This window comes from Chiloscyllium plagiosum, unplaced genomic scaffold (genome assembly GCF_037043375.1).
Source record: "Chiloscyllium plagiosum isolate Xiang-an unplaced genomic scaffold, Cpla_swu_hap1 HiC_scaffold_13, whole genome shotgun sequence".
Lineage (NCBI taxonomy): Eukaryota > Metazoa > Chordata > Chondrichthyes > Orectolobiformes > Hemiscylliidae > Chiloscyllium > Chiloscyllium plagiosum.
The window spans coordinates 99437724-99581902 of NW_028270151.1; positions in this window are offsets into that span (position 1 = coordinate 99437724).

Genomic DNA, 144179 nt, shown 5'->3' on the forward strand with positions numbered 1-144179 from the left:
AGAAATGCACACAATCCTCCAGCACGTCTCACGAAAGTCCTGTGCAACCAGAATACAACACCCCAACTCCTGTACTCAAAGGACTGTCCACTGCTACTCGTCATTTATATAAATGGTTTGGATGTGAATATGGGAAATATAGCTAGTAAATTTGCAGATGACACCAAAATTGGAGGTGTAATGAACAGTTAAGAACGTTACCACTGAGTAAAATGGAATCTTAATCAGGTGGGCCAATGGACTGAGGAGTGGCAGATGGAGGCATATTTAGAAAAATGCGAGGTGCTTCATTTTGGAATAGCAAATCAGAGCAGGACTTACACACTTAATGATACCGTCCTGGAAAATTTTTGCTGAACAAAGATACCTTGGAGTACAGGTTCATATTTCCTTGAAAGTAGAGTTGCAGGCAGATAGTATAGTGAAGGAGGTGTTTAATATGCTTTCCTTTATTGTTCAAACCACTGAGTACAAGAGTTGTGAGGTCATGTTGCGGCTGTGCAGGACATTGTCTCATTCCTCTCGGAAAGATGTTGAGAACTTGGAAGAGTTCAGAAAAGATTTACAAGTATGTTGCCAGGGCTGGAGGATTTGAGCCCGGAGGGAGAGCCGGAATAGGCTTGCGCTGTTTTCTCTGAATCATTAGAGGCTGAAAGGTGAACTACAGAGTTTTCTAAAATCATGAGAGGCATGAATGGGGTAAATAGATAATGTCTTTTCTCTGGGGTAGGAGAGTTCACAACGTGAGAGCATAGGTTTAGGATGAGAGGGGAAAATTTAAAAGGGACCTCAGGGGCAATTTTTATGCATAGAGGGTTGTATGTGTATGGAATGAGTTGCCAGAAGCTGGTCAAATTAAAGTATTTAAAAGACATCTGGATGAATGTATTAATAGCAAGTGTTTAGAGGGATATGGGCAAGAGTTGGTAAAATTGACAAGATTAGCTTAGGGTATCTAGTCGACATGGACAAGTTGTACCAGAGGGCCTGTTTCCGTGCAGTACATCTCTATGACTCTATGTCTCTATAATGAAGGCCAACAGGTGAAGCACCTTCATAACCACCCTGTCTACATATGAAGCAAACTTCAAAGAATTATGTCTGAAACAATTATGTTGCTCTGTTCTACAACACTACCAATGGCTCAACATTTAATTGTATAATTGTTTTATTAGTTTGTTTTACCAAAGTACAATACCTTGCATTTATCAACATTAAACTCCATCTACAATTCTTTAGCCCAGTGAATGATAATAATGGGGAAGAAAGGCTGGAAAGTAATCAGTTGCCTTGTATCATTTAATGGTTTCAGGAAGAGGGCACTCGCACGTTCGAGGTGGAAAACGGTGATCGGTGTTTCAGGCCAGAAAGTCTGCTCTGGCATTGTCTCTGATATTCAGTACTGATATCTATTTGAGTTCCTTCACAGTGCAGAGTGTGTCTTCAGGATTTCATTCCTCATCTTGCAGACTACAGATAATAGAAGAAAGTGAGGACTGCAGATGCTGGAGATCAGAGGTGAAAATGTGTTGCTGGGAAAGAGCAGCAGGTCAGGCAGCATCCAAGGAGCTGGAAGAGAGGGCTGAAGAAGGGCTCATGCCCGAAACGTCGATTCTCCTGCTCTTTGGATGCTGCCTGACCTGCTGTGCTTTTCCAGCAGCACATTTTCAGCGACTACAGATAATAGCCATTTAAACTGGAAACAATAGCCAAGTATTTAAAGATGTTCATAGTTTATCTCGAAGGCAGAGCACATAAAATCGATATCCTACATTTGAGGCAAATACCTTGCATTTTTAACAACATTATTATTCTAACTGGGTAATTCAGTAATGTGAACTAGATTTCAATGAATCCATACCGATCTGAAAGCTGGCATTTAAAATTAAACGTTTGGGCATGGTTTAGACCTTGTGTAGTCGGTAGTATCCCTGCCTCTGAGGCAGAGCTCTGGATTCTATTCCAATTCCTGAACTTGTCTACTCGTGTCCCTAGCTTGAGACCATATTGTCTAGGTTCTGGTGCAGCGTGTCAGAACAGGCTGATGAACAAACACATAGGAGAATAATGTTGTAACTTTCGGGTCTATTGTGGGGTGATGGTAGTGTCCCTGCCTCTGGCCCCAAAGGTCTCGGTTCTAATCCTACTAGAGGTGTTTTATAATATGTCTGAACATGTTGACTAAAATGATTTTAAAATTGTCGTTGATCACGTTGATCAGGTATCAGTATTGAATTTCAGAATTTAAGCCCCGGAAGCACAGACTTTGGGGGGGGGGGGAGACGCATTTGCACCTTCTAGACGTTTATAAATTCATGAAGTGCATGGATAGAGGGTGAGTAGTCAAGATCGTTTCCCCATGTTTGGAAGTCCAAAATTAGTAGGCATAGATTTAATGTGAGAGGGGAAAGATTTTAAAGTGATCTCGAGGCAACTTTTTCACTCAGAAAGTTGAAATGAACTGTCGGACGTAGTCGCACGCAGATGGTTATATTAATAGGAAGGATTTAGAGTGATATGGACCAATTGCTGGCAAATAGATTAGATTAGCTACAGTGTAGCACAAGTCCACACCAAACCTCTGAAGAGTTACCCACCCAGAACCATCTCACCACATTTACCCCTAACTAATGCACCTGACATTGTGTGCAACTTTGCATGGCCTATTCACATAACCTGCACAACTTTGGACTGTGGGAGGAAACCCACGCAGACACAGCGTGAATGTACAAAATCCACACAGTCAGTCACCTGAGTCAGCAATCAAACACAGGTCCCTGGTACTGTGAGGCAGTAGCACTGAGCCACTGCACCACCCCAAGTAGGGCATGATTAATTTCAGAAATCAGGTTGTCATGGACGAGTTGGTCAAAAGTGCTTGCTTCCATGCTGTACAACTCTAAGATTCATCAAGCCATTTGATCTAGGTCCCTGTTTAATCTTTATTGCCCACTATATAGCCAAACTTGGTTTCATCCACAATCTTTCTAACCGTGCCTTCCATAATTCTCATCTGAATCATTTGTCGAAATGTCAAACAAAAATGGATTGAGCACAAGTCCCTGTGGAACACCACTGTGCACAGTGTCACAAAGCTGGTGCCTTTTCTCTGAAAGCTTCCTTTTCTCAAAGATACTGTGTCCTTGATTTTTTCTTTTCAGAAGGGTCGTAAATAGTTCCCGGCTCCAAGGTGATTGGCTTGGTATCGAGATTAAACGGTTTTGTGATTAAAGGTATAATGAAAAGGGAGTGGTCAGCTCTCTATGTGAGCAGTTCAGTCCAGAACCAGTTTGTAGTTCAGCTGTGTGGATAGGTTCTCTCTCTCTCTCTCTCTCTCTCTCTCTCTCTCTCTCTCTCTCTCTCGCTCTCTCTCTCTCTCCTTCTGCCCTTCCAGATTCAACCTATAAGCATTTGTTCCATTTGCACTGTTCTTAAGGGGGGTTTGCTTATTGGAATGTTTGTGTGCTTCCAGAACAACTAATTAAGTCTAGTTTGAATAGATTGAGTGCTGTAGGTGTTCTTTATTCTGTTCTTTGTGTTTCATTGTGTAGTTTTGTGATTTTTTTTTGTCTGTTTTAAAACCTGATAATTTTCACTGTGCACTTACTGAAACCAATTACAAAGTTAACGGTCTGCGCAGCCTGTTTAAGAAAATTTTGAGTGGTCTGGCCTAGTCCATAACAACAGGCCTCCAGTCTGAAAAACACCCCTCCCCGATAATGCTGTCTCCTGCTATTAAGCAAACATACACCGACACGTACACAGACACACTCACACAGAGACACATGCACGCACACAGATGCACATACACAAATACACACACACAATGACACGCACACAGAGACACACAGACACATGCACACCCACAGACAACACATGCACGCAGACACGCATAGACCCACAAAGAGACATAGACAGACCGACATACACAGACACGTTCAGACACATACACAGAGCGACACACAGTTTGGTGGTCAGATAACATTATAGTATATTTCTGCTCAGAGATGGAGAAAATGCAACATGCTGGAGAAGCCACTGCTTATTGCTCCCTCTCTTTCCTGTTCCTTCTTGCAGCAATGTATAAGAGGTGAAAACCGTTCAGTCATCTTTATCATTCATGTACGATTACTGTTAAGGAATCATTGGCATCTCCCTACTGCCTAAAATCAAAGGTAATTCAGCCAAATCCGACTGTTCTAGGAATAAATCCTGCTTGTGTGAGCAGAACAGCCTCAGACGCAGAATAACATTTAATTAATTTTACTTTTGCCTTGAGTTTAACTTGCTTGGACAAAGCTCTTTCAAGCTGATATTTTGCAGCTTTTTTTTTCCTGCTTGTATTTAGGCATGTGTATGTGTGTGTCTGTATGCACTTGCGTGTGTGAGATACTGTGTATGTCTTAGAGTGTGTGTCTGTGTGTATGCACGGACTGCATCTCAGCATGCATTCAAAGATAAATATTAATGTACATATTTGTCCAAATTGTTTGCACTTTATTTTTCCATCTTAGCTTTGAGTAACTTTGCTTTGGTGAATTAATTTTGCAAATGTAAGATATCGAGCTGACTTGTCCCCAGCAAAGAACCTGACCTAGTCTGTAACCTATATCATTGGTCATATCATCAACCTGGTTACATTTAAAATTTATCATGATCAATGGAGGAACAGGACTAGAAAATGAAACAGTGGTCCGTCCAACCCCAGTCTGAAAACGGATGAGGAGAATTTCACAAAGGGTTGTTTGAGTGGGAATGTTCCTCCCCAGAAGTTTGTGGTGCCTGTGTGTTTGCATTTAGTCAAAGCATTTAGATATTGGACAGTAAATGACAATGAACTACAGATATGGAAGTGGGGCTGAGAACACATCCAGATCAGCCACGACCTTACTGCCTAGTTGAGAAGGCTTAAAGTGTTTAATGACACACTCCTACTCCTCAGTCCAACGTCCCTATGTTCCATTCAGTTCCTCAAAACTGCAAGACAGGAGCATTTGGAGTTCATTTACTCCGATAATCTGGTGCACAGAAACAGAGGAGACTATTCAGTGACTGAAGACTCGAGAGTGTAGCGCTGTAAAAGCACAGCAGATCAGGCAGCATCCGAGGAGCAGGAGAATCGCCGTTTCTGAGCATAAGTTTCTGCCCAAAACGTGGTTTCAACAGAATACACGGACGCCATTCAATCCATTGAAACTATTGGATAAGAATAGGGATAGCCCATTCAGAACCTTCTGCCCATTAAATAAGGAGGGAAGGAGTGTAGTCAGCACATCGAAATGTTAAACAGGAACGGAGTCGCCAAGTCAGTTCCTTGAGCTGCTTCCAGATGACCAGGAGGTGGCCATTCAGTCTATCGAACCACTTGTGCATAAATAGGAAGATGTCTTTGCTGCCCCAACATGACAAAGAGTGAAGCAGAGTCTACACAGATAGACTGCTCTATGTTGTTCCTCTTGGTTCCTTTGCTCGTGGTACACATGTGTCACTTTAACTTGGTTTACTGAACGTGAGAGGGAAAAGTGAATGGTTTGTGTCAATTTTCAAGGAAATGCCTTCTATCTCCGAGAAGACATTTTTGCACTCCTATCGAGGTCAGAAGCTGGCGAACTATTTCAGGAGTAAGGATTACAGCTGCTGATATATTTATGAACAGTGCAGAGACCCACATCTACTGCACATTGAGACGGTGAGAATTCATTCAGAGCCTGGAGCTCCCTCTCAACCAACATGGGGCCTTCACATTGGTACGTGAACTACTGGGAATTACTTATCATGGGGAAAATGCAATTTCTCACAAAATCACCGTCTTTTTTTTCTGGACACAATAAATGTTAGTCCACAATCCTCAAGTTTGAATGTAATTGCTTGTTATTCTCTCGCTGTGCTACGTATTTCGCTGGATTATGCACTTATATCTTTTATCAGTTAATTGTCGTTTACACAATGTAATTCAATAATGTGTTTGCAAAGGTGCAAACATCTTATTGCACAGTAAAGGCCTTTACTTTTTTAGATTTGTTGTAGCCTTAGCCAAAAAGTAAATGTTTTGTTTACTGAACAGTTTTGGGCAACTGTCTGTGTGGCGTTTGTATATTGTCCTCGTGTCCGCGTGGGTTTCCTCTGGGTGCTACGGTTTCCTCCCACAGTCCAAAGATATGCAGGTTAGGTGAATTGACCATACTAAACTGTTCATAGTGTCAGGAATGAATAGAGGGTAGGGGAATGGGTCTGGGTTGGTTACTCTTCGGAGGTTCGATGTCGACTTGTTGGGACGAAGGGCCTGTTTCCATACTGTAAATAATCCAAAAAAAAGTGACCTGTTTATCGGGATTCAAGGATTAGACACAGTATGTATTTTTAATGGGCTAAGAAACAGAAAGGCATAGAACACAGTGACTGTAGAGACTGACGAGGAGTAAAGTGACATCCCCCCTGTCCCCAATGTCTTCTTGCCAGGCAGAATAACATCAAATGTAGAGAAAGAAACAGAATATATTCGGAAGAAGGAATTGCAAGTGACAATGTAAATAAAACAGTAAAATTTGACATGGAATGTCCGAACAACGATTGATCTGTGTGTGTGTGTGTGTGTGTGTGTGTCAGTGTATGTGTGTGAGAGAGAGAGAGAGCCTCTGCGTGTGTGTGTGTGTGAGAGAGAGTGTGTGAATCTGTGTGTGTCTGTGTGTGTGTGAGTGTCTGTTTGTGTGTGTCTGTGTGAGTGCGTGTATGTCTGTGTGTGAGAGTGAGTGTGTATCTGTGTGCGTGTGAGTGCGTGTGCGTGTGTCTCTCTGTGTGTGAGTGTGTGTGGGTGTCTGTATGTGTGTCTGTGCGCGTGTATGTGTGTGTCTGTGTGAGTGCGTGAATGTCTGTGTGTGAGAGTGAGTGTGTGTCTGTGTGCGTGTATGTGTGTCCCTGTGTGTGTGAGTGTCTGTGTGTGTATCTGTGTATGTGTCTGTGTGTGAGAGTGAGTGTGTCTGTGTGTGTGGGTGTCTGTGTGTGTGTGTGTGTGTGTGCGCGTGCGTGCGCGCGCATGCGTGCAGATACATAAGACTGTTCAAACGTGTTCACCATATTCAGAATGAACAAGGGAGACATAGTTAACAAAAATGATGCATGTGATGTACAAAATTTATAAAACGTTAACATGTTATTTAATCTTCAGCTGAGATGTTATGTTCCCCTTCTTTCAACGTACCCTCTGCCTCCTGCCTCTTCCTTGCGTTCCTAGACCTAATCTCTAATTTTTATCAGGATGTATGTTATAAATTCCTGCTTCGTGTTCCAATTTATTTCAGTTAATCAATTTTCTACCGGGAAACATATACATTGGCTTGCTGGGCTCTGTCAAAAACTGTTGGCTGTCATATTGTTGGAAAGAAACGTTCTGGCATCAGACCGACATTTCAACATATTATTCTGTTGCACATACACTGTACAAAGGACCACAACAGACAGGAATTGTCAAACAAAACACAGAAGTACATCTATATCTATCAGTCATGTAGACTTCTCTATTTTTATATCTCCATGTCGAAATTCTGTCTCTCTCTGTGTCTCGATTTCTCTCTTAATCTAATTGATACATCGTCCAATCGTTCTTTCTGTCTGATGCCTCAGACTTTCCTCCTTCTGTTTACAGCTATTGGTCACTTTTGGATGTGATCTCTTATAATTGAGTAATGTAACTACAAGACATGAGGGAGCAGTTGTCCAGAGTTAGTTGGAAGGGAAGCTAAGCACGGGAAGATGGTGAAGCAGCAATTACAGGAATTTCTGGAGATAATTCAGCAGTACATCAGAAACTCATCACAAGTAAGAAGAACAATATTCTGCAGAAGACAAGACAGCCGTGAGTGATAACGCACTCAGGGAAAGCATAAAAACCAAACAAAATACACACAATGTGGTGAAGATTATTGGGGATCCAAAGGATTACGAAGTCTACAAATTCGAGCATGGATAACTAATAACAGTTATTGGAGGAGAGGGTGAAATATAATATTACGCTTCTTAATCGTGTAAAAGAATGATGAAAGCGATTTTTAGATATATAACAAGGAAGACAGGGAGTAAAAAACAAACAAAGGACTGTTGGAAAATGAGGCTTGAGTAGTTATGGAATGGCAGAGGAATTGAACAGATACTTTACGTCAGTCTTCACGGTGGAAGACACCAGCAAAATGCCAGAACTTCAAGACAGTCAGGGTATAGAGGTGAGTATACTGACCTCAGTAGTGAGGAGGTGCTGGGGAAGGTGAAGTTGAATCAATCAACGAGACCACTTGGACAACAGCTTGTAGTTCTAAAGAGATATCGAAGGCGATTGTGGAGGCATTGCTGGTGATCTTTCAGTAAACGTTGGAGTGAGGGAGGACTGGTAAATGTAACCTCCCCGTTTAAGGAGAGAGGGACACAGAAGACAGGAAATTATAGAAGGACTTATTGGATCTTTGGGTTTATGAAAAGATGTGTGGAGTATAAGAACTAGAGGTTGTGAAGTATATTGGAAATGGTGTGATTAAGCTACAGCATAACAAGAGTTACGTTTACAATGTCAGTGTGAACAGCAGAGTTAAAAGTACGGTTAAAATAACGGAAATCAGTTCGAAGCAGGCAGGAGCATTAGTGACAAAAAGAATGTTGCCTAGATACTGCAGTGAGAATGTTGAGATAAGCTTGTCAGTAAACAGACAACGAATGTATAAAAAGCACAACACAATTTGTTGCTGATAAGGTCTCAACGTGCAACTATGTAGCCAATACATATGAAGCTGAAAAAGCAAAGCAAGTGAGGCAGCATCCTAGGAACAGGAAAGTCAACGTTTCATGCTGAAAGACTTCATCAGGATTGGGGTGGGGGAAGGGGAGCCGGGAAGTAAATGGAGGGAGGGGCGTGCGGCTGGTGCAAGGGTAGGTGGAATGGCGATAGGGGGATGCAGGCAGGTAATTATTGTGATTGGTCAGTGGGAAGGGTGCAACAGACATGCGAATGGGAAGATGGACAGCTTTGGTCAGGTCAGGGAAGGGGACATGGGGCAAAGCTGTGGGTAGAGAGACTTTGAAGCCAGTGAAGTAAATATTGAGACCATTAAGCTGTAAGGTATCCAGCTGAACTATCAAGTTGTGGTCTCCAGTTTCTGTTTGGCTTCACTCTGACAGTGGAGGAGGCCAAAGATGGACCTGTTGCCGGATGAGCAAGGGGAGGGGAGTGATTGAAATGGATGGCAACGGGAATGCTGAGTTTGTTAAAGCGTGCAGAGAGCAGATGCTCCATGAATATGTCCCTGTGTCTCCCTTTGGACTCCACAATAAAGAGCAGACCACGTTGGGAGTTGGAGACGAGCTCGGTGGGCCAGGATCAGGCTCTGTGTGGAGCATTAGTGCTCTGCACGAAACAACCAACTCGACTTTCCAGTTACCATTCATTTTAATTTCCACCCCCACTCGCCCGGCGACATGACCATCCTTAGCCTGGCCATCGTCAGACTAACACCACCTGAGAGTTTATCTTTGAAACTGACAGCCCATGGCCTCAATATTGACTGAAGCCGCTTCAAAAGCCCTCCACCCACAGCCTTATCCCTTGTCCCTTTTCCCTGACCAAACCCACCTGTATCTGCTCCATCCTTCCCACTGACCAATCACAGCAACACCATACCTGCATGTACCTACCACCATCATACCTACCCGCCGTATTCCCATATCCCATCACTCCATTTCTGGGCTCCCCTCCCCCTCACCAGTCCTGATGAAAGGTCCAAGATCAAAATATTGCCTTTGCTCCTCCTCTGAATCTGTCTGGTCTGCTGTGTTTATCTATTTCCAAGTTTATTAACTCTGGCCTGCAGCACCTATAGTACTTCGCTCTCTCCAAGCTGTGGAACTAGGTGGTCTACATATAAGAAGAAATAAATTTGAACATTTGAAAAGAACGCAGACACATTTGTTATTTCTTAACAACCCTCTACACACCTTCCAGATGAAGCAGCGTTTCATTTGTAATCTTTCAATCCAGTCTCCTGGCATTGCTGCTCACAATGCAGTCTCCTTTACATTGGGGAGACCAAACAGAAACTGTTTTGAAGAACACTCCCACTCTGTCTGTGGGAATAATCCTGACCTTCTCATTGCTTCCCATTTCAATAACGTACTTTGCTCTCATGCTAACATTTCAGTCCTGGGCTGCTGTAATGCTCTAATGAAACACAACACAATCTCGAGTGACACCTCACTTTAGACCTTGGTCCGTTCTATCCTGAAGGAGTTTTTATTCAATTCCATACTTCCACAGCCTGACCACATTATTGCTGTTCTCCATTCTTCACACATTCTCTCTCCTGGTCTCCAAATGAACTTGCCCTGTTTGTGAATCGTTTGTCTTGCACTTAATTAAGGAACCCATTTCCCACCTTCACAATCTAATTAATACTCATTTTACATTTGATTTTCTTTTACCAGAAATAAAAGTCAATTTGTCAGTGGCATTGATCCTCCACACCATCTTGTTTCCCGTCACCCCTCCTCTACCTCGGTCAAGGGATTTAAAAGCCCATTTTCCAATCCTTTTCTGTTCTGAAAAGGAGTCACACTGGACTTGAAAGGCTAACTGTGTTTCTTTCTCTCCGCAGATGCTGCTAGAGCTGCTTAATTTCTATAGCAATTTCTGCTTTTCAACACGTTTCAAAGACATGTGTCAACGTGGCTCGAACGCCTTGCTCACCCTTGAGCGCCATATGCCGGGAAGTGAAAGATAACACAAGATGCACAATTTCCGTGTCTCTGAAATGACGTAAAGCTGGCATCACTGAAACTACAGAGTTGTCACTGTTAGTCAGGGAGAGGAACAGAGGGATACGCATTCACTCTCAACACAGACGGTAGCACATACTGGAAAGGAAAAGATTCAGATGATTATGTTAAAGGGTGTTGGGCAATGAGACAAATTGTAAGTGTGACACCACGGAGAGACTGTGTTGGAAATATTGCAGCTCAAACTGCGTGTTCCATGTGATGTTGTAGACCACAACAGCAACAAAAGTAAAATTATATTCAAACATAATCTGTAACTTTTTGCCTGGCATTATCCCTCAATCTACCATTATCAATAAGCTTCAGCGAAGAGTGTGGTGAACATGCCAGGGCAGAATTATGTATACCTAAAACTGATGGCAAACCCGAGAGCTACCACACTTGACTGTTTACATTCCAAACAGCAGGACTACCATCTGATAGGGAGGGCGGAATGATTGCAAGACCAACAGATCAGTTCGAAGCTCTACTATCCTGCCAGATCCAGCCATTAATGGATTAAACAACTCACTGCAGGAGAGGACCCAACACATGTCCCCCTCCTTAATAATGGAACAACCCTGCACATCAGTGCAAAAGACATGTATTTATTTATCTGCGACATACTCAGCCAGAAGTATTGCGTCAATGATCTACCTCACCTCGTCAGGATGCCAACAGAATTCCAGATGGCAGTTTTCAAACGATCTGATTCGCTCTATGTGACATGAAGAAACATCTGAACACAGTAGATATGACAAAGGCAATATACAACAAGCTGTGTCCCTGGGGAAGCTGTTTCATTCCAGTTCCAACTCTGACATCTATATGGCAATGTGGAAAATAACTCAAATATGACAAGTCCCTTAAGAGGAGAATAATTACAGTATGACCAACATCACACCCTCAATTCCATAATTGAATTATGGAAATTGTTGGCAGTTGTTTTTGACAGAGTTGTTCAGCAGAACAGAAATAAACTGCTCAGTGTGGTTTGTGCTGGTTACTATATGGAGATGGAAATGTCACTGGATTTCAAATCCAATCCAGGCTAATGCTCTGGCAGCTGATGGAAGTTAATAACAATTAATAAAATATCGAGATCTAAAATCTTGAGTCAGTAATAATGACCTTGAAGCCAATGTCAATTATAAACACCAATTTGCTTCCCCAATGTACTTTCAGGAAGTGAATCTCCTGTATTTTCCTGGTCTAGCCTAAAAGTGACTCCAGACACACAGATATGTGATATACTCTTCAATGGTCTCTGAAATGGCCAAGCAAAACACTCAATTGTGTCAAACTGCTCCGAAGTCTTAAAGGATAAAGCTAGTCAGAACACCCAGCATCAGCTTCTGCATCAGAAAAGGGAAACACAGGCCTGTTAAACCTGCAGAGACCTCCTTCCTAACATCTGAGAGCTTGTGACAACATTGATAGTGCTTATCTACAGACTACGTAGAAACACGTTGGGAAAGGCGAAGGTCATTCAACGCAGTGAGCCTCCCGCGTTCTTATCATGGCCCGAGAATCTCGTCAATGCGTTTCTCCCAGAGCACAGTGAGATATGTTGCAATTGATTCCATCAACCAAATGTTTGAGGTGTTTGCGAATAGCTGAGATTGAAGGACATAATCCTGAGATACTCCACGAAACTTCATTTCCAATAAAAGGATCCTTTTATTCCTGTTTTTTTTCCGGTCCAGGGGCTCCTTTGCTGACCAGCTTTCTATTTCTTATTTTCTCCTCCTCCTTTCTTTTTGTAATTTACTGACCTCAAGCTGGACCCAGGGTTTGGAACTCAAGCTAAGCACAATGTGGAGGAGGTGAGTCCTTACTTACTTTTCTGGAGCAAGCACATGACCAATGGCAGCTGAAACATCAGCAGAGTCAACGTCAGTGAGATAGGGCCCAGCAGCAAAAGGTGATGCCTGAAGATTGGAGACTTGTTGTTGTTTGGGTTCTGCACTGGTTGAGGTGAAGCAGATAGTGGAAGTCCATGATGGTCACATCGATGAGGTGGGCCCAGCAGTAAGAGACATGGCTCTGACATTGGAATGGCCTGGCAGAGGAGACAATGAGCTGGTGATGGAGGAGTATCTGCCCAGTGGCAAAGATGGTCCCTGAGGATCAGCAACTTCAATGTTGCTGGGGTCTGGTGTAGAAGCTGTCATGAAAGGTTGGGTTGCAGGGGTGGTCGATGACGAGGAGCTGTCTCACAACCCATAAATTCTCTTCAGGCTGTATCCTCTGTTTATTCCATTGTCTTTAATTATCCAAAATTGCACCACTTTGTGGCAACAGGTGAAAACATTTCACTGTATTTTATTGTATTTATCCTGGAAAATACACCTAGTCATAAAATCAAAATCAAAAAGCACTCTTTCCTGCCAGCTGTCCCATTCTGTAACCATGTCCAAATATTTGCCACAATCCCATAAGATATGATTTTGAACACTGGGTTTGGGACTTCAGCAAAAATCTTTCTGGAAATCCCCCTCGTAATCTTATCCTTGTGAATCACCTCTCCCTCAGCCTTCTCTGCTCCAAAGTAAACAACCCGAGCTTATCCACCCTCTCTCCATAGCTGATATGCTCCATCCCAGGAAGCATCCCGGTGAATCTCCTCTGCACCCCTCCACTACAATCACATCTTTCCTGCAATATGGCTCCCATAACTACGTACAGTGTTCCAACATGGCCTAACCATAGACTTGTATAGCTCTGACAATCTATACGTCGGTGAATGAAGGTTCTGCCTATGGTTCCCTCTGCCTTGTTAACTAACGTATTAACCTCTGTTAAAAAGTATATTGCTGGAAAAGCACAGCAGATCATCCAGCTTCTGAGAAGCAGGAAAATCGACTTTTTGTGAGTATGCTTTTCATCAGTAATGTGGCCACCAATCCTGATAAAAAGCTTATGCTCGAAACGTCGACTCTCCTGCTCCTTGCATGCTGCCTGACCGACTGTGCTTTAGCAGAACTCCACTTTTTGATTCTGATCTCAAACATCTGCAGTCCTCATTTTTTCCCTAAACTATTACCCTTTGCCGTCACATTCAGGGATCTGTGGAGGAAGACCCTCTCAGCTTCTTCGTGTGCTGCAATTCATTATATACCCCCATTCTTTCACCACATGTTTATCAGGCCTACATTCCATCTGAACATCTGACTATTCCATCTGTATCTTCCTGTAACATAACGCCTTCCTCCTCACTGCCACCCAGCCAAACTTTGTGTCAAATGCAAACTTAATTAGCATACACCCTCACCAACCCCCACCCCCGCAAACACATTCAATATTTAGATCATTTATGAATTCCACAAATAATAAGATACACTGCACTGATCCCTGTGAACACATCAGAGGGGACACTGGTTTCCAGTCACACAAACAGCCATCCTCCACCACCCTCAGTCTCCTGCGAGTAAGACAATGTTTGATGTTACTCACTAAGTTACCCTTAATATCATGACTTTTTAAATCAGTTTCACATATGGGGCTCTGTCAAAGGTCTTGCTGAAAAACCATAAGAACAACATGCTCGAAAACAAACAATAACATTCACTTGGTATGACTTCCCGCCTATGATGTCATGCTGACTCCCCCTGATCAAACATTGCCTCTGCAAATAGAGATAAATGTTCTTCTTTCCTCTTTTCTCCAGTACTTGCCCTACCACGGATCTAATACTGACTGGTTAACAGTCAGGCTATTTCCACCATCCTTCCTGTAAAGTGGAACCATATTCGTTGTTCCCCAGTCATCTGGCAACTCCAACTTCCCTGTAGCCAGATTTGACTTAAAAAATTGAGTCAACGCCTTTTCTCCTTTGTCTCTAACAGCAGCCTGTAATGCAACTTATCCAGACATGGCAATCAGTCCAATTTTACACAAGCCAAAGCCTCCAATCCCTGCTCCCATCTTACATCAGTCTGTTCAAGAACTTCCCAACCCATGTTTTTGAATTCTGTCCCTGCATCCTCCTTCTCCAAGTAAAAGAGATATGGGGCTCTAATGTAACAATCGATCAATGTTCTCCTGCTTCTCACACAGAGTGCTCCCTTGGTCACTAAGGGGCCCCAGTTGTATCCTGGTTATTCTGTTCTGATTAATGTACGTGGACAACATCTTGGGATTCTCCCTAACCTTGCCTGGCAGCACTTCTCCATGCCGCTGTTTCAGTCCGTCTTTCTGTGTAAACTTTCTAAGCTTCACTGCGATCTTCTTTCATTTTGGCAATCACCGGAGAACTCAAACTGATTTTCTCCATCAGTTAATCTTGCCTCTAATAAGATTGGCATGAATGCAACTTTTTAGTTTCTCTGTAATTTCCAAGTTCTCTGCAAGAAATTATCGTGTGTGGGTATTCCTCATTCCACACGTGTCCTTGCCTTCACTTTCCCTTCAAGTATCGAGAGAAACGTTTGGTTATACTAACTTCTCTTGTTAGTTTGCATTTTAATAATTATTTCATTATCAGTTCGTTGGTCCTCAAATGTCTATGAATCCATGGCTTTCAACAATATCTGGCAATTTTCTGAGCTGCTTCCTTTGATCTAATACAATCTTTAACTTATTTTGTTAACTATTGTTAAGTCACCGTACCCCTTTGCTGTTTAGACTGTGGTGGACATGTGTATATTGTACATTTTAAGGTGTTTACTTAAACAAAAACCATTGCCTGTCTTCCAGTAAATCTTTTTCATGTACTTCTCCAATTCACTGAATCTAATTTTAGCCTCATATTTTCGTGAATTGCATGACTCAGGTTTATAACCACAGTTTCAAAAACAATTGGTTTGTATTCAGATGTCGTATAAAAATCAATATTATTATTCCCTGAACCTCCTTTTCAGCAGGGTTTTCAATTAGCACTTCTGATCACATAACACCAATTTCAAAACAGCCTCACCTCTACCTCAGTGCTCAACATACTGTGAAAGGAAACCATCTCAAATACGCTCATGAAATCCATTTTCCTAGCATTATTATTCACTTGGGTTACAACAGTTTTGATGCAGTTTGAAAGTGTTCATTATTACTGCGGTACCCACAAACCTGGGTACCTAATTTCCTGTTTTATGATAGACCCAAAATTTGTATTGCAACTTTCACTTTGACATATAACTTCCGTCAATCTTTGCTTCTCCTTGCTGTTTTTAAGATTCACCTTACTAGATTCTGTGGAATATGAGCGATGTGGCCTTTGGAAAGATTAATGGTAGATTCAGGTGAAATATTTGGTGAAGCCTTCTTGGACGTTAAGATTATCTCGTCACGTTATTCATTCTTCTCAAGTGTTATTATGACATTTTCACCAGCTCTCCCGTTATGCTGGTGGAGTAGAGAAGGACAATGATCTTTCAATAATGCTATGCCTTCCCCCAGACAGCTGAGACTGCTCTAACCTGGGAGGAAACCTTACAGCAGTTTGGTAAGAACACCGGAAATAGTCCGCAACAGAAGACAATTACACAGCTAATTCCACTTCTCCAGCTTGTTACACAGGAACAGCAGAAGGATATTCAGGCCTTTGACCCTGTTACACCAGAACAGGACGAGGTTATTCAGCCCCTGGAGCCTGATATACAGTTACCTGAGAATGCTAATCAGCTCCTCGAGTCTATAACATGGCACGCTGAGTAGAACATGAGGCACCAGTATCCTGTTATGCAGCAGCAGAATCAGGCCATTCAGCCTCCTCAAGTCTTTAACACAAGAACTGGAACAGATTGGTACAGTAGAATAACAGGAGGCCATTCAGCACAAGAAGTAAAGAAGGAGATACAATCATTTGAGACTTGTTATGCAAAGGTGGAGGTAATTCACCCATGTGTCAGTTGTATCTGAACAGGAAGAGACAAATCACTCCTTCAATCCCATTTCAGGGATGTAGGAGGTGATTATACAGTATCTCGAGCCTGTTGTGAAGCAAGATGAAGAGACCGTTCAGCCCCTCAAAATGTTGTACAGCAACAGGAAGATTCCACAATCCCTCAGGCTTCTGACGTATTATCAGGAGGAGGAGAAGCAGATTTTGAATCTGTAAATCAGGACATTCCGGCCACTAAGACTATAATGTAGGAACACCATGGGGACATTCAGCCTATTGAGGGTATAAACCAGAAACTGAGTGAATCCATTCAGACACTCATGCCTATTTCACAGCGATTGGAGCAGATCTTTTAAAGCTTTGTGCCTGTGACACAGGAACACGGGAAAGGGAACGCAGAGATTGCAAAAAGTTAGGAATTAGGATAATTATCTTCACTTGTCACTAAAAGGTTGTGAGCAAACTGTTGGGAATTATGGGAAATTGTGAGACTCCGTTATTATTTAATTAACAACAGGGGTTTTGCAAAGTAAAATCTGAATACATCAGAATCAGCATGATTTTTTTAAGAATTTGCTTGCTCGAATTCTTTAAAGATGTGACAAGCAAAGTAAACAATAGGGATCCATAAAATGTAAAGCACCTGGTCTTTGAAAATGCCTTGATTAAATGCTGCACAAAATATTAAGCTGTAAAATAAGAGGACGTGGGTTTGGGAGGAGGTCATTCGCCTGGATAGAGGGCTGGTGAGCCAACAACATGCAGAGACATGGAATAGTTGTTTCATTAGCAACTGTTGGGGTTCCATACAGTTCAGACCACGTCACCCACAATTTACCATCTATTGTATTACTTGGATGAGAGGAGAGAAAACACTGCAGCTACATTTTCAGCTGAAACTAAAGCAAGTGGAAAAGTAGGTTGATGTAAATGAGATGTAGAAAAATTACGAATGGACATGAAAAGTTCAGATGAATGTGCCAACATGTGGCAGCTAAAGTTTAACGTGGATAATATGGGATTAACCATTTTGATCAGAGGAATCCAACATGTTACGGAAATGGAGAGCAACTTCAGAGTGCTTTCGTGCAGAGGCATCTGGGTGTCCACGTGCATACCATAGAAAACTCTCATGCAGGTACAGCAGGGAATGAGAAAGGCAAGGGCAATTTCAGCATTTACTTGTAAAAGAATAGAGTATAAATGGAGGGAAGAATTGCTGCAACTCTGCAAGTTATTAGTGAGACGGTAACTGGCGTACTGTGTTCAGGTTTGTGGTCCTGACTGCAGGAGTGATATTGTTACAACGAAGGCAGTTCAGAACAAATACAGTAGATTGATTCCAGAGACGAATTTGTCTTTTAAAGTGAGGTTGAGCAGTTCAGGCCGATACACTCTAGGTTGAGAAGAATGAGAGGAGACCTCATTGAGGTCTGGAAGATGTTAAAGGTGATTGATAATGTTGGTGTGAGTGGATATTTCCTCATGTGGGGCAAACTAGAACAAGAGATCATAGTTTTAGGATTAGGCAAAGCAGATTTAATTCAGGGGTGAAGAGAACTTACTTCTCTCAATGGGCTGTGAATCTGTGTAATTCACTTCCCCAATGTGCAGGGGTGCTGGGACGTTGAGTAAATGAAGGGACATGGAGAGCAGACAGGGAAATGGAACGGAGCTGGCGATGACATCAGCCATGATTGTATTCAATGGCGGAACAGGCTTGAGGGGCTGGATTGTTCCTCGTTCTTATTCAGGAACGGGGGAGGAACGGTTACCAAACAGGAAGCAGGCCCTCCGGATAAATCAGTCTTAATCAGTTTGACAGAACGTAACCAGTGGAGTCACACAATGACCAGTGCTGGGTCCTCAACTGTTTGCAATTGATATCAATGATCAGGACGATATAACAGATGTACTGCTACTAAGTTTGGTGATGAAACTAAGGTAAGAAAGTCATGAAGTTATTAACAGAATTTGGAGAGTGAATGTGGAGATATGGACAGGTAAAGTAAATGACTAATACTTTGCCAAGTGGAATATAATGGAATGTATACCCTGTCAGCTTTTTCAGCAAGAATGAAAGGCGGCATGTTACTGAAATGTAGAGGGATTAAATGACATAGTGATAGTGTGTTCTGGAGGATTCACTCTGACCCATTCCGACATGGGAAGTGTTGCTCTATCTCCATGATGGTCTGCTCCCTGACAAGCCCAGTGGTCCTATTGCTCTCAGTATACACAGGATATTTTAATGAGGTTGGTTGGCAGTGGGGAATGGTGGGTGTTTTGAGCCGTGTATCCAGGGGATAGCCTTTAGCCAAGAGGCTATCCTTTCTTGCCAATGTAGACCTAAAGAAGATGGGAATGGCTGACTGCTTCTGAATGAAGAGGAGGTGGCTGCTGCCAGGATAGTGGGTTCTTTACCAACATGATGACCTGTCCATGGGCACATTGTAACATTATTGGAGTGAGATTCCTTCAGTTCCTGTAGCTCTCCTCATTAACATGGGGGGCCCACAGAGCCATGTACATCATCAGGAATCCTGTTATACGGAGAAAACACGGTTACACCCGGCAGCTCTCTGCTGAGAGAGAAAACATGCATCTCATCCAGCATATATATCCTACTTTTCCGAATGCTGACAGTGATGTCTACATACTGGGAGATGATGTATATATCACCCAATCCTGCCTGGAAGTTCCGGTTCATAGAAACTGAATAAAACAGTGACCCTAACAGCCACTGGCAGCACCATCCTCCCCCTGGTGTGAAGCTGCAGGTTGTGTTGAAGGAGGTGACACCGCTCTGTGACCAGCTCCGTATTCAATCAGTGTCCCCTCACAATCTGCTCCTGGGTTAAGTGTAGCTTTGGAATCTGTTCCTGGAAAACCCAGAATGGATGCAGCAGATCCCTTTCCCCACACACACTGACTCTGTGGTTTCAGAGCTTCCCCTCTCTGCAGCCTCTGCTCCATTTATTGTTCATGTTACAGACCCAGATGCTGTAACTAAAATCCCCATCCAGAGTTGGGTCACCAGATCCTTAGGTCTCCCTGAATGTCTGAGGCAGCTCACTTCACAACCTCCAGCAAACCATCCCCAACCCCTCCACTAACATTCAATAGCAGTGGGCAGTCAATAGCCCGTCAGCTACAAATGTTATGGACCTGACCAGACCAGACCCCGTCAAAATATTTTTTTAGCAGGCAGCTTCGACCTTAACTTTTTCCTTATTTTAAATGTAAATGTGAACTGTGTGTTCCAGATGTGTTGCAACTGGTCACCCCACTCAACGTTAAGCAAAATGTAATCCATTCAAACGCTGTAGTTAAAACACAATCAAAGAGAAGAACAGTTTGTGATGCCTTCTCTAAAGGAAGACCTACGCAAACAACAGATACAGTGCCTTCTACTAATTAACTGCGAATACAGGAACATCCCATAAACACACCTCCTGGCAAAAAGTTAATTCAGACACAAAATCTTATGTGCAGTTCTCCAATCCAGGAGGAAGCACCTTTAAGAGAGTTTTCAGAGAGAATAGCAGCTAGGGATCATGTATTGAAACTTCCAACCTTTCTGTGACCCCGAGCAGTTTCTGAATGCTGCAGCTAAAATCAAAACGAGAAGACCTGCTCTGTGAGAGCTCGGCGCTGTCCTTCCATTGTTCCCACAGTTTTAATAAAATCTAACCGCCTCCTCAGTTATATAGTTAAGCTGTTTTCAGGCGGCAGTTCGGCATTTCTGCCTTTAGGACCTCCTTTCACACAAAGAAAATAGAGAAAATAACTTTTAAAAGTGGCAGCATCGTCACAACTCCCTGTTTGAAAAAAAATCAATATACAAAGATGGCCTCATTTTAAACCCTCTGTTCTTACAGTTTCAGTATGTCACAATATGTATTTTTTACACTGAAAGCATTCACAGCTCCATTCTATTTCAGTCAGTTTACTCCTGCCATAGAACGCCTCTGTTTTTCTTCATCCAAGTCTCGACAACTTGTCAGCAAGTACGGTTTCTCGTCCTGTCACTTGTAGAACTTCCAAATTGGATGGCAGCAATAATAGCTCTATTTGAACAGACTGGAAGTTTTCACCCTACATTTCTCTAAAAACGTTCAGGCGTTATGATCAGTCTATATATTTGTCTAAGACACGTTATTGGCAATTTAAATGCTGAAATGCTGTAACGCCAACACCAAGCTCAAGGCGTCCTTCCCAAGTGTTAAATATTTCTATTGACGGTTATACCGGACACTCCAATCACACGTTACATAATAGAGCACTTTTCATCTCTCCAATAGTCCTTCTGAATGACATATCTCCTCATGCCTCAGCTTCAGCGTTTTACATATTTCTGTACCTCTTAATGCTGTAACCCCTTTACCTGCTACTTCTGGTCGATGCCACTAAATCTTACTCTCACGGTTATATATTTTATGATCTAGCACATTCTTCTCAATCCATCTCAGAAGCCAAACTTTGATTTATGGACCAATTGAAAATCATTAGCTATTTCAGATTCTAATCATGTCATTTCAACACTCTATCCTTCCACACGAGTTCTCACGACTACAGGAAGTGAGTTTTTAAACAAATTCAAAGTAAGAATCTCTCTAACACTTTAATAATACCCTGACTCACCTTTCAAAATTACTTTGTTTAATTCCTTCAACTCAATGTACGTTTAACCATGGAGGAAATTATAAATTCTAAAACACTATCTGTAAGCACCTGGCACAAGATAACATGCACTTCAAATGGCTTTCGTCACCTCCTCTTACTGGCCAGATACCTCCTCCAATAGGGATGCAAATATCTCACACCTTACACCTATCAGCTTTGTTTGAATCAACAAAATTCACATGGTCACTGGCCACCGCATTCGTGTAGCCATTTTCTCAAATGAAATTGAAAAAACTTCTACATCCTTCTCATCAAATGTAGACAATGCCTGATGTATTTAAACAGATCCCCATCAGGCCTTTGGCTAACATAGAGTTGCTCATCCTCACTATCTTCCTTATCCAGCCTACCGTCTCCCTTCATCGCCACCATGCTTAGTCGACTTTCCTCTCAAACTGCTAACTTTTGAAGTTGGAAATCTCTCGTTTTTGCTTTTCTTTTTCCTTTTTCTGTCTTTCATTTTCCTCTCCTTTTCTTTTAACCATATTTCCAACTGTCTCAATTCCTTTTTGTGTTCAAGTTCTGTTATCTGCAAATGAATTCCAGCCATTTCCCAAGATTCTGATGGTGTTTCCAACAAAATTTAAATGCAAAGCTACAGCTGTAATTATCTCTCCTTTTCTCACAGGCTAACACGCCCCCAACTCCAGCTTGTCTGCTAATTCTAAAAGCTTTGCCTTGCTCACCTTCTGTAAAATCTCCAACTTCATTTCTTCCACACCCAGAGAATTCTGAGAGACAGAAATAGCCATTGCTGCACAAAGCACTGTACAAACCAACCGAATTCAACACCCAGACCAAAAGACACAAAACAAACAAAAGACGCGGTCTTTGAGCCCAAACATCTCCCTGTGCACATTCTCCCCGTCCCCACGTTGGTTTTCTCCAGGTGTGCCATTTTCTTTCCACAGCCTAAAGAAATGGTGAAATGGCCATGTTAAATTGCCCGTACTGTTCAACGATGTGGAGGTTAGTTGCAGTAGTCAGGGGTAAATATAGAGTAATGGGGAGGGAAATGCATCTGGGTAATTTACTTTTCGGAGGGTTGGTCTTGAGTTGATGGGCCAAATGACCTGCTTCCAAATTGCAGGGATTCTAATCCTGAAGCCAATTTGGGATTATCGATTTCGAACCGGACAAGTGTCCCCAGTTTGCTGTGGAGCAGAGCAGACTGAGCTAAAATACTTTAAGATGGACGCCAACCTTGTCGAAGGTTAGATTCTCAACAGTATGGAAGCGTACGGCCTAACAAGTCCGTACTGACCCACGGAAGACCAAACCACCCAACCCCACTCCCCTACATCATATTTGCCCCTGACTAATGCACCTAACACTATGGGCAATTTCTCATGGCCAATTCACCTGACCTGCACATCTTTGGATTGTGGGAGGAAGCCATAGCACCCAGAGGAAACCCATGTAGACACAGTTAGAATGTGAAAACGCCACACAGTCATACGTGAGAATTGAGTCCACGTCCCTGGTGCTGTGAGTCCGCAGTGCTAACCACTGAGACACTGTGCCGTCCCACTACCTTACAGTAAATGCAGTTGTCAAACGGGTGTTCCAGCTGTGATGCGGCTGGTCAAATCACGTAACTTTAAGCAAACACAATTTATTTAAACTCTCTAATAAAAATATATACAAAAAAAGAGGAGTTTATAATAACTTTTCTGGGAATCTTAACAGAATAATAGATACAATACCGTCTACTAAAGAACTGTTCCAATGTACTAACATCCCTTAAACTCATCCCTTGGCAAAAAGGCACATCCAAGGTCAATCAGTCTTGCACGCAGTTCTCCAATCCAGGAGGACACAACATATACAAATTTCAGAGAGAATAGCAGTGAGGGATCATTTACTGAAGCATCCGACCTATCTCCGACTGTAAGGACCTGGTAACTGTTATAGCTCAGAAAAACTGGAAAGCCTGGTATGTGAGAGCTGGCCATTTTTATCATTATTAATGGAAAAAAAAACCCTACAAGCCTCCTAAGTTATTTACTTCAGCTTTTTGCAGTAGACAGTACAGCATTTAAGATCTCTCTTCAAAGAAAATGAGACAATAACCTTTTTAAAAAAGTGACAGCATTGTCAGAGATGTTCGATACCTGGCCCTTTACAATAATGCTCAAGGGGATTCTTCATGTTTCTAGCCACACGATCAACTCAGAGGGACAAACACAGACGTCAGATGTTCAGTGGACAGGCACAGACCACTTTTCAAAGACGTGAGTCAAAGCAGTCACACCAACCCCGGAACATGGAATACATGGAATACCATATGGAACACACCGAGAAGTGAACAGCAGCCAGGCACACCCCCCCCCACCCCCGCCATGGAACACACCGGGAAATGTTCAACAGCCCGACAGACACCCCGACCCCTGAACATGGAACACCACATGGGACATATCCGAAAGTGAACTACAGCCCGACACACATCCCCTGTCCATGGAACACCACATGGGACACACCGGGTAGTGAAGAACAAGCCGACGCACAAATCTCTGTCCATGGACCATCACATAGAATACACCGGGAAGTGAACAACAGCCGGACCTGTACATGGAACGCCACATGGGACACACCGAGAAGTGAAGAACAAGCCGACGCACAAATCTCTGTCCATGGACCATCACATAGAATACACCGGGAAGTGAACAACAGCCAGACCTGTACATGGAACACCACATGGGACACACCAAGAAGTGAACAAAAGCACAAGACACACGATTTCACTGTTTTGGAACTTCACAACGTCAGCACTCTTTTCACAAGGGAGCCAAAAACCAAGGCCCGGGAAAGATACAGTGGGACAGAACGATTCACATTAAAGACAGAAACAGTCAGTTAATTAACTGAAAGCATGTTGTGGAAATAAGGAGAAAAAGACTGGGTAATGTGACTAACTGGAGGATTGACTCTTAGAGAGCAAAATTACAAGAATGAGAATATTGAAAAAAGGTATTTTTAGAACAGCTGAAATGGTTTGTTTAATCAAATTCTAAATTGGCTTTACAGAACACTTTAAGCAACATAAACTGGGAGAAGATGACCGACTAATACGGAGAGCTGTGCAGACCATGCTAGTGCCCAGTAAACTGGATTATTTGCCCTGCATGGGGGGTATTGGAAACTTTTACTATCATATGAGAATGATACACATATCAAATACAGAGAGCTGGGAAATATTTCTATCTCCATTAGACCAGTTTAAAATGTGAGTGTGTGCGTGTGTATGCGTGTGGTGGGGGGCGTGCATTTGGGGTGGTTGAATGTGAAAATCATTGCATGAGAGAAAATACACTGAAAGGAAATCTGGTTAAATATGAACAACTGTCAGGGATTTGGATAATCGACAGAAAGAAACTGAGGGATGTTTCATGGACAGATGAGTTTAAGTGTTTGAGAATATTAAAAGAAAGGTATTTCCAGACACTATATCGATATAGATCAGCGTGTTCAGGAACGTCAGTTGGATGGGATTTTTGTCTGAGCCCGAATCAGATTTGTTTCTGCAGGTTTCAACCCAAGAGTGTCAGCAGCATATTGTTGTCATCATTAAGTCTGTATTTCATGGCTCAAGGTTCAAACAGCAGATGGGTTAAGTCAGTGAAGTACATTCTGGAGCGGTGAGTAATTAAAATTAATAATGGTCAGGGCATGGTGTCAGGAATCAGCTCATGGCAAAAGGGATCACCAAAGTTGTGATTCGTCTGTGTCAAACTCCACCTGCAAGTACCCCTCCAAGCCACTCACCACCCTGACTTGGAAATATACCGTTGTTCCTTCACAGTCGTTGGGTCAGAATCCTGGAATTCCCTCCCTAACGGCATTATGGGTTAACCCACAGCAATTGGATTGCAGCAATTCAAGAAGGCAGCTCACCACCACCTGCTCAAGGGCAAGTAGGAATGGGATGTCAATGTTGGCCAGCCAGGGATTCCCAAGTCCAAGAATTGAATTAAAAAAAAGATATTGACCAGGTATGGGATGGAGTCCCTGGAGGGAAATGGAGTTTGTAAACATAATAGTGGGCAATGACCTCCACACTCCCAATATTTAAATAACAAGGACAGTGAGACAATGGTTCACATCTGAAACTGAGTAGGTCAACACAGAGACCCATGAGTAACACTGCCAGAAGCAAGGAGGGAGAAAGTAATTGAACAAGTTCCCTGATGCAGTCAGTAGTGGTCTGTGGGGTCAATATCTGGATTCAGAGTCTCAACATGAACAATAATAGTCACAAGAAGTGAAGACTATATGAAAGAACAGTAACGTAGTCATAACTGGTTTCTAGAAAAAAAAACTTAGCTGGACGGTGCGACTTACCAGGGACACCAACGATAGACAGGAAAGGATAATAAAAATATTGAATAATGCGAAGTGCAACATAGATCCACCATGATAATGACAGCCAATCATAATATAGCGAAAGGGATGAAATATCATGGGATAAATCCCTGTTCGTTGTTGGAACATTCCAGACTAATGTTCTCAATACATGATCGCTCCTCCCCTCTCCATCTGGAATTCCTAATCCCTGTTAGTGCTGTCGATGATGCTCCCGTTCATACTATGGCATAACACATTGAACGATTCCCATTTATCATTAAAAGATGGAAACTCTCCACTGGGATAATTAGAGTCGATGAACATTAATCGCAGTCACCGAACAAACAGGATCAGTTCACCCCTTCCTTACATAACATTTCATGTCGTAATAAAAGAGAATATTTACTCGGTCTTGATGGAATGGATGAAGGTTACGGACGGACGGACTATAGGTTTTTTTTCCTTGTACGTGGTAGTATTGCCAGAGCACTGCGGGGCTGAAAATGTCCCACTCTGTTTAAAAAGGAGAAAGGGATAAAATAACAGAGCCGCTGCATAAGACGTCTGCTGGGGAAATTTCTGGATACATTAACGCAAGAGAGAAAGTGGGGATGCAGATGCTAGAGGTCAGAGTCGAGAAAGTGGTGCTGGAAAAGCACATCAGGTCAGGCAGCATCAGAGGAACATTGACATTTCTTGTGTAAGCCCTTCATCAGGAATGAGGCTTGTGGCCCAAGCGAACTGAGAGATAAATGAGAAGGGGATGGAGTTGGGGAAGATAACTAATAATTTGATAGGTAGATGAAGGAAGGGTTGGAGATGATATGTGGGAGAGGAGGGTGGGGCAGATAGATGGGAAGAAAGTTGGACAGGTAGGATGGGGCGGTGCTGAGTTGGAAGGTTGAAAACTGGGATAAGTTGGAGAGAGGGTAAATGAGAAAACTGGTGAAATCCACATTGATCCTATGTGGTTGCAGGATCCCAAGGCAAAAGTTAAGTCTTCCTTCCTCCAGGCGTCGGGTGTTTAAGGTTTGGTGATGGAGGAGGCCCAGGACCTGCATGTCCATGGCGGAGTGGAAGGGGGTGTTCAGCCACGGGGTGGTGGGGCTGGTTGGTGCGGGTGTCCCAGAGATGTTCTCTGAAGTGTTCCACACATTGGCGTCCGGTCTCCCCAATGTCGAGGAGACATCAGGAGTAATGGGTAGTGTAGGCAACGTGTGTGGAAGTGCAGGTAAAACTCCGAAGGATGTGGAAGGATTCTATGGGGTCTCGAACGGAGGCGAGAGGGAGGTGAGGGTGCAGCTTTTCTAATTCTTGTGGTGGCAGGGGAAGGTGCCAAGCGTGGCGGATGGGTTGTTGGGTGGCGTGGACCTGACAAATGAGTTACGCCGGGAATGTCCTTTATGGAACGCAGATCGGGGTGGGGAGGGAAATATATCCCTGGTGGTGGGGGCCTGTTTGTAGGTGGCGCAGATGAGGGAGGATAATGCATTGTTTCTGGAAATTTGGCGGGATGGAAGGTGAGGAACAGGATGTTTTTTACCTGTTGATTGTTGAAGGCAGAGGTATGGGAAGTGGATGAGATGCTCTGGATGGCACCATCGACCATGTGGAAACGGAAATTACTGTCTTTGAAGAAGGAGGCCATCTGGGATTTACACTGGGTAAGAGTGTGGTCCTGGAAAAACAGAACGTGTCAGGCAGCATCGGAGGGGCAGGAAAATTCGACGTTTTGGGCAAAAGTCCTCAATCAGGAATAGCGCTTTTGCCCGAAACATTGATTCTCATACTCCTCGGATGCTGTTTGACTTGATGTGCTTTACAAGCACCGCACTCTCGACTGTAATCTCCCGTATCTGCAATATTCACTTTTGCTTCCACGCTATGTTCTGCCAGTTCTGTAGTACTGCCTTTAATTTTGTTCTCACTGCTTTAGGAAATATGTTGTTAAACTAGAAAGCATGCCAAAAAAAAAATCCAAGTATATTGTCAGTGTTGGGTGGGGTGGTGGTGGCGGCGAGTGATGTCGAGCTACACGGAGAGTAGTAAATGAGAAAATGGGCTGAGGCTATATTCCCTGGAGCGTTGTTTCTGAGGAGTGACCTTATTGAGGTTTATCGTGGTTAATCCTGATGCTCCAGAGTGAGCTATGCCAAAGGCGAGGGAAATAGTCAGCACAATTATTCACATTAAAACTGGACAATTATTCATCAACAACATGTTGCCAAATGATAGAGGTAGACTGAAGAATGGGACTGGCCGGAGGAGTCAGAATTTGGATGGTCCAGTCACATGAATGAGAATAAAAATAAAGGCATTGCCATATCAAGTGAAAGGATTAGTTATCTCACATTCTCAATCCACCTCACGAACCAGACCAGACACCATATACCCAGAGGAGATATCTGTTCAGCACGGTGCACTATGCAGACCAGGCTAGTGTACTGCTGAACACTACCCTGCAATCAGTCCAGAGCGGAACATTGGGCATACTGTCGCAGTGCATTGATCTTTAAACTCAAATGAGATATGTGTTCAGCAGGAACCACTGTGCAGACCGGGTTGGTGTCATGTGCAATGCAACCACAATTTACCCAGAGTATGCAGACCACAGCAGTGCATTGATTTATAAACCAAGATGAGATATGCGACCAGAGTGTGGAACTGTGTCCATCATCTCAGTGCGTTGCTCAGTAACACTGTGTTAGATCACTGCCCACTGTGGGGAAACTTGCAGCCCATGCTGGAAGTAAAATGATGCACAGCTCCAATCCATTTACAGCTCCATATCTCCATTGTATCTTGACACAGGGATGCTGTGGGAGTGAACATCACAGCCAGGGAGAGATGACGGGGGAATCAGTTTAAGAATCAACAAAATGGGAGGGGTTTGGGTAATAGACAGAGAGAGCGAGATTGAGAGACAATGTCATGGAAGGATGTGTTCCCAGGAAGGATGTGTTACCATTTCAACGGTATCCTGCAACTTGAGCCAGTGTTTCCAGGAATGATGTGTGAATCAGATACTGGTGTGAGTTCAGATGACGGAGAGTATTGAGGATGAGCATTTGTTTGGCAGCTTTGTAACTGTGAGTAGGGTCAGCAGAATCTTCGACACATTCGGCTGCCTCTAACAATAATTTATCACAGTGACATTTTCACTGAGTATGAAAGAAGGATTGTCTGTATGAGACTGAGCTAGTTTCCTGTTGATATCTCAACGAACTCACCTCATTAACTACCTATCCCACCCCATGGCATCCCTCTCATTCAATGCCAGCTCGATTTTCCTTCATGGTTGGAGGTACTCACGAACGTCCGCATGACCCTAGATATTCCGTGATCCCTGACACTGGTGCCATCTTCAAAAGGCCAAAGGGCACACGGTTCAGCTTTCTCCGGTTGGAGCTGCCCTACACAGTTTACCCTATGCATGGCAGATAACGGGCAATTAAACAACGGTTTGTCAACAGAGTCACGGAAGTCCTGGTGGATGGGCTAGTACAGAGGATGACCATTCTCTTCCTAGAGTGGGCCACACTATCAGACCCATCGAGCTTGGCCTGAACTCACCACCCAATTCAGTAGAGTTTCTGCGGCCTGAAGAAATGTCCAGCAATACAGGACAGGCACCAATAACCTTCCCCGTTCTGTCAGGACAAGGGTCACCGTATTATCTCTGCTTCCTCATACTCACTGCATATCTGTCATATCTGTCATAGCACCGACCCCTGAACAAGGCTCATGCTCCAACACTCTCACTACTACCAGCAGTCTCCCTTTCTCCCTCTCTCCCTCAACTTTACCTCCCACACCAATAACACTGCATAGATAAAACTGTGTGGATTGACTCCCTCCGGACACCTCACCATGTTCCCCACCGACACCAGCACTAACAGCAGCGCCACCCACTCCTACCCTTCTCCTTCCCTGTCTTCCATTCCAGGAGAAACAGCCTGAAATAGGACAGAACGGACAAAGTCGGGAGTGGCTTATGTGTCGTGCATGAGATAAATTCCATCACCCCCACCTGACATGTGGGGAGGACCCTGATAGGAGCCAGAGAGAACCAGGACGCCTCGTGTGGAAATTCTGAAACATCCACGTCCCACAAACCGAGTAACGAGCAATGCTCAGTGAAGAGTAATTCTCACTTTAAACCCACTGGCAGTTCTGTTCACCCCGACATAACATAAAATCCGTGGCCCTGATGCCATCTCCCTTTTGTGTCGAGCTGGTACAAATGAATCCCCAAGGTCTCGGTGGGCAGAAGGGTGGGCTCACAACACATCATCACCACCACCTCCCAGGAAGGGAGCGTGGAGGCTCCCTCCTTCACCTCCTTCTGTAAACAGCTCAGATACTGAAACCAATCTGTAATATTTTCTGCTCTCCCCACTTGTCCTGACATCTTCAATAATCTGTGCTCATATACACGCAGTGCCCTCTGCTCCAACACCCCTTTATACTGGTACAGCAAGTATTATATTGATTTCAGAGTTATTCCTACCAAGGTGCATCACCTCACACTGCATCTCACATTGATTCTGATCTCCCACAAACCTGAACCCTACACCATTGTGTCACTGTCCTGCTGGAGTTCCACGCTGATCTCCACGAAATTTTTAATTCGTCCAGGTTTGGTATCTGCAAACATTGAAATTGTCCTACAGTCACACTCCACACAGAAATACTGACTCACTCACTATTGTGAACAAGTGCAATACTAACACACGCCCTGAGGACAGACCTAAATACTGGCAAACACCAGATAGAATAATTGAAATATTGACACGGCTACCATGGAGCAAGAGAACTACTGACAGGCACTCCATGTCCCTGTGTGTTTCTGTGTATTAGTGAGTGTCTCTTTGACTCGGCATCAGTGTGTATCTATCTGTGTGCATCAGTGTGAGGTGAGTCTGCAGTCTCTATGGTGCTTACAGTGATGTAGTATCCCCCAGATACGAGATCCGATGAAGGGTCCATTCACATTTGTCCACAGATGCTGTGAGACTGGCTGAGCTTTCTGTTGCTGTCAGTCTCTGCTGGCCTCCCTATACAACTGTACACGTGGGAGTGGAGAGTGATAATCATCAGGGATTCAGTTTGGGAGGGACAGAGGGAGGGGAGCAGCTCACAGCAACATCCAAACACAGACAGACAGGCACACACAAACGCACATACACAGATACACAGACACACACCGACACATAGGCACACACACACACGCTCACAAACAGACACGCATACACAGGCACACACACACACACACAAACAAACACACTCACAGAAACAGGCACACACAGACACACAGATTGAGTCAAAAACAGATACATGCATCTATGGACACACACTCACAGAAACAAACACACACGCAGGCACACATACAGCTGCACACAGACACACACACATCCTCAGAGAAACCCCACACCCACACAGACACAACCACACAAACACACAGACACACAGATGCAGAGTGACACAGATGCACAAACAGATACACAGAGACGTACATACGCTGACTGACATACACGCACACGCTCGTGTCCCTCAGCCCTGTGTTCTGATGTTCCATTCAGCCTTTTGGACCTGCTACACAGGGGCAGATCGAGGCCACTCCGATGGTTCAGTGTAGATTCGGAAATGTACTTGGAAAATCCAGGCTAGGTCAGGAAGTGAACCGCCACCCCCAATCCATCTTTCCAGGCTTCCCCTCTCTATAACTTCTGCTCGAGATAAAGGTCAAAACCAGGTTCGCTGGGAATACAGCTCCCATACCCCACCCAAGGTTAACTCAAAAAATCTTTTGCTCTCCTTGAATGCAACATTGTACAACACAACTTCTAGGAAAATAATCAGTTACTTTCCAAAAGAATAACATGAGAACATAAGAAATGGGAGCAGGAAAGGATATCCGGCCCCTCAAGCCTGCACTGTCTTTCAATAAGTGCATGGCTGATCTACTCCAGCGCTCCAACTCCACTTTCTGCTAAACCCTTGCTTCCCTCAACTTGCTGATATGTTAAAAGCCACTCCACCCCGTCAGTGCCCCTTGGATGCTGCCTGAACGGTTGGTCTTTTTCAGCATTACACTCTTTCAACACAGACACACATACACACACACTTACGCACAGCCACTCCACACCCAGATACACACACATGCCCAGATGCAGAGAGATATGTATGAGCACAAACAGACACACAGAGACGTACACATGCAGACCGACACACGCATACAGGCACACACAAAACACACACAACCACAGATGTCACCAGTTTTGTCATTTCGCCTCCCCCTACCTTATTCCAGATCCAACCCTACAACTGGGCCCCTCCTTCTTGGACTGTACAACTTGGTTTTCTTCCTTCCCACCTACTCACTCCACCTTCCACTCTAAACTATCACTTTCAGCCCACCTTCATTTAACAATCGCCTTCCCAGCTACTTTCGCCCCCCCCCCCCCAGCACCACCGCCTTCCCAGCTACTTTCCCCAGCACCACCCCCTTCCATTTATCCTTCAGACCCCTTGACCCACAAGCCTCATTCCTAATAAAGGGATTATGCTCGATATTTCGACTCTCCTGCTCCTTGGATGCTGCTTGAAAAGTTGCGCTTCTTCAGCACCACACTCTTTCAAGACAGACACACGCACGCACACACACAGACACAGAAACAAATACACAGACAGACTCAGACACAGACAGACAGACACACGTAACGACACACACAAACACACTGACAGCCACACTTCCCACCCACGAAGACAATGCTGATAGGGGAGGGCAGGGAAATATATCCTTGGTGGTGAGGTCCGTTTGGAGGTGGCGGAAATGACGGCGGATGATGCGCTGTACATGGAGGTTCGTGGGGTGGTAGGTGAGGACCAGTGGGGTTCTGTCCTGGTGGCGGTTGGAGGGGCGGGGTTCAAGGGCGGAGGATCGGGAAGTGGAAGAGATGCGGTGGAGGGCATCGTCGACCACGTCGGGGGGGAAATTGCGGTCCTTGAAGAAGGAGGCCATCTGGGATGTGCGTTTTTGGAACTGGTCCTCCTGGGAGCAGATGCGGCGGAGTCGAAGGAATTGGGAGAATGGGATGGCGTTTTTACAGGGGGCAGGATGGGAGGAGGTGTAGTCCAGGTAGCTGTGGGAGTCGGTAGGTTTGTAGTAGATGTAGATGCTCCCTCCGTGACTCCCTCGTCTTCCGTAAAGACCACTCCCTCCGTGACTCCCTCGTCAGATCCACACCCCCTACCAACCCAACCTCCACTCCCAGCACCTTCCCCTGCAACTGCAGGAGGTGCAAGACTTGCGTCCACACCTCCCCCCTCACCTCCCTCCAAGGCCCCAAAGGAAACTTCCATATCCGCCACAGATTCACCTGTGCCTCCACACATATCATCTATTGCATCCTTTGCACCCGATGTGGCCTCCTCTATATTGGGGAGACAGGCCGCCTACTTGCGGAGCGTTTCAGAGAACACCTCTGGGACACCCGGACCAACCAACCCAACCACCCTGTAGCTCAAAATTTCAATTCCCCCTCCCACTCCACCAAGAATATGCAGGTCTTTGGACTCCTCCATCGTCAGACCACAGCGAAACGACAGTTGGAGGAAGAACGCCTCATCTTCCGGCTAGGAACCCTCCAACCACAAGGGATGAACTCGGATTTCACCAGTTTCCTCATTTCCCCTCCCCCCAGCCTGTCTCAGTCAAATCCATCAAATTCAGAACCGCCTTCCTAACCTGCAATCTTCTTCCCGACCTCTCCGCCCCCACCCCAGTCTGACCCATCACCCTCACCTTGACCTCTTTCCACATATCACATTTCCGACGCCCCTCCCCCAAGTCCCTCCTCCCTATCTTTTATCTTAGCCTGCTGGACCAACTTTCCTCATTCCTGAAGAAGGGCTAATGCCCGAAAGGTCGATTCTCCTGTTCCCTAGATGCTGCCTGACCTGCTGCGCTTTTCCAGCAACACATTTCCATCCCTGATCTCCAGCATCTGCAGACCTCACTTTCTCCTCAAAGATAGAAGACAGAGCGTCGTGATGGAGGGTTTTTTTCAGACTGGAGGCCCGTGTCCAGTGGTGTGCCACAAAGTTTGGTGATGGTTCCACTGCTGTTCATCATTTACGTAATTGATTTGAATGTGAACACTGGAGGTATGGTTAGTAAGTTCATATTTGACACCAAAATTGAAGTTGCAGAGTACAGAGAAAATGATTACCTTAGATTATAACGGGATCTTGATCAGATGGGCCAATGTGCTGAGGAGTTGCAGATGAATTTAATTTCGATAAATGTGAAGTGCTACATTTTGGAAGGTAAAATCAAGGCTTAGCTTATACATTTAATGTTAAGTGCCTGGGGAGTGTTGCTAAACAAAGTGACCTTGGAGAGCAGGTTCATAGTAGTTTGAAAGTGGTGTTGCAGGTATATAGGATATTGAAGAAGGTGTTTGATATGCTTGTCGTTGTTGGTCAGTGCATTTAATGTAGGAGTTGGAAGGTTATATTGTGGCTGTGCAGGACATTGGTTAGCTCACTATTGAATACTTCATACAATTACGGTTTCGCTCTTCGAGGAAGCATGTGTGAAACCTGAAAAGATTTAGAAAAGATTTACAAATATCCAGGGTTGGATGTTTTGAGATTTATGGAGAAGCTGAATATGCCAGGGTTATTTTTTCTGGAGCATCTGCGGTTGAGAAGTAATCATTGAGGTTTATATACTCTCAAGTCGAATGGATAGTGTCAATAGCCAATGTCTTTTCCCCGGGGTAGCACGCTCCACATTTAGAGGACATAGGTTGAAGGTCAGAGGGGAAAGACTTAAAAGGGATCTAAGGGGCAACGTTTTCAATGAGAGGGTGCTGTATATGTAACGAGCTGCCAGAAGAAGTTGTGCAGGCTGGGACAATTACAACATTTAAAAGGCAGCTGGACGGGCACATGAATTAAGTGTTTAGGGGGATATGGGCAAAATGCTGGCAAATGGAACTACATTAATGGAGGACATCTGTTTGGCAGGGACAAGTTGGGTAGAGCTGGGTAGCTTTATGACACTATGTCTTCTGTAAACCTTTCTCCTGTCATCTTAAAATTACCCCCTAGTCTTGAAATGTACCACCTCAAGGAAAGGGGACAGAACCAATGTATTCCTCTCAGTAGGCATGTGGCTCCTATCAGCTTGTGATATATCGGAGGACTGCACTCCGGACATGTCGCTCACTCCTGCCTGGAAAGTTGCAGACTCAATCCAATACACTTCATGGTGTTGGATATGTCATCCACTCTGCCTGGAAAGTTCCAGAATCAATCAAGTTCACTTCGTGGTGAGTGTCAACACAGTCCTGTCCCTGGTGTGAGTTTGATGGAGGAGACACAGCTCACCTCATTTTTGAAAGACGCTGGTTTCACATTTTACACTTGGAATTGGTCCAGCTTAGACAAATGTTCCTAGAAATTCCTGGTAGGAACATGCAGTGTCCTGGCCCTCCCTGTGTACACAGTTTCTCTTCTGTGCAGCCACGATTCTATGTGTTTACCATGGACCCAGAACACTCTGTAAATGCAGTGCTCATATCTCGTCCAGAGTTGGGTCACCATACCCTTGGATATCCCTGAATAGACGCAGCAGCTGATAACACAAACCCGTGAAAAGCATCCACAGAACGTCTCTTTACTCTGCAATTACTGGCGCAAGTCAAATCCTCACACACGAGGATCAACAATCCCAACCATTGTTGAAAATGTTTCTGTTGTTAGCAGAATAAAACAGTCACATCTCTGCACTGCCCTCCAGTTAAAGTTCCTTTCTCCAAAAAACATCGGTTGACAATGTGGCATTCCGTTTCTTTGTCTCTCAGCAACTATAAGGGCGGCACCAGTATTGCCCATTGAGTTGATCATTACACTCAGAGAAGAAAGACAGAGGGAATATAACTCAATGTAAACAGGGACACATCTAAATTCACATGATATTCAGAAATATGGGAAAAGGGGAAATTTTAGAGTAAGCTCTCATGTTATTTTCCTTCTGGTTCATCAGCAGCAGTTCCTATGTTTGCTTTTCATTTCTCTCTCTCTCTCTCTCTTTCTCTCTTTCTCTCTCTCTCTCTTTCTCGCTTGGCATTCCTACATCCATTCAACTAACCTTCCCCTCACACATCCGACCATCTCTGATATAAATAACATTAATTCCCAGTTGCTTTCAGTTGTGATATAGGGTCACTAGATTTGAAACTTTATCTGTTTTTCTCCTGACAGAGGCTGCCATACTTGCTGAGATTCTCCAATATTTTCAGACGCTGGGGAATTTTATTTCAAATCTCCATCATCCACAGTTCCTTCGTTTATTTCACCTTGAATTCTGTTGTTTCATGAGATGTCAGCATCACTGGCAAGGGCAGCATTTGTCTTCCATCACTAATTGCCGTTGACTGCGAGACCATTTGTCAAGACAATATGGAGCCAACCCTTTGTTGTCCCACTTGGTTTCTATACCAAAGGCTATTCGTGAAATAATAAAAGAAATCCTGATGTTTCATGGTTGGTGTTTGTAAAATGAGGTTTCTTGCCAATTGTTGCCACTTGAATTTAAGTTCTATCATTGGTTCTGGTAGAATTTGAAACAATGCCTTGAGAGTCATAACACGGCTAGTGAAATTATTATTCTGATATGAGGTTCCTATTATGAAATAACTGGAGAGACAAGCACAACTTGTAGTCAAAATATTTGTACCTGGAAGAGTGGTCAGAAAAGAACTGGAGCCGTAAAATCTGAAGTTAACAAGGGGGCAGATGATGGCTTATTTTGGAACAGCACTGAGGCAGAGCTGGAGACTGGCGATATTATAATGGTGGGTGGAGGCAGGGTTGGAAACAGAGAGAATATAGAGACATAGAACAGTTCAGGGTAAAAGGAAAACTCGTGTCTGAACAGTCTTGTTCCTTCTGAGATGTTTATGAGTGAAGATTCGGAAATTGATAGAAATGAAGTGAAATTTGTGACTGAAACTGAAGATAACAGGTTTTGTATTTGTTAAATGTAAGTAACAGAAATAGCAATAACCTTAACCATCGCTCATAGAATTGACAGAAATAGGCTTTCCAGGGACAATAATAATAGCGAGTATAGGATAGTAACCTGTCTGAATAATCATTAGGATGGGTCGTATCCGCAACTCGAACCATGCCCAATCCCGAGAATGCAAGTATAGACCCAAGGATAAACTACTGTCCATTGTTGGAACATTCGACTCTCATGCTCTCAGATTCTGATCCATTGATGGAACACTCCCGTCTATTATTCTAAGATTCCCTTCCTCTCCCTCTCAATGCATCTGCTGACCCCAATCATCTTGAGGATGACGCTGCCGCTGATAATATGGAATAACAGGTTGAAGGAAACCCCTTACTAATGGAAGAGGGAAACTCTTCAATGACACAGTTAGTATCCATGGAGACTGACATCAATCACAGTCAATGTACAAACAGTTCCAGTTAACCCTTTCACTACAATCCTTATAAGTCACAATAATACTTGGTCTGGTTGGAATGTTGACATCGCTGAATATTGGGCTAATAACAGCATCTCCAATTGTAAAGTTAGGTGTGAGACAGAGAGATGATGCTTTCTATTCACTAGCTCGATGATCCTACGATGTTTTGGCAGGGTCGGAATTGCTGGGCTCCCAAGGCCGGCTGTGTCTGATAACCAGGCCTGCTGCATCCTTTCGTTTTATTTATTTATGTCTAACTTTGATATGTATCTTACCATCATTTAACGGCCTAGGTGGGGGTAGGCATTTCTGAGCGGCTCCTACAGTTCCAGAAACAGTGTAATTACAGTCCATTCCTCGTGGTCCTTACTGCTGCGGCTGGTCCTGTGGAGTGACGGTCAAGCTGTCACAGAACCAAGATTCTTCGTTTTACCTTTACCTAGTTATTGCTAGGGTGTCAGCAGGATTGGAAGGCGAGAAATCTCTCCCAGCTGCTATACTCTCTCTGATATTTCTCTCAGAATTGTCTTTTTGATGTTCTTTCCTCCTGCATTGGAGAACTGCAGGTGAGACTATCTGTTTCCTCAATTTTTTGTTTGACAAGTGTGTGTGTATAAGATGTGACCATATTGGAACAGCTGTTGTTTAGTAGGTAAACAATCAATTATTCTGCTTTTTTGTGTTTTGTTGACAGTGGTTGAATGAATTGTGTTTTGCTTAATGTCTAATATTTTCACAAAGCGAATTGTACCTGAAACAAAGCATCTCACATTTATCTTTAAAATAAGAAAAAGTCCCATTCAAGACTACCTTCATCATACATTTTGAGATGTGTATGCTCAGTTCCATAACAAAAAGGACAGATATTCACGTTTTAATTAGCTAATAACTTAATGAACAACATGTTGCAGAAACACAAGGTATAACAGCGGAATGCGCCCTGCTGGAGGAGTGATAGCTCTATCAGGAATTATATCGCAGAGTTAATCCACCTCACAGATCCAGCCCAGACCGTATAAGCCCAGATGAGATATCTGCTCAACATGGAGCACTGTGCAGACCAGGATCAGTACAACCCAGCAATCAGTCCAGGATGGAATATAGCACAGGTCTCTCCAGTCCACGAGCTATCTGTCCAACACGTGGAGCAGTACAGTACACACCGATGTATTGATTCAGAAACACTGACGAAACGTTCTGTCCAGCATGGGGTGATATGCAGCCCACACCAGTGTCTTGCTCTATAGACGTGGACAAGGCCTCTTATCAGTATGGGGAGCTGTGCAGTGAATGGATCTGTAAACCTGGAGCAGTTACTGTCAAAGCAGCTGTTTTCACCACTCCAGTACATTGCTCAGAAACAATGTGTTAGATCTCTGCCCACAGTGAAAAAAAATTGCAGCCCATGCTGGAAGTGACAGGATATGTAGCTCCCATCCATTTACAGCCCCATATGTCCATTGTGTCATGACAAGGGGGTGCTGTGGGTGTGAACATCACTGCCAGAGAGAGATGGCGGGGGTATCAGTTTAAATATCAACAAACAAAATAATTTTGGGGAAAAAATGGAAAGGGAGATTGAGAGGCAATTTCATGGAAGATCACAGGTTTCAGAATGCTGAAATGAAGCTATTTTGACAGCAGCCGGCAACGTGAGTCAGTATTCCCAGGAATAATGGGCGAATGGGATATTGGCGTGAGTTCGGATGATGGACATTTTTTGGTGAGCATTTGTTCTTCCGCTTTGTAACTGGGAGTGGAGTCAGCAGATTCTTCAACTCATTGGGCAGAAACTAACAATAATTTATCTCAGGCCCATTTTCATTGAGTGTGACTGAGGGATTATCTGTACGAGGCTGAGTTAGATTCCTGGTGCTATCTTATCGAACTCACCTCATTAACTACCCACCCCACCCTACGGTGTACCTATCATTCAATGCCAGCCTATTTCTCCCACCCTTCATGGCTGAAGGTAAACACCATCGCTTGGACCAATCACATGGATATTCTGTGATCCCTGGCACTGGTACCATCTTTAAAAGGCCAATTGGCAAACGGTTGAGCTTTCTCAGTTTGCAGCTGCCCTGCGCAGTGGTGGCAGCTCACCGCCCAGATCAGTGCAGGATTTGCGGTCTGACGTAATGTCCAACAATACAGGACAGGCATCAATAACCTTCCCCATTCTGCCAGGATAAGGGCCACCATCTTCTCTCTGCTCCCGCAACTCATTGAAATATGTTACAGCACCTACCCCCGAACAAGGCTCATGCACCACCACTCTCACTGCTGCATGCAGCACCTTCTCTTTCTCTCTCTCTCTCTCTCTCGCCACTTTACCCCCACACTATAAACACTGTATATCTGTTGTAGCACCTATCTGAACTAGGCACATTCTGCATCACTCTCACTGCTGCACACAGCGCCATTCCTCTTTCTCTCTTTCTCGCTTGTCTTTCCAATACCTTCACACGGTGATAGAATATTCTGAAGAATGCCGATTATTGGATGTTCCAGAAAATGTTCCAAGTAATTTCCGTTTTCAGGAAAATGTCAATGCACCAGTATGTATCATATAAAGGGAAGGAGCAGAGATGTGTGTTATTCAAACCACATACAATTAAAATACATCAAGAGGCCAATCAACCCTTCAACTGTGCTCTAGCATATAATAAGATTGCGGCTTATTTGATGGTTTACTCAGCTCCATGTGCAGGAACTTTCAGTTTTTCAACCCCCTGGGTTCCTGTCACTGACCAGACGACACACAGGTTTTCTTCAAGCGCCTGTTCGAGGGCATTTCCCACGGGGATGGACACTCCAAACAATATATTCCATCAGTTGTATATTTTTATGTAATGGTAAGCTCATTTTACACAGACTGACCAAAATCTACACTTATTTTATGGTTATCGGTAAGCAATAATAATTAGTATTCTGGTTATTTCACTTGTCTCACCTTATTTTATTCAACCAAAAACAGCTTCCAAGCACTTGTCTCGTTATAAAATACAATTTCTAGCCGAGAACATTTTTATCCTCAGCCGTTATCTTGACTGTTATCTGAATTGTACCTTTTTCCATTGCTTTGAAAGTTTCTATTGTCCTTTGCCTGTGGCTGTTTCTGTCGGTAACAGTTACACAGTCTCCCACTCATTTGGTTGGATGGCTGGTTTGTGATGCAGAGGGAGGACACCAGCGTAGGTTCAATTTTCCACACCGACAGAGATTACCATGAAGTGGAAGCTCTCTCAACCTCACCCCAACACCTTAGGTGTGCTGACTGTCAGGTTAAACCACCTCGAGTGGTCTCTCACTCATGACAGAGCAACCCCATTGTCCTTTGAAACTCTATTCTATCACTTTTGCATTTATTTTATTTTTCTACCTTACCATTTGTTTTGCATTATCTTCCTGGGTGTTTTGGATCAGTGCCATTTTGTAATACTGCCAGATTTTCCCCCACACTGCACATTCCTGCCCAATAATCCGTGACTCCATTGTTATCCACGAACCTTCTAACTGTGCCTCAAAAATATTCAATATCTCTGCCTCCAATGCTCTGCTGGAAGAGATTTCCAAAATCTCACAACAGTGAGAAACATCATCTGGGGTATGAGGTTGTTATTTTGTCTCCTTACCTGAGAAAAGATATAATTACACTGGAAGCAGTTCAGAGATGTTTCATTTCACGTATTCCAGAAATGAAGGGCTTATATTATGGAGGCTTTAATAGATTATTCTTGGAATAAGCGATGGTCTTATTGAAATATGCAAGACCTTGAGGAGCATGGATCAGGTAGATACCCACTGGGTGTTTGTCTAATCCAAACATGTCATTGTCATAGAACGTCTACAGTGTGGAAGCAGGACATTCTGTCCATTGAGTGGCATCCCACCCAGACCTATCCCCCTACCATAACCATGTAATCCTGCATTTTCCATGACTAAATCAGCTAACCTACATATCCCTGAGCACGATGGACAATTGAGCATATCCAATTAACTCAAACCTGCACATCTTTTGATTGTGGGAGGAAAGTGGATCACCGGGAGGAAACACACACAGATACGGTGAGAATTGATGGTTGCAATTGAACCCAGCTCCTTTGTGATATGAGGAGCAGTGCTAACCACAGATCCACCATGCTGCTCCGTTATTTCTATTAGTTATATGTGGCTGACTAAAGAACTCTGCCTGACTTGTTCCTATCACTGAACCTGACCCAGTCTGAGACCTTTGTCATCGGCCATATCTCCAACCTGGTGACATTTAAATTTGTTGCAAACTGTGGAGGAGAGGTACTAAAACAGGTAACAGTTGCACCCCGCAACCACAGTCAGAACCGGAGTGAGGAGAATTAACAAAGTGGGCATTTGTTCAAGTGGGAATTCTCTTTCCCAGAAGTTTGTGATGGCTGAATCTTTATATTATATCGAGGCTGGCTTCATCTGATTTTCCATAGACATTGCATCAAGGATAATGGTGCACGGAGAGAAAGGTGCAGCTGAGAGCACAGTGAGATGAACCATGACCTACTTTACTGGTTGAGTAGTGCCAAAGGGCCGAATGGCCCACTCGTGTACCTCAGCCCTGTGTTCTGATGTTCCATTCAGCCCTTCGGACCTGCTACACAGGAGCAGATCGAGGTCACTCCGATGGTTAGGCCTTGTTTCGAAAATGTACTTGTAGAATCCAGGCTGGCTCAACTCCATTTTCCTGCTACCCGCTCGTATCTCTCAACTCGCTTATATGTTCGAAACCAATTCACCCCCTTTGTAAATACACTCAGTGGCCCACCTTCCACAACTCTCTGGGTTCAGGAATACCAGACATTCACTATTTTGTGAAAGATGACATTTCTTTACATCTCAGTTTGAAATCGATATATCTTATTCTGTATAAATGTCCCGGAGTGAGACACTCTGCCCAGGTGTGGAACCACATTCTCAACAAATACGTTGTCAAGCCCCCCTCTGTACCGTGTCCATTTCAGTAATGTCATGCTCACTCATTTCAAGCACAATGAATAATTGCCTCACCATTTTAGATGTACGCAACAATTCAACTCTCTCATCCCAGAAACCCGCTTAATGTACCAATCTAGTTACTTTCTGCATCAGCATGATGACTTTATGTTTCATGTGCAGGAACACTCCAATCCCTTTGTACTGCTCTTTTCTTGGGTCTTCTTTTCATTAAATAACAGCCTGCCTTTTGGTTGGCAGTGTCATCCTCAAACTCGAATGTGTATTGCACTCAGCTCCCTCCTTCAGGCTCTCAGTATAGATGTAAATAACTGAAGCCATTGGACTGATATTGGTGCTACTCCAGTAGATATGCCTTTATCATAAAGATCAATGAACCCTGACTCTCCAATTTCTATGTGATAACCATCCGTCATCCCAAGTTATCCATCATACTATGATTTTCTGTTTGGTGGAAGAACCTTTACTTTGTGATACCTTGTGGAAAATCTCTGGAAAGCCTCGTGTTTACCAGCTCCCCTTTATCAAGTCCGCTTGTTATATTCTCAGGGATCACCATAAAAACTTTGCATGATTTTACAAGGCAAAATATAGTTTCCCTCTCACAAAACCATGCGGACTCTGCCTGAAGCTTTTCTAAATGCCTTGCAATTCCTTCCTTAAAAACAGACTGTCGCAGATTCCCAGCAATAATGGTTGGGGTAAATGGTTTCTGTTTTGTGTCTCGCTCCATCCTTGAAAACAGGCGCCATATTGGAGCTTCACGAGTTTCGCTGGAACACGCCTGTAATCCAGAGAGTGATGGAATATTTCACACAGTGGCACCAGTCACTCCGTAACCACTTCTTTAAAAACCAATTATGAATTACTACTGACCTGCCTATCCTTCGTGTTATTTGTTATTAAAATCCTTGTACCTTTTGTTAGAGACAGTTCGAGAACCCTCCTATTACCATTTTCTTGATGATTTTGAATTACTTACAGTGCCTTCCCTGTGACGATTGATGTCAAATACTGGTGTAAATTATCTGCCTGTTCCCTGTAGCCACTTCCCCAGTCACACCCTCCGAATGTCCTCAATGTACTTTCCTGACTTTCTTCCTACCAAAGGTCACACACTCAACTTCAAATTTTTATATACACACAGACAAACTTGTGATGCTTGTGATGCTTTATATATCTTGCCAATTTATTTACATCATATTTTTTTCATCATTTTTTTTGTCTATTTCTTGCTTTTTACCTCGCTTTCTAGATTCATGCAATCATATTTCACACAAACATTTCATCCAACCTGTCCATGCTGACCATGTTTTCCAAACTAAACTCGTCTCATCTGATTGCATTTTGTCCACATGACTCTAAACGATTCCCATTCATATGTTTGTCCAAAATGTCTTTTAAATGTTGTCACTGTAATTGCATCTAACAGCTCATGTGGCAGGTCATTCCATACACACACCTCCTCTGTGTGAAAAGGTTGCCGTTTTGTCCCTGTTAAATCTTCCCCTTTTCACCTTAAAGCTGTATGCTATATGGTTGTCTCCCCTATCGTGTGGAAAAGACCTTGGCAATTCACCCTATCCATGTCTACCATGATTTTATTAACGAGCAGAATGTCACCTCTCAACGTCATCCATTCCATTTGATACTAACTTCAAGAACAAGCATTCACTAATAAGCATTGCAAATTTGAAACAATGTTAAAAAAACACTCAGCCCAAACTTTATACTGTGATTTGTTTTTATTCATGTTACAATACTAAGGCAGCGTGAAACTCTTATTAGTGCCAATAAGACGTCAAGAAAATAAATTCCTTTGGCTAAAGGGGGTGATGATCTCTACAGTGAAAACGTTTCTCTGGCCAGAGCTATGTAAGAAAGGGAATTTTTATACCACACGGTCAGCGTGAAGTTGTCTTTAGCACAGTGAGATGAAGGCTGAGAATACGTTTTGAAATTTGGAGTAATCAGTGCAAAGGGGAAGAGGTGTTTTCAATAAAGTTTACTCCAAGAAAGAAACTTTCCAGAGTGAGGTGTGAGTGGGAGGTGTAAAATAGCATGAATGGAGAGGCCGAACCACACTGAGACCAGAGGCAAAGTGGCAGGGCAAACGGAGCTTGATGCTACTGCATGGAAGGTAGACTTGATCAAAGAACTTCAGTTGTAGTAGGTAGGGCCCATAATGTGAGAGAATGTGCACTGTAATTGGAGAGGGAGAACCTGGAATCAGAAAGGGGAGACAAGCAGGGAAGAGGATGGAGCAGCAATGGCAGGGATTTCAATGTGCAATTTCGGAAGCACAATTGAAATTCATGCCTCGCATCTGCGTCTGGTCCCTGAAATAAATATCTTAAATCTGGGCACACTCTAATGCTCGTTAATTTGTCATTAAACAGTATCCTTGACAGACTTTGTGAACCACGCGTGGTTCATCTTCTTTCGAGTCCTTCTTTTCGAACAGAAACAATAATTTCTGAGCAGTATGGGATATCTGCTTGAATGTCTGTCCATGTATACCCACTGACCTACCTCTGGGTGTAATTCCACATCACGACTCAGGCCAGATGTGAGACAGGAATCCTCAATTTAGATGTCTGGTTCTATTCAATCATTCGGGGGAAGTTCTGCATGTGGCTGAACATACGATCAGCGGAGACTGACTAAATCACACCTCCCAGGTGAAGCAACATTTCACTTGTACTCTTTTAATCAAGTCTCCTGTCATTGCTCCTCACAATGCAGTCTCCTTTGCACAGGTGAGACCAAACCGAGACATTCCCATTCTGTCAGGAGGATTAACCTTGACCTTCTTACTGCTTCCCATTTCAAAACCCGTCTTTACTCTCATGCTGACATTTCAGTCCTGAGCTGCTGCAATGTTCCAATGAAGCACAACCCAAGCTCGAGTAACACCTCACTTTACGTATTGTACGTTACAGCCCGTAGGAGTTAACATTCATTTCCATAACTTCACAGTCTGAATCCATTATGCTGTTCTCCATTTTACATACATTCTGCTTCCTGGTTTCACTATGACCTTGTCTATGTCTTGTTTATATTGCACTCAGTAGAGAGAAACCGTTTCTCCTATTTACACTTTAATTTACACCCACTTTACATCTGTTTCTCTTTCACCACAATCAAAAGTCCCTCCTCTGTGACACTGCACCTCCACATGCTCTGTTTCCCATCATCCCTCGTCCACTTTTATCAAGGGATTAAAACGTCCTTTTCAGTTCTGAACAAGAGTCAAGCTGGACTTGAAATACTACCTCTGTTTCTCTGTGTCCATCGATGCTGCCAGACCCGCTGAGTTTCTCCAGCAACTTTGAACAGCTTGAAAGTCGTGTATCAAAGCTGCTCAAACGCCCTGTCCAATATGGAGCACCATACATTGGGAAGTGAATAATAATGCAAGATGTACAAATTCTTTGGTTCTGAAATTACATAACATTGGCATCATTGACACCACAAAGTTCTTAATCGAGGCCATGGAGAGAAACAGAGAAAAAACAGTCACAATGTTAAAACCGAAAGTGGCGCGACTGGACGGAAAAGATTCAGATGAATATTAGAATTGGAATCGTTACAGTGTGGAAACAGGCCCTTCGGCCCAACAAATCCACACCGATCCTCTGAAGACTAAACCAACCAGACCCATTTCCCTATCCTATATTTATCCCTGACTAATGGACCAAACCTGCACATTCCTGAACACTATAGGCAGTTCAACAAGGCCAATAACCTGCACATTTTTGGATTATGGGTGGGAATCGGAGCATGCGTAAAACATCTCACACAGACATAGGGAAAATGTGCAAGACAGTTGCCTGAGGATGGAATCGGACCTGGGTCCCCAGCGCTGTGCGGGAGCATCGCTAACCATTGAGCCACGGTGCTGCCCCACGGAAAATATTCAGGGGTTTTCAGATACATGACAAGTAAGAGGTGTGACACCATGGACAGACATTCAGAGGAATGATAATATTAAAATGGAAGTGTTACCACATCAGTAAAGAGGGTAGATCACGGGGTGATGGGTGAATGTGACTCGGTGTGGACTGGGGGACAGACAGCTGAATTGCATTGCAGAAATTGCAGCTCAAACCTGGAAATTCATGTGGTACTGTAGATCACAGTTGGACAGAAGGAGAATTGTATTCAGTTACAACATGTAACGTTTTGCCCATTCTAATCTTTCAGTCTATTATTCCCATTATCAGATCGATGTTTCATTGACGATTATGGGTGAATATACCAGGGTCAGAACCATGTGTTTAAACTGATGACAATCCATTTAAAGCTGTCACACTGACGACTGTATTTACATTCCAAACAGCAGGACTAATATCTGATAGAAAAGGCATCATGATTACAAAGCAAACATATCAGATCGAAGCTCTGCATTCCTGCCACATCCAGTCAGAAATCGAGTTGAACCATGGAACAACTGACAAGAGAAAAGGGCTCCACAAATATTATTTGAAAACAATGTTCATTGGGATTAGGGCGTCGCTGACTAGGTCAGCATTTATTGCCCGGAGGACTGTTAAGAGTCAATGACATTGCTGTGTGTCTGGCGTTACATGTGGGCCAGAGCAGGTATGGATGGCAGTTTCCTTCCCTAAAGGACATCAGTGAACCAGTCTCCCACAATCAGCAATTGATTCATGATCATCATTCAACTCTTAATCCCAAACATTTATTGGATTTGAATTCCATCATGTATTGTAATAGGATTCGAACTCAGGTCACCAGAACATTATTGGGGTTAGCAAGCCCAATAACCTGCACATGTTTGGACTGTGGGAGGGAACACATCAGCAGCAACACCACTTGGCTATTGCTTTACCATTCCGCGAAAAAAAAGGAACCTTCCAGCACATCAGTGTTGAAGACAAGGATGCAGTGTATACACCATCCTCAGCCAGAAGTGTTCCTTGGATGATCCGCACAGAATAATAGATGCCAGACTTCAAACTATTCGATTCGCTGTTCGTAACATGAAGAAACGGCTGAACACAGTAGATACGAAAAAGGGAATGGGCCCTGACACCATTCCTGCAACAGAACTAAAGACTTGTGCTGCACAAACCGTGTCTCTGTGGAAGCTGTTTCATTCCAGCTCCAACTCTGACATCTCCCTGTCAACGCAGAAAAATTACACAACAGTGTCCCGACCCTAAGAGGAGAATAATTATAATCTGACTAATTACCACCCCCTCAGTCCCATCACGATAATCAAATTGGTGAGAATTCCTTTGACAGAGCTGTCTACCAGCACAGAAATAACGTGCTCAGTGCTGCTTCCGATAGGCCCCCATGTGGAGACGGTGTTGCTGTGGAAATGTGGATTACTAATCCAGACCAAAATAATGCTCTGGCAGCTGGTGGAAGTTAGATATAATTAATAGAATATGGAGATCGAAAATCTGGTGCCAGTAATATTGATCTTGAAGCGCATGTCCATTGTCAACGTAAATTTCCTTCCCCAATGTACATTCAGGAAGTGAATCTCCCGTGCTTTCCTGGTTGAGCCAAAAAGTGACTCCAGACACACAGACAATTGGTAAACTCTTCAATGAAGCGGCCATGCGAGGCCGTTATATCAAACTTCTCCGAGGTCTTAATCGGATAAAAATGAGATAACACCCGGCACCAGCCTCTGTATCGGGGTGGGGGGGGGGGGGGGAATAGGAAGCACAGTCCTGTCGACACTGCAGAGACCTCCTTCCTTACATCTGAGAGCTTATGGCAATATTAACAGAGCTTTCCCACAGACTGCAAAGAAACATCGCGAAATGAGTCGACCTTTAAACACATTGAGCCTCCCCCATTCTAGGTTCTGGCCAAACAACTCTTCAATTAACATTTCCCTAATACTATATACTGTATATACTTTGAAGTGATCATATATCAGAAAGATATGAAGTAGGAACTTTGGTACATCAATTTTGCTCTCCCATTCAATACATTCATGGCTGATCCTGAATCTCCACACCAACCTCCTGCTGCAACTTCACCCCTTTATCCTTATTTATATCCAGATATCCTTATTTATATTCAGTACCTTAATTACCACAGTCTTATGTGGGACATAATTCTCCAGGTTTACCAGTCTGCCAGTGCAGACATTTATTCTCATCTCAATGCAGAGTGGCTTGACTGTGACCCTTGTTTTAGACGTCCCAGCCAGTGGAATTATCATCCCTGCTGACAATCTGTTTCACCCTGTCAGAGTTTTATATATTTCACTGAGATCTCCACCCATTTTCCTAAACTCCATGGAATACAGGCCCAGTCGCCTCAAACTCTGCACCTACAACAAGCCTGTCATCCCAGAGATCAGTCTGATCGTCCTTCACTGCACTCCCTCAATGTCAGGTTTGTGCTTTATTAGGTAAGGAGACCAATACTGCACAAAATATTGCACAATGTTTGAGATGAGGGCTCAACAAGGGCCTGTGTAGCTGCAGGAAGACACACCTGGGCTCAAATCCCCCGGAAATGAAGGTCAACACATCATTTATCTTCCTACCTGCTTTCTGTTCCAGCAGTATTGCTTTCTGTTTCTGGCGTACAAGGAGATCGAGATCCTTTTCAATGATACAGCTCCCCACTTGGTGGGTCTATGTGTACTGATCAGTGTGCCAATATCAAACCCAGCATTAACTTCTGGTTTCAGAACTCACTGCCCTGCATGGACCTTGGAGTTTGGTGAAGAAGTCAACAAAATTATGCACATTAGTATCTTCATGCAGCAACTTTTTTACTTTAATTCCTTTAGAAATGCTAGCCTGTTCATCTATTTTCCCAACCAAAATGATCAATTTTGCATCTATCCACATCGTTCTTCATCTGCCACATATTTTGCAACTTCGTCCACTTGTCTCAATTACCTTGAAACTTTTTTATATCCTCCTCTTCCACTCACAATCTCAGTTTGGTACCATCAGCAGATTTGGAAAGGTTACATTTAATACCCATGAACAAATGTTTGATCTGCTTTCTGAATAGATGGGGCCCAAACATCAATTCCTGGATTATCCGGCTAGTCATTGCTTTCTACTCCAAAATATATCGAACGGTTTATGCTGATTCTCTTTTTCCTGCCAGCTCTCCTATTCTCAACCCATGCCAGTATATTAGATCTAGCTGTTACACACTGTTATAGGCAAGGACAGACCTCCTCAAATCATTTCAAAGAAGTAGCACAGACCCAACCTTTGCTCGTTGACTTAAGCAAGTGTAAGGCGGATATTCCAGGAGTGATACAGCTGGTCAAACCACTTAGTTTTAAACAAACCAGAATGTCTTACCAAGACTACTGAGGGAGACACAAACACAAGAGGATACAATATAGAATAACTTAATCTATCGGAAAACCCAACAGATTATCCCAACCTAATGATGGTGTTCCAAGTACTTGATATAATCCCCATAAACATCACATGGCAAAACCGAAAGGAAAGAAAAAACAAGATCAAACCCAGTTTCCAACAGGAGAGTTGTCCGAGCGAGGGATGAAAACATGGACCTGCTTCTTTGGGTCCGGTAGCTTCACAACTGGCTGCCTGCTTTAATTAAACAGCCAGACTGTGGAAAATCGGACCAAACAAACCAAAGCAGAGCAGCTAAACTGGGATAACTGGCGACTCCCCTTTCATAAGAACAGAGGAACAGAAGAACTAGGAGCAGGAGTAGGCCGTCTGGTCCTCTGCCCTTCAATAAGATCATGACTGATCTACTCGTGGACTCTGATCTACTTTCCCGCGCTCTCACCGTATCCCGTATTTACTTTATTGTTCAAACAGTATCTACCTTTGTTTTCAAAACGTTTACTGAAGTAGTATCAACTAATTAACTGGGCAGGAAATTCCAGAGATTACAAACCTCTGGGTGAAGAGGTTCATTCTCAATTCAATCCTAAATCTACTCCCTCTAATGTTGAGGCCATTCCCTCTTGTCCTAGCTTCACCTGCCAGTGGAAACATCCTCTCTACTTCTCTCTGATATACTCCCTGCATAATTTTATATGTTTCTATGAGATCATCCCCTCATTCTTCTAAATTCCAATGAATATACTTCCAGTCTGCTAAGTCACACCTCTTAAACCAACCCCCTCACCTCTGGAATCAACCGAACAAACCACCTCTGCATCCCGTCCAGTGCCAGTATACCTTTCCTGAAGTAAGGAGACCAAAACAGCATGCAGCACTCCAGGTGTGGCCTCACCAGCACCCTGGACAGCTGCAACATAACCTCCCTGCCTTGAACCTCAATCCCTTTAACAATGAAGGGCAACATTCCATTTGCTTTCCTCAGTAATTGCTGTACCTGCAGACCAACCATCTGTGATTCATGCACATGGACAAGCAGGTCCCTCTGTATAACAGCATGCTGCAACGTTTTACCATTCAAGTAATAATCCTTTTTGCTGGCACTCCCAACAAACAGGATGATATCACATTTATCATTTTGTATTCCATCTGCCAGACCTTTACCCACTTACACAAAGTATCTATGTTAATGCACGAAGTCTCACAGTCCTCTGCATGCTTTGCTATGAAACGCATCTTCGTGTCTTCTGCAAATCTTGACACACTACACGTTTTCCTCAACTCCAAATCATCTATATAAATTGTGAATAATTGTGGCCCCAACACGGATCCCTGAGGCACACCACTAGGTATTGATTGCCAGCCAGAATATCACTCACCTACACTCACAATTTGCTTCCTGTTAGTCAAGCAATCCTCTGTCTATGCCGATAATTGACCGGTAACGTCTTGCACATTTTCCTTAAGCAGCAGCTTCTTGTGCGGCAACTTGTTGAAGAATTTTGGAAATTTAGGTACACCATAGCCACTGGGGCCTTATTGTTCACCTTGCTCATATTGTCTCCATAGATTTCCAAAAGACTTGTTAAACATGACCTGTTCTTCATGGACCCATGCTGCGTCTGCGCAATGGGATGTTTTCTATCGAAATGCTTTGCTATTTCTTCCTTGATAATACACTCAAGCAGTTTCATCACTACACAGGAAAAGCTAACTGGTCTGTAATTCCCCATATTTTGTTTACCTCACTTTATAAACAGTGGCGTCACATTTGCTGTTTTCGAATCTGGTGGGACTGCCCTGGAGTTCAGCATATTCTATCAAATCACCACAATTGCATTTACAAGTTTTACCGCTACCTCTTCTAGAACCCTGGGATGCATTCCATCAGGGCGAGGAGACTTGCTTACCCTCAGGTCCGTTATCTTGCGCAACACTATCTCTTCCATAATAATGAATGTTTCCAAGGTCCTCACCTACCTTCGTCTCTTTGGCAATTACTAGCATGCTATTAGTGTCCTCCACTATGATGACAGATACAAAACACCTGTTCAATGCCTCGGCCATTTCGTCATATCTTATAGCTAAATGACCCTTCACATCCTCTGAAGGACCAATATTTACTCGAGTCATGCTTTTACATTTTATGTATTTATAGTATATACCATCATCTATCTATCTTTATATTCTGTACTTGTTTTTTTTTTCTCTCGTGTTCTATCATACTTTTCTTTATAGTTCATTTTGTGGCTTTCTGTTCACCTTTAATGTTTTTCACAATCGTTTAGGTCTCTGCTGTTCTTGGCCTCTTCGCATTTCTTCTCTTTCAATTTGATAGCGTCCCTTATTTCCTTCGACACAATTGACAGATTACCCATTTTCTTAGAGTCTTTCCTTTTCACTGGAATGTACTTTTGGCACGGAAATTAAAAATCTCCTCTGAAAGTTGTCCACTGCTTGTCAACTCTCCCATCATGAAGTATTTATTTCGAGCTGACTTTCGCCATCTGCTCCCTCATTCTATTGTCGTCTCCCTTGCTGAAGCACAGCTACTTGTTATTGGATTTTATCTTCTCTCTAACTGTATTCTAAATTCTACCATACTGTGATCACTCCTTCACTATGATGTGAATACTTATTCTTGTCTCATTGTACATGACCTTTCTGGGGACGGTGGGACTTCTATAAACAGGATGGTCTGCACCTGAACCTGAGGGGCACCAGTATCCTTGGTGGGAGGTTTGCTAGTGCTCTTGGGGGGGTGGGGTTTAAACTAACTCTGCAGGGGCATGGGAACCCAGACTGTAGCTTTAGGGTGCAGGACCTGGAGTGCAGAGAGGTTAGGAACATGGCATCAATTTCAAAGGAGGGTGCCTGTAAACAGAAAAGTGGCTTGAAGTGTGTATACTACAATGCAAGAAGTGTACGAAATAAGGAAGGTGAACTTGCAGCGTGGGTTGGTACCTGGGACTTCGATGTTGTGGCTATTATGGAGACATAGGTAGAACAGTGACAGGATTGGCTGTTGCAGGTTCCAGGGTTTAAATGTTTTAGTAGGGTCAGAGGTGGGGGTAAAAGAGGGGGAGGTGTGGCATTGCTTGTCAAAGATAGTATTACAGCTGTGGAAAAGACGATGGATGAAGACTCGCCATCTGAGGCAGTTTGGGCCGAGGTTCGGAATAAGAAAAGTGAGCTCAGCCTGTTAGGAGGTTTTTACAGGCCTCCTAATAGTCCTAGAATCATTGAAGAAAGGATTGCGAGGATGATTCAAGAGAAGAGTGAAAGTGATAGGGTGGTTGTTATGGGGGACTTTAACTTTCCTGAGATTGATTGGGAAAGCTATAGCTCAAATTCGTTAGATGGGTCAGTGTTTGTCCAATGTGTGCAGGAGGGTTTCCTGACACAATATGTAGATAGGCCAACAAGAGGTGAGGCCATACTGGATTTGGTTCTGGGTAATGAACCTGGCCAGGTGTTAGAATTAGAGGTAGGTGAGCACTTTAGGGACAGTGACCACAATTCGGTGACTTTTACTCTAGTGATGGAGAGGGATAAGTGTGCACGACAGGGCAAGAGTTATAGATGGGGGCAGAGAAATTATGATGCGGTGAGGCATGACTTAGGATGTGTGGCTTGGAAAAGTAAGCTTCAAGGCAAGGGCGTAATTGATATGTGGAGCTTGTTCAAGGAGCAACTATTGAGTGTCCTTGATAAGTATGTACCCGTCAGGCAGGGAGGAAAGGGTTGTGTGAGGGAGCCGTGGTTTAATAAGGAATTGGAATCCCTTGTTAAATGGAAGAGGGCGGCCTATGTAAAGATGAGGCGTGAAGGTTCAATTGGGGCGATTGAGAGTTATAAGGTAGCCAGGAAGGACCTGAAGAGAAAGCTAAGAGCAGCAAGGAGGGGACATGAAATGTCCTTAGTTGGTAGGATTAGGGAAAACCCTAAGGCTTTCTATAGGTATGTCAGGAATAAAAGAATGACTAGGGTAGGAATAGGTCCAGTCAAGGATAGTAGTGAGAAGTTGCGTGTGGAGGCTGAAGAGATTGGGGAGACACTGAATGAATACCTTTCGTCAGTATTCAATCAGGAACAGGACATTGTTGTCAATGTGAGTACTGAGTCACAATTAAGTAGAATGGATAGCTTTGAGGTATGTAGAGAAGAGGTGTTGGAAATTCTGGAAAGGGTGAAAATAGATAAGTCCCCTGGGCCTGATGGCATTTATCCTAGGATTCTCTGGGAAGCAAGGGAGGAGATTGCAGAGCCATTGACCTTGATTTTTATGTCCTCGTTGTCTACAGGAGTAGTGCCAGAAGATTGGAGGCTAGCAAATGTGGTTCCCTTGTTCAAGAAGGGGAGTAGGGATAACCCTAGTAACTATAGGCCAGTGAGTCTCACTTCTGTTGTGGGCAAAATCTTAGAGAGAATTGTAAGGTTAGGATTTATGAACATCTGGATAGGAATAATGTGATCAAGGATAGTCAGCACGGTTTTGTGAAGGGCAGGTCGTGCCTCACAAACCTTATTGAATTCTTTGAGAAGGTGACTAAGGAGGTGGACGAGGGGAAAGCGGTAGATGTGGTGTATATGGATTTTAGTAAGGCGTTTGATAAGGTTCCCCATGGTAGACTACTGCAAAAAATACGGAGGTATGGCATTGAGGGTGAGTTGGAGGTTTGGATTAGGAGTTGGCCTGCTGGAAGAAGACAGAGGGTAGTAGTCGATGGCAAAGGTTCTTCTTGGAGTGCCGTCACTAGCGGTGTTCCGCAAGGATCTGTTTTGGGACCATTGCTGTTTGCCATTTTTATAAATGCCCTGGAGGAGGGGTTAGAAGGTTGGGTGAGCAAGTTTGCGGATGATACGAAAGTCGGAGGAGTTGTAGACAGTGAGGAAGGATGTGGCAGGTTACAGCAGGATATAGATACGCTGCAGGCCTGGGCAGAAAGGTGGCAAATGGAGTTCAATGTAGCTAAGTGTGAGGCGATTCACTTTGGTAAGAGTAATAAAAAGAGGGGGTACTGGGCTAATGGTCGGATACTTGATAGTGTGGATGAGCAGAGGGATCTTGGTGTCCATGTACACAGATCTTTGAAAGTTGCCACCCAGGTAAATAGTGCGGTGAAGAAGGCATATGGCGTACTGGCTTTTATTAGTAGAGGAATTGAGTTCCGGAGTACTGAGGTCATGTTGCAGTTGCATAAGACTCTGGTGCAGCCGCATCTGGAGTATTGTGTGCAGTTTAGGTCGCCATACTATAGGAAGGATGTGGAGGCACTCGAACGGGTGCAGAGGAGGTTTACCAGGATGTTGCCTGGTATGGTAGAAAGATCGTATGAGGAAAGACTGAGGCACTTGGGGTTGTTTTCATTGGAGAAAAGAAGGTTTAGGGGTGACTTGATAGAGGTGTACAGGATGATTAGGGGTTTAGATAGGGTCGACAGTGAGAATCGTTTTCCACGTATGGAGTCAGCTATTACAAGGGTCATAGCTTTAAATTAAGGGGGGGGGGGTATGTATAGGACAGATGTTAGGGGTAGATTCTTTACTCAGCGAGTCGTGAGTTCATGGAATGCCCTACCAGTAGCAGTGGTGGACTCTCCCTCATTATGGGCATTTAAGCGGGCATTGGATAGGCATATGGAGGATAGTGGGCTAGTGTAGGTTAGGTGGGCTTGGATCGGCGCAACATCGAGAGCCAAAGGGCCTGTACTGCGCTAGATTCTTCTATGTTCTATGTTCTAGATCTATGATACCTTGGTCCTCATTATGCGTGTTTTTATTTTAGACTTGAAAGCATTCCAATGTAGTCAAACCCAGACTTTTTGGATTCGCTGCTTTTTAGACATCCACGAAAAATAAAACAAGGACAGAATAAAATTGTTAAAGGAGTAGCATTGTCACAACACTAGACTTGGGACTTCATCAAAAATGTTTCTGATAATCCAAATTCACTGCAGATATTGCTGCGCCAAAATTTATTTCCCAATCAGTTTCTCAAATATGATTGGCCTTTAATAAATCGGCAATGACTTTATCTATGTTCATTTCTTCATCATTAATGTAATTTTCAAAGTTCCCTGAAAATGCATCCTTTCTACTAGACTCTTGTATTGTCCTGATTATTTTTGGTGCTAAGCAGACTGTGATTCCCTGCCTCCTTTAGAAATACTGGGGTTACATTTGCTGCTGTCAAATCTGTGAATTCAGATCCTGAATCATCAAGCATTTGGAAGAGGATAAACAGATTGTTACCTTGGCCACCTCCCTTAGTAATCAACGAGAAGATTAACAGGTCATGGGGATTTATCATATTTCAGTCAATATAATTTCTCCAAAACTGATTATGTACAGATTTGATTCTATTTACTTTTTCTCAGTAGACTGAGAAGTGCTGGAGTTTACTTTTTGAAATATTTTCTTTTGTGAAGGCAGAACAAAAGTGGTTGCTTCATCGTCCTGCCATTTTCTTGTTCTCTGGTTTCAGCCTGTAAGGAAGATACAATGATCTTCTCTAACATTTCACCTTGGTATACTGTATGTTGAGAAACTTTTGCATTTCACTCTTGTTAATGTACGCTTCATAAACCCATCATTTCCTGTCTAAGGCTGCTCAGTGATTGACCTTCCACAGCCATACAATCACAGAAGCAATCTCCGTACAGTCAGAAATACAGTACAATCTACATTAGTCCCACTTTCATACATCAGGCCCATAGACGTGAGTGTTTTGACACTTCAAGTGCTTGTCCATGTTCCGTTTAATGGCTGTGCGATGACCCACAACAACTTCCCTCTCAAAAAGTGCATTCCAGAAACCAACAGCCTCTGCGTGAAAAAACATCCTGAATCCTCTCTAAACGCAAACCCTTCACTTTAAAAGCGTAATCCTTTGCTCTTGACCCTCTGACTTAAAGGAACCGCTGCTGTCTATCCACCCTGTCCATGCCCTTCGTAATCATACCCTTATGAATCACGTTGCCCTCAGTCTTCTCTGCTCCAAAGTAACCAACCCGAGCGTATCCAGCCTCTCTCCATAGCTGATATGCTCCATTCCAGGGAACATCCTGGTGAATCTCCTCTGCGCCACTCTCAGTGAAATCACATCTTTCCTAATGTGGATCCCTGAACTGCGCACAGTATTCCATCTTGACCTAGCCAAAGTGCTATATAACTCTTGTAATCTATGCCTCGATTAGTAAAGGCTATGATGCTGTCTCCAATTACTTCTTAACTAATCTATTACCCAGTCCCGTCACATTCAGGAATGTGTGGAGAAGCACCCTCTGAACTTGCGAATCTGCTGCCATTTATTGAGTCCTCCCATGTCTGGTTCCTTCTACCAAAGTGCATCACCTCATATTTATCAGTCTTACATTCCATCTGCCATTGATCTGCCCATCTGACCATTCTATCTGCATCTTCCTGTCAGTAAGACGTTCCTCCTCACTGCTAACCACCCGAGTAATCTATGTGTCAGACACAAACCTAATTATTACACTCACCCCATGCCCCTTCACATTCAAAACTATATCATTTATGAATACCACAAATAATAAGGGACACAGCACTGACACACAAACAGTCTTCGACAACCACCTATTTTCTGCAGTAGTTTCTCGAACACTGATCTGCTACTCACTGGTCTGTAGTTCCTTGGTCAATCTCTACAGCCCTTCCCATAAAGGGTGTTCTCCAGTCCTCGGCACCTTACCTGTGACCAGATTGCATTTAAACACTTTCATAAGCGCCTTTCATCCCTTGTCTCCAGCAGCAGCTTGAGATGTAACTGAGCTGGACCTGGGGACGTGAATATTTTATACCAGCCAAAACTATCAATCCCTGTATACATCTTACATAAATCTGCTCAAGAGCTTCTCAGTCCATCTTCTCGAATTCTGTCCCTGCATCCTCCTTCTCCCAAGTAAAAGAGACATGAAGCTCTCATATTTCAATCTATCAACGTTCACGAGCTTCACAAACAGATTCCCGCCTTGATCTCATGCCACGTTTCACTAGCAGAATACCTTGATTATCTGAGGGATTAATCTGAGAATGTCCATTCAGTATATGGGATCAGTATGTTTTATTTAGATCAAGACATCAAAATTGTATACAATGCTCCACGTACAGTCTCACCGGTACTCTGTGTAACTAGTGCAGAATGTTTTTCTTGCTCGTCTGAACAAATTACTGCAGAAGCTGGAATCTGTACTGAAACTAACACATGCGAGACATCACAGTGAGTCAGACAGCATCCGTAAAGGGAGAGCAAGTTAAAGCTTTGAGTCTAGTTGACCCTTCATCGTCTGTATTTAAATGAAGGCAAACTTAACTTTTACCTTCCCTGTTTGTATATGTTTCTCCCAATACCCTTTGCTTTAATGTTTCTGTTACCATACTGTATGTGCTGATTAAAACTCCTCCTGAACATCTGACTGTATCAGATCCATTGCTTCTCTATGATTAGGTCTACAAGATATATCTTCAAACAAAACTTTTGTAAATTATAACTTCCCTTTCATAAATGCAGAATTCTTGAAGTTTGCTATTACTTTCTCAGTGTCCAATATCACATTCGTTATGATAGATTGAAAAAGATTACTTCCTGCGGATGACAAGTAAACTGGTCTGTAATTTTCCATTCTCCCTCTTTTTCCCTATCTAAATCGTTGGAATGCATTTATATCCTTTCAAATTGAATACAGATAAATGCAGTCATCCACAATCCAATCCATCTGTGTATTGCTGCTTTCTCTGAAATTGCAGTATGAATTACATCTGGTCTGTTAGACTTATCAATCCTCAATCCAGGTATGTTGTCATATACTACCACGTCACTAGTATGAAGGATTTTAGTGTTCCATTACAAAAGTTCTATGGTATTTCTGGGATATGTTCTGGATCTTCGTCCGTGAAGACAGACATAATGTAAAGTTTCGTCTCCCTGTCAATTTTCTGTTCTCTACAATAAGTCATCCTGTCCACACATTCACGCTGCCACATTTGGCCTTTTTTTAATTTTCCTTTCAAATATGGACAGACACTTTGCGCCAGTATTTACCAAGAACAAAAAAAAAATCCAACACAGGAATAGGCCTTTCGGGCCTTCCAAGCCTGCTCCGATCCAGATCCTCTATCTAAACCTGTCACCTATTTTCGAAGGATCTGTATCCCCCTGGTCCCAATCCATTAATGCATCTGCCTAGATACATCGTAAATGTCGCTATCGTGACCACGTCTAACACCTCCGCTGGCAATGCGTTTCAGGCATCTGCCAGACTCTGTGTTATGAACTTTCTGAACATATGGCCCAAAAACCTTTTCCCTCTCATCTTGAATTCCTGACCACTAGAAATTGAGTACCTCACTCTGGGAATAAGCGTCTTGCTATTCACACTGTCTATACCTCTTATGATTTTGTAGAACTCAATTAGGTCCCCCGAACTTCCGTCAGTCTAATGAAAATACTTCTAATCTACCAAACCTTTCTTCATAGCCAGTTGCCTCCAATACCAGGAAATATCCTGGTGAAACTCCTCTGCACCCTCTCCAAAGCATCCACATCCTTTTAGTAAGGTGGCGATCAGAACTATACGAACTATTTGAAATGTTGTCGAACCAAAGCCGTACACAACTGTAACATGACCTGTCATCTCTTGTACACAATAGATTCCAACAGATTCCCTCCTGTGGATGACAAGTTATCTGGTCTGTATTTCGCCACTTTCTCTTTTCTGCCCTTCTTAAAATGGTGGAATGCAGGAAGCAAAGTATGTTGTATGCCTTCTTGACCACTCTATCGACCTGCCCCTCTAAGGAACAATGGATCTGAACACCCAGATCTCGCTGTACATCAATTTTGCCCAGGGCTTTTTCCATTAACCCTATAGTTCACTCTTGAATTGGATCTTCCAAAATGCATCATATCACATTTGTCCAGATTGAATTCTATTTGCCATTTCTCTGCACAACTGTCCAATCTATCTATTTTCTGCTGCATTCTCTGACAGTCCCCTTCACTTTCTGTTACTCTACCAATTGTAGTGCCATCTGCAAACTTATTGGTCAGACCACCTTTACCTTCCTTTCGTTCATTTATGTGTATCATAGACAATAGCGGTCCCAGCACGAAACCCTGTGAAACACCACCCAGAACAACTCTTCATTTTGAGAAACTCTCTTCCACTAATACTCACTGTCTGCTGCTGCCCAGCCTGTTCTACATCCATTTAGCTAGTAGACCCTGGACCCCTTGCAACTTCACCTTCTCCGTCAGCTTACCTCAACAAATACCTTACCGAAGTCCGTTGTATAACATCTACAACCTTTTCCTCAATATCAATTTTCACTTCCACAAAGAAATCTATTATGTTTGCGAAGATGTGACCTCCCCGGAACAAAACCAGGGATGGTCTTGTTTGAAGTCTGTCTGTGTTGTACTCTGGAATCAGACGGGTTTTATTTCCAATGCAGAACTTTATAAAATGCCACATTGACTAACTGCCTACAAAGTGCATGTTTTTTTAAAAAACAAAATTGAATGTGTTTGCACATACAAGGCTACAAATTCAAATTCACCCCACTGATTTATGTGTGTGTGCATCTGAGAAATGCGGAGTGTGTGTGCACGGGAGTGGGGGAAGTGTAGGAGAGAGCGCGTGTATGAGAGAAATAGCGTGTGTATGTGTGTGTGTGTGTGTGTGTGTGTGTGTGTGTGTGTGTGTGTGTGTGTGTGTGTGTGTGTGTGTGTGTGTGTGTGTGTGTGTGTGTGTGTATACATGTGCGTGCAAAGGTTTCAGGTATGTGTGTCATCGTTAAGTCACAGACAGATTTGGGAGATCCCTTTCCCCACACAGACTAACGCCCTGGATTCAGAGCTTCCCCTCTCTGCAGCCTCTGCTCCATTTGTTGATCATGTTACAGAATCAGATACTATAGCTACAGTCCCCATGTTCCATCAAGAGTTGGGTCACAAAATCCTCAGGTCTCTCTGAATGTCTGGGGCAGCTCACAAGACAACTTCCAGCAATCCATCCCCAACACGTCCACTCAATTTTGAATAACAGGAGTCAGTCAGAAGATTTTCATAGTCACAGAGATGTACAGCATGGAAACAGGCCTTTTGGTCCAAGCTGTCCTTGCGGACCAGAGATCCCAACCCAATCTAGTCCCACCTGCCAGCACCCAGCCGATTATCACTCCAAACCCTTCCTATTCATATACCCATCCAAATGCCTCTTACATGTTGCAATTTTACCAGCCTCCACCACTCTCCCCGGTTGCTCGTTCCATACACGTACTACACTATGTGAAAAAGTTGCCCCTTAGGTCTTTTTCCCCTCTCACCCTAAACCGATGCCCTCTATTTCTGGACTCCCCGAACCTAGGGAAAATACTTTGTCTATTTACTCTACCAATGCACTCATAATTTTGCAAACCTCTATAAGGTCACCCCTCAGCCTCCGACGCAAGTTGGATGCCTGCCCTTTTACAATAATACCCGAGGGCTTCCTTGTGTTACTGGCCACACGATCAGCTGAGAGGGACAAACACAGGTGTTCAGTGGACAGCTGCAGACTAAGTTTCAAAGACGTGAGTCAAAACTGCTGAATCCATTCTGTCCAATATGTTCATAAAAATGTCAACCTTTTTGTTTTCTTCCATGTGTGTGGAAGTCGTGCAAGAGCACTGCCGGATTGCATTTATAACATGGAACATTGCCACACGGGGAAGTGAACAACAGCCTCCACACACCATTTCATTATTTCTGAGTTTCACAATGTCAGCACTCGATACATTAGGGAGCCAAAACTCAAAGCCAGGGAAAGATAGTGAGGGACAGAAAAATGCACATTAAAGATAATTAAGATCTAAATAGACCATATTGGTGAAATATGGGGAAAACGACAGGGCAGTGGGACTAAATGGGGAGCTGTGCAGACTATGCCAATGTATTGCTTCGGAAAATGACCTATCTGCTCAGCATGGAGAGCTGTGCAGACTGTACCAGTGCATTGCTCAGTAAGCTGAATTATCTACCCAGCATAGGGAGCTGTGCAGACCGTGCCAGTGTATTGGTCAGTAAGCTGGGCTATCTGCTCAGCATGGGGAGCTGTGTAGGCTATGCCAGCGTATTGGTCAGTCAGCTGGACTGTCTGCCCAGCATGGGGAGCTAAGTAGACTATACCAGTGTATTTCAGCCCCAGTATTGGCAGGGGATGGGATGTAGTCAGAGGAACGAAATTCAATCTGTAACCAGAACAGAGCACAGTGACCTCAATGCTTTCAATATTTAAACAGCAAGGGCAGTGATAAAATAAACCATGTTTCACAGTTGAAACTGCACAGGTCAACAGCGAGATCCATGAGTAACAGTGCCAGAAGCAATGAGGGAGAGAGTGAATTAACAAGTTCATTGCTGCAATTAGTAGTGGCTTGTAAAGTGAACATCTCGATTTAGAGTCTCAGCAGGAACAATAACAGAGACAATGACAATAGAGTCAATGAAAGGATAGTATTACATCAATCATGATTTATAAAATTAATGACTGAACATTGAGACTTACCAGGGACACCAACGAAAGCCAGGATTGGATAATAAAAATATTGAATAATGTAAAGTACATATTCGATCCGCCGCGATAATGACCATTGATCATAATATGTAGAAAGAAGCCAAATTTCCCAATCTAAACCCCTGTCCATTCTTGAGACATTCCAGACTAATGTTCTCAGATTGTGAAACATTGTTGGAACATTCCAGACACTTGTGCTCAAATTCTGATCTCTCCTCACTGCATCTCTTGAGCTACCGATCCCTGTTAATGCTGTCGGTGGTGCTCCCACTTATATTGTGGAATAGCACATTCAACGGAACCCATTTATCATTAAAAGATGGAACCCCTCCACTGGGATGATTACAATCCATGGAGACTGGCATTAATCACAGTCACTAAACAAACAGGCTCAGTTAACCCCTTCCTTACGTAACTTTTCCTATCCCAATAAAAGGGAACATTTGCTCAGTCTGGGCGGAATAGATGGGCGTTGCTTAGGGATGGACCATAAATCTTTAAGTCTTCTTATTCTTCCTTCCGTGGATGTGGGAGTAGTGCAAGAACACTGCAGGACTGTTTATATTACATACTATTTATAAAGGGAGTTATAGATAAATAAACAGACCAGCTGCATAAGGCGACCAGTGGGAACACTTCCATAGACAATAAAACAGTGCACACTATTTATTGCCCATTGGCGTTGTGCAGTGCTGCTCCTTGTGACATCATTTAGAGCATTGAGACCGCTGCTCAGGAATAGGAGAAGGTAATTCTGTCCCCATATGTCTGTTACAGAAGGACAGGAGGAGACCATTCAGCCTCTTGACCCTGTTACAGATGGACAGTGAGAGGCCATAAAGCCTCTCGGGTCTGTTGCAAATGGACAGGAGGAAGCCATTCAGCCTATTGAGCCTGTTACAGAGGGACAGGAGGAAGCCATTCAGCCCATTGAGCGTGTTACAGAGGGACAGAAGGAGGCAATTCAGCCTCTCGGGTCTGTTGCAAATGGACAGGAGGAAGCCATTCAGCCTATTGAGCCTGTTACAGAGGGACAGGAGGAAGCCATTCAGTCCATTGAGCGTGTTACAGAGGGACAGAAGGAGGCAATTCAGCCTCTCGGGTCTGTTGCAGAGAGTCAGGAGGAGGCCATTCAGCCTATTGAGTCTGTTCCAGGGGAACAGCAGGAGGCCATTCTGCTTCTTGAGCCTGTTATTCAGTAACTACCAGTTTTAAAAATACTTATGGAGAAGAACAGTCCTGACATAAATGGTAAAGTTCTAAATTGAATCAGGCCAACTTTGAGCGTTTTATATTGGCAATTTCAAAAGCTGCTTGGGAGAAGCTCGTGGCAGGAAAGTGGGAGGCCTTCACAAACGAGATTACAGAGTCTAGATAGAGTATGTTCCGGTTCATGAACAATGCAACGCTGGTCTGGAATGCTGGATGGCGAGAGGAATTGCGGTTTTGTTCAAGAAAAAGACGGAAGTATATGATAGGTACAGACAGTAGGGATCGAGTGAATCCATCGAGGAGTACCAGGGCTGAAGGCTAATACTCAAGAGGGAAATCAGGAGGTAAACTAGGGGCACACGACATCTTTCGAAAATAAGGTAAGGGACAATCCAAAGAGAATCTACCAATACATTGAGGTCAAAAGAGTCACTAGGGAGAGGACAGGGCCCTTTAAAGATCAGCAAAGTGACCTATGTGTGGAATTGCAGGAGATTGGTGAGATACTACATAAATATTTTGCATCAGTATTTACTGTGGAGTAGGATATGGAAGGGAGAGAACTTGGGGAAATGAATAGTGATATCTTGAAAGGTGTCCATATTACAGATGATGAGGAGCTGGCAGTCTTAAAATGCATTAAGGTGCATAACTCCCTCTGACCTTTTATGTGACTCTTGGATAGGCACTTGGAAGTTAGCACAATGAAGGGCACATAGGTTAATCTGATCTTAGAGTTGGAGAAACTGCTGGCACAACATCAACTGTTCAAGGGCCTGTACTGTGCTGCACTGATCTGTGTTCTATGACCTGATCAGGTGTACCCGAGAATCTGATGGGAAGCTAGGGAAGCCATTGTTTTATATCTGGCTGAGATATTTTTATCATGGACAGCCACAGGTAAGGTTGTGCCATTGTTTAAGAACAGTTGGTAAGGTAAAGTGAGGAAACTATAGACCGGTGGGCCTGATGTATTGGTGGGTAAGTTGTTGGAGGGGATTCTGAGAGACAGGTGTGTTTGGAAAGATAAATTCCGATTAGCGACAGTCCACATGACTTTGCGTGTGGGAAATCTTGTCTCACTAATTTGATTTAGTTTATTGAAGAAATGACGAATAAGACTGATAAAGGCACAAAAGTAGAACTGTGGAATAGAATATGGACTTTATTAAGGCATTCAAAAAGGTTCCGCGTGGTAAACTGGTAAGCATGGTTAGATCACATGGAATACAGGGAGAGCTGTAGATACTTCGCTCGAAGGTAAGAGATGAAGGTAATGCTGGTGCGGCATATTTTATTTGGACTGGAGGTCTGTGACCAGCAGTGTACCACAAGGATCTAATGGATTTTGTCATTTATGTAAATGATTTGGATGTGAATATTAGTAGAGAATGGTTAGTGAGTTTACAGGTAACACCAAAATTGGTGAGGTAGTGGACAGTAGAGATGGTTAACTCAGAGTAAAATGGGACCCTGATAAGATGTGCCAAAGGGCCGAGGAGTGGCTGATGGAGTTCATGTTAGACAAACGGATGGTGTAACATTTTTGTGAGTCAAATTGGGTCAGCACTTGTAGGCAGGATCCTGGGAAGTGTTTCCAAACACAGACAGCTAAATAGAAACTATGGAAACCCTGCAGTGTGGAAACAGGACATTTGGCCCATCGTGTCCACACTGACCCTCCAGATAACATGCTGACCAACACACCCATACGTTACCCCAGTAACTCTACATTTCCCTTAAACAATTCACCTAACTTGCATATCCATGGATACTGTTGGACAGTTTAGTGAGGCCACTAAATCTATCATGTGCATTTTTAGACTGTGGGAGGAAAACCAAGCTCCCGAAGGAAACCCACACAAAGACAGGGAGAAATGGCAAACACCGCACAAACAGTCAACAAAGGGTGGAATCGAACCCTGGTAATTGGTGTTGCAAGGCAGCATTGCTAGCCACTTTGCTACCTAATGACCATCAGAGAGAGTAGCTGATTTCTCCCACTTTCTCTGGATCTGTCACATCTGTTCAGATGATGTCGAAATCCAGCGTGGTGCCTCTGACAAGCCCTCCTTTACCTTCACCCCAGGGTTCACATTCTAATGGACAGGGCCTTAAGCTGTGACTGACACATTGCCTGCACATCTGCCCTCATCCCTTACCGTCCTTTCCAGATCAAGTGTTCCATTAATACTACAGCATGCAAGAGAATTGGTGATCTAAAATAAAACAAAGAGCTGTATACACTGGAGATCGGTAAACAGTACTGTTCTGATGAAGACTCCCCAGATTTGAAAAAAATGACTCTTCTCTCTTCCGACAAAGGATTGAGAAAAAGTGACAACTGCAAATGCAGTGAATTCTGAAGTGAATTCCTGATGAAGGGTTTATGACTGAAACATAGCCTTCCCTGCTCCTCGGATTCTGCCTGATCTTCTGTGCTCTTCGGGGGCCACACTTTTCGACTTTCTTCCTGCAAATGCAACCAGACCGTTGAGTTTTTCCTGCAAATTCTTGGGTACCTAAAATTTCCTGTTTATAACATAAACAAAGTTTTCCCTGCAGTATTTACTTCCATGTACATCTCCCACCAGCGTTTCCTCCTCCTTCTTGGTTCTAAGTTGCAGTCAAACCATTTCTGTGTAAACTGAGCACCCTGGTGAGATGAATGGTAGATTCAGCGAATTTTTTTCTTGAGGCCTTTCTTGATGTTACAAAATCTCGCTGCATTTTGTTCGAAAAACGCATGGATAAGAAAGGCTGAGAAGGATATGGGTCAAGTGCAGGAACATGGAGTGAATGTGGACTGACATTTTGGTCAAAATGGACCAGTTCTGGCTGAAGGGCCTGTCTTCGTGCAGTAGGATTGTATGCCTGTAAATGAAAGCAGTTTGGGATATAAACAGAGGGGGGGATTTAAGAAACAATGTCAAGGAAAGATATGTTTACATGTTTCAGAATTCTGAATGTAGACATGTCGATAGCATCTGGCAACATAAGCTAATATTACCAGGAATGATGGGTGAATGGGATAGTGGTGTGAGTTAAGATGATGGAGAGTTTTGTTCTGCAGCTTTGTACCTTGGAGTGGGGTCTGCAGAGTCTTCGATTCTGGGCTGAACCTAACACAAATGTATCTCAGTATCATTTTCATTGAGTGACAGAGGGATTGTCTGTCTGAGACTGAGCTAGTTTCCTGGTGCTATCTTATCGAACTCACCTCATTAACTACCCACTCCACCGCATGGTGTCCTTATCATTCAATGCCAGCCAGATTCTCCCTCCCATCATGGTTGCAGGTACTCACCATCGCCGGAAATCACTGGATATTCCGTGATCCCTGCCACTGACGCCAAAAAATAAAGGCTAGTGGGCAAATAATTTAGCTTTCTCAGTTCGGAGCTGCCCTGCCCAGTTTAGCCCGAGCATGGCAGATAAGACAATTGATAATAGACAGTAGACAATAGGTGCAGGAGTAGGCCATTCGGCCCTTCGAGCCAGAAATAACATTCATTATGTACATGGCTGATCATCCACAATCAGTATCTTGTTCCTGCCTAATCCCCATAACCCATGATTCCACCATCTTTAAGAGCTCTATCCATCCAGGTTTTGTCGACAGGGTCATTGAGCTCCTGGTGGATGGGGTAGTAGAGAGGGGGACCATTCTCTTCTCATAGGGATCCACACCACCAGACCCACAAAGCATGGTCTGAGCTCAACAACCCTGCTCAGTGCAGTATCTGTGGTCTGAAGAAATGTCCAGCAAAACAGGACAAGCATCAATAACCTTCCCCGCTCTGTCAGGATAAGGGTCCCCTTATTCTCTCTGCTCCCTCACACTCACTGTATATCTGTTATAGCACCTACCCCCAAACAAGGCTCATGCTCTAACATTCTCATTGCTACAGGCAACACCTCCCCCTCCTCTCTCTCTCTCTCTCTCTAGCCTTTGTGATACCCCCGCACATTTATAGAATGCTCTGGAGAATGCTGGTTATGGAATGTTCCAGATAACGTTCCAAGTGTCCCAGTTTCAGGAGAATGACAGTGCCACAGTGTGGAAAACATGAGTGGAAGGAACAGTGTGTTTTTTTTAAATTAAAATTACATGCACACGAAATTGAAATCCATCATGAGGGCATTCAGTCCTTGAAATGTGCTCTACCGTTTAATAAGATCGGGGGTGATCTAACTGTCTCCTGAGCTCCATGTTACAGGAAATTTCAGTTATTCAGCCACCTGGCTTCCTGTCACTGACCAGACGACGCTCAGCCATTTTTATCCTGGGTTTCTTCAAGCATGTGTTCCTGAGGCATTTCCCATTGGGGACGGACTCTGCTACGACTATGTCCCATCAGCTTTCTATTTTCATGCAATAGTAAGCATGCTTCACACAGATCAATCAAAAATATACTGTTATTTAATAGTTGCCGATATCTAAACACAATTACTATTCTGGTTATTTTGCTTGTGTCACCTTATTGCATTCAGCTCAAGATAGCATCTAAACACTTGTTTCCAGCAGAGAACATTTTTATCCTCAGCTAGTACCTTGACCGTTACCTGAATTGTACCTTTTTCCTTGTTATGAAAGTTTCTCTTGCCCTTCGTCTGTGAGTGTTTCTGTCTGAAACAGTTACATAGGCTCCCACTCAGTTGGCTGGACGGCTGGTTTGTGATGCAGAGGGAGGCCAATCGCGCAGGTTCAATTCCCCACACTGACAAAGGTCACCATGAAGGTGACGTTCTCTCAACCTCAAGGGCTCAACTATACTTTCCTGCTAACCCCTCATATCCCTCAACTCGCTGATATGACAAAAAAACAATCCAACCCATCTGTAAAAGCATTCAGTGACCCAGCCTCCACAACTCTCTGGGTTAGTGAAATTCAGACTCACTGACCTTCTGAAAGAAGACATTTCTTTGTATCTCAGTTTGAAATCGATATCCCGTATTCTGTCCCTGAGTTCGAGAGTCTGCCCAGGTTTGGAAACGCGTTCTCAGCATCTACCTTGTCAATCAACTTCTGTATCCTTTACGTTTCAGTGATATCACGCTCATTCATTTCAAGCACAATGAATAATTGCCTCACCATTTTAGATGTATTCAATAATTCAACCCTTTCATCCCAGGAACCTGCGTACTGTATCAATCTAGTTACTTGCTGCATCACTACGCTGACTTTATGTTTCATACACAGGAACACTCCAATCCCTTTTTACTGCTCCTTTGTTGGGAGTCTTCTTCATAAAATAACAGCATGACTTTTGGTTTCGCAGTATGTTCCTCAAACTCGGATATATATTGCATTCAGCTCCCGCCGTCAGACTGTCTGAATAGACTATAAATAACTGATGCCATCGGCCTGGTATTTGTGATACCCCAGTAGATATGTCTTTATCATAACGATCCATTTATCCTGACTCTCCGATTTCTATGTGCTAACCACCCGTCATACCATGCTAATACATTGTCCGTAACACTACGAGCTTCTGTCTTTTGTAAGGACCTTTATTTTGTGATATCTTGTGGAAGATCTCTGGTAATCCGCATGCGTACCAGTTCCCCTTTAGCAAGTCCGCTTGTTACATTTTCAGACATCTCAGAATAACTTTGCAGGCAAAATATAGTTTCCCATTCACAAAACCATGCTGACTCTGCGGGAAGCTTTTCTGAATGTTCTTCAATTCTTGCCTTAATAATAGACTCTCGAAGATTCCGAGTAATAATGGTTAGGCTAAATGTTTCCTGCTTTCTGTCTCGCTCCTTTCTTGAAGGCAGACGCCACATTGGAGGTTCTCCAGTTTCGCTGGAATACTCCTGAAATCCAGAGAGTTATGGAATCTTTCACACAGTACCATCAACCATTCATTAAACACTTTTTTTAAAAAAAAAACAACTATGAATTACTGCTAACCGGTCTACCTTACTATTATCTGTTTGTCAAAAAACCTTGTTCGTTTTGTTAGAGACATTTCAAAAACTTGCCTCCTGTTAACATTTTGTTTATATCATTGACATGCTTACAGTGCCTTTGAGGAACAATGCAAAGTACTGCACAACTTGGGACACACCGGGAAGTGAGCAACAGCCCGAAACACAACACACTGTCCATGGAGTACCACATGGGACACACCTGCAAATGAACAACTGCCCAGTACACACACCGCTGTCCAACATGGAGCACGACGTGGGACACACCGAGAAGTGAACAGCTGCCCTGCACACATACACACCACTTCATGAAGCACCTCAAGGGACACACCAGGAAGTGAACAACAGACCAGTACACACTCCCCTGTCCATGGAGTAACTCATGGGACAAAACGGGAAGTGAACAATAGCCTGACACACACTATTACATTATTTCTGAACTTCACAATGCCAGTATTCGATGCAATACACAACGAAAAACCAAGGTGAGGGAAAGATACAGATGGACAGAGACATTCACGTAAAAGATAGAAACGGACAATTTATACAGAAACAGAGCATGTTGTTGAAATATGAGGAATAAAAACAAGGGAGTGGGTCTATCTGGAGCAGTGAGACCTTGGCGGGTCAGGTCACAAGAATGCGAACATTGAAAAAAGGCATTGACAGATCAGCTGATCAAATCTGTTGCACTAAATACTAAATTTGCCTCACAGAAAAAACGCAGAAACTAAAAACTGGGACAAGTAGACAAAACAGCGTGAGAGAAGCACAGATTATGCCAGTGTATTGCTTAGTAAAACGGACTAACTGCCCATCACGGAGAGCTGTGAAGATTATCACAGTGTATTGCTCAGTTCGATGGACTATCGGACCAGCATGGAGAGCTGTGCAGACTATGTCAGTGTATGGCTCAGTAAACCGGACTATCGGCCCAGCCTGGAGAGTTGTGCAGACTATGTCAGTGTATGGCTCAGTAAACCGGACTATCGGGCCAACATGGGGAGCTGTGCAGATAATGTCAGTGTATGGCTCAGTAAATCGGACTATCGGCCCAGCATGGAGAGCTGTGCAGACTATGTCAGTGTATGGCTCAGTAAACCACACTATCGGGCCAGCATGGGGAGCTGTGCAGACTATGTCAATATGTGGGTCAGTAAACCGGACTCTCGGACCCAGCATGGAGAGCTTGCAGACTATGTCAGTGTATGGCTCAGTAAACTGGACTATCGGGCCAGCATGTAGAGCTGTGCAGACGATGTCAGTGTATGGCTCAGTAACCCGGACGATCGGCCCAGCATGGAGATTTGTGCAGACTACGTCTGTGTATGGCTCAGTAAACCGCACCATCGGGTCAGCAAGGAGAGCTGTTCAAAGTATGTCAGTGTATTGCTCAGTAAACCGGACAATCGGGTCAGCATGGAGAGCTGTGCAGACAATGTCAGTGTTTGGCTCAGTAAACCAGACTATCGGGCCAGCATGGAGAGCGGTGCAGACTATGTCAGTGTATGGCTCAGTAAACGGGACTATCGGGCCAGAATGGAGAGCTGTGCAGATTATGTCAGTGTATGTCTCAGTAAACCAGACTATCGGGCCAGAATTGGGAGGTTTGCAGACTATGTCCTTGTATGGCTCAGTAAACCTGACTATCGGGCCAGCATGGAGAGCTGTGCGGACTATCTCAGGGTGCTGCTCAGTAACCCGGACTATCAGACCAGCATGGAGAGCGATGCAGACTATGTCATTGAATGGCTCCGAAAATCGGACTATCGGGCCAGAATGGAGAGCTGTGCAGACTATGTCAGTGTGTGGCTCAGTAAACTGGACTATCGGGCCAGCATGTGGAGCTGTGCAGACTATGTCAGTGTCAGGCTCAGTAAACCGGACTTTCGGGCCAACATTGAGAGCTGTGCAGACTATGTCAGTGTATGGCTCAGTAAACCCGACTATCGGGCCTGCATGGAGAGCTGTGCAGACAAGGTCAGTGTATGGCTCAGTAAACCGGACTATCGGGTCAGCATGGAGAGCTGTGCAGAGTAAGTCTGTGTATGGCTCAGTAAACTGGACTATCAGACCAGCATGGAGAGCGATGCAGACTATGTCATTGAATGGCTCCGAAAATCGGACTATCGGGCCAGAATGGAGAGCTGTGCAGACTATGTCAGTGTATGGCTCAGTAAACTGGACTATCGGGCCAGCATGGGGAGCTGTGCAGACTATGTCAGTGTCAGGCTCAGTAAACCGGACTTTCGGGCCAACATTGAGAGCTGTGCAGACTATGTCAGTGTATGGCTCAGTAAACCCGACTATCGGGCCTGCATGGAGAGCTGTGCAGACAAGGTCAGTGTATGGCTCAGTAAACCGGACTATCGGGTCAGCATGGAGAGCTGTGCAGAGTAAGTCTGTGTATGGCTCAGTAAACTGGACTATCGGGACAGCATGGAGAGCTGTGCAGACTATGTCAGTGTATTGGTCAGTAAACCGGACAAACAAGCCAGCATAGAGAGTTGTGCAGAATATGTCACTGTATGGCTCAGTAAACTGGAATATCTGCCCAGCATGGAGAGCAATGCAGAAAATGTCAGTGTTTGGCTCGGTAAACCAGACTATCGGCCCAGCATGGAGAGGTGTGCAGACTATGTCAGTATATGGCTCAGTAAACCGGACTATCTGCCCAGCATGGGGAGCGGTGCAGAATATGTCAGTGTATTGCTGAGTAAACCGGACTATCGGCGCAGCCTGGAGAGCTGTGCAAACTATGTCAGTGTATTGGTCAGTAAACCGGACAAACAGGCCAGCATGGAGAGTTGTGCAGATAATGTCACTGTATGGCTCAGTAAATTGGAATATCTGTCCAGCATGGAGAGCTGTGCAGAAAATGTCAGTGTTTGGCTCATTAAACCGGACTATCGGCCCAGCATGGAGAGTTGTGCAGACGATGTCAGTGCATTGCTCAGTATACTGGACTATCGGGTCAGCATGGGGAGCTGTGCAGACTATGTCAGTGTATAGCTCAGTAAACCCTTCTATCTGCCCAGCATGGGGCGCTTTGCAGACGATGTCAGTGTATGCCTCAGTAAACCGGATTATCGGCCCCGCGTGGAGAGCTCTGCAGACTATGTCAGTGTATGGCTCAGTAAACCGGACAATCGGGCCAGCATGGAGTGCTGTGCGGACTATCTCAGTGTATTGCTCAGTGACCCAGACTATCGGGCCAGCATGGAGAGCTGTGCAGACTATGTCAGTGTATGGCTGAGTAAACCGGACAATCTGCCCAGCCTGGGGAGGGGTGCAGACTATGTCAGTGTATGGCTCAGTAAATCGGTCGATCGCGCCAGGATGGAGAGCTGTGCAGACTATGTCAGTGTATAGTTCAGTAAACCGGACTATCGGGCCAGCATGAGGAGCGATGCAGACTATGTCATTGAATGGCTCCGAAAATCGGACTATCGGGCCAGAATGGAGAGCTGTGCAGACTATGTCAGTGTATGGCTCAGTAAACTGGACTATCGGGCCAGCATGGGGAGCTGTGCAGACTATGTCAGTGTCAGGCTCAGTAAACCGGACGTTCGGGCCAACATTGAGAGCTGTGCAGACAAGGTCAGTGTATGGCTCAGTAAACCGGACTATCGGGTCAGCATGGAGAGCTGTGCAGAGCAAGTCTGTGTATGGCTCAGTAAACTGGACTATCGGGACAGCATGCAGAGCTGTGCAGACTATGTCAGTGTATTGATCAGTAAACCAGACAAACAAGCCAGCATAGAGAGTTGTGCAGATTATGTCACTGTATGGCTCAGTACACTGGACAATCGGGCCAGCATAGGAGCTGTGCAGACTGTATCAGTGTATGGCTCAGTTAACCAGACTATTGGGCCAGCATGGAGTGCTGTGCGGACTATCTCAGTGTATTGCTCAGTGACCCGGACTATCGGGCCAGCATGGAGAGCTGTGCAGACTATGTCAGTGTATGGCTCAGTAAACCGGACAATCTGCCCAGCCAGGGGAGGGGTGCAGACTATGTCAGTGTATGGCTCAGGCAATCGGTCTATCGCGCCAGCATGGAGAGCTGTGCTGACTATGTCAGTGTATGGCTCAGTAAACCGGAATATCTGCCCAGCATGCAGAGCTGTGCAGACTGTGTCAGTGTATGTCTCAGTAAACCGGATTATCAGGCCAGCAGGGAGAGCTGTGCAGACTATGTCAGTGTATGGCTCAGTAAACCGGACTATCGGGCCAGCATTAGAAGCTGTGCAGACTATGTCAGTGTATGGCTCAGTAAACTGGACTCTCGGGTCAGCATGGGGAGCTGTGCAGACTATGTCAGTGTCAGGCTCAGTAAACCGGACTATCTGCCCAGCATGGGGAGCTGTGCAGACTATGTCCGTGTATGGCTCAGTAAACCGGACTTTCGGTCCAGCATTGAGAGCTGTGCAGACTATGTCAGTGTATGGCTCAGTAAACCAGACAATCGGGCCAGCATGGAGAACTGTGCAGAATATGTCAGTGTATGGCTCAGTAAACCGGACTATCGTCCCACCATGGGGAGCTGAGCAGACTATGTCACTGTATGGCTCAGTACACTGGACAATCGGGCCAGCATAGGAGCTGTGCAGACTGTATCAGTGTATGGCTCAGTTAACCAGACTATCGGGCCAGCATGGAGTGCTGTGCGGACTATCTCAGTGTATTGCTCAGTGACCCGGACTATCGGGCCAGCATGGAGAGCTGTGCAGACTATGTCAGTGTATGGCTCAGTAAACCGGACAATCTGCCCAGCCTGGGGAGGGGTGCAGACTATGTCAGTGTATGGCTCAGGCAATCGGTCTATCGCGCCAGCATGGAGAGCTGTGCTGACTATGTCAGTGTATGGCTCAGTAAACCGGAATATCTGCCCAGCATGCAGAGCTGTGCAGACTGTGTCAGTGTATGTCTCAGTAAACCGGATTATCAGGCCAGCAGGGAGAGCTGTGCAGACTATGTCAGTGTATGGCTCAGTAAACCGGACTATCGGGCCAGCATTAGAAGCTGTGCAGACTATGTCAGTGTATGGCTCAGTAAACTGGACTCTCGGGTCAGCATGGGGAGCTGTGCAGACTATGTCAGTGTCAGGCTCAGTAAACCGGACTATCTGCCCAGCATGGGGAGCTGTGCAGACTATGTCCGTGTATGGCTCAGTAAACCGGACTAACGGGCCAGCATGGAGAGCTGTGCAGACTATGTCAGTGTATGGCTCAGTAAACCGGACTATCGTCCCACCATGGGGAGCTGAGCAGACTATGTCAGTGTATGGCTCAGTAAACATATATTTCCCTCCCCTCCCCTATCAGCATTCCGTAAAGACCACTCCCTCCGTGACTCCCTCGTCAGATCCACACCCCCACCAACCCAACCTCCACTCCCGGCACCTTCCCCTGCAACCGCAGGAGGTGCAAGACTTGCGCCCACACCTCCCCCCTCACCTCCCTCCAAAACCCCAAAGGAAACTTCCATATCCGCCACAGATTCACCTGCACCTCCACACATATCATCTATTGCATCCTCTGCACCCGATGTGGCCTCCTCTATATTGGGGAGACAGGCCGGCTACTTGCGGAGCGTTTCAGAGAATACCTCTGGGACACTCGGTCCAACCAACCCAACCACCCTGCAGCTCAACATTTCAATTCCCCCTCCCACTCCACCAAGGATATGCAGGTCTTTGGACTCCTCCATCGTCAGACCACAACAAAATGACGGTTGGAGGAAGAACGCCTCATCTTCCGGCTAGGAACCCTCCAACCACAGGGGATGAACTCGGATTTCACCAGTTTCCTCATTTCCCCTCCCCCCAGCCTGTCTCAGTCAAATCCATCAAATTCAGCACCGCCTTCCTAACCTGAGATCTTCTTCCCGACGTCTCGGCCCCACCCCAGTCTGACCTATCACCCTCACCTTGACCTCTTTCCACCTATCACATTTCCGACGCCCCTCCCCCAAGTCCCTCCTCCCTACTTTTTTATCTTAGCCTGCTGGACAATCTTTCCCCATTCCTGAAGAAGGGCTTATGGCTGAAACGTCGATTCTCCTGTTCCCTGGATGCAGCCTGACCTTCTGCGCTTTTCCAGCAACACATTTCCAGCTCAAACCAGATTATCAGGCCAGCATGGAGATCTGTGCAGGCTATGTCAATGTATGGCTCAGAAAATCGGATTATCGGCCCAGCAAGGAGAGCTGTGCAGACTATGTCACTGTATGGTTTCGTAAACTGGACAATCTGCCCAGCATGCAGAGCTGTGCATACTATGACAGTGTATGGCTCAGTAAACTGGACTATCGGGCCAGCATGCAGAGCTGTGCAGTCTATGTCATTGTATGGCTCAGTAAACCGATCTATCTGGCCTGCATGGGGAGCTGTGCAGACTATGTCAGTGTATGGCTCAGTAAACCGGACTAACGGGCCAGCATGGAGAGCTGTGCAGACTATGTCAGTGTATGGCTCAGTAAACCGGACTATCGGACCAGCATGGAGAGCTGTGCAGACTATGTCAGTATATGGCTCAGTAAACCGGACTATCGACTCAGCATGGAGTGCTGTGCAGACTATGTTTGTGTATGACTCAGTAAACCGGACTATCGGGTCAGCAAGGAGAGCTGTTCAAAGTATGTCAGTATATTGCTCAGTAAACCGGACAATCTGGCCAGCATGGATATTTGTGCAGACTATGTCAGTGTATGCCTCAGCAAACCGGACAATTGTGTCAGCCTGGAGTGCTGTACAAACTATGTCAGTGTATTGGTCAGCAAACCGGACTATCAGGCCAGCATGGAAGTTGCGCATATTATGTCAGTGTATGGGTCAGTAAACCGGACTATCATTCCAGCATGGACAGCTGTGCACACTATGTCTGTGTATGGCTCAGTAAACCGGACTATCGGGCCAGCATGGATAGTGGTGCAGACTATGTCAGTGTATGGTTCAGTAAACCGGACTATCTGCACCGCATGGGGAGCTGTGCAGATGATGTCAGTGTATGGCTCAGTAAACCGGAATATCGGCCGAGCATGGAGAGCTCAGCAGACGAGGTCAGTGTATGGCTCAGTAAACTGGACTATCGGGCCAGAATGGAGAGCTGTGCAGATTATGTCAGTGTATGTCTCAGTAATCTGGAGTATCGAACCAGCATGGAGAGTTGTGCAGATTATGTCAGTGCATGGCTCAGTAAACCGGTCTATCGGACAAGCATGGAGAACGGTGCAGACTATGTCAGTGTATGGCTCAGTAAACCAGACTATCGGGCCAGAATGGAGAGCTGTACAGACTATGTCAGTGTATGTCTCAGTAAACTGGACTATCGGGCCAGCATGGGGAGCTGTGCAGACTATGTCAGTGTCAGGCTCAGTAAACCGGACTTTCGGGCCAACATTGAGAGCTGTGCAGACTATGTCAGTGTATGGCTCAGTAAACCCGACTATCGGGCCTGCATGGAGAGCTGTGCAGACAAGGTCAGTGTATGGCTCAGTAAACCGGACTATCGGGTCAGCATGGAGAGCTGTGCAGATTGTGTCAGTGTATGGCTCAGTAATCAGGACTATCGGGCCAGCATGGGGAGATGCGCAGACTATGTCAGTGTCAGGCTCAGTAAACCGGACTTTCGGGCCAACATTGAGAGCTGTGCAGACTATGTCAGTGTATGGCTCAGTAAACCCGACTATCGGGCCTGCATGGAGAGCTGTGCAGACAAGGTCAGTGTATGGCTCAGTAAACCGGACTATCGGGTCAGCATGGAGAGCTGTGCAGACAGTGTCAGTTTATGGCTCAGTAATCAGGACTATCGGGCCAGCATGGGGAGATGCGCAGACTATGTCATTGTATGGCTCAGTAAACCGGATTATCAGGCCAGCATGGAGATCTGTGCAGGCTATGTCATTGTATGGCTCAGTAAATCGAACTATCGGCCCAGCATGGAGAGCTGTGCAGACTATGTCAGTGTATGGTTTCGTAAACTGGACTATCTGCCCAGCATGGAGAGCTGTGCAGACTATGTCAGTGTATGGCTTAGTGAACCGGACAATCGGGCGAGCATGTAGAGCTGTACAGACTATGTCAGTGTATGTCTCAGTAAACTGGACTATCGGGCCAGCATGGGGAGCTGTGCAGACTATGTCAGTGTCAGGCTCAGTAAACCGGACTTTCGGGCCAACATTGAGAGCTGTGCAGACTATGTCAGTGTATGGCTCAGTAAACCCGACTATCGGGCCTGCATGGAGAGCTGTGCAGACAAGGTCAGTGTATGGCTCAGTAAACCGGACTATCGGGTCAGCATGGAGAGCTGTGCAGACTGTGTCAGTGTATGGCTCAGTAATCAGGACTATCGGGCCAGCATGGGGAGACGCGCAGACTATGTCATTGTATGGCTCAGTAAACTGGATTATCAGGCCAGCATGGAGATCTGTGCAGACTATGTCAATGTATGGCTCAGTAAATCGGACTATCGGCCCAGCATGGAGAGCTGTGCAGACTATGTCAGTGTATGGTTTCGTAAACTGGACTATCTGCCCAGCATGGAGAGCTGTGCAGACTATGTCAGTGTATGGCTTAGTGAACCGGACAATCGGGCGAGCATGTCGAGCTGTGCAGACTATGTCAGTGTATGGCTTAGTGAACCGGACTATCGACTCGGCATGGAGTGCTGTGCAGACTATGTTTGTGTATGGCTCAGTAAACCGGACTATCGGGTCAGCAAGGAGAGCTGTTCAAACTATGTCAGTGTATTGCTCAGTAAAACGGACAACCTGGCCAGCATGGATATTTGTGCAGACTATGTCAGTGTATGGCTCAGCAAACCGGACAATTGTGTCAGTCTGGAGAGCTGTACAAACTATGTCAGTGTATTGGTCAGTAAACCGGACTATCAGGCCAGCATGAAAGTTGTGCATATTATGTCAGTGTATGGGTTAGTAACCCGGACTATCAGGCCAGCATGGAAGTTGTGCAGATTATGTCAGTGTTTGGCTCAGTAAACCGGACTATCGGGCCAGCATGGAGAGCGGTGCAGATTATGTCAGTGTATGGCTCAGTAAACCGGACTATCTGCACCGCATGGGGAGCTGTGCAGATGATGCCAGTGTATGGCTCAGTAAACCGGAATATCGGCCCAGCATGGAGAGCTCTGCAGACTATGTCAGTGTATGGCTCGGTAAACCGGAATATCGGCCCAGCATGGAGAGCTCTGAAGACTATGTCAGTGTATGGCTCACTAAACCGGACTATCGGGTCAGCAAGGAGAGCTGTTCAAAGTATGTCAGTATATTGCTCAGTAAACCGGACAATCTGGCCAGCATGGATATTTGTGCAGACTATGTCAGTGTATGCCTCAGCAAACCGGACAATTGTGTCAGCCTGGAGAGCTGTACAAACTATGTCAGTGTATTGGTCAGCAAACCGGACTATCAGGCCAGCATGGAAGTTGCGCATATTACGTCTGTGTATGGCTCAGTAAACCGGACTATCGGGCCAGCATGGATAGTGGTGCAGACTATGTCAGTGTATGGTTCAGTAAACCGGACTATCCGCACCGCATGGGGAGCTGTGCAGATGATGTCAGTGTATGGCTCAGTAAACCGGAATATCGGCCGAGCATGGAGAGCTCAGCAGACGAGGTCAGTGTATGGCTCAGTAAACTGGACTATCGGGCCAGAATGGAGAGCTGTGCAGATTATGTCAGTGTATGTCTCAGTAATCCGGAGTATCGAACCAGCATGGAGAGTTGTGCAGATTATGTCAGTGCATGGCTCAGTAAACCGGTCTATCGGACAAGCATGGAGAACGGTGCAGACTATGTCAGTGTATGGCTCAGTAAACCGGACTATCGGGCCAGAATGGAGAGCTGTACAGACTATGTCAGTGTATGTCTCAGTAAACTGGACTATCGGGCCAGCATGGGGAGCTGTGCAGACTATGTCAGTGTCAGGCTCAGTAAACCGGACTTTCGGGCCAACATTGAGAGCTGTGCAGACTATGTCAGTGTATGGCTCAGTAAACCCGACTATCGGGCCTGCATGGAGAGCTGTGCAGACAAGGTCAGTGTATGGCTCAGTAAACCGGACTATCGGGTCAGCATGGAGAGCTGTGCAGACTGTGTCAGTGTATGGCTCAGTAATCAGGACTATCGGGCCAGCATGGGGAGATGCGCAGACTATGTCATTGTATGGCTCAGTAAACCGGATTATCAGGCCAGCATGGAGATCTGTGCAGGCTATGTCAATGTATGGCTCAGTAAATCGGACTATCGGCCCAGCATGGAGAGCTGTGCAGACTATGTCAGTGTATGGTTTCGTAAACTGGACTATCTGCCCAGCATGGAGAGCTGTGCAGACTATGTCAGTGTATGGCTTAGTGAACCGGACAATCGGGCGAGCATGTAGAGCTGTGCAGACTATGTCAGTGTATGGCTCAGTAAACCGGACTATCGGGCCAGCATGGAGAGCTGTGCAGGCTATATCAGTGTAAGGCTCAGTGAACCGGACTATCGACTCGGCATGGAGTGCTGTGCAGACTATGTTTGTGTATGGCTCAGTAAACCGGACTATCGGGTCAGCAAGGAGAGCTGTTCAAACTATGTCAGTGTATTGCTCAGTAAACCGGACAACCTGGCCAGCATGGATATTTGTGCAGACTATGTCAGTGTATGGCTCAGCAAACCGGACAATTGTGTCAGTCTGGAGAGCTGTACAAACTATGTCAGTGTATTGGTCAGTAAACCGGACTATCAGGCCAGCATGAAAGTTGTGCATATTATGTCAGTGTATGGGTTAGTAACCCGGACTATCAGGCCATCATGGAAGTTGTGCAGATTATGTCAAGGTTTGGCTCAGTAAACCGGACTATCGGGCCAGCATGGAGAGCGGTGCAGATTATGTCAGTGTATGGCTCAATAAACCAGACTATCTGCACCGCATGGGGAGCTGTGCAGATGATGCCAGTGTATGGCTCAGTAAACCGGAATATCGGCCCAGCATGGAGAGCTCTGCAGACTATGTCAGTGTATGGCTCGGTAAACTGGAATATCGGCCCAGCATGGAGAGCTCTGAAGACTATGTCAGTGTATGGCTCACTAAGCTGGACTGTCGGGTCAGAATGCAGAGCTGTGCAGATTATGTCAGTGTATGTCTCAGTAATACTGACTATCGGGCGAGCATGTAGAGCTGTGCAGACTATGTCAGTGTTTGTCTCAGTAAACCGGATGATCTGCCCAGCCTGGGGATGGGTGCAGACTATGTCAGTGTATGGCTCAATTTTCTGGACTATCGGACCAGCATGGAGATCTGTGCAGACTATGGCAGTGTATGGCTCAGGAACACGGACTATCGGGCCAGCATGGAGAGCTGTGCAGACTATGTCAGTGTTTGGCTCAGTAAACCGGAATAACTGCCCAGCATGCAGAGCTGTGCAGACTATGTCAGTGTTTGGCTCAGTAAACCGGACTATCGGGCCAGCATGGAGAACTGTGCAGACTATGTCAGTGTATGGCTCAGTAAACCGAACTATCGGACCAGCATGGAGAGCTGTGCAGACTATGTCAGTGTATGGCTCAGTAATTTGGACTATCGGGCTAGCATGGAGAGCTGTGCAGACTATGTCAGTGTATGGCTCAGTAAACTGGACTATCGGGCCAGCATGGGGAGCTGTGCAGACTATGTCAGTGTATGGCTCAGTAAATCGGACTTTCGGGCCAGCATTGACAGCTGTGCAGACTAGGTCAGTGTATGGCTCAGTAAACCGGACTATCGGGTCAGCATGGAGAGCTGTGCACACTATGTCTGTGTATGGCTCAGTAAATCGGACTATCGGCACAGCATGGAGAGCTGTGCAGATTATGTCAGTGTATAGCTCAGTAAACCGGAGTATCGGCACAGCATGGAGAGTTGTGCAGATTATGTCAGTGTATGGCTCAGTAAACCGGTCAATCGGCCAAGCATGGAGAGCGGTGCAGGCTATGTCAGTTGTATGGCTCAGTAAACCGGACTATCTGCCCAGCATGGGGAGCTGTGCAGATGATGTCAGTGCATGGCTCAGTAAAACGGACGATCGGACCAGCATGGAGAGCTCTGCAGACTATGTCAGTGTATGGCTCAGTAAACTTGTCTATTGGGCCAGAATGGAGAGCTGTGCAGACTATGTCAGTGTATGTCTCAGTAAAACGGACTATCGGGCCAGCATGGGTAGCTGCGCAGATTATGTCCGTGTATGGCACAGTAAACCTGACTATCGTGCCAGCATGGGAGCTGTGCAACTGTGTCAGTGTATGGCTCAGTAAACTGGACTATCCGCCCCGCATGGAGAGCGGTGCAGACTATGTCAGTGTTTGGCTCAGTAAACCGGAATAACTGCCCAGCATGCAGAGCTGTGCAGACTATGTCAGTGTTTGGCTCAGTAAACCGGACTATCGGGCCAGCATGGAGAACTGTGCAGACTATGTCAGTGTATGGCTCAGTAAACCGAACTATCGCACCAGCATGGAGAGCTGTGCAGACTATGTCAGTGTATGGCTCAGTAATTTGGACTATCGGGCCAGCATTGACAGCTGTGCAGACTATGTCAGTGTATGGCTCAGTAAACTGGACTATCGGGCCAGCATGGGGAGCTGTGCAGACTATGTCAGTGTATGGCTCAGTAAATCGGACTTTCGGGCCAGCATGGAGAGCTGTGCACACTATGTCTGTGTAAGGCCCAGTAAACCGGACTATGGGGACAGCATGGAGAGCTGTGCAGACTATGTCAGTGTATGGCTCAGTAAATCGGTCCATCGGCCAAGCATGGAGAGCGGTGCAGGCTATGTCAGTTGTATGGCTCAGTAAACCGGACGATCTGCCCAGCATGGGGAGCTGTGCAGATGATGTCAGTGCATGGCTCAGTAAAACGGACGATCGGACCAGCATGGAGAGCTCTGCAGACTATGTCAGTGTATGGCTCAGTAAACTTGTCTATTGGGCCAGAATGGAGAGCTGTGCAGACTATGTCAGTGTATGTCTCAGTAAAACGGACTATCGGGCCAGCATGGGTAGCTGCGCAGATTATGTCCGTGTATGGCACAGTAAACCTGACTGTCGTGCCAGCATGGGAGCTGTGCAACTGTGTCAGTGTATGGCTCAGTAAACTGGACTATCAGCCCCGCATGGAGAGCGGTGCAGAATATGTCAGTATATGGCTCAGTAAACTGGATTATCTGCACAGCATGGAGAGCTGTGCAGACTGTGTCAGTGTACGGCTCAGTAAACTGGACTATCGGGCCAGCATGGAGAGCTGTGCAGACTGTGTCAGTGTGTGGCTCAGTAAACTGGACTATCGGGCCAGCATGGAGAGATGTTCAGACTATTTCAGTGTCAGGCTCAGTAAAACGGTCTATCTGCTCAGCATGGAGAACTGTGCAGACTATGTCAGTGTATGGCTCAGTAAACCGGACTATCTGCCCAGCATGGAGAGTTGTGCAGACTATGTCAGTGCATTGCTCAGTATACTGGACTATCGGGCCAGCATGTGGAGCTGTGCAGACTATGTCAGTGTCAGGCTCAGTAAACCGGACTATCTGCCCTGCATGGGGAGCGGTGCAGACTATGTCAGTGTATTGCTGAGTAAACCGGACTGTCGGCGCAGCCCGGAGAGCTGTGCAAACTATGTCAGTGTATTGGTCAGTAAACCGGACAAACTGGCCAGCATGGAGAGTTGTGCAGATAACGTCACTGTATGGCTCAGTAAACTGGAATATCTGCCCAGCATGGAGAGGTGTGCAGAAAATGCCAGTGTTTGGCTCGTTAAACCGGACTATCGGCCAAGCATGGAGAGTTGTGCAGACTATGTCAGTGCATTGCTCAGTATACTGGGCTATCGGGCCAGCATGGAGAGCTGTGCAGACTATGTCAGTGTATGGCTCAGTAAACCCTTCTTTCTGCCCAGCATGGGGAGTTGTGCAGACGATGTCAGTGTATGCCTCAGTAAACCGGACTATCGGCCCTGCGTGGATAGCTCTGCAGACTGTGTCAGTGTATGGCTCAGTAAACCAGACTATTGGGCCAGCATGGAGTGCTGTGCGGACTATCTCAGTGTATTTCTCAGTGACTTGGACTATCGGGTCAGAATGGAGAGCTGTGCAGACTATGTCAGTGTATGTCTCAGTAAACCGGACTATCGGGCCAGCATGGAGAGCTGTGCAGACTATGTCAGTGTAAGGCTCCATAAACCGGACTATCAGGCCAGCATGGAGAGCTGTGCAGACTATGTCAGTGTATGGCTCAGTAAACCGGACTATCGGGCCAGCATTAGAAGCTGTGCAGACTATGTCAGTGTATGGCTCAGTAAACTGCACTCTCGGGCCAGCATGGGGAGCTGTGCAGACTATGTCAGTGTCAGGCTCAGTAAACCGGACTATCTGCCCAGCATGGGGAGCTGTGCAGACTACGTCCGTGTATGGCTCAGTAAACCGGACTTTCGGTCCAGCATTGAGAGCTGTGCAGTCTATGTCAGTGTATGGCTCAGTAAACCGGACAATCGGGCCAGCATGGAGAGCTGTGCAGATTATGTCAGTGTATGGCTCAGTAAACTGGACTCGCTGGCCAGCATGGAGAGCTGTGTAGACTATGTCTGTGTGTGGCTCAGTAAACCGGACTAACGGGCCAGCATGGACAGCTGTGCAGACTATGTCAGAGAATGGCTCAGTAAACCGGAATATCTGCCCAGCATGCAGAGCTGTGCAGACGATGTCAGTGTATTCCTCAGTAAACCGGAAAATCTGCTCAGCCAGGGGAGGGGTGCAGACTATGTCAGTGTATGGCTCAGTAAATCGGTCTATCGCGCAAGCATGGAGAGCTGTGCAGACTATGTCAGTGTATGGCTCAGTAAACCGGAATATCTGCCCAGCATGCAGAGCTGTGCAGACTATGTCAGTGTATGTCTCAGTAAACCGGACTATCGGGCCAGCATGGAGAGCTGTGCAGACTATGTCAGTGTCAGGCTCAGTAAACCGGACTATCTGCCCTGCATGGGGAGCGGTGCAGACTATGTCAGTGTATTGCTGAGTAAACCGGACTGTCGGCGCAGCCCGGAGAGCTGTGCAAACTATGTCAGTGTATTGGTCAGTAAACCGGACAAACTGGCCAGCATGGAGAGTTGTGCAGATAACGTCACTGTATGGCTCAGTAAACTGGAATATCTGCCCAGCATGGAGAGGTGTGCAGACTGTGTCAGTGTACGGCTCAGTAAACCGGACTCTCGGGCCAGCATGGAGAGCTGTGCAGACTATGTCAGTGTATGACTCAGTAAACAGGACAATCTGCCCAGCCTGGGGAGAGGTGCAGAGTATGTCAGTGTATGGCTCAGTAATTTGGACTATCGGCCCAGCATGGAGAGCGATGCAGACTATGTCAGTGTATTGCTCAGTAAACCGGACTATCGGGCCTGCATGGGGAGCTGTGCAGACTATGTCAGTGTGTGGCTCAGTAAACTGGACTATCGGGCCAGCATGGAGAGCTGTGCAGACTGTGTCAGTGTGTGGCTCAGTAAACTGGACTATCGGGCCAGCATGGAGAGCTGTTCAGACTATTTCAGTGTCAGGCTCAGTAAAACGGTCTATCTGCTCAGCATGGAGAACTGTGCAGACTATGTCAGTGTATGGCTCAGTAAACCGGACTATCTGCCCAGCATGGAGAGTTGTGCAGACTATGTCAGTGCATTGCTCAGTATACTGGACTATCGGGCCTGCATGTGGAGCTGTGCAGACTATGTCAGTGTCAGGCTCAGTAAACCGGACTATCTGCCCTGCATGGGGAGCGGTGCAGACTATGTCAGTGTATTGCTGAGTAAACCGGACTGTCGGCGCAGCCCGGAGAGCTGTGCAAACTATGTCAGTGTATTGGTCAGTAAACCGGACAAACTGGCCAGCATGGAGAGTTGTGCAGATAACGTCACTGTATGGCTCAGTAAACTGGAATATCTGCCCAGCATGGAGAGGTGTGCAGAAAATGCCAGTGTTTGGCTCGTTAAACCGGACTATCGGCCAAGCATGGAGAGTTGTGCAGACTATGTCAGTGCATTGCTCAGTATACTGGGCTATCGGGCCAGCATGGAGAGCTGTGCAGACTATGTCAGTGTATGGCTCAGTAAACCCTTCTTTCTGCCCAGCATGGGGAGTTGTGCAGACGATGTCAGTGTATGCCTCAGTAAACCGGACTATCGGCCCTGCGTGGATAGCTCTGCAGACAATGTCAGTGTATGGCTCAGTAAACCGGACTATCGGGCCAGCATGGGAGCTGTACAGACTGTGTCAGTGTATGGCTCAGTAAACCAGACTATTGGGCCAGCATGGAGTGCTGTGCGGACTATCTCAGTGTATTTCTCAGTGACTTGGACTATCGGGTCAGAATGGAGAGCTGTGCAGACTATGTCAGTGTATGTCTCAGTAAACCGGACTATCGGGCCAGCATGGAGAGCTGTGCAGACTATGTCAGTGTAAGGCTCCATAAACCGGACTATCAGGCCAGCATGGAGAGCTGTGCAGACTATGTCAGTGTATGGCTCAGTAAACCGGACTATCGGGCCAGCATTAGAAGCTGTGCAGACTATGTCAGTGTATGGCTCAGTAAACTGCACTCTCGGGCCAGCATGGGGAGCTGTGCAGTCTATGTCTGTGTATGGCTCAGTAAACCGGACAATCGGGCCAGCATGGAGAGCTGTGCAGATTATGTCAATGTATGGCTCAGTAAACTGGACTCGCTGGCCAGCATGGAGAGCTGTGTAGACTATGTCTGTGTGTGGCTCAGTAAACCGGACTAACGGGCCAGCATGGACAGCTGTGCAGACTATGTCAGAGAATGGCTCAGTAAACCGGAATATCTGCCCAGCATGCAGAGCTGTGCAGACGATGTCAGTGTATTCCTCAGTAAACCGGAAAATCTGCTCAGCCAGGGGAGGGGTGCAGACTATGTCAGTGTATGGCTCAGTAAATCGGTCTATCGCGCAAGCATGGAGAGCTGTGCAGACTATGTCAGTGTATGGCTCAGTAAACCGGAATATCTGCCCAGCATGCAGAGCTGTGCAGACTATGTCAGTGTATGTCTCAGTAAACCGGACTATCGGGCCAGCATGGAGAGCTGTGCAGACTATGTCAGTGTAAGGCTCCATAAACCGGACTATCAGGCCAGCATGGAGAGCTGTGCAGACTATGTCTGTGTATGGCTCAGTAAACCGGACTATCGGGCCAGCATTAGAAGCTGTGCAGACTATGTCAGTGTATGGCTCAGAAAACTGCACTCTCGGGCCAGCATGGGGAGCTGTGCAGACTATGTCAGTGTCAGGCTCAGTAAACCGGACTATCTGCCCAGCATGGGGAGCTGTGCAGACTACGTCCGTGTATGGCTCAGTAAACCGGACTTTCGGTCCAGCATTGAGAGCTGTGCAGTCTATGTCAGTGTATGGCTCAGTAAACCGGACAACCGGGCCAGCATGGAGAGCTGTGCAGATTATGTCAGTGTATGGCTCAGTAAACTGGACTCGCTGGCCAGCATGGAGAGCTGTGTAGACTATGTCTGTGTGTGGCTCAGTAAACCGGACTAACGGGCCAGCATGGACAGCTGTGCAGACTATGTCAGTGTATGGCTCAGTAAACCAGACTATCAGGCCAGCATGGAGAGCTGAGCAGACTATGCCAGTGTATGGCTCAGTAAACCGGACTATCGACTCAGCATGGAGTGCTGTGCAGACGATGTTTGTGTATGGCTCAGTAAACCGGACTATCGGGTCAGCAAGGAGAGCTGTTCAAACTATGTCAGTGTATTGGTCAGCAAACCGGACTATCAGGCCAGCATGGAAGTTGTGCATATTATGTCAGTGTATTGGTCAGTAAACCGGACTATCAGGCCAGCATGGAGAGCTGTGTACACTATGTCTGTGTATGGCTCAGTAAATCGGACTATCGGGCCAGAATGGAGAGCTGTGCAGATTATGTCAGTGTATGTCTCAGTAATCCAGAGTATCGAACCGGCATGGAGAGTTGTGCAGATTATGTCAGTGCATGGTTTAGTAAACCGGTCTATCGGCCAAGCATGGAGAGCGGTGCAGACTATGTCAGTGTATGGCTCAGTAAACCGGACTATCGGGCCAGAATGGAGAGCTGTACAGACTATGTCATTGTATGTCTCAGTAAACCGGACTATCGGGCCAGCATGGTGAGCTGCGCAGACTATGTCCGTGTATGGCACAGTAAACCTGACTATCAGGCCAGCATGGGAGCTGTGCAGACTGTGTCAGTGTATGGCTCAGTAATCAGGACTATCGGGCCAGCATGGGGAGTTGCGCAGACTGTGTCATTGTATGGCTCAGTAAGCCGGAATATCGGCCCAGCATGGAGAGCTCAGCAGACTAGGTCAGTGTATGGCTCAGTAAACTGGTCTATCGGGCCAGAATGGAGAGCTGTGCAGATTATGTCAGTGTATGTCTCAGTAATCCGGAGTATCGAACCAGCATGGAGAGTTGTGCAGATTATGTCAGTGCATGGTTCAGTAAACCGGTCTATCGGCCAAGCATGGACAGCGGTGCAGACTATGTCAGTGTATGGCTTAGTAAACCGGACTATCGGGCCAGAATGGAGAGCTGTACAGACTATGTCTGTGTATGACTCAGTAAACCGGACTATCGGGCCAGCATGGTGAGCTGCGCAGACTATGTCCGTGTATGGCACAGTAAACCTTACTATCAGGCCAGCATGGGAGCTGTGCAGACTGTGTCAGTGTATGGCTCAGTGATCAGTCCAATCGGGCCAGCATGGGGAGTTGCGCTGACTGTGTCATTGTATGGCTCAGTAAACCGGATTATAAGGTCGGCATGGAGATCTGTGCAGGCTATGTCAATGTATGGCTCAGTAAATCGGACTATGGGGCCAGCATGGAGAGCTGTGCAGACTATGTCTGTGTATGGCTCAGTAAACCGGACTATCGGGCCAGCATTAGAAGCTGTGCAGACTATGTCAGTGTATGGCTCAGAAAACAGGACAATCTGCCCAGCCTGGGGAGAGGTGCAGAGTATGTCAGTGTATGGCTCAGTAATTTGGACTATCGGCCCAGCATGGAGAGCGATGCAGACTATGTCAGTGTATTGCTCAGTAAACCGGACTATCGGGCCTGCATGGGGAGCTGTGCAGACTATGTCAGTGTGTGGCTCAGTAAACTGGACTATCGGGCCAGCATGGAGAGCTGTGCAGACTGTGTCAGTGTGTGGCTCAGTAAACTGGACTATCGGGCCAGCATGGAGAGCTGTTCAGACTATTTCAGTGTCAGGCTCAGTAAAACGGTCTATCTGCTCAGCATGGAGAACTGTGCAGACTATGTCAGTGTATGGCTCAGTAAACCGGACTATCTGCCCAGCATGGAGAGTTGTGCAGACTATGTCAGTGCATTGCTCAGTATACTGGACTATCGGGCCAGCATGTGGAGCTGTGCAGACTATGTCAGTGTATGGCTCAGTAAACCGGACTATCTGCCCTGCATGGGGAGCGGTGCAGACTATGTCAGTGTATTGCTGAGTAAACCGGACTGTCGGCGCAGCCCGGAGAGCTGTGCAAACTATGTCAGTGTATTGGTCAGTAAACCGGACAAACTGGCCAGCATGGAGAGTTGTGCAGATAACGTCACTGTATGGCTCAGTAAACTGGAATATCTGCCCAGCATGGAGAGGTGTGCAGAAAATGCCAGTGTTTGGCTCGTTAAACCGGACTATCGGCCAAGCATGGAGAGTTGTGCAGACTATGTCAGTGCATTGCTCAGTATACTGGGCTATCGGGCCAGCATGGAGAGCTGTGCAGACTATGTCAGTGTATGGCTCAGTAAACCCTTCTTTCTGCCCAGCATGGGGAGTTGTGCAGACGATGTCAGTGTATGCCTCAGTAAACCGGACTATCGGCCCTGCGTGGATAGCTCTGCAGACAATGTCAGTGTATGGCTCAGTAAACCGGACTATCGGGCCAGCATGGGAGCTGTACAGACTGTGTCAGTGTATGGCTCAGTAAACCAGACTATTGGGCCAGCATGGAGTGCTGTGCGGACTATCTCAGTGTATTTCTCAGTGACTTGGACTATCGGGTCAGAATGGAGAGCTGTGCAGACTATGTCAGTGTATGTCTCAGTAAACCGGACTATCGGGCCAGCATGGAGAGCTGTGCAGACTATGTCAGTGTAAGGCTCCATAAACCGGACTATCAGGCCAGCATGGAGAGCTGTGCAGACTATGTCAGTGTATGGCTCAGTAAACCGGATTATCGGGCCAGCATTAGAAGCTGTGCAGACTATGTCAGTGTATGGCTCAGTAAACTGCACTCTCGGGCCAGCATGGGGAGCTGTGCAGACTATGTCAGTGTCAGGCTCAGTAAACCGGACTATCTGCCCAGCATGGGGAGCTGTGCAGACTACGTCCGTGTATGGCTCAGTAAACCGGACTTTCGGTCCAGCATTGAGAGCTGTGCAGTCTATGTCTGTGTATGGCTCAGTAAACCGGACAATCGGGCCAGCATGGAGAGCTGTGCAGATTATGTCAGTGTATGGCTCAGTAAACTGGACTCGCTGGCCAGCATGGAGAGCTGTGTAGACTATGTCTGTGTGTGGCTCAGTAAACCGGACTAACGGGCCAGCATGGACAGCTGTGCAGACTATGTCAGAGAATGGCTCAGTAAACCGGAATATCTGCCCAGCATGCAGAGCTGTGCAGACGATGTCAGTGTATTCCTCAGTAAACCGGAAAATCTGCTCAGCCAGGGGAGGGGTGCAGACTATGTCAGTGTATGGCTCAGTAAATCGGTCTATCGCGCAAGCATGGAGAGCTGTGCAGACTATGTCAGTGTATGGCTCAGTAAACCGGAATATCTGCCCAGCATGCAGAGCTGTGCAGACTATGTCAGTGTATGTCTCAGTAAACCGGACTATCGGGCCAGCATGGAGAGCTGTGCAGACTATGTCAGTGTAAGGCTCCATAAACCGGACTATCAGGCCAGCATGGAGAGCTGTGCAGACTATGCCTGTGTATGGCTCAGTAAACCGGACTATCGGGCCAGCATTAGAAGCTGTGCAGACTATGTCAGTGTATGGCTCAGAAAACTGCACTCTCGGGCCAGCATGGGGAGCTGTGCAGACTATGTCAGTGTCAGGCTCAGTAAACCGGACTATCTGCCCAGCATGGGGAGCTGTGCAGACTACGTCCGTGTATGGCTCAGTAAACCGGACTTTCGGTCCAGCATTGAGAGCTGTGCAGTCTATGTCAGTGTATGGCTCAGTAAACCGGACAACCGGGCCAGCATGGAGAGCTGTGCAGATTATGTCAGTGTATGGCTCAGTAAACTGGACTCGCTGGCCAGCATGGAGAGCTGTGTAGACTATGTCTGTGTGTGGCTCAGTAAACCGGACTAACGGGCCAGCATGGACAGCTGTGCAGACTATGTCAGTGTATGGCTCAGTAAACCAGACTATCAGGCCAGCATGGAGAGCTGAGCAGACTATGCCAGTGTATGGCTCAGTAAACCGGACTATCGACTCAGCATGGAGTGCTGTGCAGACGATGTTTGTGTATGGCTCAGTAAACCGGACTATCGGGTCAGCAAGGAGAGCTGTTCAAACTATGTCAGTGTATTGGTCAGCAAACCGGACTATCAGGCCAGCATGGAAGTTGTGCATATTATGTCAGTGTATTGGTCAGTAAACCGGACTATCAGGCCAGCATGGAGAGCTGTGTACACTATGTCTGTGTATGGCTCAGTAAATCGGACTATCGGGCCAGAATGGAGAGCTGTGCAGATTATGTCAGTGTATGTCTCAGTAATCCAGAGTATCGAACCGGCATGGAGAGTTGTGCAGATTATGTCAGTGCATGGTTTAGTAAACCGGTCTATCGGCCAAGCATGGAGAGCGGTGCAGACTATGTCAGTGTATGGCTCAGTAAACCGGACTATCGGGCCAGAATGGAGAGCTGTACAGACTATGTCATTGTATGTCTCAGTAAACCGGACTATCGGGCCAGCATGGTGAGCTGCGCAGACTATGTCCATGTATGGCACAGTAAACCTGACTATCAGGCCAGCATGGGAGCTGTGCAGACTGTGTCAGTGTATGGCTCAGTAATCAGGACTATCGGGCCAGCATGGGGAGTTGCGCAGACTGTGTCATTGTATGGCTCAGTAAGCCGGAATATCGGCCCAGCATGGAGAGCTCAGCAGACTAGGTCAGTGTATGGCTCAGTAAACTGGTCTATCGGGCCAGAATGGAGAGCTGTGCAGATTATGTCAGTGTATGTCTCAGTAATCCGGAGTATCGAACCAGCATGGAGAGTTGTGCAGATTATGTCAGTGCATGGTTCAGTAAACCGGTCTATCGGCCAAGCATGGACAGCGGTGCAGACTATGTCAGTGTATGGCTTAGTAAACCGGACTATCGGGCCAGAATGGAGAGCTGTACAGACTATGTCTGTGTATGACTCAGTAAACTGGACTATCGGGCCAGCATGGTGAGCTGCGCAGACTATGTCCGTGTATGGCACAGTAAACCTTACTATCAGGCTAGCATGGGAGCTGTGCAGACTGTGTCAGTGTATGGCTCAGTGATCAGTCCAATCGGGCCAGCATGGGGAGTTGCGCTGACTGTGTCATTGTATGGCTCAGTAAACCGGATTATAAGGTCGGCATGGAGATCTGTGCAGGCTATGTCAATGTATGGCTCAGTAAATCGGACTATGGGGCCAGCATGGAGAGCTGTGCAGACTATGTCTGTGTATGGCTCAGTAAACCGGACTATCGGGCCAGCATTAGAAGCTGTGCAGACTATGTCAGTGTATGGCTCAGAAAACTGCACTCTCGGGCCAGCATGGGGAGCTGTGCAGACTATGTCAGTGTCAGGCTCAGTAAACCGGACTATCGGCCCAGCATGGGGAGCTGTGCAGACTACGTCCGTGTATGGCTCAGTAAACCGGACTTTCGGTCCAGCATTGAGAGCTGTGCAGTCTATGTCAGTGTATGGCTCAGTAAACCGGACAACCGGGCCAGCATGGAGAGCTGTGCAGATTATGTCAGTGTATGGCTCAGTAAACTGGACTCGCTGGCCAGCATGGAGAGCTGTGTAGACTATGTCTGTGTGTGGCTCAGTAAACCGGACTAACGGGCCAGCATGGACAGCTGTGCAGACTATGTCAGTGTATGGCTCAGTAAACCAGACTATCAGGCCAGCATGGAGAGCTGAGCAGACTATGCCAGTGTATGGCTCAGTAAACCGGACTATCGACTCAGCATGGAGTGCTGTGCAGACGATGTTTGTGTATGGCTCAGTAAACCGGACTATCGGGTCAGCAAGGAGAGCTGTTCAAACTATGTCAGTGTATTGGTCAGCAAACCGGGCTATCAGGCCAGCATGGAAGTTGTGCATATTATGTCAGTGTATTGGTCAGTAAACCGGACTATCAGGCCAGCATGGAGAGCTGTGCACACTATGTCTGTGTATGGCTCAGTAAATCGGACTATCGGGCCAGAATGGAGAGCTGTGCAGATTATGTCAGTGTATGTCTCAGTAATCCAGAGTATCGAACCGGCATGGAGAGTTGTGCAGATTATGTCAGTGCATGGTTTAGTAAACCGGTCTATCGGCCAAGCATGGAGAGCGGTGCAGACTATGTCAGTGTATGGCTCAGTAAACCGGACTATCGGGCCAGAATGGAGAGCTGTACAGACTATGTCATTGTATGTCTCAGTAAACCGGACTATCGGGCCAGCATGGTGAGCTGCGCAGACTATGTCCGTGTATGGCACAGTAAACCTGACTATCAGGCCAGCATGGGAGCTGTGCAGACTGTGTCAGTGTATGGCTCAGTAATCAGGACTATCGGGCCAGCATGGGGAGTTGCGCAGACTGTGTCATTGTATGGCTCAGTAAGCCGGAATATCGGCCCAGCATGGAGAGCTCAGCAGACTAGGTCAGTGTATGGCTCAGTAAACTGGACTATCGGGCCAGAATGGAGAGCTGTGCAGATTATGTCAGTGTATGTCTCAGTAATCCGGAGTATCGAACCAGCATGGAGAGTTGTGCAGATTATGTCAGTGCATGGTTCAGTAAACCGGTCTATCGGCCAAGCATGGACAGCGGTGCAGACTATGTCAGTGTATGGCTTAGTAAACCGGACTATCGGGCCAGAATGGAGAGCTGTACAGACTATGTCTGTGTATGACTCAGTAAACCGGACTATCGGGCCAGCATGGTGAGCTGCGCAGACTATGTCCGTGTATGGCACAGTAAACCTTACTATCAGGCCAGCATGGGAGCTGTGCAGACTGTGTCAGTGTATGGCTCAGTGATCAGTCCAATCGGGCCAGCATGGGGAGTTGCGCTGACTGTGTCATTGTATGGCTCAGTAAATCGGACTATGGGGCCAGCATGGAGAGCTGTGCAGACTATGTCAGTGAATGGTTTCGAAAACCGGACTATCTGCCCAGCATGGAGAGCTGTGTAGACTATGTCAGTGTATGGCTCAGTAAACTGGACTATCGGGCCAGCATGTAGAGCTGTGCCGACTATGTCAGTGTATGGCTCAGTAAACCGGACTATCGGGCCAGCATGGAAAGGTGTGCAGACTATGTCAGTGTATGGCTCAGTGAACCGGACTATCAGGCCAGAATGGAAGTTGTGCATATTATGTCAGTGTTTGGGTCAGTAAACCGGACTATCAGGCCAGAATGGAAGTTGTGCAGATTATGTCAGTGTTTGGCTCAGTAAACCGGACTATCGGGCCAGCATGGAGAGCGGTGCAGACTATGTCAGTGTATGGCTCAGTAAACCGGACTATCTGCACCGCATGGGGATCTGTGCAGATGATGTCAGTGTATGGCTCAGGAAACTGGAATATCGGCCCAGCATGGAGAGCTCTGAAGACTATGTCAGTGTATGGCTCACTAAACTGGACTGTCGGGCCAGATTGGAGAGCTGTGCAGATTATGTCAGTGTCTGTCTCAGTAAACCAGACTATCGGGCCAGAATGCGGAGCTGTACAGACTATGTCCGTATATGGCTCAGTAAACCTGACTGTCGGGACAGCATGGGAGCTGTGCAGATTGTGTCAGTGTATGGTTCAGTAAACTGACTATCGGGCCAGCATGGAGAGCTGTGCAGACTATGTCAGTGTTTGTCTCAGTAAACCGGACGATCTGCCCAGCCTGGGGAGGGGTGCAGGCTATGTCAGTGTATGGCTCAATTTTCTAGACTATCGGACCAGCATGGAGATCTGTGCAGACTATGGCAGTGTATGGCTCAGTAACACGGACTATCGGGCCAGCATGGAGAGCTGTGCAGACAATGTCAGTGTTTGGCTCAGTAAAACTGAATATTTGCCCAGCATGCAGAGCTGTGCAGACTTTGTCAGTGTATGGCTCAGTTTTCCGGACAATCGGACCAGCATGGAGAGCTGTGCAGACTATGTCAGTGTATGGCTCAGTAAATCGGACTATCGGGCCAGCATGGAGAGCTGTGCAGACTATGTCAGTGTATGGCTCAGTAAACCGAACTATCGGACCATCATGGAGAGCTGTGCAGACTATGTCAGTGTATGGCTCAGTAAATTGGACTATCTGCACAGCATGGAGAGCTGTGCAGATTATGTCAGTGTATGGCTCAGTAAACCGGACTATCGGCACAGCATGGAGAGCTGTGCAGACAATGTCAGTGTATGGGTCAGTAAACCGGACTATCTGCCCAGCATGCAGAGCTGTGCAGACTATGTCAGTGCATCGCTCAGTAAACCCAGCATGGAGAGCTGTGCAAATTATGTCAGTGTATGGCTCAGTAATCCGGACTATGGCCCCAGCTTGGAGAGCTGTGCAGACTATGTCAGTGTATGGCTCAGTAAACCGGACTATCGGGCCAGCATGGAGAGCTGTGCAGACAATGTCATTGTATGGCTCAGTGAACCGGACTATCGGCCCAGCATGGAGAGCTGTGCAGACAATTTCAGTGTATTGCTCAGTAAACCGGACTATCGACTCAGCATGGAGTGCTGTGCAGACTATGTTTGTGTATGACTCAGTAAACAGGACTATCGGGTCAGCAAGGAGACCTGTTCAAAGTGTGTCAGTGTATTGCTCCGTAGACCGGACAATCTGGCCAGCATTGGATATTTGTGCAGACTAAGTCAGTGTCTGCCTCAGCAAACCGGACAATTGTGTCAGCCTGGAGAGCTGTACAAATTATGTCAGCGTATTGGTCAATAAACCGGACCATCAGGCCAGCATGGAAATTGTGCATATTATGTCAGTGTATGGGTCAGTAAACCGGACTATCAGGCCAGCAAGGAAGTTGTGCATATTATGTCAGTGTTTGGCTCAGTAAATCGGACTATCGGGCCAGCATGGAAGTTGTGCATATTATGTCAGTGTTTGGCTCAGTGAACCGGACTATCGGGCCAGCATGGAGAGCGGTGCAGACGATGTCAGTGTATGGCTCAATAAACCGGACTATCTGCAACGCATGCGGAGCTGTGCAGGTGATGTCAGTGTCTGGCTCAGTAAACCAGAATATCGGCCCAGCATGGAGAGTTGTGCAGACTATGTCAGTGTATGGCTTAGTAAACTGGACTATCGGGCCAGAATGGAGAGCTGTGCAGATTATGTCAGTGTATGTCTCAGTAAACCAGGCTATCGGGCCAGAATGGGGAGCTGTGCAGACTATGTCCGTATATGGCTCAGTAAACCTGACTATCGGGCCAGCAAGGAGAGCTGTGCAGACTATGTCAGTGTTTGGCTCAGTAAACCGGATAATCTGCCCAGCATGGAGAGTTGTGCAGATTATGTCAGTGTATGGCTCAGTAAACTGGTCTACCGGCCAAGCATGGAGAGCGGTGCAGACAATGCCAGTGTATGGCTCAGCGAACTGGACTATCTGCCCAGCATGGGGAGCTGTGCAGACGATGTCAGTGCATGGCTCAGCAAAACGGACGATCGGACCAGCATGGAGAGCTCTGCAGACTATGTCAGTGTATGGCTCAGTATACTGGACTATCAGGCCAGAATGGAGAGCTGGTAGACTATGTCAGTGTATGTCTTAGTAAACCGGCCTATATGGCCAGCATGGGAAGCTGCGCAGACAATGTCCGTGTATGGCACAATAAACCTGACAATCGGCCAGCATGGGGAGCTGTGCAACTGTGTCAGTGTATGGCTCAGTAAACTGGACTATCTGCACAGCATGGGGAGCTGCGCGGACTATATCATTGTAAGGCTCAGTAAACTGGACTATCAGGCCCGCATGGAGATCTGTGCAGTCTATGTCAATGTATGGCTCAGTAAACCGGACTATCTGCCCAGAATGCAGAGCTGTGCAGACTATGTCAGTGTATGGCTCAGTAATCCAGACTATCGACCCAGCATGGAGAGCTGTGCAGACTATGTCAGTGTATGGCTCAGTAATCCGGACTATGGCCCCAGCTTGGAGAGCTGTGCAGACTATGTCAGTGTATGGCTCAGTAAACCGGACTATCGGGCCAGCATGGAGAGCTGTGCAGACAATTTCAGTGTATTGCTCAGTAAACCGGACTATCGACTCAGCATGGAGTGCTGTGCAGACTATGTTTGTGTATGGCTCAGTAAACAGGACTATCGGGTCAGCAAGGAGACCTGTTCAAAGTGTGTCAGTGTATTGCTCCATAGACCGGACAATCTGGCCAGCATTGGATATTTGTGCAGACTAAGTCAGTGTCTGCCTCAGCAAACCGGACAATTGTGTCAGCCTGGAGAGCTGTACAAATTATGTCAGTGTATTGGTCAATAAACCGGACCATCAGGCCAGCATGGAAATTGTGCATATTATGTCAGTGTATGGGTCAGTAAACCGGACTATCAGGCCAGCAAGGAAGTTGTGCATATTATGTCAGTGTTTGGCTCAGTAAACCGGACTATCGGGCCAGCATGGAAGTTGTGCATATTATGTCAGTGTTTGGCTCAGTAAACCGGACTATCGGGCCAGCATGGAGAGCGGTGCAGACTATGTCAGTGTATGGCTCAGTAAACCGGACTATCTGCACCGCATGCGGAGCTGTGCAGGTGATGTCAGTGACTGGCTCAGTAAACCAGAATATCGGCCCAGCATGGAGATTTGTGCAGACTATGTCAGTGTATGGCTTAGTAAACTGGACTATCGGGCCAGAATGGAGAGCTGTGCAGATTATGTCAGTGTATGTCTCAGTAAACCTGACTATCGGGCCAGCAAGGGGAGCTGTGCAGACTATGTCAGTGTTTGGCTCAGTAAACCGGATAATCGGCCCAGCATGGAGAGTTGTGCAGATTATGTCAGTGTATGGCTCAGTAAACTGGTCTACCGGCCAAGCATGGAGAGCGGTGCAGACTATGCCAGTGTATGGCTCAGCGAACTGGACTATCTGCCCAGCATGGGGAGCTGTGCAGACGATGTCAGTGTATGGCTCAGCAAAACGGACGATCGGACCAGCATGGAGAGCTCTGCAGACTATGTCAGTGTATGGCTCAGTATACTGGACTATCGGGCCAGAATGGAGAGCTGGTAGACTATGTCAGTGTATGTCTTAGTAAACCGGCCTATCGGGCCAGCATGGGAAGCTGCGCAGACTATGTCCGTGTATGGCACAATAAACCTGACAATCGGCCAGCATGGGGAGCTGTGCAACTGTGTCAGTGTTTGGCTCAGTAAACTGGACTATCTGCACAGCATGGGGAGCTGTGCAGACTATGTCAGTGTATGGCTCAGTAAACTGGACTATCTGCACAGCATGGGGAGCTGCGCGGACTATATCATTGTAAGGCTCAGTAAACCGGACTATCAGGCGCGCATGGAGATCTGTGCAGTCTATGTCAATGTATGGCTCAGTAAACCGGACTATCTTCCCAGAATGCAAAGCTGTGCAGACTATGTCAGTGTATGGCTCAGTAATCCAGACTATCGACCCAGCATGGAGAGCTGTGCAGACTATGTCAGTGTATGGCTCAGCAAACCGGAATGTGGTCCCAGCATGGTGAGCTGTGCAGACTATGTCAGTGTATGGCTCAGTAAACCGGACTATCGACCCAACATGGAGAGCTGTGCAGACTATGTCTGTGTATGGCTCCGTAAACCGGACTATCGGGTCAGCAAGGAGTGCTGTACAAAGTATGTCAGTGCATTGCTCAGTAAACCGGACAATCAAACCAGCATGGAGATTTGTGCAGACTATGTCAGTGTATGGCTCAGTAAACAGGACTATCGGGCCAACATGGGGAGCTGTGCCGACTATGTCAGTGTATGGCTCAATAAACCGGATTATCGGTCCAGCATGGGGAGCTGTGCAGTCTATGTCAGTGTATGGCTCAGTAAACCAGACTATCTGCCCAGCATGGGGAGCTGTGCAGACAATATCAGTGTATGCCTCATTAAACGGGACAATCTGCCCAACCTGCGGAGGGGCGCAGACTATGTCAGTGTATGGCTCAGTAAACTGGACTATTGGCCCAGCATGGAGAGCGATGCAGACTATGTCATTGTATGGCTCAGTAAATCGGACTATCGGGCCAGCATGGAGAGCTGTGCAGACTATGTCAGTGTATGGCTCAGTAAACCGGACTATCGGTCCAGCATTTAGAGCATTGCAGACTATGTCCGTGAATGGCTCAGTAAATCGGACTATCGGGACAGCATGGAGAGCTGTGCACTCTATGTCATTGTATGGCTCAGTAAATCGGACTATCGGGCCAGCATGGAGAGCTGTGCAGACTATGTCAGTGTATGGCTCAGTAAACCGGACTATCGGTCCAGCATTTAGAGCATTGCAGACTATGTCCGTGAATGGCTCAGTAAATCGGACTATCGGGACAGCATGGAGAGCTGTGCACACTATGTCAGTGTATGGCTCATTAAACCGGACTATCGGGCCAGCATGGGGAGCTGGGTAAGCAATGTCAGTGTATGGCTAAGTAAATCGGACTATCAGGCCAGCATGGAGAGCGGTGCAGAATATGTCAATGTAGGGCTCAGTAAATCAGACTATCGTCCCAGAATGGAGAGCTGTGCAGACTATGTCAGTGTACGGCTCAGTAAACCGGACTATCTGGCCAGCATGGAGAGCTGTGCAGACTATGTCTGTTATTGCTCAGTAAACTGGACTATCGGGCCAGCATGGGGAGCTGTGCAGTCTATTTCAGTGTATGGCACAGTAAACTGGACTATCTGGCCAGCATGGAGAGCTGTGCAGACTATGTCTGTTATGGCACAGTAAACTGGACTATCGGGCCAGCATGGAGAGCTGTGCAGTCTTGTCCGACCTGCCCATCTCCTTTTCCACCTATCCACTCCACCCTCTCCTCCCTGACCTATCACCTTCATCTCCTCCCCCACTGACGTATTGTACTCTATGCTTCTCTATCCACACCCCCACCCTCCTCTCGCCTATCTCTCCACGCTTCAGCCTCTCTGCCTTTATTCCTGATGAAGGGCTTTCACCCGAAACGTCGATTTTGCCTGTTCACGGATGCTGCCGGAATTGCTGTGCTCTTCGAGCACCACTGATCCAGAATCTGGTTTCCAGCATCTACAGTCATTGTTTTTACCTCTTAAACCGGACTATTTGCCCAGCATGGGGCGCTCTGCAGACTATGTCAGTGTATGGCTCAGTAAACCGGACTATCTGCCCAGTATCGTGAGCTGTGCCGTCTATGCCAATGTATTGCTCAGTAACCCGGACTATCGGGCCAGCATGGAGAGCTGTGCAGACTATGTCAGTGTATGGCTCAGTAAACTGGACTATCTGCCCAGCCTGGGGAGCGTTGCAGACTATGTCAGTGTATGGCTCAGTAAACCTGTCTATCGGACCAGCATGGAGAGCTGTGCAGACTATGTCAGTGTATGGCTCAGTAAACCGGACTATCAGCCCAGCATGGAGAGCGGTGCAGACTATGTCAGTTTATGGCTCAGTAAACCGGACTATCTGCCCAGCATGGTGAGCTGTGCAGACAATGTCAGTGTATCGCTCAGTAAACCGGACTATCAGCCCAGCATGGTGAGCTGTGCAGACTTTGTCAGTGTATGGCTGAGTAAACCGGACTATCTTCTGGATCAGTGGTGCTGGAAGAGCACAGCAATTCAGGCAGCATCCGAGGACAGGCAAAATCGACGTTTCGGGCAAAAGCCCTTCATCAGGAATAAAGGCAGAGAGCCTGAATGTGTTGGTGAAGTTGATGAATTGCTCAACCTCCTCGCGGGAGCACGAGGTGGCGCCAATGCAGTCATCAATGTAGCGGAGGAAGAGGTGGGGAGTGGTGCCGGTGTAATTACGGTAGATCAACTGCTCGACGTAGCCAACAAAGAGACAGGCATAGCTGGAGCCCATACGTGTGCCCATGGCTACCCCTTTGGCCTGGAGGAAGTGGGAGGATTCAAAGGAGAAATTGTTAAGGGTGAGGACCAGTTCGGCCAAACGAATGAGAGTGAGGGTGGAGGGGTACTGTTGGGAACGTCTGGAGAGGAAAAAACGGAGGGCTTGGAGGCCCTGGTCATGGCGGATGGAGGTATAAAGGGATTGGATATCCATGGTGAACATGAGGCGTTGGGGGCCGGGGAAACGGAAGTCTTGGAGGAGGTGGAGGGCGTGGCTGGTGTCTCGAACGTATCCCGCGAGGAGGTTGAGGAATTCCATTGGCGCCACCTCGTGCTCCTGCGAGAAGGTTGAGCAATTCATCAACTTCACCAACACATTTCACCCTGATCTTAAATTTACCTGGACCATCTCTGACACCTCCCTCCCCTTCCTGGACCTCTCCATCTCCATCAGTGACGACCAACAGGACACTGACATTTTCTACAAACCCACCGACTCCCACTGCTACCTCGATTACACCTCTTCCCACCCTACCTCTTGCAAAAATGTCATCCCGTATTCCCAATTCCTCCGCCTCCGCCGTATCTGCTCCCAGGAGGAGCAGTTCCACCATAGAACACACCAGATGGCCTCCTTCTTTAGATACCGCAATTTCCCTTCCCACGTGGTTAAAGATGCCCTCCAACGCATCTCGTCCACATCCCGCACCTCCGCCCTCAGTCCCAACCCCTCCAACCGCAACAAGGACAGAACGCCCCTGGTGTTCACCTTCCACCCTACCAACCTTCGCATAAACCAAATCATTCGCCGACATTTCTGCCACCTCCAAACAGACCCCACCACCAGGGATATATTTCCCTCCCCACCCCTCTCCGCCTTCCACAAAGACCGTTCCCTCCGTGACTACCTGGTCAGGTCCACGCCCCCCTACGACCCACCCTCCCATCCTGGCACTTTCCCCTGCCACCGCAGGAACTGTAAAACCTGTGCCCACACCTCCTCCCTCACCTCCATCCAAGGCCCTAAAGGAGCCTTCCACATCCATCAACGTTTTACCTGCACATCCACTAATATCATTTATTGTATCCGCTGTTCCCGATGTGGTCTCCTCTACATTGGGGAGACTGGGCGCCTCCTAGCAGAGCGCTTTAGGGAACATCTCCGAGACACCCGCACCAATCAACCAAACCGCCCCGTGGCTCAACATTTCAACTCCTCCTCCCACTCTGCCGAGGACATGGAGGTCTTGGGCCTCCTTCACCGCCGCTCCCTCACCACCAGATGCATGGAAGAAGAACGCCTCATCTTCCGCCTCGGAACACTTCAACCCCAGGGCATCAATGTGGATTTCAACAGATTCCTCATTTCCCCTTCCCCCACCTCATCCTAGTTTTTAACCTCCAGCAAAACTATCCCCTTGACTTGTCCGGACTTGTCCGACCTGCCCAGCTCCTTTTCCACCTATCCACTCCACCCTCTCCTCCCTGACCTATCACCTTCATCTCCTCCCCCACTGACCTATTGTACTCTATGCTACTCTATCCCCACCCCCACTCGCCTCTAGCTTATCTCTCCACGCTTCAGGCTCTCTGCCTTTATTCCTGATGAAGGGCTTTTGCCCGAAACATCGATTTTGCCTGTCCTCGGATGCTGCCTGAATTGCTGTGCTCTTCCAGCACCACTGAACCAAAATCTGGTTTCCAGCATCTGCAGTCATTGTTTTTACCTAAACCGGACTATCTGCCCAGCATGGAGAGATGTGCAAACTATGTCAGTGTATGGCTCTGTAAACCAGACTATCAGCCCAGCATGGAGAGCTGTGCAGACTATGTCAGTGTATGGCTCAGTAAAGCGGACTATCGGCCCCGCATGGAGAGCTGTGCAGACTATGTCAGTGTATAGCTCAGTAAACCGGATTATCGGGTCAGAATAGAGAGCTGTGTTGACTATGTCAGTGTATGGCTCAGTAAACCGGACTATCTGAATTGCTGTGCTCTTCCAGCACCACTGATCCAGAATCTGGTTTCCAGCATCTGCAGTCATTGTTTTTACCTCCTAAACCGGACTATTTGCCCAGCATGGGGCGCTGTGCAGACTATGTCAGTGTATGGCTCAGTAAACCGGACTATCTGTCCAGTATCGTGAGCTGTGCCGCCTATGCCAATGTATTGCTCAGTAAACTGGATTACCTGCCCTGCATGGTGAGCTGTGCAGACTGTGCCAGTGCATTCCTCAATAAACAGGACTATCTGGCCAGCATGGGGAGCTGTGCAGTCTATCCCAGTGTATTGCTCGCTGTGGTGGACTATCTGGCCAGCATCGGGAGCTGTGCAGACGATGCTCGTGTATTGTTCAGTAAACTGAACCAGCTGCCCAGCATGGCAGTATTGCAAAACTTTGCAGGTATATTGCTGCTACATTTGCACTACTTAAATGACTAACAAAGGACAATTTGCCGCCCCTTCTGCGAGTGACAGTAAATGTGCTCCCATAAGTTAATGTCCCTGTATCATCATGCATCAGTTCAAAGCAAGGGGTTTTATGAGTGCATGTGTGTGTGGGTCTGGGGCAGTGTTAGATGTGAAAGTCATTGTCTATGAGAGAGCATACTTGGAGGAAATCAGTTTAAATGTGAACAACTGTTAGGGCTTCGTATAATGGGCAGAGTTAGTTCTGGATTAGTGGTGCTGGAAGAGCACAGCAGTTCAGGAGCGGTAAAATCGACGTTTTGGGCAAAAGCTCTTCATCAGGAGTACAGGCAGAGAGCCTGAAGGGTGGATAGATCAGTGAGAGGAGGGTGGGGATGGGGAGAAAGTAGCATAGTGTACAGGAGGGGTTGAAGGTGATAGGTCGAGGGGGTTGGCAGGGTGAAATGGTTAGGTTGAAAAGAAGATAGGCAGGTAGGGCAGGTCATAGGGACAGTGCTGAACTGGAAGTTTGGAACTGTGGTGAGGTGGGGGAAGGGGAAATGAAGAAAGAGTTCATGGGCAGCTGTTAATGACATGCTTGAGAATATTGAAGTAAAGGCATTGCGGACCCAATAGCATTATAGATCAGTACGCACAGGAATGACGGATGGATGGGAATTTCTGTGTGATATTAGATATGAGCTGTGGAGTCTTGACTCAGATTTGTTTCTGCAGATTTGCAGCCGTGAGTGTCAGCAACAGACGAATGCCATCTTTAAGACTGTATTTCACAGCTCATGGTTCAAATTGCAGATGGGATAAGCCAGTGAAGTATATGCTGTATTTATCAGTAGTTATAATTAGGAATGGTCAGGATGTAGTGTCAGGAATTGGTTCATGGCCAAAGGAATCACCACTGCTGTCATTTGTCTATTTCAGCTTCAGATATTGGCCGGGGATGAGATGGAGTCAGAGGAAGGAAATGCAGTTTGTAACCAGAACAGAAGATAGTGACCTCAATGCTTTCAATATTTAGATAGCAAGTGCAGTGATACATCGAATCATGATTCAGAGCTGAAACTGAGCAAGTCAACATAGCAACCCATAAGTAACACTGCCAGAAGCAAGGAAGGAGAGAGTGATTTAACAATTTAGTAGTGGTTTGTCAAGTAAATATCTGGATTTAGAGTCTTAGCAGAAACAATAACAGTGGCAAGGAGGGTAGAGTGAATGAAAGAACAGTATGACTGTCAAACATGATTTATACAATTAATGACTACACAGTGAGACTTACCAGGTACGCTAACAAAAGCCAGGATTGGATAATACAAATATTGTATAATGTAAAGTGTATATTTGATCCGTCACGATAATGACCTTCGATCATAATACGTAGAAAGAAACCAAACATCCCAGTTTAAACTCCTGTCCATTCATGGGACATTCCAGTCTAATATCCTCAGATTGTGATCCATTGCTGTAACATTCCAGTCTAATGTTCTCAGATTGTGATTCATTGCTGTAACATTCCAGTCTAATGTTCTCAGATTGTGATTCATTGTTGAAACATTCCAGACTCTTGTGCTCAGACTCTGATCTCTCCCCCCTGTCTCTGGAGCTGCTGATCCCTGTTAACACTGTTGGTGATGCTCCCACCATACTGTGGGATAACACATTGAATGGAGCCCACTTATCGTTAAAGGAAGGAAACCGTCCACTGTGGTAATTGCAACCCATGGCGACGAACATTAATCACAGTCACTCAACAAACAGGTCCAGTTAAACCCTTCCTGACATCACTTTTCATATCCCAATAAAAGGGAACATTTACTTGGTGTGGGTGGAATGGATGGGCACTGCTTAGGGATGGACCATAAATCTTTCAATATTCTTATTGTTTCTTTTGTATGTGGGAGTAGTGCCAGAACACTGTAGGACTGTGTATATTACATACTGTTTATAAAGGACGACAGTGAGAAAGTAACAGACCCGCAGCATAAGGTGACTGGTGGGGTAATTTCCAGACCCAATAAACCAGTGTATGTATTTATTGTCCATTTACTTTGTGTAATGTTGCTTCTGGTTTTATGTGCACTGTTGTCAAATTCTTCCATAACCTTGGGACATCATTCAGAGCATCGAGACTGCTGCGCAGGAACAGGAGGAAGTAATTCTGTCCCCATGCCCCTGTTACAAAGGTACAGGGGAGGCCATTCAGCCTCTCAAGTCTGTTACAGAGGAACAGGAGGAGGCCATTCTGCTTCTTGACCCTGTTATGCAGTAACTATCAGTTGTAAAATACTTATGGAGAAGAATACTCCTAATATAAATTATAAAGTTTTAAGTTGAGTCAGGCCAACTTTGAACGTTTTACGTTGGCACTTTCAAAAGCTGCTTTGGAGAAGCTATTGGCGGGAAAGTGGGAGGCCTTCACAAATGATTTACAGAGTCTAGCGACAGCATGTTACTGTCCATGAACACGGTAAGGCTGGTAGGTGTAGGGCATGCTGAATGGCGAGCAGAATTGAGGCTCTGTTCAAGAAAAGGCGGAAGCATATGATAGGTACAGACAGTAGGGATCAAGTGAATCCATTGTGGAGTACCGGGAAGTAGGCTAATACCCAAGAGGGAAATCAGGAGGGCAAAATGGGGACATAAGATATGTTTCGAAAATAGGGTAAGGGACATTCCAAAGTGATTCTACAACTACATTAAGGTCAAAAGAGTAACTAGAGACAATAGAACCCATTTAAGATCAGCAAAGTGGCCTATGTGTGGAATTACACGAGATCGGCGAGATAATAAATATTTTGAATCAGTACTTACTGTGGAGTAGGATATGGAAGGTAGAGAACTTGGGGAAATGAATAGTGATATCTTGAAATTTGTCCATATTACAGAAGATGAGGAGCTGGATATTTTAAAATACATTAAGGTGGATAACCCCCTCTGACCTTTTAAGTGACTCTTAGTTCGGCACATGGATTTTAGTACAATGAAGGGCATGAAGGTTACTCTGACCTTTGAGTAGGATAAACCGCCGGCACAGCATCAACAGCTCAAGGGCCTGTACTGTGCTGCACTGTTCTATGATCCATGAACTAATCAGATGTACCCAAGATCTGTTGGGAAGCTAGGGAAGTAATTGTTCGGTCTTTGGCTGAGATATTTATATCATGGACAGTCGCAGGAAAGGTTGTGCCATTGTTTAAGAACAGTTGGTAAAGAAAAACCAGGAAACAGTAAACAAGTGGGACTGATGTCATGGGTGGGTAAGTTGTTGGAGGGGATTCTGAGGGACAGCATTTACTTTTGTTTAGAAATGTAAATTACGATTAGCGATAGTCAACATGACTTTGTGTGTGGGAAATCGTGTCCCACTAATTTGATTTAGCGTTTTGAAGAAGTGACGAATAAGATTGACGAATGCACAGAAATAGAACTGTGGAATAGAATATAGACTTTAGTAAAGCATTCAAAAAGGGTCCGCATGGTAAACTGGTTAGCATGGTGAGATCACATGGAATACAGGGAGAGTTGGAAGTAATTGGCTCGAAGGTAATAGACGAAGTAAATGTTTGTGAACTGTTATTTTTTTGGACTGGAGGCCTGTGACCAGCAGTGCACCACAAGGATCGAATAGATTTTGTCATTTTATATAAATGATTTGGATGTGAATACAATAGGAATGGTTAGTGAGTTTGCAGATAACACCAAAATTGGTGAGGTAGTGGACAGTGAAGATGGTTTACTCAGAGTAAAACGGGACACTGATCAGATATGCTAAAGGGCTGAGGAGTGGCTGATGGAGTTCATGTTAGACAACGGAAGGTGTAACATTTTGTTGAGGCAACTTGTGTTAGCACTTAAAGATAGGATCCTGGGAAGTGTTTTCAAACACAGACAGCTACATAGAAATTATAGAAACCCTGCAGTGTGGAACCAGGCCATTTGGCCCACCGAGTCCACACTGACCCTCCAGATAACATCCCGACCACCAAACTCAAACGTTACCCCGGTAACTCTACATTACCCATAGACAATTCAACGAACCTGCACATCCCTGGATACTGAGGAACAATTTAGTGAGGTCACTGAACCTAACCTGGACATTTTTGGCTGTGAGAGGAAAACCAAACACCCAGAGGAAACTCACGCACACACAAGGAGAGTGTGCAAACACCGCACAGAATGTCACCAAAGGGTGGAATCGAACCCAGGTTATTGGTGCTGTAAGGCAGTATCGCTCGGCACTGTGACACTCAATGACCAGCTGCGCGAGAAACTGCATCCAGCCACTTTCTCTGGATCTGTCACATCTGTTCAAATGATGCCGAATTCCAGTGTGGTGCTTCCAACAAGCCTTCCTTTACCTCCACAGGGCCTTAAGCTGTTACTGACACATTGCCTGCTCTTTGCCCTCACCCCTTCCCCTCTTCCCAGATCAAGTTGTCCATTAATACTGCAGCATGCAAGATAATTGCTGATCTAAAATAAAACAAAGAGCTGCATATACTGGAGATCGAAAACAAAAGCTGTTCTGATGAAGAAATCCCAAATTAAAAACGTTGACTCACTCTCTTCCTACAGAGGATTAACAAAAAGTGAATTCTGAAGTGAATTCCTGATGAAAGGCTTATGATCGAAACATAGACTTTCCTGCTCCTTGGATGTGCCCTAACCTGCTGTGCTATTCGAGGGCCAAACTTTCGTCTTTCTTCCTTCAAATTGTACCAAACCCGTTGAGTTTTGCCTGCAAACGCTTGTATATCTAATTTCCTGTTTAGAGCGTACAATTTTTTTCCCTGCAGTATTGACTTCCATACACATCTCCCACCAGTGTTTGCTTGTACTCCTTGTTTATAACCTCCAGTCAAATTGTTTCTGTGTAATCTGACTGCTAGGGTAAGATGAATGATAGATTCAGCGAGATCTTTCCTGGGCCCTTCCTTGATATCACAAAACCTCGCTGCACTTTGTTCGAACAATATATGAATTGGAAAGGCAGAGAGGATATGGGCCAAGTGCAGGGAATTGGGATAATGTGGACGGACATTTTGGTTGGTATGGACCAGTTTTGGCTGAAGGACCTGTCTCTATGCATGACAGCAAATGAAAGTGGTTTTGGGTATAGACAGAGCAGGTGAGATTGAGCAACAATATCATGGAAGGATGTGCTCACCGGTTTCAGAATGCTGAGATATAGACATTTCGATAGCATCAGGCCAAATAAGCCAGTATTACCAGGAATGATGGTGAACAGAATATAGGTGTGAGTTCAGATGATGGAGAGTTGTGGATGAGGATTTGTTCTGCAGCTCGGTAAATGTGAATGGGGTCAGCAGAGTCTTCAACACATCCGTCTGAATCTAACAATAATTTATCTTTGAGTGATTTTCATTGAGTGTGAAGGGGATTCTCTGCACGAGGTCGAGCTAGTTTCCTGGTGCTATCTTATCGAACTCACCTCATTAAATACCCACCCTAACCCATGGTGTCACTCTCATTTAATGTTATCCCGATTCTCCCACCCACTTTGGCTGGAGGTACCCACCATCGCCCAGATGCCGCTGGATATTCCATTATCCCTGTCACTGGTGCCATCTTTAAAAGGACAATGGGCACTCGATTGAGCTTTCCTCAGTTTGGAGCTGCCATGTACGTTTTACCCAGAGCATAGCAGATAAGGGTCAATTACACCACGCTTTGTCAACAGGGTCACAGATATCTTGGTGGATGGGTTAGTACATCTCTTCCCAGAGTGGGTCACACCACCAGACCCACTGAGCATGATCTGAGCTCACGACCCAGCTCAGTGCAGTATCTGCGATCTGTAGCAATGTCCAGCAATACAGGACAAACATCGATAACATTCCCAACTCTGTGAGGATAAGGGTCATCGTATGCTGTCTGGTCCCTCACACTCAATGTATGTCTGTTCCAGCACCGACACCCAAACAATGCTCATGCTCCACCACTCTCACTCTTACATGCAGCACGACCACGCCCCCCCCCCCCCCCCATCGCCCCGTGCCTCTTTCCTTTGTAATATCTCCACAGATTGTAGAATGCTCCGGAGAATGTTGATTATGGAATGTTCCAGATAATATTCCAAATAATTCCCACTTTCAGGAAAATGACAGTGCCCCAGTGTGTAAAACATTAGGTGAAGGAACAGAGTGTTTTTTTTTAAATCATATGCAATTAAAATCCATGATGAGTCCATTTAGCTCGTCAAATGTGTTGTATCATTTAGTAGGATCGGGGGTGATCTGACTGTCTCCTGAGCTTCACGTTGCAGGAGCTTTCAATCATTCAGCCCCTTGGTTTCCTGTCACAAACCAGACGACACTCACGCACTTTCTACCCTGGGTTTCTTCAAGCATGTGTTTGGGAGGCATTTCCCATGGGGACCAACCCTCCAAAAAATATGTTCCATCAGCTTTTTAATTTCATACAATAGTTAGCATGCTTCACACAGACCAATCAAAAATGTACTCATATTTTATAGTTATCGACATCTAATCACAATTAGTAATTCTGGTTATTTCGCTTGGGTCAACTTATTCAACCAAAGATAGCATCCAATCAACTCTCTCGTTATAAAGTACAATTTCCAGCGGAGATTTCTTTCCCCTCAGCCATTATCTTGACTGTTATCTGAATTGTACCTTTTTTTTCCTTCTTATCAAAGTTTATATTTTACTTTGACTTTGGCTATTTCTATTTATAGCAGTTACACAGTCTCGCAAACTGTTGGCTGGATGGCTGGCTTGTGATGCAGAGGAAAGCCAATAGCGCAGGTTCAATTCCCCACACAGACAGAGGTTGCCACGAAGGGCACACCCTCTCAATATCATCCTGTCACCCGAGGTGTGATGACCCTTAAGATAAACCATAATTTGTGGTCTCACTAATGAGAAAGTGGTCCTTTGGGACTCTATTCTATCCATGTTAACATTTTATTTTTTTTCCAAAAATATTTTTATTCAGAGAAAATCTTTTTACTGCTTCAATGAACCAATAAGTACCCAACTCAAAAAGCAACGCAAATTGAACACAATTACACCCATGTGCATGTACATAAGAAAAGGTAAATCAACGGACCGAAGAAAAATAAAAAAAATAAAAAATGAATACTAGAACTCAGTGTAACAAAACTATAGCTCTCAAACTTCAAGAGCATTAACTAATACACGTTATTTTTTTCGTAATTCTTCCTCTCTGGACATTAGATTCATTAGGCAAGTTCGTCATAGCTATATCAGCCTGTACCTTGGTAATTCAAAAAAGGGCTGCCATGTCTAATAAAAATCCTCTATCTTATGGTGCAACATACCTTTAAAAAAGTCCAAAAGGCTATGCTCCATGACGAGGTTACGACAAACCAATAGACCCAGGGGGTTTTCAGACACCCAACACAACAGAACTTTTTTTTCTGAACTCAGAGAGTGAGGGTATTGAAGTATTTTTCCGATGCACATCTAAGTAAGGTAGACTGGGCAGGCCCAGGAAAAGGGAAACCTGACACATCTCCAATTCTGTCCGCAAGATCCTCTCCATCCCAGCGAACACACCACTCCCATAGCGCCGGTGGAAGGTCAACAAGCAATGAGTAAGAGTGTCCATAGTCATTTTGTATTTAAGACATACTCCCACCTTGAATTTTGAGAGAGTATCTGGGGCCAGATAGACTCTATGAAGAATCGTCAAATACATGGCAAGAGTCTTCTTACAGATCGAAATACTTCTTGTATTTTCACAAATATCCTCTCCTGTGTCCAAAGAGATCTGAACCCCCAAAACTCTTTGCAGACCTCAGAAAGGCACAAAGTCTCGTCTAAGGGGGCACTCTCCAACAAATGATAAAAGGTACTGACAGAGAGTGTGTTCTTAGCCATAAGCACCCTCTTCTCTGTATCGGATCTGTATGGGTCTGTTAAAAGCGTGGTTCTTTTCTGAATAACATCTCTGATCTGATAAAAAAGAACACAGATGAGATCTCTATTCAGTAGTCTATAGTTACGACTTATTTGATCAAAGAACATCCTTGTTTCTCCCTCAGATAAATCATCAAAGCAAGATACACCCACGAGTTGTCCATAGTTTAAATATGGAATCCAGTATTCCCCGTCGGAAACATGGTAACCACGTTTTGGGGTAAGAAATGAGGTTTGGCTATGTTGCCCTCGATCGGACACATTGCTCTCCCTACTTTAAAATTATTGATATTTATTGGGAAATGGTAATACTTCGTACTGTCCTCATTTTGTCTATGAATAGCAGACTAATAAGGGAGCACTTTGCCTGAGAAGATTCAATATCTAACCATATTGACGCTGAGACCTCACTAACATCGGGTAAAGAAGATTTTACTTGATAGCTTTTAATATCCAGGTCAGCTACTCCCCACTAACTGTGGGGTCGTTTTAATTTGGTTAACTTGATAAGGGGTCGCTTATGGTGACAAATCAGAGCTACATCATCCATTTTGTCTCCTAAATTTCTGTCTGGGAAACATCAAAGAAAGCATTCACACGGGGTATAGCAAACAAGGGAGGGAATTCATGTTAATAAGAGCTATCTGACCTAGCCAGGATATTGGAAGTGCCTCCCATCTTCGAAGGTCTTGTTTAAGTTTGTTAAACAAATGGACAAATCCCACATTAAATATACGTTCAAAGATAGGATTAATGAATATAGCTAAATAGGGAATATCCCCATTACCCCCGGGACCATTGAAAAGGAAATCAGGATTCTCCCACTGCATCAGGTATTTTCCTGAGTTCGCCCAGAGGCATGGCCTCCGACTTTGTAAAATCAATGGTATCGCCGGAAAAGTCACCATTTGAACTGATGCATTGCTTGAGGTGAGGTACCAAAACTGTGGGATTTAACAAAACTTTAAGACCATCATCTGCAGACAATGTAATCTTACGTGACTTCTATCCCACTTCTGGGGCAGATATGTTGGGGTCCCTGCAGATGGCCTTCGCCAGTGGCTCAATCACCATCGTAAACAACACTGGCGTCAACAACCTTGTCTATTGCCTCTAGAAATATTAATTTTACAGGATTGTACACAGAGGGTCACTTTCAAGGACCTTCACCCACTTGATAAAAACTTTGCCGAGACCAAACCATTCTAACGTATAGAAGAGATACAAATCCTTCTCTGCATCTAAAGAGATCATTAATACCTGCATAATTTGTTGTTGGCACGCTTGGATCATATTGAGTAATCTCCTAACATTATTCCTTTGGCATAAGCCTTAGCAATTTTCGATAGAATGGATGTGTTACTTGTTGAATCTGAATTAATGGCTAAGAAAGAACTGAATTCATTACAGGAATACTCAATGTGCTTACTATCCTTAAGAATAAAGGGATTCGCCAGTGTCTCGAACCTGCTATATTGCCCTTAATCTTAACCAGTAAGTGTGCTGCTGCATGGTCAGAATTGGTAATATTCCTAATTGTACAGGAAACCACTGAACCGAAGATTTCTGCAAGGTGAGGAAGAGATCAACACTAGTGTTGTATTTCTGCGGGTTAAAGAATAAAGTAAAATCTCTATTTATGAGGTGGATCTGCCTCCATACATCCACCAGCCCCAGTTCCACACAAAAATCTACTAATTGCTTAGATTGGAAAGATGGTGCTGGAGGCGTTTGGGCATGCTATCCACCGTGGGTGCAAAAGACAATTGAAATCTCCTCCTACGATAATGTGCTACGAAGAAAGATTACTTAATTTGGAAAATGCATCTATCAGGAATTTACGGCAGTGAGCCAGGGGCAATAAACATTCAAACTACTGCTTTCTTACCCATATATCTTTGAGGGTTATGATCCTCCCGTGGGTGTCTAATACAATCTACTAATTTAAATGAAAGATTCTTCCTCGCCAGTATGGTTTCTCTCCTATTCCTAGTGTTAAAAGACGAGAAATAAACCCGATCAAACCCACCTTGCTGTAATGTCAAATGTTTCTTGTCATCAAAGTGCATTTCTGCAATACGACAATATCCACCCTCTCATTTTACTTAACTGGCGAATGGCTCCCCTTAATGTTCCAGATACACCATTTAAGCACGACATTAGCCATTACACACTGAAACAATATTTGAAATCCAGAGAGGAAGAACTCGAATTACAAATCGCTGAGCACCAATGAAAAAAGTATCATAGAGCTTAAAAAACATGAAAACTAATGCTACTACAACTAACAAGCTCTAAAAACGTTCCAAAACTAAATACATACAAAAACAAAAGAAAAGATACAAAGTGCCAATGGCACTCAGGAGGGGCATTTATCCCCCCGTCGACTGGGGGCATTTGCACGTCACAAAACTCTATCTTCTGCCCCATTATCAATACTGCATCCAAGGCAATTAATCACAAACGTCGGGACTGAACTGCCCCTAGGTAGGCATTCAGTCATCACGATCACCTTCATAACTCCCTCCAGCTTGAGCCGAACCCGACACACAAACTAAGCAAGAGAAAAACGAGTAGTAATATTAATGAATGAGTTAAAGGTGTGTACTCTACCCATCCCCGACTATAATTTAACACAGCTTAATACCAGAAACTGTCAACAAGCTTTCTTTTTAAAAAGAGGAACAAGGTTATCGCTTTCCATTAACGCATCCAGCCTACTTTAAAGTGTCCACAAAGTTGTCGCATCCTCTGGAGAGTCAGTGGATCTATTGAAAGCTCCACTAGTGCACACGGAGCACCGCTGAGTTCATTAAGAAATACTGAATCTCAAGTTCCCTTAATCTTCTCTTGATATCATCAAAAGATTTTCTTTTCTGAATCACTGCCGCTGAAAAGACCTGGAAGAACATAATCCTGGAGCCCTCTTCGGGTCGCTTCCCCGCGTTCTGGAAGCTTCCCTAAGTCTTTGTTTGTCCCTGTAACAATGTAATCGCACAAGGACAGGGTGAGGGCGCTGGTCTGAGCTTTCCTGCGCACCGTAACCCGATGAACTCTCTCACTCTTCACTCTTCAGCTTCGAAGTGAAGGAATCGCTGCAGCCAGTTCTCGCAAAAATACTCACTGACTGATCACCTTATGTCCGGTCCAGCAGACCGATTATATGAACATTCTTCATCCTGTCCCTGTTCCCTAGGTCATCACCTTGTTCAGTTAAGGTACGGACCTGTTTTTCAAGGGTGAGGATCCGCTCCTTACATGAATCGATCACAGTCTCTGCCCCTGTAATTTGGCGCTTGATCTCATCCGTTCTGTTTCCAAGGCTTTCAAGTTGCTGTTCATGTTTTTGGAGCACGGCTGAGAGTGGTTTTATCCTCCTGCTGAATTTTTCTTCAATCATGGTTTCAATCATTTCCCGTAACTTGGTGAACTCGGTGACCAAGTCCTGGTGAGGAACTCGGTCCATTGAACGAGCAGAGGGGGGTTACAGGTGCGGCCACAGGCATGCTGAAAGCTTCTGACGGGTGCGCTGCATGTTGGGACTTACTCGATCCTTTTCCTGTATTTTGTCATTTCCACTTGACAAAATGGCATTAGTAAGGATTCTATAGCTCTTTTAGCGTTCAATTGTAAGTAAATGACTGTAGTGGGGTGGGGTAGAGCATTATTGTGATGCAGAGATCAGCAAAGCTGACCTTTCAGATCGCTGCCATCTTTTTCCCCGTTAAAACTTTATCGATGTTATCATTTTGTTTAATTCCTGGATATTCTGGAGCCGTGTCATTCAGTACCACTGTCTACATTTTCCACAACACTGCACATTGCTGCCCACTCCTCGATAATCCTTGACTCATCTGTGATTCGTGAACCTTGCCTCAAAAATATTCAATATCTCTGCCTCGAATGGTCTGCAGGAAAGAGTGTTCCAAAGACTCACTGCACCCTGAGAAAACAAAACTAAACAGAATCATAGGTGTGTGAGATTAGTTTTATTTTTGCATTCTTATCTGACAAAGGATATAGTAACAGTGGAAGCAATTCAGAGGTGTTTCACTTAATTTATTCCATGCATGAAGGGCTGATATTATGGGGACTTTAACAGGTTACCCTTGGAGTGAGAGCTGATCGTATTGAAATATACAAAGCCTTGAGGCGAGTGAACCAGGTATATACTGACTGGGAGTTTGTAGAGCCCAAACTTGATGCTGTTGTCATTGAACCCCTACAGTGTGGAAGCAGGATATTCGACCCATCGAGTCCATACCAACCCACCAAACAGTATCCCGCCAGACCTGTCCCCCTACCCGATCCATGTAACCCTGCATTTCCCATGACTAACCCACTGAACCTTCACATCTCTGGTCACTCTGGATAATTTAGCATGGCCAATCACACTAAGCTGCACATCTTTGAATTGTGGGAGGAAACTGGAGAACTGGGAAGAAACCCACACAGACATGGGAAGAATGTTCAAACTCCACATAGAGTGTCGGACGAGGTTGGAATTGAGCTCAGCTCCTTCCTGATATGAGGTAGCAGTGCTAACCACAAATCTAACATGCTGCTCCATTAGCCCTATTAATTACCTGCGGCTGACGAAAGAAATCTGCCTGAATTGTTCCTATCACTGAATCTGACCCCATCTGAGACCTTTATCATCGGTCATATCACCAACCCGGTTACATTTAAAATTTGTTGTGAGCAGTGGAGGACTAGGACTAGAAAAGGAAACAGTGACACCCTCCAACATCAGTCAGAACCGGAGTGAGGAAAAATTCAAAAAGTCGGATTTCACTGAAGTGGGAATTCCCTTCGCCAGAAGTTTGGGATGGCTGAATCTTTATATTATATCGAGCCTGGCTTTGTCGGATTTTCCATAGACAGGTGAATCAGGGATAATGGTGCATGGAGAGAAAAGTGCAGCTGGGAACACAATGAGATGAGCCACCTTATTTACTGGTGGGATAGTGTCAAAGGGCCGTTTAGTCCACTCGTGTCCCTCAGCCCTATGTTCTAATGTTCCATTCAGCCCTTCGGACCTGCTACCAACAGGCAGATCGAAGCCACGCCGATGGTTAGGTGTAGTTTCGGAAATGCACTTGGAAATTCCAGGCTTGGTCAGGAACTGGCTCCAGCCGCAATCCTTTTTTCCATGCTTCCCCACTCTGTAACTTCTGCTCTGGAATTGCTTTGAATGCAGTTCCCATATCCCATCCAGGGTTAACTCAGGAAAACTTTCTCCTCTCCCGAATGCAACATTGTACAACACGACTTATTACCAATTATTTTCCAAAAGCATGACATAAAAGACTAAGAAGTAGGAACATGAGAAGACTATTCGGCCCCTCAAGACTGAACTCTCATTCAATAAGAACATGGCTGATCTACTTCAGGGCTCAACTCCACTTTCCTACCCAATTTCCTGCATCCCTCCACAACTCTCTGGGTTAGGGAATTCCAGACGTTCACTACCTTCTGAGAGAATGCATCATTTTTCACCTCAGATTGAAATCGATGTTCATTATTCGATATCTACCACCTCGAGTTCCAGACTCAGGGAAATCACCTTCTCAGCATTTACCTTGTCAAGCCCCCTCTGTATCTTGTACATTTCAGTAATATCACCCTCATTCATTTCAACCACAATGAATAATCTCGCCATTTTAAATGTATTCAATAATTCAACCCTTCCATCCCAGGAAGCCGCCTCATGAACCAACCTAGTTACTTGCTGCATCAGCATGCTGACGTTACGTTTCATACTCAGGAACACTCCAATCCCTTTGTACTACTCCTTTTTTGGGAGACCTCTTCATTAAATAGCAGCCTGCATTTAGGTTCTCAAAGTGATCCACTTACTCCAATGTATATTGCACTCAGCTCCCGCCATCAGGCTATCAGTATAGATTGTACATAACTGATGCCATCGGCCTGATATTTGTGGTAATCCAGTAGATACAACTTTATCATAAAGATCCATTAATCCTGACTCTCCGATTTCTATGTGTTAAGCAACGATTATCTCATGCAAATATGTTATTCATCATACTACAAGCCTCTGTCTTGTGTCAGAACGTTTATTTTGTGATACCTTGTGAAAAATCTCTGGAAAACCTCATGTTGACCAGTTCCCTTTAACAAATCTGCTTGTCACTTTCTCAGAGATTACTAATGAATGGCTCCTGCCCGAAACATTGATTTTCCGGCTCTTTGGATGCTGTCTGACATGCTGTGCTTTTCCAGCATGACTCTAATATTGGCATTCTCAGGGATCTCCAAAAAAGAATTTGTATGATTTTACAGAACAAAAATATTTTTGTGGGCGGCACGGTGGCACAGTGGGTAGCACTGCTGCCTCACAGCGCCAGAGACCCGCGTTCAATTCCCGCCTCAGGCGACTGACTGTGAGGAGTTTGCACATTCTCCCCGTGTCTGCGTGGGTTTCCTCCGGGTACTCCGGTTTCCTCCCACAGTCCAAAGATGTGCAGGTCAGGTGAATTTATTTTTGGCTAAATTGCCAGTAGTGTTAGGTAAGGGGTAGATGTAGGGGTATGGGTGGGTTGCGCTTCGGCGGGTCGGTGTGGACTTGTTGGGCCGAAGGGCCTGTTTCCACACTGTAAGTAATCTAATCTAATCTAATCTAATCTAATCTAATAGTTTTCCCTTCACAAAACCATGCCAACTCTGCATTAAGCTTTTCTAAGTGCCCTGCAATTCCTTCCTTAATAACAGGCTCTAGCAGATTCCCAGCAATAATGGTGAGGCTAAATTGTGCCTGCCTTCTGTCTCATTCCTTTCTTGAAGACAGACGCCACATTGGAGGTTCTCCAGTTTCACTGGAACACTCCTGTAATCCAAAGAGTTATGGAATATTTCACACACTGCCACTAGTCATTCTGTAACCACTTCTTTTAAAATTATCTATGAATTACTGTTGACCTGCCTACCCTTATTCTTATCTGTTAGGTAAAAACCTTGTTCCTTTTGTTTGAGACAGTTCAATAACTTCCCTCCTGTTACCATTTTGTTTATACCATTGACATGCTTACACTACTTTCCTTATGAGGAGTGATTTAAATTACTAGTGTAAATTATCTGCCTGTTCCCTGTGGCCAGTTCTCCAGTCACACACTCCGAATGGCCTCAATGTACTTTCCTCACTTCACTTCTGCCTCAGCTCACACACACATCTTCAAGCTTTTTTTATGTTGACAGAAAAGCTCATGATGCATGTTTTTATATTTCTTACCAATTTATTACATCATATCTTTTCGTACATTTTCCTCACTTTCTATATCCATACAGTCATATCGTGCTCAAACAGACCCTTTGGTCCAACTCGTCCATGCTGACTAGGTTTTCTAAACTAAACTAATCCCATCTGCTTGCCCTTGGCCCATATGCCTCTAAACGTTTCCCATTCATATGTTGGTCCAAACGTCTTTGAAATATTGTAGCTGTACTTGCATCTCCCACTGTTCCTCTGGCAGCTCATTCCATAAATACATCATACTCTGTGTAAAAAAAGTTGTCATTTCGTCCGTTTCAAGTTTCCCCCCTTTCACCTTAAAGCTATGCTTCTGTGTTTGAACTCCCCGATCCTGCAGACAAGACTTTCGCTATTCACTCTATCCATGCCTCCTATGATATTATAAACTTCTAGAATGCCACCCCTCAACCTCGTAAACTCCATCTGATACTAACTTCAAGATCAAACGTTAAACGACAAGCACTGCGAATTTGAGAGAATATTAAAAATGACAGGTGTAGAAAACAGCCCAAACTTCATACTGTTAGTTTTGCTCTATGTTACAAAACTAAGGCAGCATGAAACTCTTACTAGTGCCAATAAGAGGTCAAGCACCTGAATTCCATAATGTGAAGGCAGTGATGATGTATACTGTGAAAACGTATAGATCTAGATCTATATAATACCACGTTGTCAACATTCTCTCTCCTGTTCTCCCTCTGGCCTCGTGTGGTTGTGTCTTCTTTATCTTACACTCAACTAGAGAGAACCCCTTTCCCCCATTCACACCTTAATTTAAACCCATTTTGCATCATCTTCTCGTTCACCACTGCTAATAGCTAGTTTATCTTTTGCATCGCCCTCTTTTCTATGTCACCCATCCACCATCTCCGGCAAGGGATTAAAAATCCCAGTGTCCAACCTTTTCAGTTCTGAACAAGTCACATTGGACTTGTTACACTAACTCTGTTCCTCTGTCTCTGCAGATTCTGCCAGACCTGCTGAGGCTCTTCAGAAACGAATAGGCACAGCACAAATTTTCAATGGAACAAATAACAATGGATAGAGGAAATAAATACAAAATAAATACAAAAATTGCAGAAGAAACTGCGGGCTTTGTATAAGGCCACTGGACCCGAAAGATTAATTCTACATTCACTACAGAAGATGCCGCCAGAGCTGCTTTGTTTTTTCAGCAATTTGTGTTTTTGAACAATTCCAGTGACGTGTGTGAAAGCTGCTCAAACGCCCTGTCCAACACTGAGCGCCCTACACTGGGAACTGAACGATAACGCAAAGTGCATACATTCATTCGCTCAGAAACTGCATAAGGCTGGCACCACTGACACCACAGAGCTCTTAATCATGGTCGGGGAGAAAACCAGAGGGAAACACATTTAATTCATACGCAGATGGCACGACGAGCAAGGAAAGGATTCAGATGAATATGTTAAAGCGTTTGAGTAATGTAACAAATTGGAAGCATGACACCAAGGAGAACCCCCAGCAGAATGAGAATATGAAAATGGAAGTATTACCGCATCAGAAACCAGGTGCTGATCGGTGAATGGGTCTCGATGTTAACTGGGGGACTGTCAGTAGAATTGAATTGCAGATATTGCAGCTCAAACTGGGTTTTCATGTGATGCTGTAGACAACAGCAGCAACAGAAGCAGGATTGTATTCGAACATAATCTGTAACATTTTCCCCAGGATATTCCATCAGTCTACGATTATCATCAAGCCGAACGATGGTTCAGTGACGAGTGTGAACATGCCAAGGTCAGAACCATGTGTACCTAAAGCTGATGACAAACCATCACAGCTACCGCACTTGACTGGTTTCATTCCAAACAGCAGGACTAACATCTGATAGAGAGGACAAAATGATCCCAAGACGAAAAGATCAGATCTAAGCTCTGCAGTGCTGCCACATCCAGACATAAATGTCGGTGTTCTATTAAAAAAACTTACTGGAGGAGAGGACTCCAGAAATATCCCTACCCTAAATAATGGAACAGCCCTGCACATTAGTGTAAAAGACAAGGATGTAATATCTGCACCATCCTCAGCCAGAGATGTTGAATGGATGATCCACCTCATCCTCGCCATGATATCCACAGAATCACAGATGGCAGTGTTCAACCGATTCGATTTGCTGCATGTGACATTAAGAAAAAGCTAAACACAGCAGATACGGCAAAGACAATGGACCCTGTCACCATTGCTGCAATAGGACTGAAAAATTATGCTACACAACAAGCCGTGTCCCTGGGGAAGCTGTTTCATTCCAGCTCCAACTCTGACAACTCCCTGGCAATGTGGAACATTACTCAACTATGCCCGGTCCCCAAATAGGTAAATAATTACATTCTGACCATTTAACACCCCCTCAGTCCCTTCACGATAATCACATTGGTGGGAGTTCTTTTTGACAGAGCTGTCAAGCAGTACAGAAATAACCCGCTCAGTGTGATGTCCAATAGGTTCCTATGTGGAGATGGTATTGTTGTGGAAATGTCACTGGATTACGAATCCAATACAGGATAATGATCTGGCAGTTGGTGGAAGTTAAAAACAACTAATAAAATATCAAGATCTAGAATCAGGTGATGGTAACAGTGACCTTGCATCCAATGTTGATTGCAAACTTCGATCTCCTTCCCATACGTACTTTCAGGAACTGAATCGCCCGTGCTTTCCTTGTATGGCCTAAAAGTGACTCCAGACACACAGACATGTGATACACTCTACAATGGTCCCTGAAACGGCCAAGCAAGACACTCAATTGTCTCACACTGCTCCGAGGTCTTAAAGGATAAAACCAGACAGAATACCCGGCACCAGCCTAGATATCAGAAAAGAGAACGGGAATCATAGTCCTGTTGATCCTGCAGAGACCTCCTTCCTAACATCTGAGAGCTTGTGAAATTTACAGAGCTTTCCCAAGACTGCACAGAAACATCGGGAAAGGAGTAGGCCACTCAACACATTGAGCCTTCCCCATTCTAGTTCATGCAGAAAATCTCCTCAATGCAGTTTTCCCTACACAGTGTTCATATCTATTAATATGTTTAAATATTGTGAAATATAAAATAAGAACTGAATCTTGAGGAGAAATGGAATTCCGTGTTGGCATCACGTGGTCAGTAAGCCCTGCGTGCCTTCTGGTGAATAGCTTGGTGAAAAGTACAGGGATGTAGCCAGTGACTGTAATTTGCAAGTGTTGCATTTACAGCACTATTTCATTACAATATATGATTTAAAGGTCTAATTAGACTGTCCTCGTGTGCGTGTTAGACGAACTTTAATTTTTGGTTTTTACTGATATTGTGCAGTTCGCCCATTATTCTCTTTTCCCGATAGACCACATTATTAATATTGCATGATTTTTCTGCAACACAGTGTTGCACAGGAACACAGTTACAGTGATATTGGAGAACAACCTGTAATGATCTCTGATCCTCTATCTTCATACTCTCTCTCTATCCCTTTAGTTTCCAGAAATCCTTATTTATATTCAGTGCCTTGGTTTCCACAGCCTGATCTGGGAGATAGGTCCCCAGGTTCACCAGTCTCTAAGTGCAGACATTTATTCTCATCTCCATGCAGAGTGGTCTGTCTGTACCGAATACTGTGGCCCCTTGTTTTGATGTCCTAGCCAGGGGAATTGTCACCCCTGCTTCCAATCTGTCTCGTCCTGACAGAGTTTTATATATTTCACTGATATCTCCACTCATTTGCCTGAAGCCCATGGAATACAGGTCCAGCCACCCCAGATTCTGCTCCCACAACAAGCCTATAATCCCAGCGTTCAGTCTGGTCATCTTCGCTGCTCTCCCTCAATGTAAGATTTGTCCTTTATTAGGTAATGAGACCAAAACTGCACACAACACTGCACAGTGTTCGAGATGAGGTCTCACCAGCGCCCTGTACAGCTGCAGTAAAACACCTTTACTCCTGTATTCAAATCCCCCCTGAAATGAAGATGAATACACGATTTATCTGCCTATCTGCTTTCTGCGCCTGCAATATTGCTTTCAGTGACTGGTGTACAGGGAGATCCAGATCCTTTTCAATGTTACAGCTCCCCACTTGTTGGGTCTGTGTACACTGGTCAGCGTGCCGATGTCATTCCCAGTAATGACTTCTCGATTCAGATCTCACTGCCCTACACTGACCTCGGAGGTCTGCACAGAAGGAGACAAAAATGCAGCTTAAGTTCCTGTATGGATCAATATTTTTCAACCAATCCCTTTTCAAAAGATAGGCTGCCGTTCTGTTTTTTCCCATCAAAGGTCACAATATCACATATCCCACGCCTCCTCTCCCCATTGCTCTCCATCTGCCACGTATTTGCCCAGACTTTCCACTTGTCTCAATCACCTTGGAGCATTTTTACATCCAGCTCACCCACTCACAATCCGATACTGTTTAATGCATTCAGCAAACTTGGAAATATTGTACTTGATCCACTGAATTAAATGTATGATGTGTATCAGGAATAGCTGGGGCCCAAACCCCGACCCTTGCTATATCCTCCAAGCCTTCCATTAAAAAAAAAACACTTTGTTTTATTCCTACTCACTGCTTCCTGCCAGCTCTCCCATTCTAAAACCATATTAGTCCCAGTCCCATAGGATTTGAATTTGCATAATAGGCTTGGGGCTTAATCAAAAATCCTTCTGAAAATGCAATCATATTTCATTGATTGCTTCTCCATAATTATGCTAAACGTCACTTTCTCAAATACAATTCCCATTTGAAAAATCTCTGTTGACTTTGTCTGTGCTTATTACGTTCAGTTCCAATACTTCCTCTAAATCTGTTCAGTTGCTAATTTCATTCTATTCCCTTTTTCTCTACAGACTAATATTCACTAGTATTGTTGGGAAGTTTTCTTTTTTGTTTCGTTTTCTTCTGTGAAGACATAACTGAAGTATTTGGTGCACAGTTCTGCCTTTTCCCTGTCCTCAATTCTCTGGTATCAGACTGTAAGAAAGCTGCACCTTTTTTCCCTTAATTTGGCATTGACATATTTTCAGAAGATATTACAAGTTCAATCTTAAAATCCTTGTTAATATACTCTTAAGAAACCCATCAATTCCTATCTTCAGCTACTCAATGATTGACCTTCCACCGCCATACAAACACAGAAGCACAGACTTTGTACCATCAACAATACAGCACGGTCTACATTCGTCCCATTTTCCGACACAAAACCCATAGCCGTGAATCTTATGGCATTTCAAGTACACAACCGTGTATTTTCTAATAGCAGTGAAGGTACCATGACAATTCTTCTCTCAGGAAGTGCATTCCTGACCCCAGCACACTCTGGGTGAAAAATAATCCTCAATTCCTCTCCAAATCTAAAACACTTCACTTTAAAGTGTGCTCCATTTTTCTTGGCCCTTTGACTAAAAGGTACAGCTGCTATCTATCCACCCTGTCCATGCCCCTCGTAATCATATACTTCTGATTCCCGGTCCACTCAACCTTCTCTCCTGCAAACTAAACAGCCCGATCTTACCCAGCCTCTCTCCATAGCTTATATGCTCCATCCCAGCAAACATCCCGGTGAATCTCCTCTGAGCCCTCTCCACTACAATCAGATCCTTCCTGTAATGTGGCTCCCAGAACTACAATCAGTATTCCATCTTGGCAAAACCAAACTTCAGCATAGCTCTTATAATCTATGCCTTGATGAATTAAGGTTATGTCTACGGTCCCCTATGCTTTCTCAAATTGTGCATTGACCAGTTTAGTTACATTCAGGGATTTGTGGAGAAGCACCCTCTGAGCTTCCTCGTATGCTGTCATTTATTGAGTCCTCCCCTGTCCAGTTCCTTCTTCCAAAGTGCATCATTTCATATTTATTAGAGTTACATTCCATCTGCCATTGATCCACCCATATGGCCATTCCATCTGTATCTTCCTGTAACATAAGACCTTCCTCCTCACTGCCAACTACCCGGCCAATCTTTGTATCAAGCGCAAACTTAGTTGTCACACTCCCGCCACCCCGTCTATATTCACAGCTGCATCACTTATGAATACCACAAATAATAATGGTGACACAACACCAGGTTACAGTCCTAAAGGTTTATTCGGAGGCACTAGCTTCGAAGCGCTGCTTCTTCATCAGGTGGTTGTGCGCTTTGAAAGCTTGTGCCTCTGAATAAACCTGTTGGACTATAACCTGGTGTTATGTGCTTTTTAGGTTTGTCCACCCCAGTCTAACACCAGCACCTCCGAACCACAAATAATAAGGGACACTGCACTGACCACTGTGATACACCATTGGACCCCGATCTCAGTCACACTAACAGCCTTCAACCACAACACTCTGTCTCCTAATAGTGAGTTGATTTGGATGCAACTTGGCAAGTCCCGAATGACTCCGACCTGTTCCCTTGTTATTCTTTTCCGATTGACACACTTGCAGAATATCCGGGGATTCTCCCTAATCTTGCCCTACCAGCAGGTTTCTATGTCCCTGTTTTAGGAGTTCGCACCGAGTGAAGAATTTCCTCATTATTGCGGTCTTAAATGGTCTGTCCCTTTAACTGCAATTATTTGAATTGAATGTGGATTAGACAGCCAGGGAAACGTTCTGTTTATTTCCAATTTGGCACATGTTTTGTGAATTTTCCAAGTTTCATTGTGACCCTCCACTCATTCTTTGATACTCTAGAGAACACAGGCCGAGTTTACTCATCAGGCAACCTCACTATCTGAGGGATTAATCTGGACAATGTCCATTGCACTTTTTTGTGGTCAGTATATTCTTTCTCAGTGAAGTGAAAGTGTTGGGTCACCAACACTTTACACAAGTGAATTGAAAGTTTCATTTCCAGACGTTTCATTATCTTACTAGGTAACATCTTCAGTGGACCTCATGCGAAACAATTCTGATAATTCCTGCTGTCTATCTATATGTTTGGGTTTCTTTGGGTTGGTGATGTCGTTTCCTGTGGTAATGCTACTTCCTATGGTGAAGTCACTTCCTGTTCGTTTTCTCAGAGGGTGGTTGATGGGGTCTAAAAACTAATAGGAGAAAGTGAGCACTGCAGATACCGGAGATCAGAGCTGAAAATGTGTTGCTGGAAAAGCGCAGCAGGTCAGGCAGCATCCAAGGAGCAGGAGAATCGATGTTTCAGGCATGAGCCCTTCCTCAGGAATGAGGAAAGTGTGCCCAGCAGGCTAAGATAAAAGGTAGGGAGGAGGGACTTAGGGGAGGGGCGTTGGAAATGCGATAGGTGGAAGGAGATTAAGGTGAGGGTGATGGCCCAGATGGCCTCCTTCTTCAAAGACCGCTATTTGCCCCCAGACGTGATCGACGATGCTCTCCACCGCATCTCCTCCACTTCTCGCTCCTCCGCCCTTGAGCCCCGCCCCTCCAATCGCCACCAGGACAGAACTCCAGTGGTCCTCACCTACCACCCCCACCAACCTCCGTAAACATCGTATCATCCGTCCTCATTTCCGCCACCTCCAAACGGACCCCACCACCAGAGATATATTTCCCTCCCCTCCCCTATCAGCGTTCCGAAAAGACCACTCCCTCCATGACTCCTTTGTCAGGTACACACCCCCCACCAACCCAACCTCCACTCCCGGCACCTTCCCCTGCAACCACAAGAAATGCAAAACTCACGCCCACACCTCCCCCCTTACTTCCCTCCGAGGCCCCAAGGGATCCTTCCATATCCGCCACAAATTCACCTCCACCTCCACACACATCATTTACTGCATCCGCTGCACCCGATGTGGCCTACTCTATATTGAGGAGACAGGCCGCCTACTTGTGGAACATTTCAGAGAACACCTCTGGGACACCCGGACCAACCAACCCAACCACCCCGTGGCTCAACACTTCAACTCCCCCTCCCACACCACCAAGGACATACAGATCCTTGGACTCTTCAATCGCCAGACCGCAGCAGCACAACGGCTGGAGGAAGAGCGCCTCATTTTCCGCCTAGGAACCCTCCCACCACAAGGGATGAACTCAGATTTCTCCAGTTTCCTCATTTCCCCTCCCCCCACCTTGTCTCAGTCCCAACCCTCGAACTCAGCACCACCTTCCTAACCTGCAATCTTCTTCCTGACCTCTCTGCCCCCACCCCCACTCCAGGCTATCACCCTCACCTTAACCTCCTTTCACCTATCGCATTTCCAACGCCTCTCCCCAAGTCCCTCCTCCCTACCTTTTATCTTCGCCTATTTGCCACACTTTCCTAATTCCTGAGGAAGGGCTCATGCCCGAAACGTCGATTCCCCTGCTCCTTGGATGCTGCCTGACCTGCTGCGCTTTTCCAGCAACACATTTTCAGCTCTAAAAACTAATAGCGCACCGAGGAAGACATCTGTCAGAAATACATCCGGATCCTCTCCATTGTTGCTGTTAATTCCTAAATATCCAATATCACACGCTGTATAATAGATTCCAACAGTTTCCCTGCAGATGTCAAGTTAATTGTTCGGCAGTTCTCCAAACTATGTCTTCTTCCCTTTATAGATGCTTGGATTCCTTCCATTAATCTATAGTGCTTGGACCACGTTTGTTAACTTCCATTTATCCATAATGGCTTCCAGCCTCTGCAGAATTATCAGGAAAATAAAACACAGTTATCGACAGTGCAATTAATATTTCTATTGCCGATTTATGCCTGACATTTTAATATGAAGTACATCAGGTTTATCAGACTTAGCAATGTTCAATCCAATTACATTCTCAAATACTACCTCGTTACTGATATAAATTGACTTTATTTCTTCAGTTGCACAAGCCCTATATGATCACTGGGAATTACTGGGTGATTATGTGGATTTTCATCCATGAAGATAGATGCAAAGTAACTGGTTTATTTTCTTGGCCATTTCCATTTTCTTCACAAAAACTCTCCTCTCCCGATTGCAAATTTCCATATTTGACCTTGCTTTTATTTTGTTTCCATTGAAATACGGATTGTAGATTTATGCAGTGCTTTTGTTCCTGTTTGTCAGCATTCATGTCTCTTTTTGATTTCCTTGTCAGTTTCATGGCCCACGTTTCTTGATCGTGAATTTCTGAAAATTCTCAAGCTTCCACAATGACTGAAATTCTTCTGGAGCCACTTCCTATGCTTAATACATTTTCGAATTTATTACGTTAAACATCATTGTGTCACTTTCCCTTTCTTTGGTGTTTGTACCTGAAATAAATTGACGTATTTTTCAGGCCTTGTATTTCTATAAATCTCCCTGGTCCTGACCAGATAAATTCAGGAACACTGCAGGAGGAAGAGAAGGAATTGCGGGAGCCCTGGCTGATATTTTTGCATCATCGCTGGCCAACGGCTGAGGTCCCAGAGGACTGGAGGGCAGTGAATGCTGTGCCCTTACTCAAGAAGGGCTACAAAGAAAAACCTGGGAACTATAGACCAGTAAACCTAAAATCTGTAGAAGGTAACTTACTGGAAAAGGTTCTGAGAGATAAGAAACACATGCATTTGGAAAGACAGGGTGTGGTTAGGAGCAAGATTAGAGTGATGCTAGAAAAGCACAGCAGGTCAAGCAGCATTCGAGAAACAGGAAAATCCATGTTTCAGGCAAAAGCTCATCAAACTCAGCACGGCTTTGTGCATGGTAGATCATGGCTCACAAATTTGTTCGAATTCTTGACGATGTGACCAGCAACTTTGAGGAGGGCAGGGTGGTATACGTAGTTTATATGGATTCCAGTAAGGCCTTCAATAAGGTTCCACATGGTAGGCTGCTTTGGAAGGTTAGCTCGCATGAAATTGAGGGGGAGCTGCCAAATTAGATACAAATTTGTCTTGATGGTAGGAAACAGAGGGTAATAGTGGAAGGATGCTTTTCAGATTTGAGGCCTGTGACAAGTGGAATGCCTCACGGGGTGGTGCTGGGACCACGACACATTACATATATCTATGATTTAGATGGGAATGATTAGGCGTGATTTGTAAGTTTGAAAATGACACAAAAATAAGCAGCATCATGGAGAGTGAGGAAGCTTATCATAAATTTCAGAAAATACAGCAGTATCTTGATCAGCTGGAGAAGTGGCTGAGAAACGGCATATAGATTTTAATATAGATCAGTGTAAGTTCTTGCATTTTAGAAAGTCAAATAAAGGTTGGAGTTTCATGGTGAATGGTTGGGTCCTAAGGAGTGTAGTGGAACAGAGGGACCTTGGAATTCAGGTGCATGGTTCTCTGAAAGTTGATTCAGAGGTAGACAGGGCAGTGAAGAAAGCTTTTGGCACACTGGTCTTCATCAGTGTATATCACGGAATATCGAAATTAGGGAGTTGCTTTGCAGTTATACAGGATGCTGTTGAGGCCATACTGGTAGCGTTCTATGTTTGGAGTCCAGAATGGTTTGTATTTATTCCTAATTACTCTTTCCTTATTTCTGAAAAGCTGTGGTGATGTTCAGTTCTGAAATAACAGGTCCCACAAAGAAATAAGGATGTCCCTTTTACTTTAGTGTTGTGCTACCTGTGGTGTCCTCATCCTCAGGGAGCAGTGAAGACTCATTTATAGAGTCATAGAGTCATCGAGATGTTCAGCATGGAAGCAGACCCTTCGGTCCAACCTGTCCATGCCGATCAGCTATCCCAACCCAATCTAGTCCCACGTGTCAGCACCCAGTCCATATTCGTCCAAACCCTTCCTATTCATATATCCATCCAAATGCCTCTTAAGTGTTGCAATTGTACCAGCCTCCAACACTTCCTCTGGCAGCTCATTCCATATATGTACCACCCTCTACGTGAAAACGTTGCCCCTTAGGTCTCTTTTACATCTTGCCCCTCTCACCCTAAACCTATGCCCGCTTGTTCTGGACTCGCCGACCCCAGGGAAAAGACTTTGCCGATTTACCCTATCCATGCCCCTATTATATTTGTAAACCTCTATAAGGTTTCAAACCTCAGCTTCCGACGCTCCTGGGAAAACAGCCCCAGCCTGTTCAGCCTCTCCCTATAGCACAAATCCTCCAAGTTTTGTTGCAAACGTTTCGTCCCCTGGTTAGGCGACATCATCAGTGCTTGGGAGCCTCCTGCGAAGCGCTTCTTTGATGTTTCCTCCGGTGTTTATAGTGGTCTGTCCCTGCCGCTTCCGGTTGTCAGTTTCAGCTGTCCGCTGTAGTGGTTGGTATATTGGGTCCAGGTCGATGTGTTTGTTGATGGAGTTTGTGGATGAATGCCATGCCTCTAGGAATTCCCTGGCTGTTCTCTGTCTGGCTTGCCCTATGATAGTAGTGTTGACCCAGTCGAATTCATGTTGCTTGTTGTCTGCCTGTGTGGCTACTAAGGATAGCTGGTCGTGTCGTTTCGTGCAAAAAGAAGAAGAGGAACACCTATGCAAGGTATTCGCCAAAAACGGATACCCGCACAACTTCATCAACAGATGCCTAAGAGAAAGACCACGGAACGAGGACATACCACAACCAAAAGGACTAGCCACACTACCATACATCAGGAGCATCTCAGAACTGACAGCCAGACTACTGCGATCCCTAGGACTCATAACGGCACACAAACCAACAGCCACGCTCAGACAACAACTCACCAGAACGAAGGGCCCGATACCCAACATGAGCAAAACAAATGTAGTGTACAAAATACCATGCAAGGACTGCACAAAACACTATATAGGACAAACAGGAAGACAGCTAACAATCCGCATACATGAACATATACTAGCCACGAAACGACACGACCAGCTATCCTTTGGAGATCTTACAGAGATAGAAAAGCAAGTCTGGAGATGTTACAGGTACAGGAAAGCGAGGCTGGAGATGTCACAGAGATAGGAAAAAAAGCTGGGCATGTTACACGGATAAGAAAGCAAGACTGGAGAGGTTACACAGAGAGGTATGCAAGTCTGGAGATGTTACAGAGATAGGAAAGCAAGGCTAGAGATGTCACAGAGAGAGGAAAGCAAGGCCGGAGATGTTACAGAGATAGGAAAGCAAGTCTGGAGATGTTACGGAGATAGGAAAGCAAGGCTGGAGGTGTTACAGAGATAGGAAAGCAAGGATGGAAATGTTACAGAAATAGGAACACAAGGATGGAGATGTTACAGAGATAGGAAAGCAAGGATGGAGAAGTTACAGAGATAGATAAACAAGTCTGGAGATGTTACCGAGATAGGAAAGCAAGGATGGAGAAGTTACAGAGATAGATAAACAAGTCTGGAGATGTTACAGAGATAGGAAAGCAACTCTGGAGATGTTCCAGAGATAGGAAGGAAGGCTGTAGATGTTACAGAGATAGGAAAACAAGGCTGGCGATGGTACGGAGATAGAAAAGCAAGTCTGGAGATGCTACGGAAATAGGAAAACAAGTCTGGAGGTGTTACAGAGAGAGGAACACAAGGCCGGAGATGTTACAGAGACAGAAAAGCAAGTCTGGAGATGTTATGGAGATAGGAAAGCAAGGCAGAAGATGTTCCAGAGATAGGAAAAAAAGTCTGGAGATGTTAAGGAGAGAAAGGAAACAAAGTCTGGAGATGTTACAGAGATAGAAAAGGCAAGTCATGAGATGCTACAGAGATAGGAAAGCAAGTCTGGAGATGTTGCAAATAGAGGGAAGCAAGGCTGGAGACGTTACAGAGATAGGAAAGCAAGGCTGGAGATATTACAGAATCAGCAAAGCAAGACTGGAGGTGTTACAGAGATTGGGAAGCAAGGCTGGTAATGTTACAGAGATACGAAAGCAAGGCTGGAGATTTTGCAAAGATCGGAAAGCAAGGCTGGACATGTTACGGAGAAATAGGAATGTATGGCGAAAGATGTTACGGAGATAGGAAAACATGTCTGGAGATATTACAGAGATAGGAATGCAGGGCTGGAGATGTTACAGAGACAGGAAAGCAAGGCTGGAGATGTTACAGAGATGGGAAAGAAAGGATGGAGATGTCACAGAGATAGGAAACAAGGACCGAGAGATTACGGAGATAGGAATGCTAGGCTAAAGATGTTACAGAGATAGGCTAACAAATCTGGAGATGTTACGGAGACAGAGGAAGGCAAGGCTGAAGATGTGACAGAGATGGGAAAGCAAGTCATGAGATGTTACAGAGATTGAAAAGCACGTCTGGAGATGGTAAAGAGAGAGAGGAAGGCATGGCTGGAGATGTTACAGAGATAGGACAGCAAGTCTGGAGATGTTACAGGGATAGGAAAACAAGTCTGGAGATATTACCGAGATAGGAAAGCAAGTCAGGAGATGTTACGAAGAGACAGGAAGGAAAGGCTGGAGATGTCAAGAGATAGAAAAGTAAGGCTGGTGATGTAACAGAGATAGGAAAGAAAGTCTGGAGATGGTACAGAGATAGGAAAGCAAGTCTGGAGATGTTACAGAGATAGAAAGGCAAGGCTGTAGATGTTACAGAGGTAGGTAAACAAGTCTGGAGATGTTACAGACATAAGAAAGCAAGTCATGAGATGTTACAAAGATTGAAAAGCATGTCTGGAGATGTTGCAGATAGAGGGAAGCAAGGCTGGAGTTGTTACAGAGATAGGAAAGGAAGGCTGTAGATGTTACAGAGATCGCAAAGCAACGCTGGAGATATTACGGAGAGAGAGTAAACCAATGCTGGGGACGTTACAGAGACAGGAAAGCAAGGTTGGAGATGTTACAGAGAGGGGAATGCAAGTCTGGAGCTGTCACAGAAACAGGAAAGCCAGGCCGGAGAGGATAAAAAGATAGGAAAGCAAGGCGAAAGATGTTACAGAGATAGGAAACCAATTCTGGAGATGTTACGGAGATAGGAAAGCAAGGATGGAGAAGTTACAGAGATAGATAAACAAGTCTGGAGATGTTAGAGAGAGGGAAATGCAAGGCTGGAGATGTTACAGAAATAGGAAAGCCAGGCCGGAGAGGATAAAGAGAAAGGAAAGCAAGGCGAAAGATATTACAGAGATAGGAAAGCAAGGCTGGAGATGTAATAGAGAGGGAAACGCAAGGCTGGAGATATTACAGAGACAGGAAAGCAAGGTTGGTAATGTTACAGAGATATAAAAGCATGTCTGGAGATGTTAGAGAGAGAGAAAAACATGGCTAGAGTGGTTACAGAGAGAGCAACGCAAGGCCTGAGATATTACAAAGACAGGAAAGCAAGACTGGAGATGTTACAGAGATAGGAAAGCACGGCTGGAGATGTTACAGATAGTGAGGAAACGAAGGCTGGAGATGTTACACAGAAGGGAAAGCATGTGTGGAGATGTAACAGGGATGGGAAAGCAAAGCTGGAGATGTTACAGAAATAGGAAAGCAAGGCTGGAGATGTCACAGAGAGAGGAAAGCCAGGCCAGAGAGGATAAGAAGATAGGAAAATAAGGCTAAAGATGTTACCGAGATAGGATAGCAAGTCAGGAGATGTTACCGAGAGAGAGAGGAAGGCAAGGCTGGAGATGTCAAGAGATAGAAAAGTAAGGCTCGTGATATAACAGAGATAGGAAGGCAAGTCTGGAGATGGTACAGAGATAGGAAAGCAAGTCTGGAGATGCTACAGAAATAGGAAAGCCAGGCCGGAGAGGATAAAGAGATCGTAAAGCAAGGCTAAAGATGTTACAGAGAGAGGAAAGCAAGACTGGAGATGTTACAGAGGTAGGAATGCAAGGCTGGAGATGTTACAGTGAGGGGAATGCAAGTCTGGAGCTGTTACAGAAATAGGAAAGCCAGGCCGGAGAGGATAAAGAGATCGTAAAGCAAGGCTAAAGATGTTACAGAGAGAGGAAAGCAAGACTGGAGATGTTACAGAGATAGGAAAGCAAGGCTGGAGATATTACGGAGAGAGAGAAAAACAATGCAGGCGATGTTACGGAGAGAGAGGAAAGCAAGACTGGAGATGTTACAGAAATAGAAAAGTCAGGCCGCAGAGGAACAAGTGAAAGGAAAGCAAGGCGAAAGATGTTACAGATAGTGAGGAAACGAAGGCTGGAGATGTTACACAAAGGGGAAAGCATGTGTGGAGATGTAACAGAGATGGGAAAGCAAAGCTGGAGATGTTACAGAGAGAGTAAAGCAAGGCCGAAGATTCTACACGGATTGTAAAGCATGGCTGGAGTTGTTACAGAGAAACGAAAGCAAGATTGGAGATGTTACAGGGCTAGGATCATAAGGCTGCAGACGTTACAGGGAGAGGGAAGCAAACCTGGCAGTATTGCAGGGATGTGAAAGCAAGGCTGGAGATGTTGAGGAGAGAGAGGAAAGCAAAGCTGGAAATGTTACCGAGAGGGGAATGCAAGTCTGAAGCTGTCACAGAGATAGGAAAGCCAGGCCAGAGAGGATAGGAAGATAGGAAAGCATGGCTAAAGATATTACAGAGATAGAAAAGCAAGTCTGGAGATGTTACGGAGATAGGAAGACAAGGCTGAATATGTTACAGGGATAGGAAAACAAGCCTGGAGATATTACAGAGAAAGGAAAGCAAGGCTCCTGATGTTACAGAGATAGCAAAACAAGCCTGGAGATGTAATAGAGGGAGAAACGCATGGCTGGAGATGTTACAGAGAGCGAAAAGCAAGGCTTGAGATATTACAGAGACAGGAAAGCAAGGCTGGTAATGTTACAGAGAGGCAAAAGCATGTCTGGAGATGTTAGAGAGAGAGAAAAGCAAGGCTGGAAATATTACAAAGACAGGAAAGCAAGGCTGATAATGTTACAGAGATACGAAGGCAAGTCTAGAGATGTTACAGAGATTGGAAAGCACGTCTGGAGAGGTTACAGAGACAGGAATGCAAGGCTTCAGATGTTCCAGAGATAGGAAAGCTTGGCTGTAGATATTACAGACAGTGAGGAAACCAAGGCTAGAGATGTTACACAGAGGGGAAAGCATGTGTGGAGATTTAACAGGGATGGGAAAGCAAGGCTGGAGATGTTACAGAAATAGGAAAGCAAGGGTGGAGATGTCACAGAGAGAGTAAAGCAAGGCCGAAGATACTACACGGATTGGAAAGCAAGTCTGGAGTTGTTACAGAGAAACGAAAGCAAGATTGGAGATGTTACAGGGCTAGGATCTTAAGGCTGCAGACGTTACAAGGAGAGGAAAGCAAGCCTGGCGAGATTACAGGAATAAGAAAGCAAGACTGGAGATGTTAAAGAGATAGGAAAAAAAGCCTGGAGATATTACAGAGAATGGAAAACAAGGCTGGTGATGCTACAGAGATAGGAAAACAAGCCTGGAGATGTTACAGAGACAGGAAGGCAAGGCTGGAGATGCTACATATATAGGAAAACACGTCAGGAGAGGTTAAAGAGATATGAATTCCAGGCGGGGGATGTTACAGAGAGAGGAATGCAAGGGTGGAGATATTACAGAGAGGGGAAATCAAGTCTGGAGTTGGTACAGAGCTAGGAAAGCAAGACTGGAGATGTTACAGAGATAGCAAAACAAGCCTGGCGATGTTACAGAGACAGGAAAGCAAGGCTGGAGATGCTACATATATAGGAAAGTAAGGCTGGAGATGTTACGGAAAGACAGGAAAGCCAGGCGAGAGATGTTACAGAGATAGGAAAGCACGTCAGGAGAGGTTAAAAAATATGAATTCCAGGCGGGCGATGTTACAGAGAGAGGAATGCAAGAGTGGAGATGTTACAGAGAAAGGAAAGCAATTCTGGAGATGTTACAAAGCTCGAGGAAAGCAAGGCTGGAGATGTTACAGAGAGGGGAAATCATGTCTGGAGATTGTAGAGATAGGAAAGCAAGACCGGAGATGTTAAAGAGATAGAAAAGCAAGTCTGGTGATGTTACGGAGATAGAAAAACAAGGCTAATTTTGTTACAGAGATAGAAAAGCAAGTCTGGAGATGTTACGGAGATACGAAAGGAAGGCAGAAGATGTTAAAGAGATAGAAAAACAAGACTGGAAATGTTACAGAGATAGGAAAGCAAGGTTGGAGATGTTACAGAGAGAGAAATGCAAGGCTGGAGATGTGACAGAGAGAGTAACGCTAGGCTGGAGATGTTACAGAGATACAAAGGCAAGAGTGGAGATGTTACAGAGATAGAAAATCAAGGCTGAAGATGTTACAGCGATACGAAGGCAAGTCTAGAGCTGTTGCAGACATAGGAAAGCACGTCTGGAGAGGTTACAAAGGTAGGAATGCAAGGCTGGAGATGTTACAGAGAGAGAAACGCAAGGCTGGAGATATTACAGAGATTGGAATGCAAGGCTGGAGATGTTACTGATAGAGAGGAATGCAAGGTTGGAGATGTTACAGAGATAGGAAAGCAAGGCTGGAGATGACACAGAGATAGGAAAGCAAGGCTGGAGATATTACAGAGACTGGAATGCAAGGCTGGAGATGTTACGGATAGAGAGAATTGCAAGGCTGGAGATGTTACAGAGAGAGAAACGCAAGGCTGGAGATATTATAGAGACTGGAATGCAAGGCTGGAGATGTTACGGATAGAGAGGAATGCAAGGTTGGAGATGTTACAGAGATAGGAAAGCAAGGCTGGAGATGTCACAGAGATAGGAAAGCAAGGCTGGAGATATTACAGAGACTGGAATGCAAGGCTGGAGATGTTACGGATAGAGAGAATTGCAAGGTTGGAGATGTTACAGAGATCGGAAAGCAAGGCTGGAGATGTTACAGAGAGAGAAACGCAAGGCTGGAGATATTACAGAGACTGGAATGCATGGCTGGAGATGTTAGGGATAGAGAGAATTGCAAGGTTGGAGATGTTACAGAGATAGGAAAGCAAGGCTGGAGATGTCACAGAGAGAGGAAAACAAGTCTGGAAATCTTACAGACACAGGAAAGCAAGGCTGGTGATGCGACAGAGACAGGAAAGCAAGGCTGAAGATGCTACAGAAAGAGAGGAAAGCAAGGCTGGAGATGTAACAGAGAGAGAAACACAAGACGGGAGATGTTACAGAGAGAGAAACGCAAGACTGGAGATAGCAAAGCAAGGCTGGTAATGTTACAGAGATACGACAGCATGTCTGGAGATGTTACAGAGATAGGTAAGCACGTCAGGAGAGGTTACAGAGGTATGAATGCAAGGCTGGAGATTTTACAGAGATAGGAAACAAGGCTGGAGGTGTTACAGAGAGAGAGGAAAGCTAGGCTGGAGATGTTACAGAGATAGGAAAACAAATCTTGAGATGTTGAAGTGATAGTGAATCAAGGCTTGAGATGTTTCAGAGAGAGGAAAACAAGGCTGGAGATGTTACGGAGAGAGAGGAAAGCAAGTCAGGAGATCTTACAGAGTTTGGATAGCAAGGCTGGAGATGTTGCCGACTGAGGAAAGCAATGCTGGAGGTGTTACAGAGATAGGAAACCAAGGCTAGAGTTGTTAGAGAGCTAGGAAAGCAAGTCTGGCGATGATAAGGAGAGAGAGGAAAACAATGCCTGAGATGTTAAGAGATAGGAAAGCAAGGCTGGATTTGTTACAGAGATAGGAAAGCAAGGTTGGAGATGTTACAGGGCTAGGAACGTAAGGCTGGAAATGTTACAGAGATAGGAAAGCAAGGCTAGAGATGTGAAGGAGAGAGAGGAATGCAAGGCTGGAGATGTTTCAGAGAGGGGAATGCAAGTCTAGAGAAGTCACAGAGAAAGGACAGCCAGGCCGGAGAGGAAAAGGAGATATGAAAGCAAGGCTAAAGATGTTACAGAGATAGGAAAACAAGGCTGGAGATGTTACAGAGATAGAAAAGCAACTCTGGAGATTTTACGGAGATAGGAAAACAAGTCTGGAGATTTTTACAGAGATAGGAAAGCAAGGCTGGTAATGTTACACAGATACGAATGAAAGTCTGGAGATGCTACAGAGATAGGAAAGCACGTCAGGAGAGGTTATAGAGACAGGAAAGCAAGTCTGGAGATGTTACAGAGACAGGAAAACAAGGCTGCAGTTCTCACAGAGATAGGAATGCAAGGCTGGAGTTGTTACAGAGATTGGAAAGCAAGGTTGGAGATGTTACAGGGAGAGAAACATAAGGCAGGAGGCGTTACAGGGAGAGGAACGCAAGCCTGAAGAAGTTACAGAGGTAGAAAAATATGACTTGAGATGTTACAGAGATAGGAATGCAAGGCTGGAGTTGTTACAGAGATAGGAAAGCAAGGCATGAGATGATCCAGAAAGAGAGCAAAGCACGTGGGGAGATGCTACAGAGAGGGGACAGCAAGTCAGGAGATTTTACAGAGATTGGAAGGCAAGGCTGGAGATGTTGCAGATAGAGGAAACAAAGGCTGGAGGTGTTACAGAGATAGGAAACCAAGGCTACAGATGTTACGGAGAGAGAGAAAAGCAATACTAGACACGGTACAGAGATTGGAAAGCAAGGCTGGAGATGTTACAGAGAGAGAAACGCAAGGCTATAGATGTTACGAAAAGAGATGAAGGGATTGCTGGAGACGTTACAGAGATAGGAAAGCAAGGCTGGTAATGTTACAGAGATACGACAGCATGTCTGGAGATGTTACGGAGATAGGAAGGCAAGGCTGAATATGTTACAGGGATAGGAAAACAAGCCTGGAGATATTACAGAGAAAGGAAAGCAAGGCTCCTGATGTTACAGAGATAGCAAAACAAGCCTGGAGATGTAATAGAGGGAGAAACGCATGGCTGGAGATGTTACAGAGAGCGAAAAGCAAGGCTTGAGATATTACAGAGACAGGAAAGCAAGGCTGGTAATGTTACAGAGAGGCAAAAGCATGTCTGGAGATGTTAGAGAGAGAGAAAAGCAAGGCTGGAAATATTACAAAGACAGGAAAGCAAGGCTGATAATGTTACAGAGATACGAAGGCAAGTCTAGAGATGTTACAGAGATTGGAAAGCACGTCTGGAGAGGTTACAGAGACAGGAATGCAAGGCTTCAGATGTTCCAGAGATAGGAAAGCTTGGCTGTAGATATTACAGACAGTGAGGAAACCAAGGCTAGAGATGTTACATAGAGGGGAAAGCATGTGTGGAGATTTAACAGGGATGGGAAAGCAAGGCTGGAGATGTTACAGAAATAGGAAAGCAAGGGTGGAGATGTCACAGAGAGAGTAAAGCAAGGCCGAAGATACTACACGGATTGGAAAGCAAGTCTGGAGTTGTTACAGAGAAACGAAAGCAAGATTGGAGATGTTACAGGGCTAGGATCTTAAGGCTGCAGACGTTACAAGGAGAGGAAAGCAAGCCTGGCGAGATTACAGGAATAAGAAAGCAAGACTGGAGATGTTAAAGAGATAGGAAAAAAAGCCTGGAGATATTACAGAGAATGGAAAACAAGGCTGGTGATGCTACAGAGATAGGAAAACAAGCCTGGAGATGTTACAGAGACAGGAAGGCAAGGCTGGAGATGCTACATATATAGGAAAACACGTCAGGAGAGGTTAAAGAGATATGAATTCCAGGCGGGGGATGTTACAGAGAGAGGAATGCAAGGGTGGAGATATTACAGAGAGGGGAAATCAAGTCTGGAGTTGGTACAGAGCTAGGAAAGCAAGACTGGAGATGTTACAGAGATAGCAAAACAAGCCTGGCGATGTTACAGAGACAGGAAAGCAAGGCTGGAGATGCTACATATATAGGAAAGTAAGGCTGGAGATGTTACGGAAAGACAGGAAAGCCAGGCGAGAGATGTTACAGAGATAGGAAAGCACGTCAGGAGAGGTTAAAAAATATGAATTCCAGGCGGGCGATGTTACAGAGAGAGGAATGCAAGAGTGGAGATGTTACAGAGAAAGGAAAGCAATTCTGGAGATGTTACAAAGCTCGAGGAAAGCAAGGCTGGAGATGTTACAGAGAGGGGAAATCATGTCTGGAGATTGTAGAGATAGGAAAGCAAGACCGGAGATGTTAAAGAGATAGAAAAGCAAGTCTGGTGATGTTACGGAGATAGAAAAACAAGGCTAATTTTGTTACAGAGATAGAAAAGCAAGTCTGGAGATGTTACGGAGATACGAAAGGAAGGCAGAAGATGTTAAAGAGATAGAAAAACAAGTCTGGAAATGTTACAGAGATAGGAAAGCAAGGTTGGAGATGTTACAGAGAGAGAAATGCAAGGCTGGAGATGTGACAGAGAGAGCAAAGCTAGGCTGGAGATGTTACAGAGATACGAAGGCAAGAGTGGAGATGTTACAGAGATAGAAAATCAAGGCTGAAGATGTTACAGCGATACGAAGGCAAGTCTAGAGTTGTTGCAGACATAGGAAAGCACGTCTGGAGAGGTTACAAAGGTAGGAATACAAGGCTGGAGATGTTACAGAGAGAGAAACGCAAGGCTGGAGATATTACAGAGACTGGAATGCAAGGCTGGAGATGTTACTGATAGAGAGGAATGCAAGGTTGGAGATGTTACAGAGATAGGAAAGCAAGGCTGGAGATGTCACAGAGATAGGAAAGCAAGGCTGGAGATATTACAGAGACTGGAATGCAAGGCTGGAGATGTTACGGATAGAGAGAATTGCAAGGCTGGAGATGTTACAGAGAGAGAAACGCAAGGCTGGAGATATTATAGAGACTGGAATGCAAGGCTGGAGATGTTACGGATAGAGAGGAATGCAAGGTTGGAGATGTTACAGAGATAGGAAAGCAAGGCTGGAGATGTCACAGAGATAGGAAAGGAAGGCTGGAGATATTACAGAGACTGGAATGCAAGGCTGGAGATGTTACGGATAGAGAGAATTGCAAGGTTGGAGATGGTACAGAGATAGGTAAGCAAGGCTGGAGATGTCACAGAGATAGGAAAGCAAGGCTGGAGATATTACAGAGACTGGAATGCAAGGCAGGAGATGTTACGGATAGAGAGAATTGCAAGGTTGGAGATGTTACAGAGATCGGAAAGCAAGGCTGGAGATGTTACAGAGAGAGAAACGCAAGGCTGGAGATATTACAGAGACTGGAATGCATGGCTGGAGATGTTAGGGATAGAGAGAATTGCAAGGTTGGAGATGTTACAGAGATAGGAAAGCAAGGCTGGAGATGTCACAGAGAGAGGAAAACAAGTCTGGAAATCTTACAGACACAGGAAAGCAAGGCTGGTGATGCGACAGAGACAGGAAAGCAAGGCTGAAGATGCTACAGAAAGAGAGGAAAGCAAGGCTGGAGATGTAACAGAGAGAGAAACACAAGACGGGAGATGTTACAGAGAGAGAAACGCAAGACTGGAGATAGCAAAGCAAGGCTGGTAATGTTACAGAGATACGACAGCATGTCTGGAGATGTTACAGAGATAGGTAAGCACGTCAGGAGAGGTTACAGAGATATGAATGCAAGGCTGGAGATTTTACAGAGATAGGAAACAAGGCTGGAGGTGTTACAGAGAGAGAGGAAAGCTAGGCTGGAGATGTTACAGAGATAGGAAAACAAATCTTGAGATGTTGAAGTGATAGTGAATCAAGGCTTGAGATGTTTCAGAGAGAGGAAAACAAGGCTGGAGATGTTACGGAGAGAGAGGAAAGCAAGTCAGGAGATCTTACAGAGTTTGGATAGCAAGGCTGGAGATGTTGCCGACTGAGGAAAGCAATGCTGGAGGTGTTACAGAGATAGGAAACCAAGGCTAGAGTTGTTAGAGAGCTAGGAAAGCAAGTCTGGCGATGATAAGGAGAGAGAGGAAAACAATGCCTGAGATGTTAAGAGATAGGAAAGCAAGGCTGGATTTGTTACAGAGATAGGAAAGCAAGGTTGGAGATGTTACAGAGATAGGAAAGCAAGGCTGGAGATGTCACAGAGATAGGAAAGCAAGGCTGGAAATATTACAGAGACTGGAATGCAAGGCAGGAGATGTTACGGATAGAGAGAATTGCAAGGTTGGAGATGTTACAGAGATCGGAAAGCAAGGCTGGAGATGTTACAGAGAGAGAAACGCAAGGCTGGAGATATTACAGAGACTGGAATGCATGGCTGGAGATGTTAGGGATAGAGAGAATTGCAAGGTTGGAGATGTTACAGAGATAGGAAAGCAAGGCTGGAGATGTCACAGAGAGAGGAAAACAAGTCTGGAAATCTTACAGACACAGGAAAGCAAGGCTGGTGATGCGACAGAGACAGGAAAGCAAGGCTGAAGATGCTACAGAAAGAGAGGAAAGCAAGGCTGGAGATGTAACAGAGAGAGAAACACAAGACGGGAGATGTTACAGAGAGAGAAACGCAAGACTGGAGATAGCAAAGCAAGGCTGGTAATGTTACAGAGATACGACAGCATGTCTGGAGATGTTACAGAGATAGGTAAGCACGTCAGGAGAGGTTACAGAGATATGAATGCAAGGCTGGAGATTTTACAGAGATAGGAAACAAGGCTGGAGGTGTTACAGAGAGAGAGGAAAGCTAGGCTGGAGATGTTACAGAGATAGGAAAACAAATCTTGAGATGTTGAAGTGATAGTGAATCAAGGCTTGAGATGTTTCAGAGAGAGGAAAACAAGGCTGGAGATGTTACGGAGAGAGAGGAAAGCAAGTCAGGAGATCTTACAGAGTTTGGATAGCAAGGCTGGAGATGTTGCCGACTGAGGAAAGCAATGCTGGAGGTGTTACAGAGATAGGAAACCAAGGCTAGAGTTGTTAGAGAGCTAGGAAAGCAAGTCTGGCGATGATAAGGAGAGAGAGGAAAACAATGCCTGAGATGTTAAGAGATAGGAAAGCAAGGCTGGATTTGTTACAGAGATAGGAAAGCAAGGTTGGAGATGTTACAGAGATAGGAAAGCAAGGCTGGAGATGTCACAGAGATAGGAAAGCAAGGCTGGAGATATTACAGAGACTGGAATGCAAGGCAGGAGATGTTACGGATAGAGAGAATTGCAAGGTTGGAGATGTTACAGAGATCGGAAAGCAAGGCTGGAGATGTTACAGAGAGAGAAACGCAAGGCTGGAGATATTACAGAGACTGGAATGCATGGCTGGAGATGTTAGGGATAGAGAGAATTGCAAGGTTGGAGATGTTACAGAGATAGGAAAGCAAGGCTGGAGATGTCACAGAGAGAGGAAAACAAGTCTGGAAATCTTACAGACACAGGAAAGCAAGGCTGGTGATGCGACAGAGACAGGAAAGCAAGGCTGAAGATGCTACAGAAAGAGAGGAAAGCAATGCTGGAGATGTAACAGAGAGAGAAACACAAGACGGGAGATGTTACAGAGAGAGAAACGCAAGACTGGAGATAGCAAAGCAAGGCTGGTAATGTTACAGAGATACGACAGCATGTCTGGAGATGTTACAGAGATAGGTAAGCACGTCAGGAGAGGTTACAGAGATATGAATGCAAGGCTGGAGATTTTACAGAGATAGGAAACAAGGCTGGAGGTGTTACAGAGAGAGAGGAAAGCTAGGCTGGAGATGTTACAGAGATAGGAAAACAAATCTTGAGATGTTGAAGTGATCGTGAATCAAGGCTTGAGATGTTTCAGAGAGAGGAAAACAAGGCTGGAGATGTTACGAGAGAGAGGAAAGCAAGTCAGGAGATCTTACAGAGTTTGGATAGCAAGGCTGGAGATGTTGCCGACTGAGGAAAGCAATGCTGGAGGTGTTACAGAGATAGGAAACCAAGGCTAGAGTTGTTAGAGAGCTAGGAAAGCAAGTCTGGCGATGATAAGGAGAGAGAGGAAAACAATGCCTGAGATGTTAAGAGATAGGAAAGCAAGGCTGGATTTGTTACAGAGATAGGAAAGCAAGGTTGGAGATGTGAAGGAGAGAGAGGAATGCAAGGCTGGAGATGTTTCAGAGAGGGGAATGCAAGTCTAGAGAAGTCACAGAGAAAGGACAGCCAGGCCGGAGAGGAAAAGGAGATATGAAAGCAAGGCTAAAGATGTTACAGAGATAGGAAAACAAGGCTGGAGATGTTACAGAGATAGAAAAGCAACTCTGGAGATTTTACGGAGATAGGAAAACAAGTCTGGAGATTTTTACAGAGATAGGAAAGCAAGGCTGGTAATGTTACACAGATACGAATGAAAGTCTGGAGATGCTACAGAGATAGGAAAGCACGTCAGGAGAGGTTATAGAGACAGGAAAGCAAGTCTGGAGATGTTACAGAGACAGGAAAACAAGGCTGCAGTTCTCACAGAGAGAGGAGAGCAAGCCTGAAGTTGTTACAGAGATTGGAAAGCAAGGTTGGAGATGTTACAGGGAGAGAAACATAAGGCAGGAGGCGTTACAGGGAGAGGAACGCAAGCCTGAAGAAGTTACAGAGGTAGAAAAATATGACTTGAGATGTTACAGAGATAGGAATGCAAGGCTGGAGTTGTTACAGAGATAGGAAAGCAAGGCATGAGATGATCCAGAAAGAGAGCAAAGCACGAGGGGAGATGCTACAGAGAGGGGACAGCAAGTCAGGAGATTTTACAGAGATTGGAAGGCAAGGCTGGAGATGTTGCAGATAGAGGAAACAAAGGCTGGAGGTGTTACAGAGATAGGAAACCAAGGCTACAGATGTTACGGAGAGAGAGGAAAGCAATACTAGACACGGTACAGAGATTGGAAAGCAAGGCTGGAGATGTTACAGAGAGAGAAACGCAAGGCTATAGATGTTACGAAAAGAGATGAAGGGATTGCTGGAGACGTTACAGAGATAGGAAAGCAAGGCTGGTAATGTTACAGAGATACGACAGCATGTCTGGAGATGTTACAGAGATAGGTAAGCACGTCAGGAGAGTTTACAGAGATATGAATGCAAGGCTGGAGTTGTTACAGAGATAGGAAATCAAGGCTGGAGGTGTTACGGAGAGAGAGGAAAGCAAGGCTGGAGATGCTACAGAGATAGGAAAGTAAGGCTGGTAATGTTACAGAGATGCGAAAAAAAGTCTGGAGATGTTACAGAGATTGGAAAGCACATCAGGAGAGGTTATAGGGACAGGAATGCAAGGCTGGAGATGTTACAGAGAGAGGAAAGCAAGGCTGGAGATGTTACGGAGAGATATGATAGCAAGGCTGGAGATGTTACAGAGAGGGGAAAGCGAGTCTGGGTTTGTTGCAGTTAGGAAAGCAAGGCTGCAAATGTAACAGAAAGAGGAAATCAAGGCCAACGATGCTAGAGAGATAGGAAAGCAAGCTTGG